The 144,179-nt window shown below is 39.7% G+C and overlaps 2 protein-coding genes across 6 annotated transcripts in view; one reads left to right on the forward strand and one right to left on the reverse strand.

The window, feature by feature from the left end:
* Positions 1 to 12,866, forward strand: part of PIK3R4 (phosphoinositide-3-kinase regulatory subunit 4) — a 44,179-nt gene extending 31,313 nt beyond the window's left edge. For 4 of the 5 annotated variants that reach the window (XM_081343639.1, XM_081343642.1, XM_081343640.1 and 1 more), the window contains 6 exons: positions 4,561 to 4,772; positions 8,941 to 9,072; positions 9,475 to 9,575; positions 10,027 to 10,115; positions 11,814 to 11,922; positions 12,242 to 12,866. In XM_081343639.1, the coding sequence (XP_081199765.1) occupies positions 4,561 to 4,772; positions 8,941 to 9,072; positions 9,475 to 9,575; positions 10,027 to 10,115; positions 11,814 to 11,922; positions 12,242 to 12,412 (814 nt within the window). In that variant the 3' untranslated portion in view covers positions 12,413 to 12,866. The remainder of the gene's footprint in view (positions 1 to 4,560; positions 4,773 to 8,940; positions 9,073 to 9,474; positions 9,576 to 10,026; positions 10,116 to 11,813; positions 11,923 to 12,241) is intronic. The other variant, XR_014028463.1, reaches the window with a different exon arrangement.
* Positions 12,867 to 19,692: 6,826 nt separating this feature from the next.
* Positions 19,693 to 95,098, reverse strand: LOC308679009 (collagen alpha-6(VI) chain-like). Its single transcript, XM_081346245.1, has 37 exons — positions 95,006 to 95,098; positions 88,911 to 89,004; positions 87,908 to 88,522; positions 85,561 to 86,178; positions 84,024 to 84,584; positions 82,183 to 82,740; positions 79,145 to 79,720; positions 76,751 to 77,311; positions 71,986 to 72,338; positions 70,637 to 70,715; positions 69,583 to 69,728; positions 69,139 to 69,231; positions 68,779 to 68,832; positions 68,613 to 68,684; positions 68,477 to 68,503; positions 68,082 to 68,126; positions 67,887 to 67,940; positions 66,230 to 66,292; positions 64,613 to 64,678; positions 63,496 to 63,549; positions 61,550 to 61,585; positions 60,143 to 60,205; positions 52,713 to 52,775; positions 51,297 to 51,359; positions 50,406 to 50,468; positions 43,003 to 43,053; positions 42,382 to 42,417; positions 40,273 to 40,335; positions 39,208 to 39,270; positions 30,059 to 30,094; positions 29,505 to 29,541; positions 28,319 to 28,330; positions 27,311 to 27,804; positions 26,100 to 26,196; positions 25,344 to 26,015; positions 22,950 to 23,019; positions 19,693 to 20,059 (listed from the first exon to the last, which is right to left on the reverse strand). Exons 2-37 carry the CDS (start codon positions 88,969 to 88,971, stop codon positions 19,912 to 19,914), a joined length of 6,723 nt encoding a protein of 2,240 aa, XP_081202371.1. The 5' UTR covers positions 88,972 to 89,004; positions 95,006 to 95,098; the 3' UTR covers positions 19,693 to 19,911.
* Between the last annotated feature and the right edge of the window lie 49,081 nt (positions 95,099 to 144,179).

Below are 144,179 nucleotides of genomic sequence, written 5' to 3' on the forward strand. Positions count from 1 at the left end.
ACAACCCTGTTTCAAAGTTAAGTCTGCTGCAGTGCCACCTCAGTTATTCGCCTTTATGACCTGCCACAGGGATGCTGCAGCATCCCCGCACCTCTGCCTGGTGCAGGGAGGCCTGCTGAGACCTGATGGGGGTGAAAAGGCTTGCAGGGCCCTAGTGGGGGAAGCAAAGCAGGGCCAAGTGCTATGGGGCCCCCAAAGAGGCTCTTTAGTTCCTCTTCACTTTCTGCCATTAGAGTGGTTTCATTTGCATATCTTAGGTTGTTGATATTTCTCCCAGCAATCTTGATTCATCTAGTCCTGCCTTTCTCATGATGTCCTCTGCATATAAGTTAAACAGGCAGGGCAACAGTATACAGCCTTGCCGGACTCCTTTCCCAATTTTGAACCAATCAGTGGTTCCATGTCCAGTTCTCACTGTTGCTTCTTGACCTGCATATAGGTTTCTCAAAAGACAAATAAGATGGTCTGGTACTCCCATCTCTTTAAGAACTTGCCACAGTTTGTTGTGATCCAACAGTCAAATGCTTTAGCATAGTCAATGAAGCAGAAGTAGATGTTTTTCTGGAACTCCCTAGCTTTCTCCATGATCCAGCGTATGTTGGCAATTTGATCTCTAGTTCCTCTGCCTCTTCGAAATCCTGCCTGTATTTTTGGTAGTTCTCGATCCGCATACTGCTGGAGTCTAGCTTGTAGGATTTTAAGCCTAACTTTACTAGCATGTGAAATGAGTGCAATGGTGTGATAGTTTGAACATTCTTTGGCACTGCCTTTCTTTGGAATTAGAATGTAAACTGATCTTTTCCAATCCTGTGGCCTCTGTTGAGTTTTCCAAATTTGCTGGCAAATTAAGCGTAGCACTTTTATGCATCGTCTTTTAAGATTTTGAGTAGCTCAGCTGGAATACTGTCACCTCCACTAGCTTTGTTGTTGCTCAGCTTTTCTAAGGCCCACTTCACATTCTAGGATGTCTGACTCAAGGTCAGTGACCACCCCATCGTTGTTATTTGGGACGTTAAGCTCGTTCTTGTATAGTTCTTCTGTGTAATTTTGCCACCTCTTCTTAATCTCTTCTGCCTCTGTTAGGTCCCTGCCATTTTGGTCCTTTATCATGCCCATTTTTGCATGAAACGTTCCCTTCATCTCTCCAATTTTCTTGAAGAGATCTCTAGTCCTCCCTATTCTATTCTATTTTTTTCTTCTATTTCTTTGCACTGTTCATTTAAGAAGGCATTCTTATCTCTTCTAGCTATTCTCTGGAATTCTGCATTCAGTTGGGTGTATCTTTCTTTTTCTCCCTTGCCTTTTGCTTCTCTCCTCTCCTCAGCTATTTGCAAAGCTTCCTTAGACAGCCATTTTGCTTTCTTGCATTTCTTTTTCTTTGGGATGGTTTTAGTTGCTACTTCTTGTACAATGTTGCGAACCTCCGTCCATAGTTCTTGCGGCACTCTGTCTATCAGATCTAATTCCTTAAATCTATTAGTCACCTCTACTGTATATTCATCAGGGATATGATTTAGTTCATACCTGAGTGGCCTAGTGCTTTTTCCTACTTTCTTCAGTTTAAGCCTAAATTTTGCAACAAGAAGCTCATGGTCTGAGCCACAGTCAGCTCCTGGTCTTGTTTTTACTGACTGTATAGAGCACAGGTCGGCAACCTGCGGCTCCGGAGCCGCATGCGGCTCTTTGAGCCGTCTCTTGCGGCTCCCAGCCGCCCGGTACGCGCGCACCTCTTCCAACGGGCAGTGGTGCGCGCGCACCTCTCCAAATGGAGAGTGGCACCGCCCGTTTGGAGAGGTGCACGCGCACCTCACCGAATGGGCGGAGGTGCGCGCGCACCTCCCCAAACCTTTGGAGAGGTGCACGCGTACCTCCGCGCGAATGGGCAGCGGTGCCGCTCTTTGAGGAAGCTGCTGCAGCCCGTCTGCGAAGCTGCCGCTTTCGGCAGCTTCGCAGACGGGCCGCGGCAGCTTCCTCAAAGAGCGGCGCCCCTGCCCATTCCGAGAGGTGCGCGCGCACCTCTCCGAACGACCGGAGGTGCGCGCGTACCTCCGCGCGAATGGGCAGCGGTGCCGCTCTTTCAGGAAGCTGCCGCAGCCCGTCTGTGAAGCTGCCGAAAGCGGCAGCTTAGCAGACGGGCCGCGGCAGCTTCCTCAAAGAGCGGCGCCCCTGCCCATTCCGAGAGGTGCGCGCGCACCTCTCCGAACGACCGGAGTTGCGCGCGCACCTCCCCAAACCTTTGGGGAGGTGCACGCGTACCTCCGTGCGAAGGGGCAGCGGTGCCGCTCTTTGAGGAAGCTGCGCACCTCTCGGAATGGGCAGGGGCGCCTCTCTTTTTGAGGAAGCTGCCACGGCCCGTCTGCGAAGCTGCCGAAAGCGGCAGCTTCGCAGACAGGCCGCGGCAGCTTCCTCAAAGAGCGGCACCGCTGCCCATTCGCACAGAGGTACGCGCGCACCTCCGGTCGTTCGGAGAGGTGCGCGCGCACCTCTCGGAATGGGCAGGGGCGCCGCTCTTTGAGGAAGCTGCCACGGCCCGTCTGCAAAGCTGCCGAAAGCGGCAGCTTTGCAGACGGGCCGTCGCCGTCGGGCAACCGGGAACTGGTTCCATCTCATTTTTAAAAAAATGGCAGCCGCGTGCGTCCGCGCATGCGCAAAAAACCTTTTTGCGCATGCGCGTGCATGGACACACGCACGCGGCTCCCTCTTTTTTTAATTTGTGATGGAACCGGTTCCCAGTGGCTCTTTTTCTTTTTTAGGTTGCCGACCCCTGGTATAGAGCTTCTCCATATTTGGCTGTAGAGCACATAGTCTGATTTCTTTGTTGACCGTCTGGTGATGTCCATGTGTAGAGCCGTCTCTTGGGTTGTTGGAACAGAGTGTTTGCTATGACCATCGTATTCTTTTGACAAAATTCTATCAGCCTGTGCCCTGCTTCATTTTGTACTCCCAAGGCCAAACTTGCCTGTTATTCTGGTTATCTTTTGGCTTCCTACTTTAGCATTCCAATCCCCCATGATGATAAGGACATCATTTTTTGGTGTTAGTTCTATAAAGTGTTGTAGGGCTTCATAGAACTGGTCAATTTCATCCTCTTCAGCACCAGTGGTTGGGGCATAGACTGTGATATTGAATGGTTTGCCTTGGATTCAAACTGTGATCATTCTATCATTTTGGGGATTGTATCCCAGTATTGCTTTTCCTACTCTTTTATTGACTAGGAAGGCTACTCCATTTCTTCTGAGGGATTCTTGCCTGCAGTAGTATACCTGATGGTCATCTGAATTAAATTCACCCATTCCTGTCCATTTTAGTTCGCTGATTCCTAAGATGTCGATGTTTAGTCTTGTCATCTCTTGTTTGACCACGTCCAGCTTTCCTTGATTCATGGATCTTACATTCCAGGTTCCTATGGAGAAAAAATCTTTACATCATCAGACTTTCCTTTCACCACCAGACACACCCACAGCTGAGCGTCCTTTTGGCTTTGGCCCAGTCACTTCATTCTTTCTGATGCTACTAGTACTAGCCCTCTGCTCTTCCCCAGTAGCATATTGGATGTCTTCCAACCTGAGGGGCTCATCTTCCAGGTCATATCTTTTTTTCCTTTTGGTACTGTCCATGGGGTTTTCGTGGCAAAGATACTGGAGGAGGTTGCCATTTCCTCCTTCAGTGGATCACATTTTGTCAGAACTCTCTGCTATGACCTGTCCGTCTTGGGTGGCCCTGCACGGCATAGCTAATAGCTTCACTGAATTACGCAAGCCCCTTCGCCACGACAAGGCAGTAATCCGTGAAGGGGAAGTCTCTTTTTAGGTAATAACAAATTGCCATGCCAAGCTTCACCACAAGATGTCACTGATACCATTTAAGATTTTCTTCTTTTTTTAAAAAAGAAAAAAAAAGTCCTGAATTTTTCTAATTGTTTTTTCCAGTTTTATTTCTTTTTTGCAGATAGAAACAAAAGCCTCCAGTAAGGCTAGGAAAATTTTTGGTCCCCAAATCTCAGAAACATGAATCCAATTAGATTAAAATTGTTCTTTTAAAGCTTTGATTCCTCTGGTTAGTCAGATGCCGCCATTCTTAGAGGGTGGGATAGAAATTCCCTTCCCTCTCTCCTCACAGGAGAAAGATACTTCAAAGAGCTTTCACAGGAAGAAGGTACTTAGGGTAAAGAGAAGATAAGATCTCACCCAGTTTCATCCGCTCTGCTTTCAAGTGCTTGGTAGTACATTTGACTTCGGCTGTCAGCAGCTTAGTGACGAGCCATATTACTATGGCTGGTCTTTTCTCCGTCGGTTTGAAGAGATGCCCTGGATCAAGCGAAAGGGCTGCTGCCCTTCCGCGATCAAGCGGGGTCCTCTTCTTGCATGTTGCCCCTACAGGGCAACTTTTGACCCTTTCCAAGGTCCCCCAGTGGGATAAAACTGGACACTGAAGATGAGGCTCGCCTCTGTGCATCTACCAGGGCTGCAATCACGAACCAGAAGTCAGGAAATATTTTTCAAGGGTGTAAGCCATGATACATTTCAGTGAATAATGGCAAGTTCTTTTTATTTTATCTAGGTTTTTAGATCAAAAAGATGATGGCTGTGTGGTAGACATGCATCATTTCAATTCAGGAGCCCAGTCTGTGCTGGCATATGCCACTGTGAATGGTTCATTAGTGGGATGGGATCTGAGGTCGTGTAATAATGCCTGGACATTAAAACATGATTTACGCTTGGGGCTTATAACCTCGTTTGCTGTTGATATACATCAATGCTGGCTCTGCATTGGTAAGTGTTATTTCCTTTTAATCATTATATTATTTATTAATGTGTAAATAAAATTGCCCTTTACCACATGTACTGAGTGCAGATGATAATCCATATATAATGGTTCTTGGGTAATTGAATCAATCTGGGTTCAACTCCCACTATTCCTTGTGCAAGAAATAATGTTACAAGAGCAAGTTAAATATATAGTCCTCATCTTACAAGTGGTTATTTAACAGCTTCCAGACTTACGACAGCCTTAGAAAACTGATTTACATCCTGTAAAGTATTCCAGCTATCATAAAATTTATTTATTTATTTATTTATTTATTTATTAGTTTTTATAAACCGCCCTTCTCCCGAGGGACTCGGGGCGGTGTACAGAGGAAATTGGAAGGTATACAGACCGAACAATAAAATAATAAGAAACACTAATGAACACAAACTGGGACCCCAATTAACGTTATCATGCCAGGCCAGCCTGCTGGAACAGGAAAGTTTTTAAGTCGCGACGGAAGGTACGGAGGTCAGGGGCCATCCGGATTTCGGTTGGTAAGGTGTTCCAGAGGGCTGGCGCACCCACTGAGAATGCCCTCCCCCTGGGGGCCACCAGCCGACATTCCTTGAGCGGTGGCACCCTGAGGAGGCCCTCTCTGTGGGAGCGCACAGGACGGTGGGGTGCTGACATCGGCAGAAGGTGCTCCCGTAGGTAGTCCGGACCCATGCCATGTAGGGCTTTGAATGTCATTGTTAGCACCTTGAACTTCACACGGAAGGCAACCGGAAGCCAGTGCAGCGCACGGAGGAGAGGTGTGATATGGGAGTATCGGGAGGCTCCCAAGAGTGTCCGTGCCGCCGCACTTTGCACCAGTTGAAGCTTCCGAGTGGATCTCAAGGGCAGCCCCATGTAGAGAGCATTACAATAGTCTAGGCGAGATGTCACAAGGGCATGGGTGACTGTACGTAAGGAATCCAGGTCCAGATAAGGCCGTAGTTGGCGAACTAGTCGAACCCGGGAGAAGGCCCCCTTGGTCACAGCTCCAATGTGGTCTTCCAGGGAGAGCTGCGAGTCTAGGAGGACACCCAGGTTGCGGGCCCTATCAACAGGGGGAAGTGACTTGTCCCCAATGTTAAGCAGTGGGACGTTCTGAATCTCCTGGCTTGCCGGTACGTACAGCCATTCAGTCTTGTCCGGGTTCAGTTGAAGCCTGTTTCTCCCCATCCATTCCCGGACCGCTTTCAGGCAGCGGGACATCACGTCTAGGGCATCACTGATATTGTTAGGAGTTGAGATAAAAAGCTGGGTGTCATCAGCATACTGATGGTACCCTACTCCAAAACTGCGAATGATCTCACCCAGCGGTTTCATGTAGATGTTGAACAGGAGAGGCGAGAGGACCGACCCCTGAGGGACTCCGCAAGCGAGAGGCCTCGGGGTCGACCTCTGTCCCCCTGTCAGCACCGACTGCGAGCGACCCTGGAGAAAGGAGGAGAACCAACGCAGAACCGTGCCTCCCACTCCCAGTCCCCTGAGGCGTCGCAGCAAGATACCATGGTCGATGGTATCGAAAGCCGCCGAGAGGTCTAATAAGACTAGGACAGAGGAATGGCCCCTGTCCCGGGCTCTCCAGAGATCATTCATCAGAGCGACCAATGCCGTCTCCGTGCTGTAGCCCGGCCTGAAACCCGATTGGTACGGGTCTAGATAAACCGCTTCATCCAGGATCTGAGGAAGTTGGTGCGCCACCATGCTCTCAACAACCTTCGCAAGGAAGCGAAGATTGGAGACTGGACGAAAGTTATTCAAAGAGGATGGGTCCAAGGTGGGCTTCTTGAGGAGAGGTCTCACCACTGCCTCCTTCAAGGCGGTGGGGAAGTGACCCTCACTCAGAGAAGCAGAGATGACCGCAAGGAACCAGCCTCGTGTCGCCTCTCGAGCTGCATAGGCCAGCCAGGAAGGGCACGGGTCCAGTAAGCATGTGGAGGAGCTCAACCTTCTCATAATCCTGTCCACTTCCTTAGGAGTTACAGGATCAAATTCTTCCCAGATGACGTCGACAAGACTGTCCATGTCTTGTTCTTCCATCTCAGCCCAGTTGGAGTCCAGACCAGTTCGAATCCGAGCGATTTTATCCAGCAGATATTGACCAAATTCCTCGGCTCGACCCTGCAAGGGTTCCTCCCTCACCTCTTGGTTTAATAGGGAGCGAGTCACCCTGAACAAGGCAGCCGGGCGATTATCTGCGGACGCGATGAGGGTGGAAAAGTAGTTGGATTTTGCCACCCTTATCGCAGCGAGATAAGACCTGGTGAGGATTCTTAGTCGCAATCGGTCGGATTCGGATCGACTGGACCTCCAACGGCTCTCTAGGCCCCGTCTCCGACGCTTCATCTCCCGGAGCTCCTCGGTGAACCATGGGGCTCGCTGGGATCTGCGCCGGGTCAGAGGCCGCAAGGGTACAACTCGGTCCAGAGCCTCCGTGGCTGCCTTTTCCCAGGCTTCCACTAAGGCTTCCACCGAGCTGTGAGCAGGGGGTGCAAGCGAGTCCCTAAGCGCTGCCTGGAACTTATCAGGGTCCATTAGGCGCCTAGGGCGGTACCATCTGACTGGCACCGTGCACCCACGGTGGGGGGTGGCAAGGGGGAAGTCTAGCCGCAGGAGGTGGTGATCGGTCCATGACAGGGGCGTAATAGTTGTGGCACCCCCACCGACATCATCACGCCACCGTCCAGACAAGAACACCAAGTCTGGGTTGTGGCCTCTCTCATGAGTCGGCCCAGAAATTATTTGCAACAGGTCCATGGCCGTCATGGAAGCCATGAACTCCCGAGCCAGTTCGGACGATCCTCCCAGGGACGGTAGATTAAAGTCGCCCAAGACCATGAGTCTTGGGAATTCAACCACCAACCCTGAGAGGACATCGAGTAGCTCGGGTAGGGCCGCCGCTGCACGATTAGGTGGTAGGTACGCCAGCAGCAGACCCAACTGCGCCCCTGGACCGAATCTCAGTAGGAGAGACTCACACCCGACCATCTGAGGGACGGTGGTCTCTCGCGGGCTAAGGGATTCCCTGATGATAACTGCCACTCCCCCGCCCCTCCCATGAGCCCGGGGCTGGTGCAGTACCTGGAAACCTGGCGGGCAGAGGTCAACCAGAGGAACACCCCCCTCTGGGCCCAGCCAGGTTTCCGTGATGCAGGCCAGGTCCGCATGCTCACTCTCCACTAGGTCACGAATGAGGTGAGCTTTGTTAGCTGCGGACCTTGCATTCAGGTAGACCAGCCTTAGCATGGGAGGGTGCGCACCTTTGCTCCCGGGTCCTCCGGGGGAGAACAGAGGGTCGGAGCGTCTCACCGCCTGTACAGAGCGGAGATGACACTCCCGGTGACGATACGGCCCTCTGTCTGTGCACCTTCTGCCATTCCCCACCATCCTAGGGATGGGACGTTTGTCAGTACGCCACTGGGTGTTATCGGCGACTGGTCCTCGTTGTACGCCGTCGCGAACGGCCGTGGGCCTGGCATGCGTTATGGTGGCTGGAAGGCGTGCCTTTCCCGCGCAACCATAGTCTCCTCCCTCCCCCCTCCCTAACCCCACAAAAAACTTAACTAAGAACTTAATCAGGGGCCTCTTGTTGGGCTTATGCTGGAGGCCCCTGACCCTGCCCGGCCATCTCTCAGAGGCCCACCGCACCACCCCCTGCTGTCACATGATTGCATTTTGGGTGCTTGGCAGCCAGCTTATAACTAGGTTATAATCGTTGACTGTGATTTTTGTCATTTTCCAGTGGGTTGTTTTTTTTTTTGCTTTTCTCCAGCAAAGAAAAACACTGATGTGGACTTAGGATCACATAATTTGTTTAATAACTGCCATAAAATGGGCATCAAATCAGGTCTGTTCACATGAGTGCCTCAACTTATAATAGCCATGATTAATGGCTGAAATTTCTTTCCCAATTGTCATTGTAAATCAAGGAGTACCTCTAGTTTAATTTTCTTTGCAAATGATATAAACAGCTAAGCTTGTAAGCCGCCCTGAGTCTTCGGAGAAGGGCGGGATATAAATTGAATAATAATTTAAAAAAAATAATAAAAAGAAAATATGTCTTTAAATATCATATGGACATCAGTGCTAGAGCTTGGAAGACATTGCTTAAAATGCATTATATTACACATTTTTCTTTGCAAGGTACAAGCAGTGGGACCATGGCATGTTGGGATATGAGATTCCAGTTACCAATTTCCAGCCATTCCCATCCTTCTAGAGCACGGATCAGACGGCTACTTATGCATCCCCTTTCCCAGTCATGGGTGATTGCAGGTATAGTTAATCTTCTTTAAACATCCAAATGCTTGCAAAATTTAAGATTACTTTAGGTAACTGGAATAGCATAGCATAGCACATTACATTACATTACATTACAACATGGACAAATTGCTGAGGTTGATAGTTCACGGGTTTATTCAGAGAGCATTTGTTTGAGATGAGACTGGCTGTAATTCAGGTAAATGGCAAAAAACCTCTCCTTGAATCTGGGATCATAATAAGAAATGAGGATTAATAGGAGGTATAGAGGCTCAGTAAAGGTCTATAGGTGACAACAGTAGAATAGGAAGGCAACAGAACAGGCGGCAACAGTGGAATGTAGGAAGAAACCAAAAATGTCAGTATTCAATCAGGCCATGCTATCAAGTTATAACTGCTGTTTGTTATTTTATATAGCTGTTCAAGGCAATAATGAAGTCTCCATGTGGGATATGGAAACAGGTGATCGACGTTTCACATTGTGGGCTAGCAGTGCTCCTCCTCTTTCAGAATCACAGGTTTGCCTTCTGAATTTGGGGTAAAACATTTGAAAGTGTAGATTACTGATTTTAAAAGAGATAAATCAGATCAATACTAATGCTTTTAACAGTGGAGAAACATAGAAAACACATTCACCATTTCTTTCGTTGGGTTCCTGTGCATTTTGTGGTATAATTCAAAATGCTAATGTTTACCTATAAAAACCAAATAGCTTGGGAGAAAAAGTATCATAAAGTGTCTTCCTTTTATACAAGATGATCTTTTTCAGTGCTGGTAGTGCATTTTTAAAAATGTTAAATAATCAAATCTACAATATGATTTTAACTAATACAGTCCATGCTGCAAATGGGTGTATTCAAGTGTAATGTGTTAATCATGCAATACTATTTAAAAAATTGTTTAAAAAACCTTTCTATAAATATTTTATCCCCAAGGCCTATATGTTTAATATATGTTTCTATATATTAGCCTTCATCCCATAGTGTTCATGGAATATACTGTAGTCCAGCTGATGGAAATCCTATATTATTGACTGCAGGTTCAGACATGAAGATAAGGTAAATATTCATTAAAAATAAGACAAATGCACTTTAAATACAAATATTTGTATCCCAGCAGCTAGCAGGATGTATTCTTTGCATAAATTGCAGGGGAAATGTAAAATCTATCTTACAAAGTATTGAGAAATTTTGTCCAATATGAAGCAACATTTTTATCCATTCTGCATCTCAGAAACTTTGTGACATGTGGAGTGAAATTTTTTTATCTACTGTTAATATGTAACACAATACCTGACAACAGGCATTTAGCAGATGCTCTTCAACATTAAATGGATTCAGTTTAACTACTTTTGGGAATTCTAGTTTAAAGAGAGATTCCATTGACTACCTATTGACAATTACGGTAGCCTGGCAAATTAAAGAATACGTATACAGTCCATTATCTTATTCAGTCTGGCATTGCTGAAAAGTGGTGCAAGCATAAATTAAAATTAGAATTAAATGAACAATCCTATCAATTTTCATTGACTGTGTGCTTCTCAAAGGCACTGACAAGACATATACGATTATTTTGTAACTATTCTTTAGTGACAAATATTCTTCCTACATTTCCCACTACATTTTCCTCTGGTAGTTTCTTATTGGCATATACAGCAACTGAGGTTGGTTGTCTGTGTATTACCCTTACTTGTTAAATTGCTGTTCTGTAGCTAGGCTGAAAGCATTTCCAGCTTTCTTTTCCTTTCCTTTTTCATGTTATGCCATGTTATACCTATAAGCTCTACTTAGCTTTCGTATATCCAGAAAACTGAGCATTTATTATTGTGGGATGATATGGATGCGCTATTTCTCTACCTGCTTAAAAGAATATTTTCATGAGAAACCATGTTTGTATCAGTTGGCTATAACTTCACTAATTAACCAGTTTTTATCTAGTGATAGCCCTAATTCTTTCCAGTATTTTTAAAAATCAGTTTAATTTTTTTAAAGTCCTATTTGGATAATAAACAGAAAGCAATATGTGTATTTTGAAACATGGATTTACATATTTTTTGGTAATTAAAGAAAGTGAGTAAATCTGAGTAATAATAACAGACTCAGACAGAGATAGAAATAATTATTAAACTTGATGTAATTATTGATCATGAAGAATCAACCTTATTTGGTTATGTGGTTTTTGAACATATACTTTGCTTTTCAGTAAACATGGTTAGGATCAAACTGGTGGTCTTGGAAATATATGCATGATTAAATATTCACAATTTACATTTTTTAAAATACCGTATTTTCCGGCGTATAAGACGACTGGGCGTATAAGACGACCCCCCAACTTTTGAGATGATTTTCAAGATTTTTTGTCTTATACGCCGGAAAATCAGCGAGCCCGGGAAGGCACGCCCTCCCCTCTCACTGTGGAGGAAGCAGGGCAGGCTGGCGTCTGGCGGGAGCCGGCAGGGCAGTCCTGCGCACGTGCGCGCTCCCTGGCTGTTAAGGAGCACTGTTAAGCCTGCCCTGCTTCCTCCACAGTGGGAGGGGAGGGCGTGCCTTCCCGGGCTCGCTGATTTTCCGGCGTATAAGACGACTGGGCGTATAAGACGACCCCCCAACTTTTGAGATAATTTTCATGGGTTAAAAAGTCGTCTTATACGCCGGAAAATACGGTAATGGGATTTGATTACTAGAACTTAACAGCTTATTTAAATTACTGCTTTTGAGGTGTTTTTTGTTTTTGTTTTGTTTATTTATTTCTTGCAGATTCTGGGATTTAGCTTACCCTGAGAGATCCTATATTGTTGCTGGAAGTTCTAGCTCTCCATCAGTATCATACTATAGAAAGATAATTGAAGGCACAGAAGTTGTTCAGGTACATTAGTTATGGCTTCTATCCAACTCATCGAATTTCTACTTATTTGTAAAATTCATTTAATTTCTCTAGCATAGAACGTTTCTTGCAGACATTTCATTACAAACCTTGGCTGTTTTTATCAGCAAAAAAACAGCCAAGCTCAGAGAGCATCAAGGCACCAAATCTGTAACAAATAAACACATTTAGTGGTACAGAATATGTAACAAATTTCCTAGTTTTAAAATAATCAACAAACTGATTTAATATAGAAAATCTTATGCTAAAAACAACAGTTTTTATGGCTTGGCACTGTATTTCATGGCTTTCTCTTCATCAGGAAATTCAAAACAAGCACAAGATGGGACCTACAGATGAAACCCCTCGAAGGGGTCCTGAATCTTTACCAATTGGGCACCATGACATCATCACAGATGTTGCCACTTTCCAGACAACTCAAGGATTTATAGTTACTGCATCACGAGATGGTATTGTCAAAGTATGGAAGTAAAGTTTACACTGATTTATATATGTAAATAATTGTAATAAAGAGTTAGCATAGGATTAATTTTCTTTGAAGAATTGTTTCTATAGCCCAAGGGACAATGGTGCTCATGAAAGTAAGCAGTGGCTCTCTTGTCAACATGATCACTAATATTATTGGCCCTCTTGGAACCTGCCATTATATTTACGTGGAATGATTTATGTAGCATTTTTTTCAAACTGCCAAGCAAAAGAAATTGAAGAAATTGTATTTAACATCTTAACAAGGCTATTCTTTGAAAGACTTTAGAAATTGTTTATAAACATGAAAAAATGTATTAAGCTGCATCAACAATATTTATGTAAGCTGACTTTTTTACAGGCCAAGTGAGAGAGTGATAATACAAAATTATTGCACTTTTGTTTCTGTATATTCAAACTCTGTATGCGTAATGTTGAAAAATAAAGAGTTTGGGTCACTTTTCTGTGTCAGAGTTAAAGTTTAATATGAATAGTGTTCTATATCCAAGTATGAGAATCTGAATGAAAATCTCAGTTCTAGTCTCTATTCAGGGTTGGGTTTTTTTGCACACTGCACCTTATTTCTTTTATATAAATATTACAATGGCATAGAACATTTGCAATTTATTTCTTCAATATTGCTGTCAAGCTGAATTCTTTCTGATTTCCAAATATATGAAAACAAAATAAAGAAAATGAATTCCTTAAGAATGAGAAGCTTATTTGGACCTATTTCAATCAAGTTTCTATATTATTTGAGGAGGGAAATGGCTTTGTGCTTTGGATGCCTTTCACTGCTAAATATCTCGAATGTATGTGGTGGGGGTATGTGAGAGAGTAAACTTGTTAGTTTTCAGTTTTTGAAGAACTTTCATTAATATCAGTCATGGTATTCTCCACATACAGAATTGGAACAGTTTTACAATGTTTCAAAATTTTAAGGGAGAAGAGGCCCAAAATGTGATGTTCTTGCTATCCCAAGATGTGTAACCTAAAAGTTGTACTTGGCTGGCAGTGTTGCCCATGGCTTACAATTGTTTTCATAATAGATTAAAACTTGTGTGACTAGTTTCTTATTCATTATTTTGTATAGGATATTGGATACCTAAAGGTTCTATTTGGTTCCTTAGGCATTAACCTTTATATTATATCAGTAGAAGTTTATTTATTTATTTAATAAAAATTATATGGCCTCCCAACTCCCTCTCAGTGACCCTGGATACCTTACAGATAAAATATGAAAAACAATAAAAAGCAATAACATCCCCTCCCCCCAGCATCAACAGTCAATCAAATAAGCCACCTGATGGACTCCAGCTCACTCTGTTCCCCAAGCGCATTGCAAAACCAGGTGTTCAGGACCTTGTGAAAGAGTGTCAAATTGGGGGCCAGTCTTATCTGCAGGGATGAAATTTCTGGGAGGGAGCAACCATGGAGAAGGCCCTTCTTTTTGATCCCATTAGATGTACTTTTTAGGATAGGGGACACACAAAATTTTCCACCTCCCTACTCTGGTGGGTTGGGTAGATGTGACTGGGAAAAGGCAATCCTTCAAATAACCTGGTCCCATGCCATGTAGGGCTTTAAAGGTAACCAGCATCTTGAATTGGAGCTGGGAGCATATTGATGGCCTATGCAGTTCCCACAAGATAAATGTCACATGTACATCTAGACCAGGGGTGTCAAACTCAATTTCACTGAGGGCCGCATCAGCATTGCGGTTGCCCTCAGGGGGCCGGGTGGGTGTGGCCTGGGTGGGCGTGGCCTACTGGGTGGGAGTGGCTAAGGTGTGTATGGCCTACTGGGTGGGCATGGCTAGCTCTACATCGTTGGCATCAAGGGTGCCTATGGGGGCCTGGGCAGGAGTGGGACAGATCTGAGGGTGTCTGGCAGAAGGAGGGTCTCTGGGCCAGGACCAAGGCAGTGGAGGCCGTTCCCTCACTGTTTCTAGGATGGCTTCGCGGGCCACATGAAACCACTTCGCGGGCCGGATCTGCCCCCCCGGGCCTTGTGTTTGACATATCTGATCTATACCAGCATAAAAACATGTGGTCAATGCATTTTGAAGCTTCCTGATACTTTTCAGGAGCAGTCCCATGTAGTGTGCCTTGCAATAGTCAAGGCAGAAAGTGACTAGGGCAGGAGTGACTGTGAGCAGAGATTGATCCAGGAAAGGGCATAACTGGTGCACAACCCACATTTGCATGAAGGCCTTCCTGATCAAGACTGCCACATGCTCCTTGAGCTGGAGTCGTAAACCCAGAGACCCCCAAACTCACCCTGAGACAAAGCATAGCTGAGTGTCTTCAGCATATTGATGATATCTCAGCCCATGGTGGCAGATGATATCAACTAGGGGCTTCATATAGATGTTAAACAGAAGCAGAGAAAGTACCAAGCCCTGCAGGACTCACATAGCAGGGGACAAGGGTTTGGACTTCTTGCTTCCTATCAATACTGAAAGTAATTGCAGAGGAAGGAAGTGAACCAGGGCAACACAGAACTCCCCCACTCCCAACCCCTGAAGCTTCTCCAGAAGGATACCATGGTTGATGGTATCAAAAGCCAGTGAGAAGTCAAGCAGAGTGAGGATGGACACACTACTACTATCCTGGCCAAAATGCATTGACCACCAGAGATCATCTAAAAGTGTGACCAATCCTGTTTCTGTCCCAGAACCAGGCTTGAACCTGACTAGAAAGGGTCTAGATTTCATCCAGAGACCTCTGGAGCTAGTGAACAGCCACTTTCTCAACAATTTTCCCCCCAAAAGAGAAGATAGGACACAGGGCAAAAATGATCTAATAGGGTGGAGTCTAGCAATCGCTTCTTAAGAAGAGGATGAATCTGCCCAGATGCCTCCACTGGGCCAGCAACCATGCCAGCATCTAACTGAGAACAAATCCAAACAATTTTGCCTTCTAGAAAATCAGCAAATTCCGTAGCACTCCTCTTCAGACCTCTTCTCCTTTCCCAGGAGAGACAGATCACCTTAAAGGGGATTGCTGGCCTATTATCTGCATTACTTAGGCTTTGCCACCAAGTAGGCTCAGTGGGTTAGGATGCTGAGCTTGTCGATCAGATGGTCAGCAGTTTGGTGGGTTGAATCCCGAGTGCCGCGTAACAGAGTGAGTGTCTGTTACTCGTCCCAGCTTCTGCCAACCTAGCAATTCGAAAGCACATAAAAATGCAAGTAGAAAAATAGGGACCACTACGGTGGGAAGGTAACAGCGTTCCGTGTGCCTTTGGCGTCTAGTCATGCCGGCCACATGACTACGGAGATGTCCTCGGACAAGTGCTGACTCTTTGGCTTTGAAACGGAGATGAGCACCGGCCCCTAGAGTTGGAAACGACTAGCACACATGTGCAGGGGAACCTTTACCTTTACCTTTTTTTAGGCTTTAGTAGCAGCTATGGGACGCGGTGGCTCAGTGGGTTAGGACGCTGAGCTTGTCAATCGGAAGGTCGGCAGTTTGGCGGGTCGAATCCCGAGTGCCGCGTAACAGAGTGAGCGCCTGTTACTCGTCCCAGCTTCTGCCAACCTAGCAGTTCGAAAGCACGTAAAAATGCAAGTAGAAAAATAGGGACCACTACGGTGGGAAGGTAACAGCGTTCCGTGCGCATTTGGCGTCTAGTCATGCCGGCCACATGACCACGGAGATGTCCTCGGACAAGCGCTGGCTCTTCGGCTTTGAAACGGAGATGAGCACCGGCCCCTAGAGTTGGAAACGACTAGCACACATGTGCAGGGGAACCTTTACCTTTACCTTTTTTTTAGGCTTTATTAGCAGCTATTACCCATATTCAATTGAGATTTGTCCCTTGTCATCCACCAGTGGCACTCTAGACGTCTATCCATTTCATCCCTCCCAATTCCCCTATATACAACATTGGACGAAGAGGTTTATGAGTTAGAAGCGGTTGAATGAATAAAACCCTATCCAGAGTTTCACCTCTTATTCCAAGCAGTAACTAAAAGCTCAGCAGAAGTATACATCAGATCTGCAGTTATAAACCCCAGTTCCTTCTGAAACCCACCTGGGTTCATTAGTCACTTGAGGTGGACCAACCTAATAGGTCTTACCTCTCTGTGGGGAGGTACAGAGTAATGACCTGGAAGTCCCAATAGGTATAGTATACAAGGTTTAATTTTGAGAAAACTGCTTGTGTTGGTACTTAAAGTAGCAAGAAGCTGCAAAAGTTCTTTGGGTAATTTTCCAGAAAAACAGTTTTATAGATGTCTGTCTAGACAAAAAGTTGTGGTGATTTACTTAATAGCTATTGTCATCTATATTTTATTATAGAAAGATTACTGAAGTGATAAAAATAGCTAAAGTTTGATATGTTGTTATATCTGTTCAGTTTCAAAAACTGTTCTCTCATATCCATGCATCTGTTTGTGGCTCATTTTAAATTTATACATATTAAAGTAGCTAGATGCAGGATGGAAGAGAACTTCAAAAATGCAGAGTTTAAGCATTATAATTCAGCATGTCTGTTTTTTTGTTAGGTATACACAATTTGTTTGTGTTTCCTTATCCTCTGCAAATTTAAATTCAGATTGAAGAATTAATGCACCTATCACAAGAAACCACAATAACTGTTGCTTAAAATATTTCATAATTTTATACAATGCATTGTTCTAATTTAGCAATACATTGCAAAACAGTCTTCTATTGTGTCAGTACAATAGCCAGGGCTTTTTTTCTCATAGAACGCTCAGAACGGAGTTCCGGCACCTTTTTTGGATGGAACCTTGTAGGGTAGGCAAGGCGGGTTGTATGACATGTGTGAGTTCCGGCACCTTTTTCTTTTACAAAAAAAGCACTGACAATAGCTAAGGACATTAGAACATAATAAATTGGGACATTAAGTATTCTGTTAAAAAAAATCCAGGCAAGATTGAAATGTCAGGACTTTATTACTAGTGACCTTGTAATCAAGCAACATATATGAACTGGAACAGATTCTGCATACCAATATTATAGCACTAAATATAGTTCCCACTTAAAAATATTTTATTGGCAATGTGCAATTATTGTGTTTAAAGCCTTTTCTGTCCAAAATTCCTCACTTAAATTTCATGATCTTTCCATTTCAATAAGAAAACTAAAATTGAGGATGTAGATTCACAAATAAAATATTTTCTTCTTATTAGCCTTTAGTCTGTCTTGCTAGTACAATCATGTTGCTCTTTCCAAATTTTTCTTAGATTCTTTTAGTTTTTTTCTGCTGTTCTGACATCAATTGTTTGCTTTTTCAGATTTCCAAAGAAATAATGTAGTAGATTAATAAAATTAACGTAAAATATTTGACAACATTCAACATAGTTGATTCACTTAATTTAATTGTAGATCTGAACACTTCATTAGTTTCCAAACATCTGAAAATGAAATGAAAAAAGGTTTACTGATGAAAAATGTAATTTCTTATATTACTATAAAAGAATAATCAATTTTTCCTGCAAGACATGCTTAAAATATGATCCTTGATCAATGTCAATCCTATTAACTGGCTAGAGGCCACTGGATTAAGAAAAGATATAAAACTCAAAGCCCCAGAGGTACACATGTCCATTACCCCAAATCTTAGATCCATTCTTCAGTGATCTCCATAAATTGTTACCAAAATATAATGTTTAATCTCAAAAAGATTAAGATTGAGAATTACCATGTGGATTATATAATTTTCATGACAGTTGAGCATACTTGATTGATATCAATCAATAGCATTGATACTTAATGCTACATTTGCATTTAGGTCACCCATAGCGTATGAACATTGACCCATCTAATTCAGTAACAAGCAACTTGACGCTAATCACATTTCTTGATCTACAGCAGGGGTGTCAAACTCAATTTCATTGAGGGCCACATCAGCATTATGGTTGCCCTCGGGGGGCTGGGGGGTGTGTGACCAGGTGGGCGTGACCAAGTGGGCATGGCCGGGTGGGCGTGGCCAGCTCAATGCTGCTCACTCAGCACAGCTTACTCAAAATGAAAGAAAGTTGGCAGCAGTGCCCCTGAGGGGCAGGCAGGGTGGCAAAAACAGTTTTCAGCGCTCAGCTCTACTATACCAGCAAATCAAGCAATCACACCAGGGTTACCCTTGTAGGTAGGTGCACTTGAAGCAGGCAGAGTGCCACTCAACCTGGTTCCCAGAGGGCCAACTTCCCCCTTTGGCCTCGAGGCCCCCGAAAAAGCCTAGTGGGGTGGGGCCGGATATTAGCTCATTTGCAGGCACCCCGATGAGCACTGCATAGCCGTAAGATAGGTAGTTCTCGTTTAGCAACAGTACAGTTACAACAGTGGTGACAAAGTAACTTTGCAGCCAATCCTTGCATTTAGAACTTTTTCAGGTTTGTGTGGCAAATGGCAGCTGAAGTAAGATCCTAAGTTAGTTGCAGTTTCACTGAGTGACTGCATTGCTTAACAACTGAGTGGCTGGTCCCAATTGTGGTTGGTAAATGAGAACTACCTGTATTTCTATGTCCTTTTTGGTGTGGTAGAGGGCTTCAAATTCAGGAAACCTTCCTAAAAAAGGACCAGAGACTTACTTTCCCCAGGCTAGGAGTGCCCCTGAAGTACACACACTTGAACAGCAATTCAACACATAATCTCACTTCTGTACCCATGCCAGCTTTTCAAAACCACACCGGCAGCAGGGGATCCTACTTCAGTTTCCATTTTACAGCTTTACCCTGTGCAGCAGAAACCCAGCAGCACCAAGGTGGTGGGGGCCGGACTTTTGTAATTTCTGGGAGAGTTGTGCGGGCCGGATTCAATCATGTGGCGGGCCGTTTGTGGCCCGCGGGCCTTGTGTTTGACATGTCTGATCTACAGTCTCTTTACCCTGGCCATGCTGGCTGATAAAACAGAAGCTGGAATCTTAAACATCCAGGAAATACCAGATTACCGGTATCAAATTAACTGCAAGTCTGACTGGGATTATTCAGACAGTCACCTTACCACTCCATGGCGCTCATCAAGGCATGAATAGCTGCACTGCTCACAAGCTTATGCACTTTGCACAAATGAACCAATTGGGAGGAAAGAAAGAGAACCAAATACCAAACCCATCCTACCAAAATTGAAAACTTGGAAATGAACGTGAAGGTTTTGTATCTGCTCTGAACTCTACATAGTGGTCAAATTGTAACTTGTAGTTTATACCTTCTGCATATAGTCCAGCTGGAAGTATGATAAGGTGCTTTGAGGCCAAAAGTTTACCCCTTTCACCATATTTTGAATATTAACTATCCAAATATCTTTACATATTATTAGTTACACAGCTACTGTATATGGCCCAATCCAAGTAATATTTAGCATTCTTTACTCATAGATGTGTAATGGTGGATGGGCGAAGAAATCAGTAACAAGGGATAAAATAATTCCAGTTGTTTTTTTAAAAAAAATACATGTTTGCAATGTTTATATCTTAATTTACGCAGTTACATAACTGGCTAACTCAAATAATGTAACTGGGCAATGTACAAAAGGTGCTATTTTATGAAAATCTACTTACGATAGACGGATGAGCATTGGTGGTTATCTTTTCAGAGAATAAAGAATCACTTTGAGGGTATTCTGGAAAAGCAGAGCCATTCTCATCAATTAAATGAATTTTATTTCCTGGAGTCTTGTCAAATGGAGTGCTGCAAATAAAATAATGTAGTAGAGACTAGGATCAATGTATTGGCAAAGATTTTAATGCAATATATAAAAGTGCTACTTTTTAAAAAAAAATCATTAATAAATATTATCTCAAGTGTTGTCATTAAAAAAAGACTATATCATTCTCAGTCTGATGGAGAAAAAAATATTAAAATTTGGTGAAATAAGAAATAGCTGAATTCTCAAGAAAGGATTGTATTGAATTTTATGGCTAGGCTAACAATGTCTGATTAAAAATATAAACTTGGAGAATAGTAAAACTAACAGAATATACAAAACAAAACAAAAAAGAAACAAAAAGGATCTGCCTGGAAAAAAGTAGATAGTAAGAGGTTTAACCAAATTTAGCAATAATAGCTTACGTATAAACAACACATTGCACAGCAAGGCAAATACAAATACTTACAGTTTGGTTTTTAAGGACATTTAAATGTCTACGTTTGTACTTATCTATTTTTTCCCCCAAGAAGATCCTTTTTGGGGGTTTTTGCTTCTTGTTTTTCTCTTTTTTAACACTTTTTAAACATTTATTGTTTAACAAAGCAATAACTAGAAATACAGTGGAAACTTCAGTATTAAGTATAAACTCAAATATTGAAAGTTTTCTCATGAAAAAATTCAAAGCATTTTGCAACTGTTTATCAATATCATACTTAGCATTAATTGCACAGTTTAAACATTAAATATTAATGTTTATTTATATTTTATAAATCATATTTAACATTTATTTAAACTTTTTTCTTATCTTTAGTTTATCTAAATTGTCACAGCCTTAATCATTTCTAGTTTCTACAATACAAATATAAATGTATTTGACTACTATCTGTATTTATAATTTTTCAAATTTTAAAATGCAATTAAACAACAGGGAGGGGGAGGAAAAATTATTACTAAAAAGTGGGTTTGAATGCTGTGTCTGTAATTTTACCCTGATGTCTCCAGTTCCTTGCTTTAATTAAAACTCAGAGCTAGACAGCATGACAGAATTTTTATTCTCTTTTGTAAAGAGCTCCTAAAGAATTTTTAAAGCACCTGAGAGAAGCACCCGAAAAAAGGCCAGAACTTTCTTTCCCAACAAAAGAAAACATTCGTGGAACTTGGAGACATATTTTAGTTTCTAGCAACTATATGTTGTTAAATAAAACCAGGAGGTATCATGTTAGAATTGCTAGTGTTGCATAACAGTTTGCAATACTTCAATAGCAATCCATTATATTCTTCATATTTCTTTGTTTTTGTCTCCTGCAATATAAGCAAGTGATGGCAGTGTAGGAAGAGGTGCTGGCCATTTATTGTTCCAACTTATTTTTTATTTTTTATGTTTTATGTTTTATTTATTATTAAATTTATATGCTGCCCATCTTGCTATCCAAAATAATGGTGTGTGGCTTACAAAACAGTAAAATATATAAATACAAAAACAATTACAAATATAAAAAAAAAATTCCGAAAGTTAAAAACAGACTAAAAGACCAAGGAATCGTACAAAGTGGGAATGTGCCTTCTCTAGTACCACACCAACCATCTCCAGCCTAATGCACCTCTACTGGGGTCCCAAGCCTTTCCAGAAGGCCAGAGAGTGGGAATGGATTTCAGTTCCATGTTCCTTCCACAGGGCAGGTGCCATGACATAAAAGGCACTTCTCTTGTACTTTGGCAGCTGAAATTCCTTGACTGATAGGTCTGCAGCAGGCACCTTCTGTCAGAACAAGAGGAGTGGGCCAATCTCATTGGAGCAACATCTAACAGTGAAGCTTACAGCCAGCCATAGTGATTAGTATGGTTCTTGCTGTTTCCATATTGGATTGCTAGCTGCCTTGCTTCAGTGAGCTTTTATATTTTTGCTTGCAACTTGATGGATGGGTGGACAACAAGTGAAGTGTGTGCTTAGCCTGGAATCAAATCTGAAGGATAAGTGAACATTTTAACATGCTATTTTCATAAAAAGCTGTTTCACAAGCTTTCAAAAGCACAGGAACCATGACAGAATAGGATGCCACTCCCTTCAGGATAGTATAACTATGCCATTTATTTCAGAGCCCACTATTTCTGCAACTGTTCAATAACTATTCACATTCAACTGAAATAGAAATTTGGAAGAACAAGAGACTAATTCTTACTCATACAAGCTGATTCCTAGAGAGTCCAAAGGAACTGAGTGAAAAGTTTGCCTAGAAAAACAGTCTTGCTAGAACAATTTAGTTCTATTGACACAATTGAACTAAAGAAGATTTCTTATGAGGGTTTGAGGCAGGAATACACAACATCTCTCAACAGATCATTGAGGCAAGGAAATTCACATAGATCAGTGATGGAGAACCTTTTAGAGACCGAGTGCCCAAACTGCAACCCAAACCCCACTTATTTATCTCAAAGTGCCAACATGGCAATTTAATCTGAATACTGATGTTTTAGTTTAGAAAAAACAACTCATACATTAACACCTTTTGTCTTAAAAAAACACAATAACAAAGCTTTCAATGATACAAACAACTTTTTACTGAAAAATAAAAGTTTGCATTTGGCATGCTTTTGAACAATTAATGTGATTTTTGTTGTTGTATGCATGCTGATAATTTGTCTAACCTTGGCTTATACTTTGTAAGTTTGAGAGCAACACATGCAGCATTCAGGTCATCTATTAGACAGTTTCTGGTGTCAGATTTGATATAATTCAAACCTGAAAATAGCGTGCTTGCTCCTGAGGCTTGTTTTGGCTAGAAGGGGGCTTGAGAAATGGCTTTTTCCTGCGAAAATTTAGCCAAAGAGCAAGGTGCACGTGCCCACAGACAGGGCTGCGAGTGCCCCCTCTGGCACGCGTGCCATGCGTTCGCCACCAGTGACATAGATCGATGGTGCCATGAAACATACCTTGGTTTTTGACGACTGATTTCTGCACATATTCTCTTGAGCTCTGGATGTGGATAAGTGTGTATTTTACCTATTAATGCAAATTGTATCATTATGGCATGTGAGAAAATTGCAATGCCCAACCCTGTGCCAGAGTAAGATTTGCTGTTTTCAGTTCCTATCTTGATATAAATTGTAGCCTACTGGTTTACTTACCTCACTATCGTGTATTTTCAAAACACGGTAGTTCTCTAAAATCTCAGATATAATCTCTAACTCAGCACTTAGTCTTTGTTCTCTGAGATTGTTTGGATTTTTTTAACTTTTTTTTTGCAAAGTATGTATTCTTTTATTGACCAATATAATTCACCATAAATAAATTAAATGCCATTCGAAATGACATCAGTTAGTTGATGAGAATTTTTTTCTTTCCCTTATAGTTGTAATATGTTTTATTGATTAGTCAGTTGACCATATCAGAGCATGAACATCAGCTCATTTTTTTTCCTTATAAAGTGCGGTTGGAGCCATGACATGCGGAAAACATAATTTTTGTACAAAGTACATTTATTACAAATTAACTGAAATTTGTTTGACCTTGTCAACCGTATGCAGGTAGTCCTTGACTTACAGTTCAAAGTTACAACAGCACTAAAAAAAAGCGATTTATGATCAGTTTTCACACTGCTGTAGCATCCTCATGGTAACTTGACAATATGCATTTATTTATGAGAGTTGCATTGTCCCAGGGTCATGTGATCACCATTTGTAACCTTCCCAGCTGGCTTCCAGCAAGCAAAATCAGTTAGGTAAGCCGCATTCACAACCAAATATTTAATTTAACAATAGTTGTGGTTTGCTTGTCAACTGTGGCAGAAAAAAAAATTGCAAAAGGGGGCATGGCTCACTTAACAATGGTCTTGCTTAGCAATGGAAATTGTGGCCTCCATTGTGGTCATAAGTCATGGACTACCTGTAATTAAAAGATTGTGTAATGTATGGCTGAACCCTGAATTTCGAGAAGGGCTGTTTCTCTGGGATGGAATAGACATGAATATATTTGGTTCTGTTTCTAGGTGTGCAGGGTAGAATATGGGAAAACTGAATATCATGATAAATTCATGATTTGCCTTCAGATCAAGGCTAACACTTACAATCAGGCCAAATCCAGTTGTCAAAGTTTCAGCATATTCTGGGATGCAAAGGTCATTGGGTAGGTTTTTTTTTCCCTTTCTAGTTCTGATTACTGTCTCTAGTTTCCTATCCTAAATTATTGTGATTACTTTTCTTGATTTCATTAGCTCAAAAAATATTACTTAGAAGAGGATGATTAACTATTTAAATTTAATAAATGTTGCAGGTTGGAAAAATAAACTTTTTAAAAGATTTTATTAATAATTACTGGTTAATATATTTTGTTGTTGGGTTCTCTGGCCCAAAAGCCATAATGAAGTTTTAAAAAAAAATCTAGCATTTTTTGTTTGTTTGTTTTCCTTAAGACATTTATCTACCTGCAGAAAACCTGGGCTAAGTATGAGCTACTGTATTTCCCTGATGTAATGGTTTTTCTTTACTTTTCTGACAAATATATAAAAACATGAGGTAGTAATAACCTGGTTCTTCTCATGTCAGTTGATCTGAACACAAAGATACTGGTTTAGCAACTCAGCTAATTTTGCAATTCAGTCCAAAGAATCCAAACCCATGCTTTGTCCTTGCGTCTTTTAATTTCATTAACCTTCATATTAATCTTTCTTTCAAGATTCTTTCAGTCTTTCTAGTTCTGATCTAAACCTTGCCCAAATATTATAGCTGATTTGGCTAAAATATTTTCAAAAGACTTGACAGAAACATTGCTTTCATCTCTAAGGTAAAGGTAAAGGTTCCCCCACACATGCGTGCTAGTCGTTTCCGACTCTAGGGGCCGGTGCTCATCTCCGTTTCAAAGCCAAAGAGCTTGTCCGAGGACGTCTCCGTGGTCATATGGCCAGCATGACTAGACGCCAAAGGCACACGGAATGCTGTTACCTTCCCACCGTAGTGGCCCCTATTTTTCTACTTGCATTTTTAGGTGCTTTCGAACTGCTAGGTTGGCAGAAGCTGGGACGAGTAACAGGTGCTCAGTGTTACGCGGCACTCGGGATTCGACCCGCCAAACAGCCGACCTTCTGATCGACAAGCTCAGCGTCCTAACCCACTGAGCCTACCACTACACAACTGAAATAGATTTTTAATGCACTATCATTTCATTTTCTAAAAGATGTAAGCATCTCCCTAAAGAGAAAATTCATGCCAGTCCTGCATATTCAATAGAAACAAAAACACCATTCTCTCTCAGTATTTCTTTCTTTCCTTTCCTTTCCTTTCCTTTTTTTCTGAGTTCTCTGCAAAGCAGTCAACTATCATGCAACTTACTTTTGAGCAGATGTATTAATGGCTTCAGAAATTTGACTGCATACTCAAGTTCAGCTTTGTGGATTCTGCCAAGCTGTACCATGTGATGTTCCAAGGGAAGGCTTGCCAGTTCCATAAGTTCTATGTAATCATACTCGGGCCCTATTGAAAGCACAAATACAGCATAGCCTTCACATTTGGCTCTTAGGGCTGCATCTCTCAGTACTTCCTTATCCCAATGACTTGTTTCTCCCACAGATATGACAAAAATAGCCTTTTTCTCTCTCCGGTTGGGTCCTTCTAAAAAGATATTATTGATTGTCCAGTCCAAGGCATGACCAAGTGCTACTTCTCCATTTAGTTTCTGAACAAACTTTTCAATATGCCTCTTCATTTGTCTTTTATTTTCATATGTCACCAAGTCAAACTCAATTTTTACTGGAAGCTCTTCTCTTTGGAATTGGAAATTCGATGGAGCATGACTCACAACAGCTATCCGATCACCTATCAAAGAGGTCTTTGGATTTGCAGAAATGTCAAAGTTGTCCAATGATCTACTTAGGAAATGTTTTAGTTCTTCAAATCCAGTATTGCTTATTTTCCTAGAATTTTCCAGAATGAATGCAGCATCCATATAAGCCTCAGGTTCGAAGGGTGGAGTTCTGAAGCAAGATTCATCTGGTTTGCATTTGTCTACAAATAATTCATAAACATTTTAATTATAGAAAATTACTGAAATTGAGATCTGATTACTTTGCAATTTTCATGTGCTCTTACCATAGCAAATTACGCACACCTGAAGTTGTTCTAAGACTGAAAGATAATCACTCTTCTGATGGAGATGGATAACTTGAAACAATCCTGTGCTGTCCATCTAAAGTAATGGAAAATAAAAATATAGCTTGGCAAACAGATGATAAGATGTCTGATTCTATCTGCATCATTGCTAAATCCCATGACAGCTTGCAGGACAATGTTTGATAAGAATTGATGCTTGACAGCTGGGATTTCATAAAAATATATTCTCTTCATCATAAGGAAGATGTCCTTAAACCACAACTAATTAAGTGTAAAAAAGGTTGCAATACATGTGCAAAACTTGTCTGCTGCCTGTGAAATGTACAGTATAGTACCAAAGGATCAGAACAGCTTTCCATATTTATCCACCACAGCTTCTTGATATAGATAGGATACATTGTCTTTTGGTATTGTGCCATAGTGCCATGCTGGTAAGACAAGTAAACTTATATCCCAGTTTTGGATTTCAAGAGTACAATCCATGGTCCAGAATTCTAGTCTGGGAAGAAGATGTGGGTAGTGGTAAATTAGCCAGGCAATATAATGTTAGGCTATTTAGTCTTCATTTCAGTATCCTTTTATAGGTGGAGGTTATTTCAATTTTATATCTATATTGTCTCCCCAACTGACATCATTAGGCTCAGGTAATTAAATATTTTGAATTAATATTTTGCAAAAAACAATTTCTGCACTGGGTCTTCTGGAACTGTGATGTTGAATTCCTCACCTTGTTCTGTTGCTTTATTCCGCCATCCCTTTAGCAGCTAAAGCATTGTGCTGATTGGTCCATATCCCCTCTTCCTCCACAGCAGCTTCAAAGAATAGCTTTATCCTTCCCCATACAGAATCTAGATACTGTTTTGTGCCTTTTTTCTCACAGTGAAAAGGAAACTTGGTAAAGGCATAACTACACCAGGATGATACCACCAATGGGTGAGTGACTACCATCCATTGGCTATCCAGATAGAACTCCTGAATACCCTCCATAGGAGGAGTAGATGGAATCAATAAAATATATTTATTGAACAGCACAACTCTGCAAGGCAGAATAAGAGGGATATACCAATGAAAAGCCTTCATTATAGTATTTTGATCTGTAATACTTAAATATTATATCAGGCTCCATAGAGCATATGCTAAATTTCTTGAGAGGATGTTTCTGATAACCAAAAAAAGTTCAAGTTTCTCACCTCAAAAGCTTGGGTAATTTCAGGGATGTCTTTAAAAGAAATGACTGCTGGCTGGATACCTAGGGCAGTGAATTCTAGGACCGCTGTGCCAATCGAGTTGGGATGGTCGGACTCTCCATTGCTGAAGAAGACAGCAACTTTCCTCACATTAGCACCTTGGAGAGTTCGCTTGAAGAGATGCCTGGCAACAAACCTCATAGATCCACCAATGTCCCGTCTGTTGGTTGTTCTCTGGAAAGAAAGTCTGTTGAGTTCCCGCAACAACTTGTCCTTGCTTTGGAAATCTGTAAAGCGGATCAGGTAGTTGGTGTTGGAGCTGTAGGACACAACAGCCACTCTGGCTCCCACAGGACAATTGCTCTCTCTGATGTTTGTTTGGTTCACAATATCAATGACAGTCTTTCTCATTTCTTCAAATATCTCAGAATTGGTATCTTGAGATATATCGAAGGCAAATACTAATTCTGTAGGATATGTTGGACATTTTCGTATTTCTAGAAGGCAAATAGATCATATCCATTAAAATAATCATGTTTTGCCTAAGGATAGCAATCAACAACATTTTATGGCAATATTTTTGGATAGAGTAGTCATACTGGTCTTTTTAGGATTCTTTCAGGGTTATAAAAGTGGACAACAAAACATAAAAAAACCAGAAATGTGACACATATGCATATTATAATGGTACAAAACATTTAAAAGAGGAACAAGCAAAGTACCTAGCCTTCATTAATAAAAGAGCTGCATCCTTTGGAAGACATGCATTCTGAAGTGGCCTCATCCTTTATCTGCATCTAACTCTCCAATGATCTTGCTTCAAGTGCCTGTTCTTACTCTGCTATTAACAATGGAGCAAGGGCTGTATGTGGCAAAACAGCAAAATGGCAGAAATGGATGAAGCTTCACAGGCCAAATTAATCAGTACTAACACTAATATAGAATATTGCCTGAGGTCATTATTCTTTCATACAGAACAGAAGGAGAATTAACTGTTGGAAAAATACTCACCTGTCCAGCAGGCTAAATAGAAGAAAGAAAGGAAAACATTATTGCAAGCAATACGATATTGAAAATTCTTAAAGAGAGGAGATCCTCTTATAAGATGTTCTTATTAATGATTATAGGTATGCTATAACTGCCTCAGCAAGGAATAGTGTGTAAAAAAGGAAGCTGGTCATCTTGGTACTGTTATCTCTTTTGTGTAAATGTTTCAATTTTTCACACCGGTAGATCATCACACTGGGTTTGATCACACTGCCTTAACCATTTGCTAGCACTCTCATAAGTAAACAGCCATGCTTTTCATATTTTTGACCAAAGAGATAATGTGTTCCTGATGTATCTACATTACCAGAAGCTTTGAATGACTAGTGGTACAATCTCTTCTTCTTTTTGAATTTTATTTTATTCAAATACAAATAATACAAACATAACACATATAAATCTAAATAAAAAACAACATAAAATATAAATACTACAGTGTACAATCTCTTCTAAGTGGGAAAATTGTACTACAGTGTACAATCTCTTCTAAGTGGGAAAATAGTTAACATAGTTTCTAAACCAGTCAAAGGAATGTAACCCAACATAACCTGAGGGTGAAGGTTCATTCTCCAAGGTTATGGGCTGGTTTCTGAAAGTTTTGTTAGGAGGCTAGGTAACATCTTCAAAGGAGTTTGTCACTTGACACACCCATATCTGAAGCCCTTATAAACAGAACACTGACACTGACATCCCCTAAACTCGGCTGAAACTAGCCTAGAAGATTCAGAGAACAAATCTTCATCCTACACCCGAGCCACAGATATTTGCCACTATTGCTAACATAGCCTTTTAGTGGTGCATAAAAAAATTATTCTGACCTCCTCAGTTAAGAGGTTAGTGATGTAGCTTTGGTTACATCATCTATGCTTGTTCTATTGTTTTGTTTTTATGCTATTATAATCCCATAAGAATCAAACAACATGATCTGAGTCTTAGCCAAACCTGTAACCATTTTTAATGGGAAGCAGTATACATATATTTTAAATAAATGAAATTCAATTAATTAGAGCTAACAGCCTCACTGTTCCCATTATAGATAATTAAATTAAATCAGTATTTTGTTATATATCACATTCTCTCTTCTTCCTGATTTGTGCTCTTGGTTGATATTTCTGTCATTTAATACTAAAGATCAAGTGGAGACACTTACGGCTGTGTTTCTGTACATATTCAATAAGTTCACAGGGCTGAAAAAAATGAAATGTAAAAATATTATTAGATAAAAAGATTTTCATGAATGTGTATTGATGATTTAATGCAATGTTCCAAAGTTGGCACATTCTATGTGTCTTGCGGCAGCAACATCAAGCCACTATGAATTTTTTGCCAAGGATTTATACGAATCACCGTTCCAATATATTTTGAACTTGTTAGATAGGGGGTGATCAGATTTCAGATTCTCAAATTTAAATGCTCAGTGAGTGATCCCATTTCTGCTTTCCTTTAGTTCTATTTGGATATTGGACATGCTCACCACCTGAACATTCTCACTAACCACACATAATTCTATTCCAATTATGTAGCATCCTGCAGATATCCATCTGATCAACATATAGGTTCGATGTCTGCGCGTATGTTAGCATTCACACCAGAAAAGGACCCAATGGAACATCTTTACTTTAATGGAAGCCAGTGAGTATCTCGGTATAGAAATAAATGTATGATGAGAAAATATAATCAGTATAATCAGTAATCAATACATACTGAATAGAAGGGCTGACCCTTTGCTCCTTTTGGACCCTAGAAGAAAAAAATTAGAATTAGAGCGTTGCAACATAATTTATAGCTTCATCTCCAAGTTTAAGATTTTTATATCATAGAGCGAGATGCTTCTGTACTGACATAATTACAATATATAAATAAGTTATCTAGGTTGGAGGCAGAAGAGATCTTTTGACATTTCCACAAGAAAAGTTTAAGAGTGCCTAGTAAATTTATTACACTCTGCAGTATTACCTATGCAGATCCTTCCTTGTTTTCTTCAGTGATCCCTAGGGATAGGAATCTTAACTGTTTGCATGTAATCCCATTCCCATTTCAGAGGCCTCTCGATTTAAAATTTAAAAATGAGTCTCTTAATACCATGCTGTCCAAATTAACTTATTTTCAGTGGATGGTTTTCACTGTCTTCAAAAATAAAGTCAGGCCTCCCATAAAATTAATTCATGTAGTCTTTCTCCAAGTCCTTTAAACCCCAATAAAGGATATCTGCTCTGACATAAAATTATCAATGGTTAATTTTAATGAGTGTCAATTTTAAAATATTCCCAATGAAAAGGTATATTGTTATGACCTAATCATAATTATCATTATTAACCTTACAGCAGACATAATATGGGAACATATTTAATGCTAAAAATTGTGGCAGATATACTAACCAAAAGAAGGCCCACAATGAATGATAGGATGTTGCTTTCTAGAATGGTCTCTTCATTATAGTTTATGTCATTATAGTTAATGTTAGGAAACCCCTATGGCTAAAGACAAAACATTACACCAAACAATTTTAATTACACAGATTTTTTAAAATAATCATTGCAATCTGGTTTATACACACGTTACTATGCATAAACTGCAGATTATAGACAAAAATAACTGTATATGTGCATTGCATTAAACCCAAACAACCCTCGCTTACCTTACCCTTACTGTGACTTAGCCATAAATTATAAATTGATCCAGTATTTTACTGTAGAACTAGAACCAGAATCCTGGAGGAATCAGGAACAGACAAAAGGGCTTTTGATTTTTTTTTACACAACATATAATTCAATTTGGGAATTTGCTACCATGAGATATGGTACTGATTACCAGTCTGGTTCAAGAAAAAGGGCCAAATCATCATAGTCCTGGAGATCAATGGCTATTAATCTGGATGGCAGTATGACTGCCTCTGAAGGCCATCTGCTGGCACACTAGAGTGTTTTCCTGTGTGTGTGTGTCTCTCTCTGTGTGTGTCTTGCCATTCTGAGAACAGTCTGCTGGACTGTTAGCAGTCCAGATCAGCATATATTTTTATGTTTTAAGTAACCAAGATGTCACAAACATGCAAATAAAGGGAAGGGGGAAAAACATCGTTATGGAGAGCTTCCAGTTGGTGTTATGACGGCACGGATGAAAGAAACCGGAGCTCCGGTTTCCTAGTCCAATTTCACTCTGTCTGGTGACCCCAAGGGGTTGGAAAGTTGCCCCTGACAGGCAAGGAGGAGGAAGGGAAGCCTTGAGAGCTTGGAGTCGATGGTGGTTGGTCCAATCGAACTGAAGAAAACTCTTTAAACAGATGGGAGAAAGGCTGCTGGTAAATACACAGACAGCCCAAGTCATAGACAACCAGGAAAGAAAGTGAAGGATGTGGCAAGCCAAGGCATGCCTCTAAACAGCTGATTGTTAACAACATACTGAGATCTGGGTGAGACTATTTTCTATTTCCTTTCCCTATGGATTTAGAAATATAAATCCCTGGATTGGACAAAAACAAAGACCCCAAGAAGACCCTGGAAGAAGGGAGTTAAAAGCGGTGAAAAATCTTAGATGGGGGAACAAAGTTAAGGAATATAAAAGAACATACAGAAAATGAAATTGGGACTGATTTAAAGAAACTTTGTTAACCTTTATGATGTGGGGAAAATTTTCTATTTATTTTCTGTGAGAAAGCAGTTTAAAAATCCTTTTAAACCTGGATATAGATGAGGACATCTAGTGGTGAGAAGAAGATACTACAATAATACAAAAAAAATCAGAGAAATTGCTGACCTTGGATTAACACCTGTTATAAACAAAAATAACTTTTTGTGACTTTATACTACAAAAGGCTTTCTACAATGATATCTTCTGACCCTGGATATAACCATTATGGAAATTATTTGGAGACAGGGCTTTTTATATTTTTGAATTGATTGGAATACTTGGATTAGCCTAAAGCAGATGGCCTTTTTTATGGTTGGATTATAGCCTAAATCAGTTGACTTTTTTCTTTTTTTTTTTTCTTTTCTCCCTGTGGATTTACAAAACTTGCTCAATTGAAAAACGTGTGCACCAAATCTTACTAAAATTACAAAAAAAACCTCTTCTGCACCTTCTTCTGGAACATCTAGTCCAGCAAGTCAGGGATCCATTGAAATAATGTTACAATGAGAAAAGACAAATAATTTTCAAAAGGAAATGCAAGCCATATTACAATTAATTCAAGAAACAATACAGAAGAATCATGAAGAGACAAAAACAACCTAGATAAACTAAATGAGCAAATGCTTGACATAAAAACACAATTTGAAGCCCATCAGCAAATGCTTATTAAAAATAAGCAAATAATTCAGAAAATAGAAGATAAATTAGAAGAAACTGATTAAAAAATGGAGGCAATAATGGAAGAAAATGAAAGACTAGAACAAGCAAATCAAAGTTTATAAGGAACGGTCACAGCCTTGGAAATGGAGAAAGCTACACACTATCTATGATTCCAGAATATACCTGAAGACAAGGAGGAAGATATAGCAGAAGTGATTATCAATTTATTGGCGTAGGCCCTGAAAACAGACAGAGCTGGGATACAACTGGAGATTGATGAAATATTTAGAAGAAATTCAAGTTACGTGAGGAAACATAAATTGCCTAGAGAAGTCCATGTAAGATTTGTAAAGAAAATAACAAGGGATGAGATACTGAGAAGAGTTATAGATGACCCATTACAATATAAAAACAGAAATTGTGGTGTTGAAGCAGATTCCTAAGAGAATAATGGACACACAAAAACAATATTACTTTCCGACTACAAAGCTAATTGCAAAAGGTGTAAACTTTAGATGGTTAATGCCAGAAGGGATCTTAATTAATTGGAACAATACAAGATATTGATTAGATTCAGTTTGGAAGACAGAAGACTTTGATGAAAGAAATAGAGCATTCTTGGAAGAAAGAACACAATATCAACAAGAGGATAGAAAAGGCCAGAAACAGACAGAAAAAACAACAGAGAAAACAACCACACAAATAGAAGAAGAGAAAGAGAAGACAGAACAAGAGGGTGAGGGAATGGCAAGAAAGCAGAGGACTACAAGATCGACAAGACCTAAATATAAGTAAACAAAACAGAGAAGGAAAATGGAATTTTTTCAGTGAATATAAACGGATTGAATTCTCCACCAAAAAGGAAAAGATTCTTCAAAAAATTTGCAGAAATTAAATATTGATATAATTTGTTTGCAAGAGACACATATAAAAGAAACAATATTATAAAATTTTGGAATGTCCAAAAATTGGGAAACTCTACTATGCATCAGCACAACAAAAAAAGAGAGAGGAGTAGCCATATATGTTAAAGAGACAATAGATTCTAAAATGATTTATTCAGATGAAGAAGGAGGAATTGTAACGGTGGAAATACTTTTAAATCAAAAACAGATACTTTTAGTAGTAATATATGCACCAAACAATAAACAAGAAGAATTTTATCAAAATCTTCTTAGAAGAATAGTAGAAATGAAATATCAAAATATTTGCCTAGTAGGGGATTTTAATGCAATAGTAGCTGGGACACTAGATTATAAAAGTAGCAAACAGGGAAACAAGGAAGAAAGAGACTACCTAAGATTTTTTCAACATGGTAGAGGAAATTGGTGTACAAGATACTTGGTGAGAAACGAACCCAGAAATACTACAATATACATTTTACTTGAATAGACATAAATTTTGGTCCAGAATTGAAATGATTTGGATGACGCCTGAACTAAGAATCAATATGCAGGAAATTGAGATAGAATTAGGCACCTGGGCAGACCATGATCCTTTAAAAATGACATGGAAAGGAACACAGAAAAAATTAAGATGGACTTTGAACCAATCTATATTAAAAGAGAAAGAATTTAGAGAATTAGCAACAAAAGAAATGGATTTTTCCCCCAAAGAAAATAAACAAGAAGATGCAACTTTACAAAATGTATGGGACACAGCCAAAGCATATTTTCAAGGTATAGCTATAACATACATGGCAAAAAAGAAAAAAAAAGAAATAAGACCACAATGTGTACTGTTAAGGGAAGAATTTTTTAAAAAAATAGAATTAGAACTACAAATAAATCCACAAAAGAAAGTACTGAAAAGACGAATGGAAATAATAAAACATAAATTAAATTTAATAGAATCAGAAAAACTGGCACAACAAATTAAAAGAGCAAAGCAATTTTTTTTTGGAAAATGCAAATAAACCAGGAAGATGGCTAGCTTACAAACTTAAAAAACAGAAGGAGAAAAAATTGATAAGCAACGTAGTAGATGAAAAAGGCTGTCTACAATTTAAAAATGAGGCAATAAAAAGATAATTAAAGAATATTATGAGAAACTGTATGATATGGAAGAAATTCCATGGGAAAAAATGATTCAATATATGGGAAAAAATAACCTACTAAAAATTCCAGAAAACTTTAAGACTATGTTAAATGAGAAAATAACAATAATGGAATTGATAGAGGCTATAAAAAGACAAAAAAAATGAAAAAAATACCCAGGCCAGTCGGGCTCCCAGCAGAGTTGTACAAATGCCTACAAGATACTCTAGGTTTACTGTTGAAAGATGTCTGTAATGAACTCTTATTGGAGGCCAAATTCCCAAATACATGGACAGAAGCAAATATTACTCTGATACCAAAAGAGGATTCAGATTTGACACAGATAAAAAACTACAGACCAATATCATTATTAAAGGTGGACTATAAAATTTTTACTTCAGTAATAGCTGAGAGACTGAAAGGATTTCTGACCAAAGAGACAAATAAAAAATAATTTAAGAGTTATAATGGACATACTGTAATATTATGAAATGCATCCAGGGAAAAAATTGCAGTAGTATTTTTAGATGCCCAAAATGCATTTGATAATGTTTCTTGGCAATTTATGATTCAACAACTAGAAACAATGGAATTTGGACAAAATATAAATATGACTAAGACAATATATCATAAACAAAAGTGATTGTAAATGGAAACTATACAGAGAATTTCAATATAAGAAAAGGCACAAGGCAAGGATGTCCACTATCCCCATTGTTATTTATTTTAACTTTGGAATTTCAAATAGAAACATTAGACAGGATTCAGAAATTAAAGGACTGGAAATAAAAGGTGAAACTTATAAATTGCAAACATTTGCAGATGATTTGGTATTTATTCTAGAGGACCCTATAGAGATGATTCCTAAATTATTGGAAAAGATAGAACAGTTTGGAGCAGACATGTTAAACTCATAATAATAATAATAATAATAATAATAATAATAATAATAATAATAATAATAATAATAATAATAATAATAATAATAATAATAATAATAAGTAGTTGGAAGGGACCTTGGAGGTCATCTAGTCCAACCCCCTGCCCAGGCAGGAAACCCTATACCATTTCAGACAAATGGCTTTCCAGTCTCTTCTTAAAAACTTCCAGTGTTGGAGCATTCACCACTTCTGGAGGCAGGTTGTTCCACTGGTTAATTGTTCTAACTGTCAGGAAGTTTCTCCTTAGTTCTAGGTTGCTTCTCTTCTTGACTAGTTTCCATCTGTTGCTTCTTGTCCTGCTTTCAGGTGCTTTGGAGAATAGCTTGGCTCCCTCTTCTTTGTGGCGGCCCCTGAGATATTGGATCACTGCTATCATGTCACCCTCGTCCTTCTCTTTGTTAAACTACACATACCCAATTCCAGCAACCGTTCCCTATATGTTTTAGCTTCCAGTCCCCCAATCATCTTTGTTGCTCTTCTCTGTACCCTTTCTAGAGTTTCAACATCTGTTTTACACCATGGTGACCAAAACTGGATGCAGTATTCCAGGTGTGGCCTTTCCAAAGCATGGTAAAGTGGTATTAGTACTTCACGTGATCTTGATTCTATCCCTCTGTTAATGCAGCCTAGCAGTGTGTTGGCTTTTTTGGCAGCTACAGCACACTGCTGGCTCATATTGAAGTGATTGTCTACTAGGACGCTCAGTTACTACTATTGAGCAAGGTACCACCTATACTATACCTGTGCATTTGATTTTTCCTGCCTAAATGTAGAACCTTACTTTTTCACCATTGAATTTCATTTTGTTAGATATCACCCAACGTTCAAGTCTGTACAGATCATCCTATGTAAGTGATTGTCCACTAGAACTCTGAAATCCCTCTCACAGTTGCTATTATTGAGCAAGGTATCACCTATATTATACCTGTGAATTTGGTTTTTCTTCCCTAAATGTAGAATCTTACTTTTCTCACCATTGAATTTCATTTTGTTAGAACACCCAATGTTCAAGTCTGTACAGATCCTCCTGTATTTTAAGCCTATCTTCTGGAGTATTGGCTATTCCTGCCAGTTTGGTGTCATCTGCAAATTTGATGAGTTCCCCATCTATCCCCTCATCCAAATCGTTATTGAAGATGTTGAAGAGCACTGGGCCCAGAACAGAGCCCTAGGGCACCCCACTACACACTTCCTTCCATGTAGATGCAGTTCCATTGAGGACCACACGCTGAGTACGGCCTGTCAGTCAGCTACGAATCCATCTGGTGGTGATGCTATCTAACCCACATTTTTCTATCTTATCAAGTAGTAGGTTGTGATCTACTTTATCAAATGCCTTACTGAAGTCCAAGTAAATTATATCTACAGCATTCCTCTGGTCCGCTAATTTTGTCACTTGGTCAAAGAATGCAATAAGATTTGTCTGGCATGATCTGTTTTTGACAAACCCATGTTGGCTTTTAGTGATGACGTGACATCACGAGACTTATCAGGACTGTTTGCTATTGCCGGCAATGGGGTGGGCATGGCTTCCGGATGACGTGTCCAGCCCGTGGGCCAGCAGTTTGACACCCCTGGTTTGGAGAGATAGCAAGAATGAAGATAAACAGAGAAAAAACTAAAGTTATAGTTAAAAATCTCACAGATAAAAAAAATGCAGAAAATACAAATAGTTAAAACGGTTAAATACTTGGGAATATACTGTCAGCAAGATGTTCAACGATAAAAGAAGATAACTACATAAAACTACTAAATCAAATAAAACTTAACTTTGAAAAATGGAAAAATCTGCAACTGTCAATGTTAGGAAGAATCGCTACAGTGAAAATGAATATATTACCAAAAATACTGTTTTTATTCCAAATAATACCTATAAAACTAGAGAATTTTTTTTTTGAAGATTTAAATTCCCTAATTCAAAAAATTATTTGACAAGGAAAGAAAGCTAGAATTTAATTGAAAATGTTACAAGAAGCTAAGGGAAATGGAGGTTTTGGTTTGCCTGAGTGGGTTTTATATTATCAAGCATATGTACTAACCTGGGTAAAAAAAATGGATACCTCTTAGAAATAAAAGGTTGTTGTATTTGGGGGGACATGATTCACAACTTGGTTAGCATGCTTTCTTATGGTATGGGAAAAATAAAAATCATAAATATTTTCAAAACCACTATATTAGAAATGCATTATTATTAACATGGGGAAAAATAAAATGTAAAATATATTTGAAAATTCCAGGATGGCTTTCAACAATGGAAGCATTCATACATCTGAATCTAGTCAGTGTTGAGAAAATATGGACATATAAAAATATTCTGAACTCTGAAGGGAACTTAAAATCTAGACAAGATGGAAAATCAGGGTATTGATCTATCATGGTGGTTACATTTACAAATGCAAGTGAGATATGATAAAGATGTTAAAGTGTATGGATTTTATAAAGAGCAGTTTCAGTTTGATTAGATATTACTAACCTCTGAAGAAAAACTAATTAAGAAAATGTATAATTTTTTATTAAATTTGAAGATGGAAGATGAACAAGTAAAAGAAACAATGATAACATGGGCAAAGAACTTTGGATACAATATAGATTTAGAGAAATGGTAAAGCCTGTGGGAAAGAAATTATAAACTAATAATGTCAACCTCTTACAAAGAAAATCTATACAAAATGTTTTATAGATGGTACTTGCCATCAACAAGCAAAAATGTTTAAAAATATGTCAGATAAATGTTGTATGTGTAATTATAAACCAGGTACTTATGTGTGGTGGACATGTGTAAAAGCAAAGAGATATTGGACAAAAATACATACTTGGCTAGAAAAGATGTTGGGAAAACATGTAGATTTTAAACCTGAACTTTTTTTATTGGGTATATTGCCAGAAAAGCTTGATAAACAAAGTGTATATCTGATTTTGCATGTGATAACAGTGGCAAGAATTATATTTGCACAATATTGGAAAAATGAAGAAATACCTTCAGAGGAAGAAATAATAATAAAAAATACTAGACTGTGTGGAAATGGACAGAATATTTTCAAACTTGGGACTTATTTTATCAATAGCTGGAGAAACGTACTAGGGATCAGGAATTTAATTTGTATTAGTAAATGATAAACTCAGACAACACATTTGTTGAATAAGCACATTTGAATTGTATTAAAAAATCAATAAAAACTTATAAAGAAACATAGTTGTAATCAAGAATTAATTAGCCTGGTCTATGTGAAACTTACCTTCAGAAGATCAAAATAAATGCACTTAAAATTGATTGTTCTTTCAAGATGACCATGATCAAGGGTTTTGTGGACCCTTAAAAGCTTTATTATGACTTGTTAAGACTTTATCTAGCTGAAATAATTGAAATAAATAAACAATTTACATCTAAACAGAAATCCACTGAAGGCCTATTAGATCAAGATGCCTCATTTTGGCTGTATTTGATAAACCACTCAGATAATTTGGTATCTTTTGGGGAGGGGAGGGGATGGAACTAGAAAAATGTGCATGTTAAATCCCAACTGTCTTCTACATAAAGTTAACACACACATAGTTACAACAGCACAATTTCAATTAATTAATTACATACCAGATGTCCAGGATAACCCCATGTTCCTAGTTCTCCACCATCACCAATTAATCCTGGAGTACCCTGAGAAACAAAAGCTTATTTGTTTCAGGAGCAATATAAAAGACTGCACACTTACAGATTCCCAACAAGATTTTGAGGCAGTGGCCTTTCAGCAACAAATGTGGGAAAGAATAGTATAGTAAAAAATATTAAAAATGAAATGCTTTACAAGAGTTGCACAGTATGTATTATTATCCAGAAAAAACAATTTTCCCATTGCCCACTTCTCTTGGACATCATAGCTCTAGAATTTCCTTGGCCATAGCCAGTTTTTGCTAGTAAAGAACAATACTGAAAGTTGTCTGCTTATACAAATAGAGGCTGCAGTCCAAGGTAAAGTAGCCCTGACAGAGCTTGAATGTGGTAAGTATTGCAAAATTTCAATCAAATAAATTTTGTTTACGTATCACTGCTGTTTTCTATGGCAATCAGTAATTGCTTGAGAAGTTACAGTCTAAAATGGACTAATTAATTTCACAAAATTTGGATATCTAGTAAGATTTCAGCTATATAGAACACAACAGAGCCATCTGAAGAAGTCACAGGTGACTCTGAGTATCACGCTTCTTATCCATTTACTTTATATTGACAGAGATCCTGTTAAAAGTTCTCAGTCAGATTATAAGACAAAATCCAAGCTCTACTGTCAACACAGATTCCAAAGCACAAATAAACAATGCATGATTCTCCATGAGGATTTCTGTGGAATTTTTGTAACTGGATATGTCATACTCTTGTGTATTTGAAATTTGATTATTATTTTATGTTGCAATATTGAAATGAATGGCAGTTACTTCAAGCCATCAAATGAATCGTAACTACAAGCACATTGTTGGTTTTAGAAATGTGATGTCAAGGAATCATACTCCCAGAAAATTTTGAGAAGTCAATGAGAAGGGACTGCGTAACTCCAGAAATAATTTTCCATTCTTCAGAGGAGAAAAAAAATAGCAATACATTAAAAATACAGCAGGTAAAACCACAAATACTAAATTAGCTTTTGTATAGCTTGTTTCACAATACCATTTTTCCTCTTTTTCCTTTTAGTCCAGGTTTTCCAGGATTGCCCATATCTCCAGATTTTCCCTGCCAAATGGAATATAAAGCAAAGTTTATAAAATGTATATAAAATATATAATATATAACAATACAAAAAACACAGTATACTGCTGCTTATTCTGCTTATTCTGATAGGCAGAATTATCTATTTTAATTAATGTTACAAAGAATTAAGCTAAATAATTGGAATCATAGATCTGAAGATATGATAAGCAAACCACAAAAACAAAACTATTTCACAGAAACATAGAATCATAGGATTGGAAGGAACCTTGGAGGTCTTTTAGTCCAAACCCTTCTTAAGGCAGGAGTCTTATAATATCCTGGTTGTTCAGTCCATTTTTGAAAACCTCCAATGATGGAGCACCTACAACCCCAAGAGACAAGCTATTCCATTGATTATTTGTTTCACTGTCATAAAATTTCTCCTTTATTTCTAGGCTGGATTTGTCTTTAATAATATTCCACCCATTACTTCTTGTCCTGCCCTCTGATGTCCTAGAGAATAAGTTAAACCCTCTTCTTTGTGACAATCCATTAAGTACAGGAAGACAGTTATCATTTCACCCTTAAACCTGCTTTTCAATATGCTAGACATACTTAGCTCCCTCAACCATTTGTCATATGATTTAGTATCCTTTATCATCTTTCTCTGCACACTTTTCCGGGTTTCAACATTTTTTTTGTATCACCCCACTGCATGCTTTCCTTCATGTAGATGTAGTTCCATTGGGGACTACATTCTGAATATGGTTGGTCAGCCAATTGAAGATCCTTATGATGATGGTACTGTCTATCCCACGTTGTTCTCTCTTACCAAGAAGTAGATTGTGGTATATTTGGTCAAACACTTTGCTGAAGTTCAAGTATCCTATGTCAGAGGACCCAAAACCTTTGGGCACCAGGGACTGGTTAGATGGAGAGAGGTTTTTCCATGGATTGGAGGGGGTGTGGATTTGTGTGCTGCCTGCATCCTGTGGATAGGGCTTTCCTTGTTTGTGTGGACCAGTTGTTGGCATGCCACAGCCCAGCCTATATTTTTCTGGATTCATTTTTCCCCTTTTTGTAGATTAGAACCACATTAATTCAGTGAGCGCCTGTTACTTGTCCCAGCTTCTGCCAACCTAGCAGTTCGAAAGCACGTAAAAATGCAAGTAGAAAAATAGGGACCACTACGGTGGGAAGGGAACAGCATTCTGTGCACCTTTGGCATCTAGTCATGACAGCCACATGACCACGGAGACGTCCTCAGACAAGCGCTGGCTCTTTGGCTTTGAAATGGAGATGAGCACCGGCCCCTAGAGTCGGAAACGACTAGCACACATGTGTGGGGGAACCTTTGCCTTTACCTTTTTAATTCTTTTTTACCCTCTGGTATTTTTCCTGTGCTACATGAGCTTTGAAAAATTACAGTCAGTAGCTCCAAAATTACATTTGGCAGCTCCTTCAATACCCTTGGATTTAAATCATCTGGCCCATGTGATTTGGACTCATCCAGGGTGGATAGGTATTCTCTTACTAATTCCTTGCCTATTTTTATTTGTATACCCATTCTATCTTCCTCAGTGCTGCTTTTGATAGGTTGGGCTATTTCTGCCTTTTGTGTAAAAACAGATGCAAAGAAGGAATCCAAGAATGTAAATTATGCAGCTTGCAAAGCAATATGATGAAACAGGTTTTATGATTTTCTCTTTTTTCTGTGAGATGGTTGTGCAGTTGACTTCTAACATATACACAAAGAACCACCAAACAGAAAAAGTAGAACAATTGTACTATTAATATGCATCTACATTACTGTATCTAATTTACCTTATATCTTGCAAGACACAGATGTGATTCCCAAAGTTTATTGAATGATTTTAAAACTGAAGAGTGTATAATCATTAGGGAACCACAAAAATAAGGGGAAAAGGCTAACATACAAGCTGAGCATTACTGAAAGCCACTATTGGATATTCTCCATGAATTAGTATCATACCATCCCTTAAGGCAATTGCTTCAGAAATTTGTGTATGTGCAACTAGTTCAAGATATTGTAAGAAATGCAGCTGTGGGATATATGTATAGACTTGCCTGCTGTCCAAAGTCACCAGGGAATCCATCTATACCCTATAATGAAAACGGATATCCTACAATTACCTTCTAGAAGTAACATAAAATTCATTTATTTAAGGAAACATAGTTTATTTAGTAAAATTGAGAAACTGAGCACTTTGGGGAATAATTACAAATCAGGGCAAAACTAAACAGGAGCTAAAATGTTAAAATATTAAATCAGTGAACTATTATCCATGTGGTTTATTAGTGCCTTCTTCCATAGAATACAAAATTATGTCTTTGCCATTGTCATTAAAATGACCATCCACCTACAGCATATGCTGTATGGCTGTTGCCCAATATATGTGCTAGCTTGCTTTAACTGGATGACTTGGATGACTCTCAAACCCTGTGTGACACCTACCATATACTCCTAGTATTCTTTGCTCATTCCTCCCAAGACCCCTCCCCCCATATATCTTGATATGATGCAATCAATCAGTTAAAGTGAGATTCAGGTGGTTATCCATCTCAGGGAAGCATAGTTTAGTTTGTAAGTTTTTCCCTGTGGTTTTCTTTGTTTAAATTGTGAATTGTGCTGTATTCTCAAAAGAACCCAACCCAAGCCCAAATTTATAGTTAATCTGATATGATTACCTTTCTTCCTTTCCTTCCTATATTGCCAAAACCAACAGTTCCTTCTTCTCCCTAGAACAGATAAACATATATTTTATATTTTAGTTTAGTTTAGTTTATTAGACTTATATACCGCCCTTTTCCCGTAGGACTCAGGGCGGTTCACAAGGTTTTTTAAAAGAAAACAATACAACAATTACAAAAATCAAAACAATTAAAATGATTATATTAACCTTGAATATAAAAATCCTAATTAAAATCCAATTAAAACCCCCAATTAATACCCTCAGTCCAGGCCAGAAAGCTCAAAGAGCCAGGTCTTCAGGTCCCAGCGGAATGAGCGGAGGTCAGGGGCAGTCCTAAGCTCTACAGGCAGCTGGTTCCAAAGGGCCGGTGCACTCACAGAGAAGGCCCTCCCCCTGGGTATTGTCTGCCGGCAATCTTTTACCGGCGGTAACCTGAGAAGACCCTCCCTGTGGGAGCGCACAGGACGAAGGAAGCTTGATGCCGGCAGCAGGTGCTCCCTCAAATATCCCGGACCCAAGCCATTTAGGGCTTTATAGGTCATCACCAGCACCTTGAATCTCACCCGGAGGGCAACTGGAAGCCAATGCAGCTCGCGGAGCAGAGGTGTTATGTGGGAGTATCGGGAAACCCCCATCACAACCCGCGCGGCTGCATTCTGTGCCAGCTGAAGCCTCCAGGTGGTCCTCAAGGGCAGCCCCATGTAGAGAGCGTTGCAGTAGTCCAATCGAGAGGTCACAAGCACATAAGTGACTGTGCGTAGGGCATCTCAGTCCAGGTAGGGTCGCAACTGGTGCACCAGGCGAACCTGGGCAAAGGCCCCCCTGGTCAGGGCTCCTATATGGTCTTCAAAACTGAGCCGTGAATCCAGGAGGACGTCCAAGTTGTGTGCCCTATCGATGGGGGGCAACACCTCACCCCCCATCATTAAAGATGGAATAGGCTGGTTAGTCCGAGATGCCGGTATGCACAGCCACTGAGTCTTGGCAGGATTGAGACGAAGCCTGTTTCTTCCCATCCAGACCCGGACCGCCTCTAGGCAATGGGACATCACAGTGAGGGCATCACTGGGTTGGTTCGGGGTGGAGAAAAAAAGTTGGGTATCATCAGTGTAAATGTACAGTGTACTGATGATACCACACCCCGAAACCATGAATGATCTCGCCCAGTGGCTTCATATAGATGTTGAACAGGAGGGGAGAAAGAACCGACCCCTGAGGAACTCCACAAACGAGAGGCCTCGGGGCAGACCTCTGCCCTCCCGTCAACACTGATTGCGAGTGGCCCAGGAGATAGGAGGAGAACCACTGCAAAACAGTGCCTCTTCAACTCACTGCATTTGTATTTTTTTTAATATGAAGTGCCTAGAATTATGCTATTGTTTGTAATACATCTTACAACAGCTCTTCCTCAAAACAGAGGTCAAAATTACCAAGAACAAATTATCTCTTTTTATGCTGTGTGTTAATGCAACTTCCATTGCTGCAGGATCAGCAAAGATTGTAATTTAAGCAAAAGAAAGAAATAGGATTGCAGCTGCAAAAATCACTTTAGAGTAATCTATGAGCAGCCAATTATATATTAAAGTCATCATAGATTTGATTGTGAGGATTTGGGGTCTCCCATTCTTCTTGATCTCACTGAGCACAGAGAAACTATTGGAGATTGATGGTCCTTCATATAGCTAGGCCCTATACTATTCAGAGCTTTAAAAGTGATAACCAGCACCTTAAATCTGCACTCAAAAGCCAAATGACAATCCATGCGAATCACAAAGCCGGGATGGCACAAAAGCATAATGTTATGCATCTACCAGGTGGACTGGAATAACTGTCCCTTTTGAGTAGATTTCAAAGGTAGCCCCATGTAAAACAGATTGCACTTGAAAGGTGAAAAGGATATGAGTGATTGTCTGAAAGGCCTCTTGGTCTAGAAAATTGCATAACTGGAATATTAAAATGAGAGCTATGCTTATTTCTCCCTCAACCCTAAACCTACTTTTATTCCAGCAGAAGGGGATTCAAACTAATTCATTCATGATCCACAATGAATTTACAGAGTTTGAAAATCCATATAAATAAAGGAAATCCCTTCTACCCATTGTTTCCAGGGTTTTACTCCAGATAAGTAACCCAGTTTTTTGCCCTAAAACTTATTGGTTTCATTTATCTTAGAGTCTGGGCGTTTATGAATCTGGTATCAATTAAAGTCCAAGTCAAATTTTAAAAGGGACTGAAAACTGATATGCAGGGTTTTCAAACATTTTAGGACTAAACCTATTTAGATTTTAAAGTTATTGAACTCAACTAGTGTTTGGTTCAGGCAGACGAATGACTCAGAGAGGTTAACAGCAAAATGGTTTATTCAATACACATATGTCAACTGTCAACTGTCACAAGAACTCTGGCTTTTATACTAGAGCTGTTTAAACTGTATCCAATCACAAGTCCGGGTTTTCCCGCTTTTACAACTTTAACCAATAGTTGCACCAGAATCTCCCGCTTCAAGGAACCTTCTTTGCAACCAGCTACTTACATGTTTGCAGCAAAGCTACTGACATAACACCCCTTCCCCCCCAGTTGATGTTATTTATTGATGTAATCTCTCAAGTATTTGGGTGGCCTATGGACCCTAGATGGATATCTATTGGTTTGGTTACTTAAGTCATTGCTAACTGACTGTCTGCTAGGCTGGCTTATATTTATGGGTCTGGACTCTTGAATTACAGGCTCTGACGCTTCTCTACTAACTGGCTGTGATTGTTGTTGTGTTTGATGTTGATGCTCAGCTATTGCAGGCCTGCTCAAAGAGGACAGCTCCCAGTCAATTTGGCTGTGTTGTGGGTTAGCTGTGGACACACTGGTTTGAATTTCCGCTTCCCCACTAACCGGCAGGTTGTTATGATTACACCAAGATGCAGTGTTCCCCCCATGTACGCTTTGACCCCCATCAACTGGCATACTTCCAATAACTCTCTTTCTTAGCTGATCTATGTGTCTTTTACTTATTCTATTCCCTTCCCCCTCAATGGTGTAAGACAACGGCCCCATTATGTCAGTGACCACCCCCGGGACCCATTTGTCCCCCTGTCCATAGTTTCTGGCCCAGACTAAGTCTCCAATTTTGAATGATCTGTTTGGAATGTCCGGTTCAGCACTTGAGGGTAGTTTGTCAGGGTGTAGCCTGTCCAGTTTGGTGGTTAGCCGTTTGCCCCACCTCATTTCCGCCGGGCTTTTCCCGGTAGCCGTGCAAGGGGTTGTGTGCTGGGTCAGCAAAAAGTCTGCCAGTCTTTGGTGCCAATCGCCACGGATGATTCGCCTCAAGGCGTCTTTGGTGGTTCTCACGTTGTGTTCAGCCAAGCCATTGGTGGACGGGTGGAAGGGTGCTGATGTTGCATGCCTAATCGAGTTGGCCCTGAGGAAGTCCTGAAATTCAACAGAGGTGAATTGTGGCCCATTATCCGATACAATCACATCAGGTAACCCATGAGTGGCAAAGAGGCCCCTTAAGACCTGTATTGTTCTACCAGATGTCATTGAACTGACAGGCACTACCTCTAGCCACCTAGAGAAACTGTCCACCACAACTAAGAAGGTTAAACCTTGAAAAGGTCCAGCAAAATCAATATGAATCCTAGACCAAGGATTCCTGGCCAATTCCCACTTATGAGTGTGAGTGTGTGGCAGCTCAGGTCTAGAACGCTGACACAAATAACATCCTGAAACACATTCTTCAATGTCTTTATCAAGTCCTGGCCACCACAAGTGACTTCTAGCTAATGCCTTCATACGTACTATTCCAGGGTGACCCTCATGTAATTCTGATAAAACTATAGATCTGTGGAGTTCAGGAATGACAACACGGTTACCCCACAATATACATCCCAAATGGGATGATAATTCATTCTTCCTCCTAAAATATGGAATGTACTTGGCATCAGGGTTAGTACTAGGCCACCCACTAAGGACCCAGGCCATGATCCTTTTGAGGATAAGGTCTTTTTTAGTAGCCTCAGCTATTTCTTTAGCAGTTAAAGGGCATTCAGGAATTTCCTGTAATGACATAATTTGTCCCACTGGAGCAGGGTCCTCCTCTGTGTTGCTTAAGGGCAGTCTGCTAAGGGCATCTGCATGGCCCATTTCCTTACCTGGTCTATGTTGAAGTGAGAATGAATATGCTGAGAGGAAAATTGACCACCTCAGCATCCTGGGAGACATTATTTGGGGTGTCTGTTTATTGGTGGTAAACAGTCCCAATAATGGTTTGTGGTCAGTGAGTATGGTAAAGTTCCTACCATAAAGGTAATCATGGAACTTTTTTACTCCTGCCACGATTGCTAATGCTTCTCTATCAATCTGTGCATAATTCCGTTCGGCTTTGGTAAGCGTCCTGGAATAGTATGCAATTGGCTTTTGAATACCTTGACTATCCAAGTGGCTGATAACAGCCCCCACACCATAAGGTGAAGCATCACAAGCTAAATAGATTGGTTTATTCTCAATAAAATGAGTTACTGTGGATTGGCTTGAAAGAATATCTTTTAATGTTTGAAAACTGACTCTATGTTTATCATGCCACTGCCATGGGGTTTTTTTTATCTAAAAGTCTATGTAGTGGTTCTGCTATGGCAGCTTTATGAGGCACGAATGTGTGATAAAAGTTAACTAATCCTAAAAAGGCTTGTAATTCAGCCTTGTTTTTTGGTTCCGGTGCCAATTTAATTGCCTTAATTTTTTCTGGTGTAGGATGAATTCCATCTTTATCTATCCTAAATCCTAAAAATTCTGTGGATTTAACCCCAATACAGCATTTATCCTTTTTTAATTTAAGTCCAGCCCCCCTAAATCTTCCCAATACCTGTTCCAGACGTTCAGCTAATATTTCTTCATTTCTTCCAGCTATTAGAACATCATCAAAATAAGGGCATACACCAGGTATGCCCTTTAAGGTCCTCTCCATCACCTCCTGGAAGATGCCTGGAGCTGCTGCAATACCGAATTGCAGTCTGTGGACTCGGAACGCCCCCTTGTGGGTAACAATAGTTTGAGCTTCAGCAGCCTCCCTGGAAACAGTAAGTTGCAAGTACGCCTGCGCCAAGTCTAACTTGGCAAATATGGCGCCGTCCTGTATCATGGCGAGGACCTGCTTCACCGTCGGGACCGGGTAAGCATGTTTTTTCATTCCGAGGTTCAGGGTGGCCTTGTAGTCAGCGCAGATCCTCACATCCCCATTAGGTTTAAGGGGTGTGACGATCGACGTTTCCCACAAACCACCCTCGACCGGTTCTAGGACGCCTTGGCCTACAAGCTTATCGAGCTCGGCCTCGATTTTTTGCTTAAGGGCGAAAGGCACCCTTCGGGCCTTAAGCCTGATGGGTTTAACCGACGGGTCTAAATTAAAATTAATTGGGGGCCCTTTATATTTACCCAAAGACCCATCAAATACGTCTGCGAATTCATCACAGACTGATTTGAGGGTCTTATTATTAATAACTGTGTTTATTCCCCCTATCCAAATTCCCAGGGCAGGGAACCAGTTAAGGCCTATTAACCTAGTTCTATGGCCTTCTGTAACTATTAAATCTAGTGTTCCATTAAACCCCTTATATTTAACTCTAAGGGTAATTTTCCCTTTAATTTTTATTGGGGTTTTTTGGAAGTCGGTCAACTGGATTTTGGTTGAACTGAGTGGAATCTTTCTGCCACTTTTTTGTTCAATCTTTTTAAGGGTTTCACTGGATATTATGGACACTGAGGCCCCAGAATCAATTTCCATTTTGCAAGGAATTCCTTGCAATTGGACTACAATTTTTAATTTTGATCCCACAATTTTGTTAATTTTTCCCTTCCTACTGTGATTGACTCGCGCCACCTCCCCGCGGTTCGGGTATTGAGCCCACAGTCTAGGGGTCTCTTTGCCACTATAGTAAGGGGTTACCTTACCTTCGGGCCAAACGTCGACTTCATGTAGGCGATTGTCGCGTGCACGACCCCTGCAAATGGCTTGAATGTGGCCGGTCTTCCCGCACAATCTGCATCTGGCAGTACGGAATCTGCAAGTTGCTCGGGGATGATTGCCTCCACAACTGCCACATCTATTGTCGTTGTCGCGCGGTCTCGTTGCAGTGTCTCTCAGTTGTCGTTGGGTTGTTGTTGTTTGTCGTTGTGATGTTGTCGGTTGGAATCGATGACTCGGTTCCGGCCCGTCGCTTCGGGATGGTTTTGCCGCCATTTTTCCGAACCGTCTGGTGACTTCGGCGATGTCGGCTTCCCATTGTTGGTCCACCTCCCCGCAGTCCACAAGGCCTTCTTGATTTATTTCGGCAGACGCGGCCATGCTATTTCGGGGGGGGGTCGCGATACCCAGTGGATTCATAAGTCAAGAGTTCGTCGAGTACTTCTTGCAAGTCACCGGTGGGCTTAGCAATAATTCTGTTTTGTAGCTGCTCATCTCGCAAGCCCAACACCACTCTGTCCCGAATTCTTATCTCTAAGTTGTCATACTTGCAACGTACTGCTGCTTCTCTGACTGCAGCAACAAATTTTTGAATTGACTCGCCCGGTCTCTGATTCCGTTTTTCGAAAATGCGCCGCCAAAAGAGTTCTGATCTCCTAGGCGTAAAGTGTACTTTTAATTTGGCCAATAAATCGGCATACGGAACGCTAGAAACCGGCAGTGGTTGACAAAGTCCCACGGCAACCCGATACACTGGTGTGCCGCAAATGGTTAGTAAGGCAGCCGCCTTTTTTCGGTCATCGGTTATGCCGTTAACGAGCAAAAACCCTTCGACCTGTCCCACATATTCTTCCCAGTCCTCTGGGAAGTTTGGATCGAATTCTTTTAAGGACCCAATTTGCGCCATTCGGGGAATTGTTGATTCCGCCGCGGCCGCTTGTGGTTGACTGTGAATTCTTTTTAAATTTGCCGCCTTACGCGCAGCTGTTCCGCCGGTCCTTCTCTAGTCCGCCGTCTATCCCACCTTCGTCGCCAGTTGTTTGGTTCAGGCAGACGAATGACTCAGAGAGGTTAACAGCAAAATGGTTTATTCAATACACATATGTCAACTGTCAACTGTCACAAGAACTCTGGCTTTTATACTAGAGCTGTTTAAACTGTATCCAATCACAAGTCCGGGTTTTCCCGCTTTTACAACTTTAACCAATAGTTGCACCAGAATCTCCCGCTTCAAGGAACCTTCTTTGCAACCAGCTACTTACATGTTTGCAGCAAAGCTACTGACATAACAACTAGTACAGTATTTGTGTAGGAAAACGTGTCTATTACTGAATGCCTCTATATATTACTATGGGCCATTTTAACATCCCTTTTTAACCCTTTGGCAATTTGTTTTTTTTTCAATCAAACTTTTACAAAAAAGATAATGAAAATGAAGAACAAACCCTCATTCCTTGCTGGCCAGGGAAACCTTTTTCTCCTTTCTTTCCTGGTTCCCCAGATTCTCCCTGTTTTTCCAAAATAAGTAAGTTATTACATTTGAGAAACAAATAAGTGTGATCAACATAAATAGAGGTATGGATAATTTTAAAGTAATACATGATGCTACAACCATCTAGTGCCAATATTTTAAATATAAAATCAAGATCAGATATTTGGAGGATATTTTTCCTACTGTTTATCACTTTGTAAATCCTAAGCTACTGGCTTTATTTTAGTATTGACAAAATACCCTCATAGTTCACATAATCAACATTAACAGTGTTGGCTTACAGCTTAACCCAAACATATAACATCTCGGGGATTCCTAGGTATGCTGTTTTTACTGTTTCAGTTGCTTTTGATCATGATTGACATGAAGTGTAGTTGCCTCTGTCTTAATGAACAGAAGCTCTGCATTTCTAGCAAAATAGTTAAACATCAACTGGTCCATTTTTCCATAAGTGATGAGAAAAGCAGCACCTGATGGTTTATGTGTGGAGTTCAGCATTAACAATCCATTAAACCAAATAAACTCTAAATGCCAAAGTGTGTGTTTGGAAATTTGGGGAGAAAATAAATCTTGAAGAAACTGAATGTAAACATTTTCAGTTTTCTATATTTGATGTCTTCAACACCACTTTAGGACTCCAATTCCCAACATCTTCTGCTTGAGCACATTATATAGGGTAGTTGGAGTAAAATTTGTATTGAGAGTCACACCACAAATTTTATGGTATATGATCAATCAGTCTCAGCACATCTGGAAACAATCAAAGAGGGAAAAGCTGATCTATATCATACATACATTTTACACTGTGTATAGAAAAATTCAGTAACAGAAATTGGAGCCCCACCTTATTCCCTCTGGATCCAGGTTTCCCTTGATTCCCTTTAGGTCCTTCATCTCCAATGTCTCCCTGTAAACAAAACAAAGATTGTATCAATGTTTAATGTTGATAAAAACTCTCATCTGTAAAGTGAACAGAATATCCCTTGAACCTTCATATAGTCTCCATTCTGTTCCTTGTCAAATTGTGAATTACAACTCCCAAGTCAGCCTTGGGATAGCTTTGGCTGGGTTACCCATGAGGGTATAATTCTTAAACAATCCCGAGAACCCTTTAAGAACCTTAAAGATGGAAATAAGCTAGTTAAGCTTAGGAGATGTAAACACTGTCTTTATAAATATAGCTATTCCGTGATTAACTGTAATTGCTGAAATTATTTGTAGTACTGGCTTTTAATATTTTATTGTTTATTCCAATTCCAGATAAATTGCTTTGCTTATTTTCAGACTGGAAAAGTGAAACTGAAAGGAGTACCAATAATAAGATTAGCAATTTAGAACCTACTGAAGTAATAGCTTGACGTTTAGGGTTTATTTAGAGAACTGAAAATATATATCTGGTTGTTGTTTTTTATTGTGACTTCCTATGAATAGCTTCCTTCCTGGATTTGAAGAAACCTGTAAAAACATGACTGTTTCATGAGGCTTTGGGGTCCAACATATTATGAGTAATGTACTCCCTCTGGTGAGAAATGGTGTTTTAAGTTCAAAGTATAAATTCTTATATGTTCAGTTTTTACTTACATGTTGCTTTTTTAATGGATTGCTAGAGTTTTTTCTGTTTGAGTTATAAAGAAAAGAACTATTGGCTGCTCAGAATCACTTTCAACTGGAGTGATTTATAAGTCTTGTAAACAAAAGAAATAAATGCTCTTTAATGCTAGATTTAAGATAACAAAACATTTAATGGATTACAGCAGAGTTGTATTCCCATTATTTCCCTTGAGGATTTGTTTTAATGTTTTCAAAATTAAAACCATGCTTTTGGCCAATGTGTTTGCTAGTGGATTGGCTGGTAGCAGTCAGCTGCCACTTCAAGGGTTTGTGTCCTAACAGTGGTAAAGAAGGGATGCAGTTTGTACTGAGGACCTGTTGTTGAACTGACTTTGAGTAATTTCAAATTTTTCTTTCATCGGAATGAAAGATTCTCTAAATTATTATCAGAACACTTTTTCTATTTTGTGCATTACTCTGCTGAATACATTCACAATTAGGCCCCACTTTGAAAGGTTTGAGAAACATTGCATTCAAACAGTGTTTCTCAATTCTGGCACCCTGAAGATGAGTAGATTCAATTCCCAGATCCCCATGCCAGCATTTTCAGTTTCCAGTTCCCCCAGCCAGATCACCATTTTTAAATTGCCAAGTTTGAGAAACGCTGCATTAAAAATGAAAGTCAAGAAAATTGAAAGATTTTATGTACTAGACGGCCATAGTTTCCTGATTGTCCTTTTTCTCCTTTCACACCAAGAACACCAGTTGTTCCCTGAGGAGAAAAAAAAACAAAAAACAAAAACATGGTAATAAAAACAATTAGTAAATGTTATAAAATATAGTTTACATACTTCCTCCTATTTTAATATTTTAATGAATCAAATTAATGAGTAGAAATATACTGCATATCAATTTTCATATAGGAAAACAAATTATAACTTGCACTGAGGCAAGACAATATGAGTAAAGGGTTTCTGCCCAGAATATTAACTGTGCTTCAGAAAACTTCTTAATCACAGAGAGACATAACATTATTAAACATAACATTATTATATATAACATTATTGTTTGTAAGGTCCCCGTCCTTTACATGAACTTGAGATATCATATCAATCTAATCAGATAACCCAAACGGAGACTTCTTGATCAAGCAGCACTTTATTTGATCAAATTAAGCAGCTGAATGGCCAACAATCTGGAATGCTGGCAGAGTTTTGTCCAGAAGTGCCACGCATTAAAAAGTTGATAGCATTACTTTTGTTATGTATTGGGCTCAATAGTAATACCACGTAGGTTGCTGGAGCAGCTAACGGCTCTCCAGCAACCCAGACTACAAGTCTCTAGTGCTGCTATTGGCTCTCCCTAGGTGGCAATGGTTGCTTCAAACCTATTGGCTGCCACCTAGGGGCTAGACTATATATTGCAGCTAGTTACAGCCCAATTCTCAGTTCAGATTCTGCAAGCAAATAAACATGAGCTTTCCTGAACTCACTTGTCTCATCTTCATTCCTGCGCCAAAGAACCCGCTACACAACAGCTTTATAAACTGTTAACCAATGAAAATCAGACAACAGAGCCATTACATCATAAGGAGGACATCAATCATTCCTGTACACTCCCTTATTCAGTGGACTCATTCCCTGAGCCTGGAAGCAGGATTCGGAAGGAAACACAGAAACCAGCAAAGAAAGAATGCCAAAGGTCAGGAAACTTCAAGAATTCAACATGAAGCACTCAGAGGAATGGCCATCCTATTTGTCCCAGGTAGAAAACTACCTCCGGGCAAACCAGATTGTGGAAGAAGGACTGAAGGCCGCAACGCTACTCTGCCTGTGCAGCCCAGCAACCTTTGATTTGGCCAAGAACCTTTTCGCTCCAACACCGATAGAATTGGTTTCCTACACAGACCTCAGAAAGAAGCTGACCGAACATTTTCAGTCCAAGATATCTGAGATAGCATGATGTTTCAAGTTTGACCAGAGAGTGCAGCAACCCAGTGAATCAGCTTCAGAATTCATCGCAGGCCTGAGACAGGCCGCACGCCTTTGTAAATTTTCAAATTTAGAAGAAAGACTACGAGACCGGCTTGTCTGCAGCCTACGGAACCGAATGCTTCAACAGAGATTCTTTGCCAAACTGAACTTAATGTTTTCAGAAGCACAAGACGAAGTAATGGCCGATGAAGCCACCGGGGGGGCAGTTCAAACAGTACAGCCCACCAAAACGACAAAGCATGAAGAAACGGTCCACCATGAGGACGCCAATAGCCCCAAAGAGCCTGAAATCAACAGACTCCAAAAGCAACCCAACGTGTAACACCGCAACAGCCAGCAGCAAGAGAACACTTACAAGGCAGTTCTCTTACCTAGATGTAAAGGGTGCAGCAGCAACCATGTTCGCGCCGATTGCAGATTCCAATCAGCCATGTGCAGAGCTTGCAGCAGGACAGGCCACATCGCAGCAGTTTACACAGCCCGCCAGAGGCACTGGCCACCCAAACACCAGTTGGAAAACCGACTAGGAGAGGTACTGGGGCCCAGGGTCCGGTTAGTGTGGGGGTTTTCAGAAGCTGTAGAGGTGTGTGCCGCACTGGGGCCCGACATAATTCTAACTGACTTTCAAAGTGTTCAAGTTAAAGTTAAGGGAGAAGCCACTTTGACTGTAAAATTTAAGGGGTTTTATGGGCACCTGGATGTCATAGTAGTAGGGGGCCAGAGAACGATTCTCATTGGACTTGATTGGTTTGATGCCTTAGGTATTCAGATTACTGGTATCAACTGGACACAAACTGCAGACCTCTCATCAGTGTGCGAGGACTATGCAGACATTTTTGATTCAGCCCTAGAAACGTACACAGGCCCGCCTATCTCATTTAAGCTAGATCTCAACGTTGTCCCAATCAGGGTTAAGCCTCGAAGGGTCCCCTTTGCCTTAAAACATAAAATTGATTCAGAAATTGACAAGCTTGTAGAGCAGGGCGTTTTACAGCCAGTCGATGGAGGGGAGTGGGAAACTCCTATAGTCACCCCACTTAAAGCCAATGGGGAAATTCACATTTGTGCTGATTATAAATGCACTCTAAATAAAGCCCTCAAGCAACATGCTTACCCGGTTCCAGTGGTCAACCACATTTTAGCCTCCTTGCAAGGGGGTACTATTTTTGCTAAACTAGATTTAGCACAGGCCTATCAGCAATTGCCGGTTGATGAGGCCACAGCTGCGGCTCATACGATTGTGACTCACAGGGGGGCTTTCAAAGTAAAACGCTTACAGTTTGGAGTCAGTGTTGCCCCAGGCATATTCCAGGGGATCATGGAACGCACACTTAAAGGCATTCAGGGCGTCCGCCCTTATTTTGATGATGTTCTTATTGCTGGGGAATCCCCAGAAGTGTTAGCCAGCAAGCTCAGGGCTGTTTTACAGAGGCTTCGCGAAGCAGGCCTCAAATTAAAAAAAAGCAAGTGTAGTATTGAGGTCCCTTCAACAGAATTCCTGGGATTCAGAATTGATGCTAATGGTATTCACCCTGCTGAATCCAAAGTGAAGGCCATTAAAATGGCTCCTAGGCCCAAATCTAAAGGAGAGCTACAAGCATTCTTGGGCCTCCTCAACTTCTATCACACATTTCTACCTCACAAGGCCGCACTAACAGAGCTCCTGCACAGGCTTCTAGATAAGAAAGCTCCATGGAAATGGACTAACTTACATGAAAAAAGTTTCCTGGACTTAAAAGCACTATTATCAGAAAATTCCACTTTAACTTATTACAAAGAGTCTAAACCAGTATGTCTTGCATGTGATATATCTCCCTATGGTGTGGGGGCAGTTTTAAGTCACTTAGAAAAAAATGGAACACAGGTTCCTATAGCATTCTACTCAAGGACATTGTCCTCTGCTGAGCACAACTATGCTCAGATTGACAAAGAGGCCCTAGCCATTGTCACTGGAATAAAAAAATTCCATGACTATTTATATGGCAGGGACTTCACGGTCTTTACAGACCACAAACCAATGTTGGGACTTTTCACAACAGGTTCCTATAGCATTCTACTCAAGGACATTGTCCTCTGCTGAGCACAACTATGCTCAGATTGACAAAGAGGCCCTAGCCATTGTCACTGGAATAAAAAAATTCCATGACTATTTATATGGCAGGGACTTCACGGTCTTTACAGACCACAAACCAATGTTGGGACTTTTCACAACAGACAAACAAACCCCTCACATACTTTCACCAAGAATGTTGAGATGGTCTATTTTTCTATCTGCATACACTTTTAAATTGATTCACAAACCGGGCAAAGAAATGGGCCATGCTGATGGCCTCAGCAGACTACCACTGCCACTAATGGAATCAGATCCAGCTCCTGCTGCCAGAATTTTGTCCATGCAGGACCTGCCTGAATTTCCCCTCCATGCTGGGGACATTGCTGCTGAAACAGCTACAGACAGAACAGTTAGTAGAGTACTGTCGTGGATATACACGGGGTGGTTGGATAAAAGCCCAGGTTCTGAATTTCAGCATTATTTTGTCAGAAGGCATGAATTATCTGCCCACAAGGGGTGCATTTTATGGGGAAACAAAGTCATAATTCCCACTTCCCTAAGAGACAGGGTTTTACAGTCATTACATGTCCTTCGGGAGAAGGGCGGTATAAAAATTAAATAATAATAATAATAATAATAATAATAATAATAATAATAATAATAATAATAATAATAATAATAATAATAATTATTATTATTATTATTATTATTATTATTATTATTATTATTATTATTATTATTATTATTATTATTATTATTATTATTATTATTATTATTATTATTATTATTATTACATGAAGGCCATCCAGGCATTGTCAGAATGAAAGTTTTAGCTAGAAGCTACCTTTGGTGGTCTGGTCTTCATAAGGACATTGCGGCACAAGTCCATGGTTGTTATACATGCCAGCAATCTAGGCCTGAAATGCCACAGGCTCCAGTTCACAGGTGGGAGGAAATGCACATTCCCTGGTCTAGAATTCACATAGACTACGCTGGACCCTTTCAGGGACATCTCTTCCTCATAGTAGTGGACAGCCACTCCAAATGGCTGGAAGTAATTCCAGTTCCTAACATGACTACTGCTAGGACCATCCAGGTGCTGAGAAAACTCTTTGCCACACATGGGTTGCCAGATGTCTTAGTTTCAGACAATGGGGCCCAATTCACTGCTGCTGAATTTCAGGCCTTAGAGCAAATCTCATCAGACATGCAACATCTGCACCGTTTCATCCATCTTCTAATGGTCAAGCTGAACGAATGGTGAGGACAATGAGGGAATCACTCAAGCGCATTGTAACAGGTGACTGGCATCACAGATTGGCAGATTTTCTACTCTGCCAGCATTCTATGCCCTGCACTGCTACAGGCAAAAGTCCTGCAGAACTGCATTGGGGGAGGCAATTGATCACTAAACTGGACAGGTTGCATCCAGCTAGAGTGGCAGCAGAAGCCTCTCAACCAAAACCCCCTAGGGGACTGCAAATGGGTGATTGGGTTTGGGCCAGGAACTATGGTCATGGGAATCTGTGGGTTCCTGGTAAAATTACCAAAGCATCCAGCCCCCTGTCTTATGAAGTGGGGCTGGAGGGAGGGCGAGTTGTCAGACGCCACATTGATCAACTCAGAAAATGGTTTCCAGAACGGCCACTAAGTGAGGACTGTGTCATAAGTCCCTCCCAAGCTCCTCAAACTTGCGGCCAAGCCAGTCCTCACATGGACTCTCAGGACTTTTCATTCGTAACTGATGAGGAACCAGATGGAGAAGTGGGGAGTCCAGGAATGCAACATGGATCCCCTGAAGGAGCAAACCAACCGGACTTCAGCTACCGCTGTGCCTACTCTTCTGATCAGTCTGACTCTAAGGTGGGCCAGCCTGGAGAGGCCAGCCAGAGAGCATCTAATCCCCTTGACTCAGGAGTACCAAGGGACATAGGTCTACCCAGCCCACTGGGTAAGCTGGTAGACCACAAAGTGACTGGAACTCCGAGACGTTCCACTAGTGCTCACAAGCCTCCTTCATATCTTGCTGATTATGTTGTAAAATAAAGATATATAATGTTGTTGTATTGTAACTTGCCACTGTACTACAGAAACTGGCATTATGATGTTAACTGTCTAGTATACTGTCAGTGAAGGCTTATTCATTCAGATGCTATGACGTTAACTGTCTAGTGTGCTGTCAATGAAGCCTATTAATTCAGATGCTGTAAGTTAACCTTTAACTTATATGGGTTGTTTTTCTATTATTATTATGTAAGATTGTTTTGATAATGAGTCTTGATAATTGTATTAAGACTAAATTATGCTATAATATTGTCTGATCTAAGAGGGGAGGGGTGTTATGTATTGGGCTCAATAGTAATATCATGTGGGTTGCTGCAGCAGCTAACGGCTCTCTAGTAACCCAGACTACAAGTCTCCAGTGCTGCTATTGGCTATCCCTAGGCAGCAATGGTTGCTTCAAACCTATTGGCTGCCGCCTAGGGGCTAGATTATATATTGCAGCCCGATTCTCAGTTCAGATTCTGCAAGCAAATAAACATGAGCTTTCCTGAACTCACTTGCCTCGTCTTCATTCCTGCACCAAAAAACCCGCTACACAACAGCTTTATAAACTGTTAACCAATGAAAATCAGACAACAGAGCCATTACATCATAAGGAGGACATCAATCATTCCTGTACAGTCCCTTATTCCCTCCTTCAGTATATCGCATCCATGTACATGTTTCCCATGCTTGCATGAAATTTTCTCTGGTGCAGCAGCTGATTACAAAAAGCAAGAAAGCAACAGTGAGACTAAACAATTTCCCTTTGTTCCAGAACATTTCAGTTTACATCACTATATAATTCTGTTTATATTTGTTTCTATTTGGCAAAATTCAAAAAAGTATATAAACACTCATTTTTGTGTCACATTTAGATTTTGCAAAATATGCTTACCTATATGCAATAGCTGGTCTTTAAACTTTCTCTATGCAACAAAATAATTTCATCATTTGAACTAGAGACAACTTAAAAGACAACTGTTTCTTTTATTTATCTTTTTTTGACTATTAAAGCTATATGTTGTCTTTTCATTAACATCAGTGCTTAGGACAATAAAATGCCAAATTGGTATTATAGCACAAAAACAATTTTTTTTCAAGGGATATGGAAGATTGCTAAAGGCAACAAAAGCATTTTCTGAAACCACTGAAATATCATTCTGAGTGAGTATACATGTAAACACAGATGACACATTTGCCATTTTGCTTTAGTAACACTCATGGCAGAATTTTCTTATGTACATTCACATGTATGTTTGTGTGGTATAAGAAGGCCTCTAAAAGTATACACACTACAATGTTTAATGTTTTAGGTAGATAGGGAATAGAATAGATGCTACATTTGCTTTGCAAAATGACCTTCTGAATGCTTTGCACAACACTATAAAACAGAATCAATGTAAAAAAAAGACTAATTGGGACCCACCAACAGAGAAATTTGAGATAACAAGTTCTTAGTGCACAGAGGCAACACTTCTATACAAGCGTTTTTAACAGAAAGGAGAAATTTCCAATCAGTCTACACAGTTCCTTTAATCATTTTGTGTAATGTGTACTTTTTTATTTCTTAGACAATGACTTATTTAGTTTTTTAATAATATACTTCTTAATGTATCATTTTAAAAATGTCTAAAAAATAAGACTATAAGGCATACAAAATCCTTGGTAATTAGAAGTTCAGTTTTTTGTGACTGGGTAAAATTTGTATGCTGGCAAAAGAGATAGTATCAAGTCAAGCTTTATAAGGATCACTGATCCAGATGTCATTTAAAAAGAGGACAGTGTTTAATACAAATTATGATGTGCTTTACATGATTAAAAAGCTTGCACTTGTACTGTACATAGCCTAGAGATAACATGTAAACAGTTTGCTCTGTTACGTCACACAATGTAACTTCTAGGATCTAACAGAGGGCTTCCACCACTTAGTACTATCTGATTGAGTCTCATCAGTTAATTAGTTTAATTGCAAATTATGTGTATTCTAATGTCTGTCTTTTTTCACACATGAATGTGAGTACACATAGTACACACACTAATATCTACCTGGGAACCTTGAACTCCTTGATCTCCTTGCAAACCATTTGAACCAGGGTTTCCTTCCTCTCCCTGTAAAAAGACATAGTTCTTGAACATCAGCTTTACTACAGTATACTTTTTTAAAATTAGATTTAGAATTCTGTTGTTCCAATTGTCTGGAAGAGCACAAAGGTGGACAGAGGTGCATTAGAAAGAGTTGCATTTGACCACAACTTTGTCTTGTGAAACAAATTATTTGAGGCAAAAAAAAGTAATTTGCAAGACATGGGGAAAAGAACTGAAAGAAGATATGGGGTATACATGCAGATTTCCCATTCTAATGAGCATTTGTTTTGGACAGTGATACGATAATTATTCCTCACAAGGATTGGAAGCAGACAGAAACAGAAGTAGATCCCATGCCTTATGCAGCTCACTTATCATGAGGAATTGCAGCCAGGATAGGAATCCTGAAAATCAGGCCAAAGGAATTTGGATACACTATGGCCTTTTCCACCAAGTGAACTGATTCAATTGTTAGAACTGCATTGTTAGAAGAACTGAAAGATGAGATTATGATAATACTCCCTAGGGACAATGATTTGACAGCACATAATCTATCAGTCATGACCTACTTCATTATGAAGGGCCAGAGTTGGGAAAGGCAATGAGGAAGTTGTCTTAAGCAGAAGATGGAGGGAGAAATCAGATTGTACCAATTTTTTAATGCTCATTTATTTATTTTATTTATTTATTTATTTAGATTTATATACCGCCCTTTCCCGAAGGACTCAGGGCGGTTTACAGGGCATTTAAAAAACAGTCAATACAAACGTTAAAACAAAATTAAAAGAGATTAAATAGAACCCTGAGAAAATTAAAACCCAGTTAAAATTAAAATTAAAAATATTCTCAGCCTGGGCCAGAGAGCTCGAAGAGCCAGGTCTTCAGGTCCCGGCGGAATGAACGGAGGTTGGGGGCAGTCCTAAGCTCCGCAGGCAGCTGGTTCCACAGGGCAGGCGCACCCACTGAGAAGGCCTTACCCCTGGGTGTTACCCGCCGGCAGTCTTTAACCGGCGGCACCCTGAGGAGACCCTCCCTGTGGAAGCGCACTGGACGAAGGGAACTTGATGCTGGCAGCAGGTGTTCCCTCAAATATCCCGGACCCTCGCCATTTAGGGCTTTGATTGGAACAAGATCCATTTAGAAGGAATTCTAAAAACCCTTCTTTTTGTTATTGTTTGGACAAACTTGATGGATTTTTCTCATTTTATTAAGTTTTTATTAACTGCTCCATAGTTTACTCAGACACAGCTATGTATCTTGATTTCCCATCAAATTGCTTCCATCCCTTTTATTGACTTAAAGTTTTTCAGTAACAAAGTCCTCACACCAGACTAATTGTAAATACGTGAAATTAAGAAAAAAACCTACCTTTGGGCCTAGAGGTCCTGTGTTTCCCTCAGCTCCCTGAAATAGAAGGTGTCATTTTTATTGACAAATTTTAATTCTGTTGGGTAATGAAATGTCTGTTAACAAACAACGAAGCTTAGAGAATACCAAAAAATCTGCAATTCAAACCTGAGCCATGTATATTCTCTCCTTAATTTTGTGCTACGATTAAAAAACATTTGCATTTTTTTTTCCTGGTTATTGACACATCAGGTACTTTCCATTCCAGTGTCATATAACAGAACTCAGGAAGACAACTTTTTCTGTTCTTTGTATCATAATTTGCTCAGAACTTAGATTCTCTCCCTGCTCTCCTCTCATCTAGGAAGGTCTGAAGACATGATTTCCCCATCATATCTGGGGGCCAAAGAGTAGAAATGGATCTTTTCTATGAATGTACTACATAGAATATATTCACTTGCTGACTGTGATTATGTTTATGCTGAATTGAGGTTTATAATATAGTTGTATGTTTTTATTTATATTTTTAAATTTGTTTTTAATTGTTATAAGCAGTCCAGAATCACATATTCTAAAAGGTAACACAATGCCTTAGAATCCTCCACATCTGAATATTTGTTGATAGCATTGCCTTTACTAGTAAGACATTTAGCACCTATAAGTGGTATTGTAACTTCTTCTCTCTTCTCCAGAAACTGGAGAATGTAAAAAGGACATGGATTAATTAGCAATCCTACAATCCTTACTATACTGCAGCAAATGGCTTTGGATTCATGACACTCAAAGTTGTGCTGATTTCCCTCCCTCTCCAAATGGAGATAGGGCCAAGTGTTAAGAAATCCTATTCATTTCTTTTTTCTAATCTTTCTGAATAAAAGGTTTTGGATTCTTTAGGGCTTCTTGAACAAAGTGTTTTCTGCCCATTGAACTGAATGTGCTATATACAAAAAAAGCAGCTTTCTCTGTCTACTTATGTAGAATTTCTGTTGGACAACCCTTATCTGCCAGTGAATGAGAACATGATTTTGATGTGCCAAAAGAACAGCAAACAAAAATCCAGAGTTTCCCAATCTACAGTAGCAGAACAGATGTGCTGAAAACTATTTTGGCACATTTTCATTAAAAATGGAATGTTTTGAGGAATACTCCATATGTTTCCAATTGTTGTAGCAGGAAAAAATGTGACTCAGTGGTAATTAATAGAGTTCAACAAGGAATTTTTCCTCCAGCTGCTAAAGAAAAGCCACAAAGAAAAAAAAGTAAATATTAGTTTAAAATATATTTGACAGTGAGCATTCCAACATGTTTATAGACAGATGTATCATATTGATGCAGGTGAGTAGAGACATTGCTTCTAATCCTTTCTTTTTCTGGTTGATAATAATGTGTAAATAATAAGTAGAAAAATAAGCTTCTCCTTCAGTGACTTGAAGTTATGATTTCTTCTAGTCTAGTGTGGAATTTTTGTATTCTAGTTTTTAATGGGGAAAAGCAACAATAGCTTATCTGTAGGAATAATCATCTGTGGCAAGCAACCAGCATCTTTTTTTCTTTCATGTCCTCATGATCTTTACTTCATCAGACAGGTTAAAGGTTAAAGGTGTTCTAAGATATATCAGTGTTACAGTATTTCCTTCTTTAGGTTGACTTAGTCCATATCTAATCCTGAAGTCTACAGAATCTCTTAAATTCCTCAGCCATTACTCTGAAGGAAGTCTGCTGACTGCAGTGACTAAGAGCAAAAGCGTTAAACCAGATGTGTTTCTCAACCTCGGCTTCTTTCAGATGCATAGACTTCAGTTCCCAAAATTCCACAGCCAGCCATTTTGGGAGTTGAAGTTGCCACATCTTAAAGTTGCAAAGATTGAGAAATGCTGCATTCCAGACTATTAGAGAGCAAATTCTATGGGGACATAATTTTCTATCCCATCCTAGGGTAAGTAGACAGTTAAGATAAAGGGTCCCACCTTATTTCCTGGGGATCCTGCTGAGCCATCGGAACCTCTCAATCCTCTTTCCCCCTGAATAGAGAATTAATATTTCTGTTAATTGATATTTTTGCTACAAACACCAAATACTGTAACATTTCCATTTTTGTGTTATTCATTTCTACTAAGTGAGATATAAAAAGGTAGTTACATAGTAGATGGGAGGGACAACCTGACACTTACATTTATGAAACTGATAACAAGTAGGATCAGAGAAACCTAACTGTTAAGCCAATCTGTAATTACTATTATTATCAAACACTAGCATAATATTATACTAAAAAAAGTTTAATCTTTTATATAGTTTAATAGCCCCCTCCTGATAAAACATTGTTTCTTCTTTAACTCATATTTTATTGTTGTCACCTGGAATTACTCTGCCAAAAAAAATAGAAAGCATAATTTGATTTTTAATACATAAATTATTAGTAACATGGCTTTCAGTTTCCGGTATGGTTTGACTATTTCGTCCTTTGGTGTTATTACTAGGTTGCAGTTAGCCTCAATAGAAGAAAAAGATTTTATTGCAACTTTTTTCTTTTTTTCCTAAGGCTAACAGCATCATGGGAATGAAAGGAATTTGAAGGTCACCAAAATTCATGCCTTACTTAAAATGTGGGGACCAGGTTTCTTTTTATGATATTAATATGTCATGATGGGATTTTAGGATCTCTCTACTCCCATCCTAGTCCAACAGGATGTCAAGTGCCTAAATTCTTTCTTTGGTCATACCAAATTCTGTGAAATAAATCATTCACCCTTCTTTTTTGCCTAGACATTTTGTCTAGGCTGTGCAAGGCTTTCACAACAGATGCTTTGTGTCATGTAAGGCTAGAGTGAAGCCCTTCTCTTCATTAAAGCAGCTGTATCTTTGTCACAGCTGCTTCAAATGCTGCTCCTATCTTCACATTTAAAGTGAAGCAGCAGTTTTAACTATTTGAAAGATAACTTTGTTATCTTTGCACAAAAAGACTAGACAAATGTTTTACCTTAACCCATTCTACTTTGAAGACACAAGTTATCTATGTTGGTTACATCCCTCAATATCTTCTGATAAGACCTGACTCTGGTTTGACTATGAATATGTAACAATTACCATCCTTCCTGACAGCCCTTTGAAGCCTTTTGGTCCTCTTATGTTATTGTCTTGTCCTGATTCACCCTGTAAAATAAATATGATAGCCATCTGATTAGGAATTACCTCCAAGATTGTCAAATTTAAACAACCAGTATATCTGTTCATAAGGTTTATCACACAATAGGTAATCTAGTCATATTAGTCTAGGCAGCAGGGACTATGTGGGGCCAAAAGGTCAACAAAAGTGACATATCCATTGCAGCTGCACCTTTCAAGCCCCATTCCTCTCTATGAGTGTGACATCTAGAACTAAAGTATGATAATAATTGGCAAGTAAGTCTTTTTCTATGCACATCTTATTTGCAGTTCCAATTACACAATACTATACAGAAGGTCAGCAGTTTGGCGGGTGCCGAGTGCCGCGTAACAGAGTGAGCGTCTGTTACTCGTCCCAGCTTCTGCCAACCTAGCAGTTCGAAAGCATGTAAAAATGCAAGTAGAAAAATAAGGACCACTATGGTGGGAAGGTAACAGCGTTCCGTGCGCCTTTGGCGTCTAGTCATGCCGGCCACATGACCACGGAAACGTCCTCGGACAAGCGCTGGCACTTCGGCTTTGAAACGGAGATGAGCACCGGCCCCTAGAGTCGGAAACAACTTGCATGCATGTGCGGGGGAACCTTTACCTTTACCTTATAACAACAGTACAGCTCTGAAAAAATATTTTTTAATCTCCTTGGTTGGTTTAGATCCTGGGGAGACAACTTTTGGCAGCTAATGCCTGTTTAATTCATTGATGACAAATCAGGGCCTTAAGAGATAGCCAGGGTTAGTAATCATCCCATTTGTCCTCTTTTTCATATTCGTAGCTTCAAGGAGAGGATTTTTACCTTTGCAGATATGGTAAACCTATTAAATCAGTGTTTCTCAATCTTGACCATTTTAATATGGTCTTCAAGTTGCAGAATTCCCCACTGAGCATGTAGCTGAGGAATTCTGTAAATTGAAGTCCACACATTTTAAAATGGCTAAAGTTGAAAAGAACTGCTTTAGATAATTAAGACAATTCTTTCATTTAGTTCCTGCAGTATATTTTTCAGAACCATGTTCTTAGTTTTTGTCAGTTAGGTACTGCAGAGTTTTGGGTCCATCCTCCAAAAACCCTAGGAACCACTTGCAGAACTTCCAACACACATACCAGATCTCTAGTTTAGGTAATTTATTTCTGTGACGTGCTTCAATAGCATAAGGTATTTGTCTTGTAACATGATCTTGGATTCCCAAGCCACATAGCATATTATACATTGAACAAGATCTATCACCCAGAAGTGTCTACAGCAGAAGCAAAAAATAAAAATGGTGACTGTGTGTGTGAAAAATATAGAGAATATTGATTATGGAATCACAGTTGCCATCCTGATTTTTTTTTTACACCCCCTCTACTGCTTCAGACACTCTTGCTTATTACATTCACGGATGCTAAGATTTTTCTAGTTATAAGTAATTATTCTGCAGTCAAATAAAACAATCATTTATTTATTTATCTTGAAATACAAACATGCGTACACCTGTATAATGCAATGCAGTACAATATATTCCACGTACACACACACTATATTTTTGAAAATAAACTTACATGATCTCCTTGGAAGCCTTTTGGTCCCAAGTCACCAGGAGGGCCTTTGTGTCCTGTATTGCCCTAAAGATTTATGATGCTTGTGTGAAAACATTCTGCTTAAGTTTATTTGTCTCAAAATTCATGTTAGATTGAATTACAAGTGTTTTTTTATGTTGAGAAAGCACTTCACTTTAATAATAATAACGCCATACTATAACATGATAGTATCAGTTCTATTTTTTCTTGCACTTTTCATGCTTAACTTTATGCTTGTGTTCTGATGTTTGATGCAAAAACCAGTATGTGAAAACTTAAAGGAATGCAGAGGAGGATTTAAATCCAGGAGACCCAAGCCACTTTGGATCCATTTCTAGAATGTATTCCTTTGTCTGTTGATGAAACACTTCTAAAACAAACCAGCTTTTGTTTCCACAGAGAACAGGTCCACAATATCCCATAAACATTCAAGCATCATATATAAATGCCCAATTTTATAGTAAAATTAAAGGCCTTTCTTTACAAATGTCTCCAGGCTGTTACTATTTAGCACCTTCAAAAACAACAATTTGGGGATAATGACCATCTTGAGTTGTGCATTGTTCTGTCTGCAGCATCAGCAGATATCAGCAAAACCTGGATGCTGACTGATCCCAAACTGACAAATTGATGGAATTCTTTGTCCACTCTCCACAGATCATTTCTCCTATATATCTCTGAGCAGCTAGCCATTTGCATAGAAAAAAATACACCGTAAGTACTTCCATCATGCTATTTTCTTATAAGAATAAAAGGCTTAGAAAATAAATTTAAAAAATGACCGAAAGAAATGAAAGACACAAAATAAAAAATAACAATGAAAGGAATCATAGGTAAATCTAGCTTAAAATCATGCCATCTGATAGATATTTCCATAACTTTTAACTCTTACAATCTTTCCTTATTTTAACCATGCTCATTCAATTCTTCAAACACTGCTTCTTGTTTTCAAATTGTTCACATTTCCCTTTTTTAGGTTCACATCAACTACATTCAGTCATAATAAAGCTCAGTCTTCCCCTCCCCAGACCCCTTTACTCTTCCTCTATGTAGTTCTTTGCAATTCAGTCTTTACTCTCTCTACATGACAGCAGTACTTCAAGAGACTTCTTTCATATTGCTCACTCATTTTGGTATTTAGTCCAGATTCATCTACTCCCATGCTCACTCTTGACCCTGCCTCCTCTTCTTTTACCACTCACACTTCAGAAAACAAAGCTGAGAAAATACAAAGCTGGAGAGAAAGATAGCTGGCAGAAGTCTCCACGAAGTAGTCAACAGCATCAAAATAGTGGACACAATTGACTATCAAAACCCCACTCCTTTTTAACATGGATAGAAAGGAGTATGGTGTTGATTGTCTAGCTGCACCCACCATTTTAATATTATTGGGTGCCCCAGGAAAGTATCTCATGGAGAATCAAGAAAAGCATCTAGCCTCATCTGAAAGAAAGATTTTGTCAGGGACAAACCATTGAGCTTCTGAAGAGTTATGCAAATTTATTGCCTTAGTGGCAAGGACTAGAGTTTTTCAAGTATCAATGAATACACCACAGATGTCTGAATCTCAAGGCAAAAACATTTTTTGTGTTTTTGCTGATTTTCAAAAGTAATACAAAATAAGATTTTTAAATATTACCATTGCTCCGGTGTCTCCCTTTTCACCTTTTAGTCCTGGAAATCCAAGTGATCCCTAAAACATAAAATCAGTTTGTGTATTTATGTGTGTGTATGCATGTATACAGATATCACTGAGTGAAAATAAACACTCATGCATATATGGACACATATACACCCCTGACACAGAAGAAAATAAGAAATAACTTTTATTTACCTCTTCCCCATGAATTCCATCAACTCCATCAGCCCCATCCTCTCCCTGAGAGAATGAGACCAGTTAGTATCAGCACAGTTTTCACTTGTTTATTATACAACATAATAATATCCATAGAAGTTAAATATATGTGTTTCAGAAGGTGACCATAACTAGTGAAAGATTGTCAGTTATTACATTTGCTTTTTTCCTGTCACCTTGACCTGAATTTCATTTCCTAACATTTTTTTATATTATGCTTCCCAGAGTTTCATTTTTTTTTCTTTTTGGACCCAGACCCAGACCTATGATGTCTTTCTCATCATAGTGATCTAATGCCTTAGACTAGAAAGGAACTTGTTAAATAAAGTACAATAATTAAAATTTTGCACACATTAAATATTTTCTTACTATACCGTTTCTCCATGCAGTCCTCGTTGACCCTGAAAGATTTAAATAACTATGCATTAAATCATGAAACTAATACAATACACACATATTAAAAGAAAAACAAAACAAAAGATCCAAAGGAAATGATGGGTAACTTCTTACTTTTCGTCCCCTAGTGCCACATTGACCTATATCACCTTTCTTTCCCTGAATTCCAGGGATTCCCGTGGGACCCTGAAACAGAAAATCAAATCACATATCACATAAATAATCAAATATGTACTTACCCCACATGTTGAGGAATTCATTCAAATATTACACAATTTACCTGCTCTCCATCATCTCCGGGATATCCTGGATGTCCTGCAAAACCAGTTGTACCCTGAAAATATAAATTAAAATTGGAAATATTGAAATAATTGATATATTCAAGTGAAAACCTTTATTCCAAAATTGCAAATTGTGTGTGTTTGTGTGTTGCTTATATATTGATACCTAACAATAAAACTGATACCTAACAAATACTACTTCACTAGTCCCAAGTGCTAGTGTTATACTCTTTTTATTGTTTTTATTTTTGCCTATCCTATTAATTTTCCACAGCCTTAAATTTCTAATTGAAGTGAAATTGTCAGTGCAAGTCTCTATCATACTGGGATCAGAATTAAGTGATTCATAATATATTTACCCTGGGCCCCTTTTCTCGTCTTTCTCCACGGGATCCTTCTTCCCCCTCACATCTACACAATATGCAGCAGCACTTTCGCTCAGCAATTTGGTCCTTTAAGAGAAGAAATTACAATTTTATCTTTAGAAAAGTTGGTTTGTTATAATTACTTATGAGTGTTATAACTGTTGCTTTTATGTTGTTTTTTAGAGAGATTTACAGCATTCAAGGCTTTCACCAAAATGACAAAACAACATCCATGTATACAGATATGATGCAGTTTCATGACACACATTATAAAAGTTGCAGTATTTGCAGTTTTGCAAAGGCAAATTTCCCCTTGGCATTTGCTCTCCTTTGCCCTCTTCTGTGAATGCCTCTTGTAATCATGTCATACTACTCAAGAAAAGAAAGGATCCTTTAGGTCTCGAAATCTAATCCATTGGTTCTATCTTATGAACTTACCATGTACTGAAGGATCCTTTTGGCCACATTTTCTGTGTTAATTGATAATTGATTGTTATATCCGAATCCCTTTCCAAACTCAATATGCTGAAGTTGATCAATATATTTGGTTCCTTCCAGAGCAACAGTTATGAGTCCATCTAGTCCTATTTGAAACAGTGATTATTAGCAATACCTTTTTAATATCTGCTTCTTGGGTTATTATAAATTATTCATTTTCACATTCCTGTGAACAGTTGGACACATGTACCAAATATAAATATTGCAGAATAATTCAGATAGTTAAACATGCTCATTCATAATCAGGAATAAAAATTTCCCGTCCTTTTCCCCCCGTGTTTGGTATAGCAATGGAACTAATTTTTAGATATGCATAACTGTGACTTTAAAAGGGGTAAAAAAATTAATTAAAAGATTGCATAGAACAGGGGTGTCAAACTGCCGGCCCACGGGCCAGATGTGTCACACTGAAACCACACTCACCCCATTGCCGGCAATGGGGAAAAAGTCACAACATCACAACATGTCACGTGATGTTTCGAGTTTGAAACCCCTGGCATAGAAACACATATAACTGAGGACCTGTGCATCCAAAATTCATACAATGGTGGATATTTGTTTAAAAATAATCAAAACACATGGAGCAGTTGGCTCATAACTCATGGACCAGTGACATGGATAACTGAAATTGTTGAATCCTTCTAATATGATAGAAATTGTGTTGAAATTGTAACATCTCTTTGCTAGACAAGACAGAAACAAGATCTTTTACAATGCTAATCAGATGAGAATCCTTCATTAGAATTTGTTACCATTCTTTATTACCAAAGAATTACTTCACCTTTTGCCTTAAAATGTAAAACAATTTCTTCTTTCAACTGTTTAATTAAATATTTCTAGTTTCCTGAAATATTTTCTAGATAAAGTTATTTTAGGCTAACCAAGGAAGGGCAGATGAGAACTTGTAAACCTGAATATGAACAAGGAAGAATTTTGGAATAATAATGTAAAACATCCATTTGAGCTAAAGCATTACATTTGATTTTCTGATTACCTTGTATTCTAAATTCTTCAGATTTTTGTCCAAGTTTTATGATATTATCATCCAAGCCATCTGAGAAAAGAAGTAATACCTAAAAAAAGTTAAGAACAGTGAAATTAAAGTAGGGACACAGACCAAGGGAACCAAAACAAGAACCATATGGTATAAGCCAGATTCATTCATTAAATAGTTTGATGAGCTTTAAAGAGAAATATTTTTATTTATTTTTTTATTTTAATTCCATTTATATCCCGCCCTTCTCCGAAGACTCAGGGCGGCTTACAAGCTTAGCAGTAGCCTTCATTCTATGTATATGCCTGCTTATTAGGGCTTTCACACACACCCCAAGTGGCATTATTACAAAGTCAGCTTATTGCCCCCCAACAATCTGGGTCCTCATTTTACCTACCTCGGAAGGATGGAAGGCTGAGTCAACCTTGAGCCTGGTGGGATGCGAACCTGCACTAATTGCAGGCAGCTGGTGTTACTTAAGGAGGCATTAGCCCACTGCTCCACCAAGGCTCATTTGGAGAAATGTAGATGCAATTAGATAAACCATCATTGATAAGGATTACAATTTTCTGTTGAAAATTATTTAAACAAAATATTGGAAATAGGAAAAACATAATAGATAAGAAGAAATAATTATCAAACCAAGCACAGGCTGAGTGTATATAAAGCCATTTATAGTATTAAAGAGAGATAGATCTTTGAAATATCCATAAGTAGTTTTTGAATTAATTAAAATGGAGATAGAAAATGAGCAAAATCAACTTTAATTAAAGGATTATTTGAGAAAATTGATTGGTATATAATATTTTCAGCCAATGGGAATTTCTTGCATTTTTAACATTGATGATGCAAAAAATATACCTTTGCACGAATGAAGGCAAATATATGTGACTCAGGATAATGTTGCAAGATCAAATCTTAAACTAGATCTCTAGTCCCGGTGACTGACCCAGATTCAATCTAGCAATATATATTCTTTTAACTGTTTATTATTTCACTATAATAAAGTTTGCAGAAAACAATAAAAATAATAAATTCATTCTATAACATAATTTCATTCAACCTGTAAAACAGAGATGAGCTGAAATTATTAAAAGCTGTTCTATAAATGTTCCAATTTTCTCAAAACATTTTAATCAAATGTCTAGCTAAAGGTTCATTGCAACCAGAAAACGTAATATACAGTATATCAAAATGATTACAATTCCTTTACTTTAATTTATGCAATGCAATTTTAAGAAAGTAGAAATTATTAATTAAATAAACTTAAATTATACCAACTTAAATAATGTTGATATCTGGTATAATGCAATATTTTAATAGAAACTATTAACATGAACATAAATTACCGTGTTTCGATTTTTCATGTCAGTCACATTTTTAACTAAATTCCAAATACTGTCCAAGAAGTCGATGTTGAGCTGAGATGGTCTGTTGAGCACAATGTTTCTGAGTTCTTTTACTATATTTGTGTCATCAACATGATGAATTTTTTTCTGGAAAGATTTATCTGTGTTTTCTACTGAAATAGTCACACTGAATTGTGCTTTTTTGTCCTTAGAGCAATTTGTACTGCTTAAAGATGTTAGGCCTTTTATAATATCAGGAAGATGAATCTCCAAATGTTGTTGCTTACTGAATAAATTGTCCCCTGGTTTCTGAGATGATATATCAAAGCCAATAATAACATCTACAAAACATGCTGTTTGGATGAACAGAAAGACAAAATATCAGAAAGTAATAAAACAAATTTGTTAAATTCAAGCAGATTGAGACAACACTTAACACTGTAAAAGAATTGATTGCTTCTTATTTCTAGAGAGGTTATCTAGGTCACAGCTTTTCAACCGGTGGTACACGTACCACCTGTGGTACTTTGCCACATGGCAGGTGGTACGCGACTGCTAGCCAAGTGTAGCAGGGGAGAGGAATGAGCTGAAGTGACCCAAGCCTGAGGGAGAGGCAGCTGCAGCTACAAGACTGTCTGGGCTCGGCAGAAGCTCCAGGAGCCAGCAGGGCTTCAGCTGGAGCCAGGAGCCAGCAGGGCTCTAGCTGATTGGCTCCAGCTGATTGGCGCTTCCAGAAGCAGCCAGAGCTGGAGGTAAACTGAAGGAAAAGGGGGGGGAAGAGAGGAGAGGATATAAAAAGAGGTGATTTTGATGAGAAAGGGGAAAAAAAGACAACAGGGAAAGAGAAGGAGAGGTCAGCTGGCAGGAGAGGAAACAGGAACAGAGAAGAAGAAGAGGCTATTGCTGGAAGAAAAGCTCACCTGGTTTCTTTTCTCCAGCTAGCAGAATGCAATCAGCACTGATGAAATGAAAAGCCAGCATGTCAGAAAGGAGGTGGGTTTATTTAGTTCTGGATCAGCTGGCAGCTTGATTGGGTTAACATAAGGAATTTTATACAGTTTTTACAGTGTTTTGTAATTCAGAGGCTCCTTTGTGTGCTTTGGCTATTGGAATATTTTAATCTGTATTTTAGGCTAGCAATGAGTCCAAAGTGTTGACTTCCATAGGTTTAACCCTTTAAACAAATATAATTAGTTTTATCCCTTATCTTGAGTCTGCCTATGGCTTTTAGAAAGTTTTCTTTGACGGTAAACAGGCTTAATTTAAGGCTAAAGTGTTTTGCATTTGCTGGAGCCTTTCAGTCTCTAATTGCAACATTGTGACATGTGACATGCCTGAGGCAGCTTAAAGAAAATAAATACCTGGAGTTTATGTGTTTCTTTATTTTGTGAGCCTTTCTTGCTTTGCAATTGATTCCTGTGTCTTTAAGGGCAGGGCTTTTCAACCTTTTCACCCATTGTACTACTTTTAGGATATGGCAACATCTGAGTACCACCAGTCACCTAGCAAGGTGTCAAAAACTTGATGACCAAAAAAGGAAAAAAGTGATGAAGTACAGGTAGTCCTCGACTTACAACAGTTCACCTAGTGACTGTTTGAAGTTACAATGGCACTGAAAAAAGTGCCCCAAAGCCACAGCTGAGCAAGACACCTGCCTGCCTGCCTATTTGGCAGCGCTCTTCATCCTGTCCGAGGTTTTCATTGTTGTGAGCATTTCTGTTGAGGATTAACAGTGAGGGTGGGGTGGAGGGTGTTTGGTTTTTATTCCCCCCATCTACTGGGTGGTTGCAGCAGGTTTTGGTCACTTCACATGACCCTGGGACACTGTGACCGTCATAAATATGAATCAGTTGCCAAGCATCTGAATGTAAATCATGAGACCCTGGAGATGCTGCAACATTCCAGCTGATTGGTGCTTCTTCTGGGCTCAGAAGTGCCAGGATCAGTGCCAAGCTCCAGTTGGAGCCTGGCGCTGATCCTGGCACTTTCGCTGAGCCCTGACAGCCCTGCAGCTCCAGCCATCTCTCGTTCAGGCTTGTGCAGTACTGCCACTGGTTCAGCTCATTCCCCTCCCCCCACTACTACTTTTCTAGGATGGTGGTATACCACCTGCCAGGTGCCAATGTACCACAGGTGGTACCTCTACCACTGGTTGAAAAGCCCTGTTTTATGGTACAGGGAAGGTGATGGGGGGTGCATTTTTACTACACTGTGAAAGGAGAGCTAAGAAGGTCCAACCATCTAGCTTAGGGGTCTACAAACTTAGCAACTTTAAGACCTTTGGACTTCAGCTCCCAGAATTTCTCATCTAGCCATGATGTCTGAGGAATTCTGGGAGTTTAAGTCCACAAGTCTTAAAAGTGTCACGTTTCAAGAGCCTTGAGCTAGCTGGTGCATATTAATAAACATGGATAAATTAATCATGCATTTATCAGTGCAAAGGGAAAGTGATTCAGCAAAGGAACAGCCACCAAAGAAATTAAAACTGGTACTTTTTTCCTTTTTTCCTACAGTTTGTAATATTTTATTAGATTGTAGAATAAAATACAAAAATACTAAAGCAAATAATAGGACAAGTGGGGAGGAAAAAGGGGGGAAAAGTGAGGGGAAGAAGGGAAAAAGAACAGACTTCCTCTGTTCCAGTAGATGGAAGCATTAACATTGAACTTCAACTTTTTACTTTTCCATAATATTATAAACTAGCCATTTCTATAACAAATGAATCTAGAAGATAAGCATCTGTAGAGAGGTTGTACCTAGACAGCTACATGTAAATTTAAACATACTATGATGTAAAAGGTTTTGACCATCTTCATGTTGAAACAATATAAAAAATTAAACCAAATGAGATGCTTTAAACCACGGGTGTCAACTCACCATGTCACATTGCTGGAGCTGGGGTGGGCATGGCCTCCATATGATGAAACCGGCCCGCGGGCCAGCAGTTTGACACCCTTGCTTTAAACTGAGCTATAGTACACATGTAACAGAATCATTTGATACCATCCAACCCTAACCCTTCCTTTCTTTAGACTAAAAGGTAAAGGTAAAGGTTCCCCCACACATGCGTGCTAGTCGTTTCCAACTCTAGGGACCAGTGGTCATCTCCGTTTCAAAGCTGAAGAGCCAGCGCTTGTCCGAGGACGTTTCCGTGGTCATGTAGCCGGCATGACTAGACGCCAAAGGCGCACGGAACGCTGTTACCTTCCCACCGTAGTGGTCCCTATTTTTCTACTTGCATTTATACGTGCTTTCGAACTGCTAGGTTGGCAGAAGCTGGGACGAGTAACAGGTGCTCACTCTGTTACGCGGCACTCGGGATTCAACCCGCCAAACTTTAGACTACAGATATAAAATTTATCTTAGGCTATATTAGTATAAATTACAAGTCACCTCTATGGTCACATAATTTCCTAAACCATTGTTTGTTTTTAATGGTTTATTAATAAACTACACTTGTCTCCACACAATGTAGAAAGATACAAATTAATGCTTGGGTTAATTAATCTAAAGCCAATTAAATCACATTAGCATGTCATGTGAATCGAGCCATAGAAAATATCTACATAAATGTCTACATTATTTCTATTTAGAACACTTTTCACACAGTTCCAAAATAGATGTATAGTTTTCTGGGTTTGCTGAAGCTTTTCCCCCTTTGGAAAGGGAGCATTCATACAAAATTTTGCATTTGCAGTTTAGAGTATTCCTTTCCAAGAAAAGCAACCCCAAAAAATGTTGCTGTGTTTTCTCTTAGAATACTGAAGTTACTAAAATTGCATGCAACTCATAGGCATTCTATATATGTTATAGTTAAACACACTCAGCTGATAATTATATGTTAATCATACCAGTATGAGAATAATTTTTGAGAATAATTAAAAACAGCAGATTTCAAGAACTTGGTTAATAAGCATGATCAAAAATGGGTCTAAGGAAATAATTAGAAATAATTTATCTTAACTTTATAATCTTACCCACAAAATTCCTTATATTTGATATCAGTGGAATGAAGCTTTTTGAAATAAGGCATGATTGAACTGTGGGGTTCTTGGTGCTCTTTGAGCTTGGTGCTTTTCCTGCAGTGTTTTATTACCAAGCTGGGTAACATTATCAGTGTGATGTTGTTGAGTTTAGTAATGAAATGTCTGCAAGAAAACAAGCTCAGAGGCACTAAGACCCACAAAGTACTTAATTTCTTCTTAAAGATTTTTTAAAATAGATTTTTCTTCTTACTGATATTTCACAACTGATTTCTCAATAGTTTGTGAATTTTACTTTAGTTTAATCCTGGCATTGTTATTTTATTTTGATGATTTTAAAATTTTATTAGCTTCAAAGCATTCTCAAATCGAACAATGGAGTACAAGTGGCTTGACTGTAATAGGAAAAATGATTAGAATATAAATAATATATTCATTGAAACATTGAAAAAATGCACAAATGATCTTATCTACTTAGTTACATTAGGCATGAGAAATGTTTCTGGATGCAAAATAAATTTTTTACTTCTCCTTAACGAGATCTTTTTGCCTTATCCACTCTTTCACTCTGCAGTCTGGAATGCTTTGTAAAGAAAATCAGAAAAGGACAACGTCCTTTTTGCAGGCAGAGAGTTAATCACATGGACTTCTGGATTTTGTCCAACAAACCAAATAACAAAAGAGATGGTTACAATTAGCTATGTGACAAGAAACAGATATTAGCAACTAAAATCCATTAGATATCAACAACCAAGCATTTATGTTAACTGCATGGAACTTACTTGCGTCAGTAGATGGTTTACAAATTTCCTTATTTATGTGATTTACAAGAGTTTTTAGATCACTGTAATGGTCAACCTTGTATTTTCTGCTTGGAGAGTTGGTAATCTGCAGAAGGTTTGCATCAGTCACATTTCCTACTGCAATTGCATGGATTTCCACACCTTCATCTCTCAGATCTTTTGCTGCTTGAGGAAACTCATCATCTGATCTTCCATCAGTGAATATGACCAACTTTTGGTTAATACTTCGAGCTACTCTTTGTTTGCTGGTTTTGAAAAAGGTTTTGATTTCTTTGAGAGCATGTCCAATCAGTGTGGAGCCCCCTGTGACCAGTGACATATTAGTGATTTTACTATATAGTTCTGGTAGGTTTTGATAAGCGCCAAGCTGGAATACTTCTTGAAGGATATCACTGAATTGGGCCATGCCAACTCTAATATTGTCTTTATTAATAATTGACTTAAGCAAGTTTATCACGAAATCCTTAACACTCTTCAGTTCTTTGTCCGGGATACTTCGGGAATCAGTCAGGAAAACAAGTTCTGCTTCAATGTCACATTCTACAAAAGGAATCCAATAAAAAACATGATATTCTGCTTCAGTATTGCACCAAAAGAACAAAAGGAACCACATAGGACAGGTTAGAGAGAATATGACTCAATTTGCACAAGTCTATTATTTTTTGTAAAAGAGCCGAGGCAGTAGATCACCTTAAGAATCTATAAGCCTGCAGAATTTTGCCCATGTTGTTGCAAAGCATGTAGTTCATCTATCTGAATTAGGATTACAAGGAATTTACATTTTTATTGCAAAAGATGAATTTTTCCCACTTTTTGAGAAAAAGGAAAAGTTTGCAAGCTTCCTGTTGTCCTTATCTTCAAGTAAATTAATATAGCTGACATCAACATGTTATATAGTAATATATGGCAATAGGATAAAACATATTTCAAACTGAAACATGTCTTGGACAATAATGGAAACATTTGAATTGTCTTCATCTCAGTACCTTTAAAGTCCCCTTTGTCTGCTCTCAGATTATTTTATGGATAAATATAGAAATCTAAAAATATGAAATTTTTTGCCTTTAGAATGCACTCTACATGGGGTTGCCACTGAACATGACACGGAAGTTACAACTGGTCCAGAATGTAATGACACATGGAGTGTTCCTAGAGTCACACATAAGCTACACTGGCTCCCATTTTTCTTCTGGGTACAATTCAAAGTGCTGGTTAGTACCTTTAAAGCCCTACATGGCATGGGGCCTGGTAATCTGCAGGACCCCCTCTCTCCATCCATTCCACCAGAGTGAATAGGATCCCTTCCCTTAAATACTGACATCTTGTGGGAACTTGGAAGCATGCATTTTCTGCTTTAGGCCCTGCATTATGGAACAACCTCCTTCCTGAGATCCAACAGGCCCTCTCCCTCTATCTTTCCAGAGAGTACTTAAAACCTGGCTTTTCCCCCAGGCAATTGGGGTAGAGTGATGTGAGGATAAAATGAGAATGTGGATGCATTGAGAAGAAGGGCTGCAGTGCCAGGTTTTCCTATTTTTATTTTTATTGCTGTTATATTGTTTTATATTGTTTATTGGTTGTAAGCCACCCATAGTTATTTTAAGATGGGCAGCTATATATATGATTTAAATTAAGTAAATCATATTTATTTAGTTTTCATAGCAATAACTGATACAGATATAAAGACTTAATGCATGATGCCAGTGCTTAACCTTTTGTCACAACATATGTAAATAGTGGTCACTGGGCCAGGAGCAGGATCTGGGACATCTTGCATCAAAAGATTCTCACTGTAATGAAATTGGAAGTAGCGTCTTGGATAAAAGCTTGGGGATTGACTATTCACATTTGGAATTGGCAAGCTTAAAATATTACCTCATGCAGATTTGGCCCAATATCTTGTGTGTGTTTGTGTGTGTGCGTTTGTGTGCGCGTACACACACACACACACACACACACACATATTTGTGTGCATGTGCATGTACACCTTTGAGACAGTGTTGACCCCTGGCAATTGTTTTCTTGGCAAGCTTTTCAGAAAGGATTTACCATCGTCTCCTTCCCAGAACTGAGAGAAAATGACTAGCTCAGGGTCATCCAGCTGGCTTTGTGCCTAAGGCAGGACCAGAATTCATAGTCTCCTAGTTTCTAGTCTGGTGCCGTAAACATTACATCAGACTGGTTCTCTTAACCAATATCTTGCAATGTCTTACTCCTCTGTACTGTACGTTCGCCACCTTGAGTGGTTTATAATAATAATAAAGGTGGGATATAAAGAAACAAATAAATAAACTACAGCTTTTAGATAGTTATTAACTTAGTCTTGGCGAAAAACACACCATATATATCAGGAAAAAATAGGCAATATATTACCTGGTCTTGAATGAGTACACAATTGATTTGACAGGTCTGCGCTTATGTTTTTCAGTCCCTCAAATGATGACATGTAGAACCAGTTACTTTTTGATCCAGCCATGATTTCAAGTTCCTCAGGTTTTGCGTCTTTTATTCCAATGGCATAAATAATAGTTCCTTTCTTCCTGAGTTCATTTGAAATGCTATCAAGTTTTTCCCTATCATGAGAATCTCCATCAGTTATGACCATAAGAACTTGAGGGACTCCTTGGTGTAGGCGGCTGCCATTCTCTTTAGTTAAAAGACCTTTAGAGAGCTGAAGAGCCTTTGCTGTGTATGTACTTCCTTCTAAAAGTACATCATTTTGAATAAATTGAATGATATCTGATTTTTTACTATATGTATTTAGCTTGAACATAATTTTTGGATCATTAGAATACTTTATTGCTCCAAACTGAGCATGATTTATACCTACATAAGATTTATTCACAATGCCAATTATGAAGTTACGCATAAGAGCGTAGTTTGTTTCACCAATACTGGTAGAACTATCAATTATAAAAACTAGATCTAAACGGTTTATCCTTTCACACTCTGTAAAGCAAAAAAGACAAAATAAAAGCATCATTTAAAAAAATATCATATTGCCACATATCTTTACTCCTACATTCATGTTCCTTTATAAACAAAAAGTGTGTGAATTCTCATTAAAACCTATTATAAATAGGTTACCTTGCTGATGTGTTAATGCTTCATTTATTTGAAAAAGAATCTGATTGTTTTATAAAGTTAACGTGCATTTCTATATGCATTTTACTGAAACAGTGGGGTTCATCATAAGATAAATATCAAATGAAATTTTCAAGAGTTTTTTTGATAATATTTTCTTCAATTCTATTTTTTTAAAAAAATAAATCAATATCCAGACTAGGGTCATTGGAAAAAAATTGCTCTACTGTAATGTATTTTCAATCAGGGGCTTTTTTTTCTACACTTTAAAAATTAAATTAAATTAACTGAGTTTCCATTTTCTATTATTTTATTATAAGAATAGCATGAACATTTGTATCACAAGATCACCGCAAAGAAAATTTATTCAGCCATGTTCCCTCTCATATTAAACAGTTTATCCACCATTTGACAATTATCATGCAGTATTGCAGTCCTTAAGTGAATAGTTAAAGACAATTTTTATTTATATTCTCTTTGGGTTAGATCAGGGGTGTCAAACTGCTGGCCCGTGGGCCGGATGCGTCATCTGGAAGCCGTGCCCACCCCATTGTCAGCAGTGGCAAAACTGTCCAACACATTGCACAACATCACGTGACATCACGAGTTTGACATGTCTGGATTAGATTGTGAATCAATTATTAGTATGTAGCAGTCAATAAAATAATATTCCACTTATATACTCAGGGGAGAGAGAAGAAGAAGGGTAATTACTAAATGTCAGGATTTTATTATAAATTAGACATAGCCCAACTGTCTGATGTGCACACATGCTTTTAGCTTGGCAAAATCCTAGTATTTGATCAGCCCAGCTTTGGGGTAATTTGTTTGTTATTGTTGTTGTTTGACTCTGGGAGTTGGAAGAAACTGTATATTCACAGTGGTCTAGGTTGTTGTCATTTACTTTTCTTGTGACCCAAATGTGTATTTGGCCCTCCAGCTAATAATTCTTGAAACACCTGCTGCAACAGTCTTCATGAAGTCCTTCTCTTTAGCCTGTGGTGGGATTCAACCAGTTTGTACCAGTTCAGCAGAACCGGTAGCTAAATTTTGTTGAGTTCGGAGAATCAGCTGAATGCACACTGCTTAGGGAAGTCTGTTCTAGGCCTCAGAGGCCTGGAAAAGGTTTCCCAGGCCTAGAACGGCTCGGCACTTCCAGAAGTCCATTTAAGGTCTCAGAGGCCCAGGCCTGCATCCACGCATAGAACCAGTTGTTCAGGTATTTGAATCCCACCACTACCTTTAGGTAACTGGTTGTCACATTTCCACTTAATCTTAGAAAAATAATATAACCAAATACCTCCATTTATTAACATAAGTAAATCCTGAGATTTACAAGGGGAAAAATGGACACAAGCAGAGACAAATAGAAAACTGATTCAAATTATGCATGTTCCTACATCCACCAATTCTTGACTTCAGCAAAGATGTACAACTTTAGAATATATAGATGTTGCCAGGGCTTTTTTTGTCATAGAACACCCAGAACGGAGTTCCGGCACCTTTTTTGGATGGAACCTTGTAGGGTAGGCAAGGCGGGTTGTATGACATGTGAGAGTTAATATAATGTTGATTTAATGTAAATTAAAATCACATTAAATTAAAGAAACATTATTAAAATATTTACTTCATAGGTATTTCATTGTTTATCTCTTTCCTTACATCAGAAGTTTCAATTGCTAGAAATATCGAGGTGGTTTAACAAATTTTATGAAAGTGGAATATTTTAGCAATAGCATGGGTCAAAATGAAGTGATGAGTTAATTTATCTTCGGAAGTGGACCAGAAGTAGATCTAATATTTTCTCCAAGTGCAGTGTCTTTTTTCTTTTCTTTTCTTTTCTTTTCAGATCAAAAAATGGTTGGTTGTGATAGGAATTGACCAACCAGCTTGTGCCTAAACCTGATGTTATCAGAGACAGAGTGATTGGGCCAGTCACCTAGCTGGCTTTTTAGGTCTAAAAATGGGAGTAGAAGTCACAGTTTCCTGGTTTCTGATCTTATATCTTAACCACTAAATTAGACTAGCTCTCCTTTTTAAGGACATATCATCTTTATTCCAAAACACAACTTTTTTTTAAAAAAAGTGCATTTTGATCTTTTGAGAAGGGACCCCAGGAATTCATCATTTCATAAAATCTGGCAGGTATACAGTATCTGCCTACAATATTTTGTCCACTGTTAAAGCAAACTTCATACTAAATTTTCTGCTTTTTACAGTATCATTTTAGTTTTTTTCAGAAATATATAAGGCCCATGTTATTTTTATTCACCCAACCAAGTAGTCCACTCATATAAATGCCCAAGAGCAAAAGACTGAATACTAACCTATTGGCTTATACGGAGTGCATATACCAAATATGATGTCTTTCTCTATGAATTTCAGACGATCATAATCTTCCAAGTAAAACATCCTGGTTTGTGTTCCACTGATCTCTACTAGTTGTGTAACATTGGCACCAGTAATCCCAATAGAATAAATAATGACACCTTCTTTTCTTAGAGCACTGGCTGGTTCTCTTACGTTATCCTGTGCTTCCCCATCTGTGAGGAGGATAAGAATTTTGTTGACAGAAGACCGTGCTCCTTTGGAAGGTTTGAAATAATCAGAAACAAATTCCAGAGCTCTTCCTGTATAAGTGTTCTGTTTCATTTGCTCCATGTTCCCAATAGTGTTAATAATGTGGTCTTTCGATGAGCTGAGTGGGAACTCTTCTTGACTGATGCTACTGAACTGAACAACGCCAACTTGCACTTCATGTAGACCAACACTACACTTATCTACTAATTCTTTCATGAACTTCTTCATTTTCTCAAAATCCTGTTCGCTTATACTTCCAGAGCTGTCCACTAAGAACATGACATCAGCTTTCATTTCCTCACAGGCTATATGGGGGAAAAGAATAATTATTCGGGTTAAACCACTGAATTTCTATGAAACTAGTAGAAGAGAAAAGCATGTTTCAGGAACATTGCTTCCTATTTACTTCTAATGAAACAAGTTCTGAAATTCATAAGATTGCTTACATGAAAATGTGCCTTTTTAATAATACCCAACAAACCTGAATATGGAATGAAATGCATTTCTCAGCAGTATGTTTGAAGCGTATTTCATTATTTTTTCATTATTAGTCAAATTACTTTAGATAACTCCAGACCTTTTCATTCTTATATTTTTATAGCCATTTTGTAATATTATTTTAGCATTGATGCTAGTGTATATAGATATAGATGTACTTTCTTGAATTATCTTCCTGGCAAATACAACCATCCCAGTTTCTTGTAATGCTGCAGAAATAATTTGCATTGCTTTCTTTTGAGAAATATTTTCAACAGCAAAGCAATTAATAGTTAATCAAAGAGGAATGCAGGAGAATGCCATCCTCAGTCCTCAATGTTCTCTCATATCCCAAAAGGTCAGCTCAAACCTTTTTAAAAATTTGTAACAGACATAACATAAAACAAAAAATTTTCAAAGATTTTCTGTCTGGGTTTATAACACTGAATTAATATCAGCTGCCAGACTGTAAATTACAATTGGACTAATTTCTCCTCAGCAATTACGTTCTCCTTGCTATCAGTCATTGAAAGTTCAGAATATTGAAGTCAACCAAAGTTCATCCGGCTAAAACTAAGTATTTTATAGCTATTATAGTTTATTTTTTTCTAGATGATCTTCCCATTTCAGAGTTCAATTGGGAAAAGATAAAACAGCAGTGTATTTGGAGGGGAAGAAAGCCTTTAACTATACAAATGCAGCATCTTCCTAACAAGTCTGGACCCCTGAAGTCCAAGTGCTCAACAGAAAAATATCTCTCTGTACTATCTATAGAGTTAACAGTTATCTACAACATTATAGTAAGGACTGTAACAGCCGTTATGCAGGGCAAGCAGATAGAAGACTAGTAGAGTGCATTCATGAATCTCAACTAGCAGTCAGAAGACACAATGAAAACTCCTTCATTTCACAACAGACTCAATCATACAGTTTCAACAAACACAGGAAGAACTATTATATAGGGACCAAACTACACTCACTAGTACGGATGATGTTGCCTAATCATGTAATAAAATGTCTGCAAGCAAACAATCAAGTTTAGAAAGCACCAAGAACTCTACATAACAGAACATAATGGATTTTATTTAAAGAAGTAGTGGATGCTTCTTACCTTTTTCAGAGCATATATCTTGAACAATTTCATTTTTTATATTTTTCAAGGAGTCAAACTGTTCCACATAGTAAACCTTTGATCCTGAGTCTGCAATCTCATTTAACTGTGTCACATTAGCAGGTTTCACACCAATAGCATAAATATTGACACCTAATTTTCTTAGCATTTTAGAAGGTTCCAGCACGTTATCATGTGCTTCTCCATCTGTCAGTACAATGAGATAACAAGGGATTTTGCCACCTCGCTGTTCTTTTGCTTTTTCAAATAATGGCTGCATAGATTGTATAGCAGCTCCAGTGTACGTGTCTATTCCCATTTGGATTATATTATTAATGGCTTTTTCTAAAGGGCTGATTTTCATATACTTATCAAGTTCAAATTCTGTTTGATAAGACGTTCCAAACTGAACAACTCCAAATCGAACATGATCAGGTCCTATAGTAAATAGCTTAATCACTTCCTTTAGGAATGTCTTCATCTTAATAAAATTGTCGGGAACGATGCTTGATGAACCATCAACAAGAAAGTAAATATCAGCCCTTTCTGTTTTCATGCATCCTGCATGGATAAACATAAATAAATAAATAAATAAATTTAAATAAATAAACAAATGTTAGACAGATCAGAGGCAGGTAAATAGCTTATCCTCCCCAACAGCCACTGATTGAAACCCTGCATTGAGGAACAATTGGGTTTCAACAAAATAGGTTTCCGCAACCTCCAAATTTTGTAGATAGTCCAGAAGGATATCATACCCAATGACATACAAAGCTGTTGAGAAGTCTAATAGGATGAGGTGGCGTGAACTCTTCCTCCCAAATCAGTTAGTCAAACACATTGCAGGCCCCTGAAGGAGCCAGGAAAGGAGTGAGTCAACCACAAGTGGTGGAGGTCTTATTAGAGAGCACCCTCTCCCATTACATTGGAATTTGCAGGTCAGAAGGAATGCTAGAGAATATAGTTAAGTGATATCTCTGAAGGCTATGGGCGTTATTGTTAAGATTTCAAGTAGAACCTCTGACTTGGAGCCTCATACTACCAGTATTATTCATTCATTTATTGTTGCTTTTGAATCCCATTGCAATCCAAAAACATTTTTGATGATTTACAAGATATAGAGAAATTTAATTATACACAATAAAAAATAAATAAAAGCAAAACTGAAAACAACGTAAATGAAAATATCTTCCATCCAGTTAATCAATAACAGATAACAAAAATAAAAGATTAGAGGGCTGAGAGAGAGTGACTGGCCCAAAGTCACCCAGCTGGCTTTCATGATTAAGATGGGAATTGAACTCAAGTTCTTCCGCTTTCTAGCCTGGTGCTCTGAACAAACTAGCTCTCAAAATTTATTTGAGTTTTAATCACCCAACTGCAATTGACACTGATATTTCAGAATGTGTCAGAAACATGAGAGAAAAGGCAATACTAGTAGAGTTGAGTAATTTAAAAACAAGACAAAGCAAAACAAGCATTAAAATAGCTTCAGCTGATTTAACTAGATAACATACATTTCGTCAAAAAACATTACCTGATCGGAATCCTTCTATACTTTCACCTTCGGCAAAAAACGTATGAACGTGGTGGAACAGTTTCCTCTCAAGAATTTTTGACTCATCTGCCAGGTTTGAAAAATGGTCAACTTTTATAATATTCCACTTTGGAGGATAGGATACCACTCCCCTTAACTGTGTGATATTAGCCCCTTCAATGCCTATGGCAAATACCGTGACATCCTTCTGCAAAAGGAGACTTGCTGCTTCTGTTAGACTATCCTCAGCGGGTCTGTGGGTGATGATGATAGCTATTTGTTCCACACCTTCTGTCCTTCTGCTTCCAGCACTTTCACTAAAAATTATTTCCCTGGTAAAGTTTAAGGCAGCACCTAATTTAGCTTTTCCTTCTCTGGGAGAAAAGCTCTTGATTTTCAGTATAAGATCCTTTATCTCTGTTTCTGTGTTCAGTTGAGAAAGTACACTAGGCTCGTTGCTGTATGTCACAATACCAATTCTGATGCAGCTTTTCTGCACGTCAAGAGAGGCTGTTATGTTTTGTAAGAAAGATACAATATATTCACTATTTGCAGGTGAAACAGCTTCATCCACCACAAATACGACATCGGCAATTAAATCATGAGAACAATCCGCAACTGCAACAAAAAAGAATGCACCATATTATTAACTCTTTTTTCTTAGCAGTTTCTTTCTTTTTTTGCAAGCTTTCCACTTGGCATTTGCTAGAGTTTCTAGGGTGTTAAAAATTCTTTTAATTTTTAAAAAAACATTAGCAAAGCCTCTAGCCCCTTTCCTTTTAACCAGAAATTCCTCTAGGTTTTATGAGGACACTCTTTGAACATTAGAAAATTAAAATATGAAACATCTATAGTGCAATTCTTTGTCTTTAAAATTATGGGAATCATAAAACAAAACTAAGAAGATAGGAAATATTTCTGAGCAACTAAATGTGCTTTTACAAAAGTGGACTTTTATGATCAGACCTATCCATTATAGTAGTTTTCTTGCATCAAATCTCCTACAGCAGTTATTTTATAAGAACATGTACAACATAGTCTCACATTCCTTAATTTGCCCCCTAAGAGTGGGCTATCCTAGGCTATCCCAGGCAAATTATAACGTATTCCTCAGAATTTCCTACTGCTGATCAGGACTGAAGTGGAGTGTAGGAGGTGAGATAGGAAAAACAGCCTTTAAGGATCTTTGGGCTAGAAAAAATGCAGGTAGGAGCCAAGGGGGGGGGGGGGGAAATAGATTTCAGTAAACTTGTATAAGCTCTCTCTCTCTCTCTCTCTCTCTCTCTCTCTCTCTCTCTCTGTGTGTGTGTGTGTGTGTGTGTGTGTGTGTGTGTGTGCATGTGTTAGTGTGTGTGTAAATGAAAATAATGGAGAAAAATCAAATTTCTGATATTCTAGCCTTATGGAACCATCCTAAGAGAGCTTTTTGTGACTATAATGCAAGGGGGGGGATCTAACTGACCTGCCCTAGACCATGACTATTCACAATCCTTCTGCAAAACGTACATGCAGGATTTATTGAAAGTAGTATCATAATTAAGAAAATAGAATTGTTTTAAGATTCTCCCTTCCTTCCTATTTGAAAAACTAAATTTAGAGGAAGAAGTTCAGTATTAGAAAAGAAAGAAAATTTTCCTCTGCCAGCTCTTCAATGTGTACCATACTATCCCCATTTTGTTCTGGGAGATTTATCTAGGAATCATGGATCCTAGACAGCTGCAATGGCAAGTAATTTATTCAGTCTCTGAATCTCCCCTAAGGAAGCATCCTACCCTACCAGCTAATGTTGTGGGAGCTCCAATTCCAGAATGCCATGAGATAAATAATACAGTTGTGCTGTAAACCAGTGTTTCTCAGACTGGCTGGGGAATTCTAGGAATGGAATGGGGGTTCTAAGAGTGGCCAAGATTGAGAAACTCAGCAATCAACCACTTGGCTTCTCCAAGGTTGTGTTTCTCCAACAGTGCAATCTTGCTAATCTCTCAAGTGATAGATGAACTTGCATGATACCCCTTTCTCAATGAATAAAACTACTTCTTTCATTAGGAGTTACAATTTGGCAAGAAACTAGTACATTTTAATCTATATATTACATGTTCTCAAATATTGCGTACAATATAGCAACTGTTCACGTACATGCATGGACAAAATATGAAGCAAAGTTCAAATTAGGTTTTGCAGAGCTATAATTTTGCCTATACAAGCCCAGGGTTTTTGTTTTTGTTTTTTAAAAAACAGCAATTCCTCTAGAGTGATACAACTGAAATTTTAAAACCCCTGTCCAAAAAACTTCACAGTTAACCTAATAATCAATATTTGTGATAATATACTGTATTATTTCTTTTACCTTTTATGGGTATGCTATAAGCATAAGTTGTACTTGGGGTAATTGTGGAGATTACTAAGTTCTCATTTGTTGCTACAGCTGATTCAATGACAGACAATATATTTGAGGAAAACTTTTGGAGATCTTTTAGTGTATCAAAACGGTAATTGAATGGATGTGTGGCTATTGACTGCAGCTCTTGGTTAGATGCATTTAGCATTCCTAAAGCAATTATTTTTATCCCATCCTCCCTCATTAATGTGGCAGGTCCTTCCACGTCATCTTCTGATACCCCTGAAGTTGTAACGATCAAAACCTGGTGTCTGTCTCTTCTTGGTGCCTTGAAAAGAGTCTTGTGGATCTTTTGTATAGCATTTCCAGTCCTTAAAGGCCCACCCTGGAATGAAAAGATCTTTTTAACATGGTTCAGGATAGGGCTTTTTCCTCTGAACTCATCCAGCTGGAATTCAACATGGACATCATCGTTGTATTGGGCAAGTGCAAGGCGATATTTATTTGGCCCTATTGGAAGATTGTTGATCATTTTAGTCACAGAATTTTTTAATGAGACAAAACCTTGTCTGCCGAGGGTATTAGAGCTGTCAATCAGAAGGACAACATCTACAGACTCAGAGGCTACAACAAAAACAAAACAAGAGTTAATGTATAAAACATTATTGTAAACTGCATGGGTGCAATTAAAGAGCAGAATAAAAATAACCCATTGTACATAAATCCATCATACTCCCATCGTCACAGTTTGGCCCTATTTACTTAATATACAAGGCTTCTTTGTTTTTCTACTTGCATAAAAATTTTCTCATTCAAAATTAAACCTATGCATTTTGACAAAGAAAGTGATAATGTCAAAGGACAGTCAATATTTTTAATAATATTTTTAATTTTAATATGCCAATATCCACCCATCTGCTGCAAAGAACTGTGCCCTTTAATTGACTAATGCGTATACAGGACAAGCTGTATTAGCAAGTTGTGAGGCATTTTCAAAAGGAAAATAAAATACCAGGATGCTGTGTTTTAGAAGTCTGGGTCCCAAGAATAACAAGGAGCAAAGTCAGAAGCATTTTCAGATTGTGATAGTTGATCAGTGAATAAATCTAGAAATACAAATAAGAACAAAGTAACAATGACAACATCAACAATAATGTTATTTTTTTTAGCTCTTCAAATTAAACGTCTCCTTCAGCTGATCAAAGCCTTCCTATATTGGTCCCTAGCATGATGCCTGCTAGATGTATTGCATTTCAGTTGCATTTCAGTTCCTCAACCATTATGACCAATAATTCTGAAACATCCAGGATGAATAGGTCCAACTTTGAAAAGCATTGCATTGCAAACTAGCTTTAATAGTCACCCATGACTACATTGTTGATAGCCTGCCTCAGTTTCAAAATGAAAGGAGAGATTTAATTTTATCCTTATACCTTGGTCTGTCCCTGAAATGAGAACAGGAATGGAATGGCTTTTGGCAGGCAAAACTTATTCAGTAGAACAAACTCTCAAGAAGCTGATGGTTGAACATCTTAGAATGCAAGTTAGTTCCCATTAACATGAAACAGGCGTAAGAATTAGAATCAAAACAGCCATTTTACGCAACCCTAGTGATACGAACTTCACTAGTGGCAATTGTATGGCTTCTTTAATAGTAAACTCCCAGATCATTTGCAGCAAGTGAGCAAAATTTGCAAAATGGTAAGTGCAGCATCATGCGCTTGCTATTTTGTAGATTTTGATCACCCTCCCCTCAAAAGCCTTATACAGTATATCTCTGTGAACCAGAAGCTATTCTGGAAATCCCCATGAAGTACTTAACCCAACTGTCATATAGTTCAATGTGGTGAAAATAAGGCTTTGAAGTGTCCAAAACTAACTATGCAGTTCTTTTGTTCCTGAATAATATCTGGATCCATTTAAAATTTTCCTTCAATTTTCTGACTTTTAATATAATAAATCTTTCCAACAAATAGAACAATAAAAATGAACTCCAGAAAAAATGTAATTTAATCTCTTCCCTTGACGAGCCTATTGTTTTAACTGGGTTGCTGGGAAAGAAGGTATTTAAAAATATGGCAGCCATTAGGTGGTTTATTGTTCAGTGAAATATTTGTGGATATAAGATTTGAGTCATGCAATCACTAAGAGTACAAAAGGCATTCATTGCAACTCTTTTGATTGTGGTAAAATAGTTATTAAACAAACCTTCTCCCTTTTATACCTTACAGAAATTTGTCTTTACCAGTAGTGGTCTCTGATCCTACTTTATCTATATGAAAGCCTTACCAAAAGGTTAAGTGAAACAGACACTAAGTGAAACATGTCAAGTGTCATGAAAGGATATTCACCCCAAATGGTTTCCTATTGCAAGGGAATAGGGGAGGCACTAATAAGATTTTCTGCTTCCTGGGTAAAAGTATCATTGCCAGTACAGAGTACTATACCTCTACTCGTTGTTTTAACCTTATGAATTATAATTAATAGATGACTTTATACCACTTAGAATAGAAAATCTAATAGAATTTAGGAAAACTAAGCTTTCTCACGTCCCATCTTCAAAAGCCAAAGAAGTTTATTTATGGCAACATGGGGGAAATTGAATCTCCCCTATAATTCATATCAATGGAAACATATCGTCTATTTCCCTCACTCTTGCTATACTTAAACTCTATTTATCCTAACATTCTTTCGACCTACTTAATCTGTAATATTCCTTCCTCCCCCTTCAAAAACTATATATCAAGCAGGCATTTTACATAAACATATTTATTTCAGTTTGAAAGTAATTGTTCCCTTTAGAATCATTACTTGAAGTGCAGTCTCCTGCAGATGTGTGCAATTTTTCTTGTATACCAGACTTTAGATTTTCTTTGAAGCTAAGAGCCAATAGCAAAATCCATTTTCCATTCTGTTGCAACAAAAGTTTGAGTGGCTGTGAACAAGTCACAAATGTTCATATAAACTGCATTCTTTCTGTTATTGCTTCCTAGCATAAAAAGAGCACATTGCCTGCTCTTTGTGTTATATTATGATGATAGATCTCCAGTTACTTCTGCATTTCTCAAGCTTTAAAAATTCAGGGTTGCCAACCTTTCCAATGACCTTTTACCTAGGCAGAAGCAATTTTATGGGGATGATCCCAACTGTGCAAATATGCTGTTTAATGATGAGAAACTGCATTCTATACCATGTTTTTAATTTTTCTTTGTCAACTCCCTTTGTTTTTATCTTCTAAGATATTTATTTCATATTCAGTTCTTTAAAATTCAAAAATCATTATGTGTTGTACATAATTCATTTTAACTTGTACAGCCTTTATATACAATTTTCACAAATGTAATTTTAATTAAAAATTTTCTGAAGAAAGAAATAATTTTTGCAAAAAGAAATTAATCTCTTCAACCCAAACAAATATTTTAATGAATTTTGCAAATTTACTACCACAGAACACCACTGTAAAACTTTTTAACCCCCCTTTAACAAATAAATGTTCCAAAAATCCATAGGGCATTACCTTAGCACGCTGCAATGCACTTTCCACAGGAGTTTTGGAGAGCCAATACAAAAAATACCATTTGAGCTAAGGTTGTGCCCCTGTGGAGAAGAGGCCATTGAAACTGTAGCTAATCATCAACTTATTCACTAATATATGATGGAGGTTGTTTTTTGGATTACAATATCAGTGAAAAAGTCATTGGAAGGGAAGGCAAATTGCAGAAGAGGCATATCTGTATAATCCAAGGTTTTAGGCATCTGGCTAAGCTACCTAGTTATAATGGTGCTGAATGAATGGTGCCTATGATGGGTTCTCATAGTTCTAGCTATTGCAACATTCCTGTATTCATATGATCATGATTTTTTTTTTACATTCTCTGTCAGTTTCCCACAAGCAAAGTCAAGGGGAAGCCAGCAAGAAGTCAAAAGTCAGAGTCAGATGAGGTCTTCAATTGTGAACCCTGGTGCCGCAGTGGCTAGAATGCAATATTGCAGGCTAACTCTGTCTACAGCCTGGAGTTTGATTCTGACAAGCTCAAGATTGATTCAACCTTCCATCCTTCCAAGATCAGTTATATAAGGACCCAGATTGTTGAGGGCAATAAACCATGTTGAGGGAGTGCTGTAAAGTACTATAGGGCATATAAGTCTAAGTGCCATTGCTATTGCTAATGACCTCCACTGTTCTTGCTTAAGAACAGCAACAAGAATTGCCAGGATTATTATTGCTAAGTGACATGGTTACATGATATTGTGCTTCATGACCATGTTCTAATATCTATTGCTGTGGTAAACCCAAGACTAGTTGTGGTGAAAGTCTCAGTCACATATTTGATGAAATGTATCACATTTGGGAAGCATCATAGGATTCAGTTCTGCTTTATTTGTTAGACAGAAAATAGTATCTTCAATAGTGGATGATCAGTCAAAATATAAGAAGAGAGAACATGGATTGATGATGGGTTTTTAAATATGTTTCAATTTTTAATTTTTTAACTGTGTAGTTAATTTATTTTGGGGCTGTTATTTAATTCTTTTTTAATTTTTGTATTGTTGTTTTTTATTGTTGTTAGCCGCCCTGAGTCCTTCGGGAGATAGGGCGGCATATAAGTCCCAAAAATAAATAAATAAATAAATAAATAAATAAATAAATAAATAAATAAATAAATAAATAAATAAATAAATAAATAAATGAATGAATGTACCTGTTTTATCTATTATATATATAGCTGGCTCAGGAATTCTGGGAGTTGAAGTCCATGAGTCATAAAAGAGCCGAGGTTGCCTACCCCTGGCCTAGTCCTACCAAAAGTGTGATTTATTATTTTTGTTTCTCTTGGTTTCACATTCCTAAGTAAATGTGGTTGGATCTGAACTTATTTATTAAAAGACACAAGCTCTAAGAGCAAATATAGATGATGAGAGAAGAGAAAAGAAGCAAAAAGGAGCAAAGAGAAGACAAAAAATACCAACTGCATTAGAATACTATGTATATTTCTGCTTGCCCCAATTCCAGAAGCATATCATAAAGCTGGAAAAAAATAGGAAATAGCAGTCTGAATGATCAGGCAATCAAATAATTTCCTCTTTAAAGAAAAAAAAATGAAATATTTCTGAAGCTTCTTAATGAGGGAGGAAAAAAAAGATGATCAGATAAACTTGACTAAAATTAAACATATGCCATTAAGTGGAGAGAAGCAACAACGCTATGGACATCCAATGAAATTTTGGGATACCAAAATCAGAAGGATATCAGATCCTTAAAAAGTGCTATTAATAACTGAGGGTAGATTTATTGATAATCTTTAAGATATGGTGACTAAATAATATCTCAGTCTAGAAAATAGAGTGGACTGGTAACCTGGGATTTGTTGGCTAATCATTCCAGAATGATTTCCTTACCTAAACAGAGAAACAGATGGGTGGGCAAAAAAGCAGTAGGATACCAATAGGAGCAACTCCTGACTTCTTGGCTGCTTCCTCATTGAGTTTCATTGACTGCGGCTGGCAGATAACATCAGAACATCTTCCTTCCTTCCTTCCTTCCTTCCTTCCTTCCTTCCTTCCTTCCTTCCTTCCTTCCTTCCTTCCTTCCTTCTTTCCACCCTCCCTTCTTTCCTTCCTTTTTTCTGACTTGAATAGGTCATTCAGCTAAATCCTCTGTTCATTTTATTGAAAGTTTGATGTTTGATCAAATGCTTGCACTTCCATACCAAAACAGAGTAAAAGAAAAAATACTATGTTAACTAGAAATGCATGAATCATCTTATATAGCATCTTTATCAAGTGTTTCATGCATGCATTACTAATCCTGATCTATCTCATATTCTCATTGATGAACATGTTTAAAACTGAAAAAAAAATAATTCTAGGATACATAATTATGAATACATGTGTATTCATATCTGAATATATTTTAAATGATGGATTTGAGACAAATATATCCACTTTTTAAATCCATCTCATTACACACATTTTGATATTTTTTAAAACTGAAAAGAGGATTGAAAAATTTAAAGCAATTCAACAAGTAGAAAATAATTGCATAATGGTTTGGTCATTCATTTGCAGCATGGGGCAAATCAGTCATGTTATTTCAGACTTTACAAACACCAAATTCTTCATGCATTGCTCCTTGTAAAGACCTTTTTCAGTTTGATTATTATTATACTCAGTTTGTAACATATCTTTATTTGTAATAGATTTTATTAACTCTAATGGGTCTTAATTCTAAATAAACACATGCAAGATTGCAGGGAGGAGTTTTCAGAAAAATACATTTACAGATCCCTTGAAGCGTTCCCAAAAACATAGAGACGCAAAATTTTAAATAAGTGAAACTTCATTTTTGCATATTTGTGACAGAGTCAAACATGTATTAAAACATTTTAATAACATTCATTTGTCCCAGCAAACAAATACTTATTTTAATCATAATCCTATGCAAATCTGGAAGTTACGGTAAAAAGCATTGATTTTAATGAGGTATGCTTTATGTAAAAGCATACCTCATTAAAATCAATGCTTTTTACCGTAACTATATGTGCATAGAATTACAGATTAAATTATTCAAAGAAATAAGTGAATTTGCTTATCTTGGACTGATAATATCAGCTATTTTTTAAAATAAAATCATTTCAAAATTTTACACATTTTTGCTGCATAAGTGAATGAAAATTCAGGAAAGATGCAAGGAAAAACAATAGCCACAATGGGAGCAATACAGAAGGATGATATATTGCTTAAAATAACATTGCTAGAACAAGAACTTAGTTCCTAATTTAAAACCAAATAAGTATATACATTTGAGAAGAGTGTACTATTGCAATATTAAGTAGACAGCAATGCTATTTCTAGTGTCAAAACAATTCACCATTGTCTTGCATATTATTCTACAATGTCAAGCAAATATTACCAATTACAAAAATTATCAATATCATTTCCAAATATCAGGAATTAACAGTTGAGGTTAAATGGAAAAAGGTATCTCAACATCCAAACAGCAGATAGGGATCCAGATGAAACAATAACTTCAATAAGCAATTGGGACATCTAAATCAGGCTAACCATCTTTTTTAGCCAACATGCAAATGACTTCAAATGACTTACCAATTAATTGGATGCTTTTAATGTCATCTTCTGAAAAGTATCTGGGAAAGACCAGCTCTTTTATGATCAGCACTATCCCATAAATCTTTTCAGAAGACAGCAATTCATTTGCATTATAAAGGTCCTGGCTGTCCCAGTTGAGAAGTTTCAATCTTGGCCTGTTTCCCATATTCCATTGCATCATGGTTCTGAATCAAAGTCAAAAGCAGACGTATCAAAGATAGAGCTTGGCTGTTACTGTTTTTTTGTTTTGTTTTACATTTTTAAGGCTCCCTTGATCTTTAAAACCACAAAAAAAATCCCACATACACAATTACTTTCATTTTCAGAAAAGATTTTATCTTCTTCCCGCCTCTCCCCATTCTGCTACTTGCAGCTGGACAGATGAGGACTTTTTTCCTGGTACTTTCTTTGCTGGTCATGATGCTGCTATCTTTCATTCTGCTTCTCACATCTGTTACCCTCCCCTCCCATTCTTATCACAGGCTTTGTTTAAATAGCCAAATACTCCAGCAACTCATTGGCAGTGGTTCTTCATAAAAAGCATCTGGGGAAACTCAATGGCAGCATATTAAGGAACAATGCCAGATAAAATAAACACAATCAAAATAAAAAAGAAGGGCAACTCATCAAATTTGCAAATGACACTAAGCTGGTAAGAATACCCCAGAAGACAGGCTTAGGATCCAAAAAGATCTTGACAGACTTGAACAATGGGCCCTATCCAACAACATTAAATTTAATGCAGGCAGGGAAAACCAAAGGTATAAATACAGATTAGGCAAAACCTGGCTCAAAAACAGTAACTGTAAGAAGGACCTTGGAGTCCTAGTGGACAATCCCTTAAATCTGAGCCAGCAGTGTGTGGCAACAGGCAAAAAAGCTAATACAATTCTTGGCTGTATAAACAAAATCACGTGAAGGATTAGTACCGCTTTATAAATCCTTTATAAGATCAAACCTGGAATACTGCATTCAGTTTTAGTCACCACATTGCAAAAAAGATATTGAGACTTTGGAAAAAGTGCAAAGAAGAGCAACTAAGATGATTAAGGGCCTGGAGACAAAAACATATGAAGAATGGTTGCAAGAATTGGGTATAGCCAGACTAGAGAAAAGAAAGACTAGAAGTGACATGAGGTATCTCAAACCAGATCTTGTATTTGAAATAGATGTGAGCCCCAGCCAATGTACCCCACACATGGGCAGAGTCTTGAAGGGTCTTCCACTAAGTTGTTTTTGGAGTTATAGTCCCACAGGTTTCCGGGAGCTATATCTTTCCATTTTGTTGTTTCTTAGATTTCAGGATAGCCTTGATAGGTCTTCTTTATAGCTTATATATAATCCCATTTATATCCCGCCCTTCTCCGAAGACTCAGGGCGGCTTACAATCTAAGAAGCACAAATCAATGTGCTTAGCAATAGCCTTCATTCTATGTATATGCCTGCTTATTAGGGCTTTCGCCCCCCCCCCCCAAGTGGCATTATTACAAAGTCAGCTTATTGCCCCCAACAATCTGGGTCCTCATTTTACCTACCTCGGAAGGATGGAAGGCTGAGTCAACCTTGAGCCTGGTGGGACTCGAACCTGCACTAATTGCAGGCAGCTGGTGTTACTTAAGGAGGCATTAGCCCACTGCTCCACCAAGGCTCATATTAAACAGCATATTAAAATAAACCAGCAACAGTATATTAAAATAAACCAGTATATTAAAATAAACCAACAAATAAACCAGCAAACAATAAACCGGCAAGCAGTTATTGATACACATTTCCTTTTTTCCTTTTTTCCAACTATTGGAGAATCCATCTTAACATCAGCCTTTGAGGACTACAACTGTGTGGTAAAGCAGTTCAGTGCTGCAAAGACAGCATCACCCCTCTTTTCCCCCTCACTCCTCTTTCTGCCTTCAGAACATCTTCTGTCTCTTTTATTTTCCTCTTGCAAGCAAAGTGGTACCTGTAGAAAAAGGCATCCAATAGCATGCCCCTATAGCATGTCTGTGTGTACATCACCAGTTCATTTATCATTTATTGATAAAATGCATTATTATGGCTAAAATCCACAACATGTGAATTCATTTCTCTCACAAACTCTGCTGACTCAAATTGAGGAGGGAAATAAAGTTGGGTTGCTGTTGTGGCAGAATGTTCTTTTTATCTCTCTTTCATCTTGTTCCTTCTGCAGCTGAACACTCTCTAATGTGAATTATGCCTTGATCCCCTCTTTTCTGAACTCTAGCTTCAGATTTCTTTGATAGAACTGAATTTGGTACTCCCCAAACATCTCTGTCTCTCACTGAATTGAAGTATGTACTAAACTTCCATTGACCTTGAAATGGTTGCCTGATTAATTAACATTCAATTAGCCTGAACTATTCGTTTTGCTAAATTTGCCATGATTTACCAATTGCATAGTATTGGACTGATCTGTATTATATTAATATCAACTATGTTTAATAAATCAGATTATTTTGTTATTAATAATAGTTTCATTCATAAGTCCATTTACTAATCTATAATGTGTGACCCTCCAGTTCATATTAAGATCATGACCCCAAAATTACAGGTAACAATATTGCTGAATAGGGCAATATTGCACAAAAAAAGATAATAAGGTTAAGAAAATGAAGATATTCTAGAAAGAAATAAGATAATTTATTATTTTTATATTTGCACAGTAATATTTGCACAGAACTACTATAGTCTAGTTTTCTAGTTTTTACTGATCTAGTAGTTTAGTTTATTATCTTTATTGTTTTATTTGTAATTTTTCCAGAACTTGGAAGTGAGCCTTTAGAGAAGTGTTTCTCAACTTTGAAGATCAAACTTCATTCCCATTGATACGTTTTTGGTTCTGTAGCCAAAGCTGGTTTATTAAATATTTTTCACACACTGTTAATGAGGCTTGTCTTATTTTTTTTGTTTGTTTTAATGGTTAAACATTTTTTGCAGACAATATGATCTTCCTCTCCTCAACTGCATGCATGTATGTGTGTATATCTGAGTACTGTGCATGTGTATCATATGTATGTCCATTGGCATGATTATCTTATATGTCTTGCTCAGTTGGAAATACATTTGAAAAAATAATAATAAAATAATAAATAATAAACCTTTATTGTCAAACTACAACATGTGTACATTGAGATTAGCTGAGCCTCCCCCCGTGTCCTCTCCCCCCAACACACAGTGACAACAAACCTTCCATCTTACCACATCATGTGAACCAACTACACCACACACCGGCCACCCAAGTCAATTCTGCATACGTTCACAGAGATTATGTCCCATTTAAAAGCCTAACAGCCCATGGATAAAAGCTATTTTTCAGCCTGTTGGTACAGCTGGCTATATTCCTATATCTCCCACCAGATGGTAGGAGAGTAAAGAGATACCGTCCAGGGTGTGAGTCATCCCTGAGAATCTTCCTCACTCTTCCAAGGCAACGAGCCCTGGCGATGTCATCCAGTGGTGTCAGGGAACAGCCCACAATGTCTTGTGCTGTGTTCACTACCCTCTGTAATACTTTCCTGTCCGCGGCTGTCAGACCAGCATACCAAACCACAATACCATACAAGAGGATGCTCTCTATAGTAGACCAGTAAAAGAGGGTCATTAGCCGTTGTTCTACCCTGTTCTTCCGCAAGACCCTAAGAAAGTGAAGCCTCTGTTGGGCCTTTCTAGCCACCTGGGTTGTGTTAACTTTCCAGGTCAGATCTTCACAGAGGTAAACTCCCAGAAATTTAAAGGAGGAAACTCTCTCTACACAGTCCTCCCCGATGTAAAGTGGGGCAGGTTCCTCCTTTTTTCTCCGGAAGTCTAACACCATCTCTTTCGTATTGCCAATGTTTAGGTGCAAGTTGTTGTTACTACACCATATGGATAGTTTTTGTACCTCCGCCCTATATGCTGTCTCATCTCCACCTGTAATAAGACCCACCACAGTTGTATCATCTGCGAAATTGATTATCGCAGTGGATGGGTCAGATGATACACAATCATAAGTGTATAAAGAGTATAGGTAGGGGCTAAGCACACAGCCCTGTGGCATGCCGATGCAAAGCTTCAGGGGGGTGGACAAAGCAGACCCGACCCTCACTGTTTGTAACTGATCCCTAAGAAAGTCTTGAATCCAATCGTGGATGGTGGGGGAGAATTTCAAGTCAGTCAGCTTCTCGATGAGAATGCTCGGCAAAATGGTGTTGAAAGCCGAGCTGTAATACTCTTCTATGAAGGCTACAAATATTGCAATCCTAAGCTAAACTCTTTGAACAAGGTATAGTTAACAAGTGTGGAAAAAAGGCTTTTGTCTGATTTGGTGGAATCTTCCATTCCTTGTAAGCATATCCAATTTGATTCCTTTCATGTCACTACTCTATATTTCAGACACTGAAAAAAGTGCTGCTGAAGGGAAAAAAGAATTAAATATACTTCTGCCAGCCTATTTGTTTGGTGTTTTATTAAGAAAGCTTACTATTAAAAAAACACTGATCAAATGGTGTGAACATGGTGGTAGTTGAAGAGCTACCTAAAGATTAATACATGTTCTTGCAGAGGTAATCTTGTTATAGAGGGTACTGCTTTACACATTGTGAGATAGGATTAATAGTGTGTGTTCCCCACAGTAAAATTATAATTGCATCCACTATATTCTCCATTTGTATTTGCAGGCAAGCAAAAAACAAAACAAAACAAAACATTAAGAGCATTATTGAGATAACTATATTCAAATGAGTAACCTTGAAATTCAGTACCAGTACAGGTATAAACTAAAGTTCAGTACCAGTCTAATGAATGGTCAAACCCATACTGCATTTAATTTAGATCATAACATGTTATACTGTAAACCTTGAAAACTTGCCCCAAATTTATAACTGCAAGAACATTAAAGAAAAAAATAAATAGGAGGTAGGAAAACAATTATTAATACATTTTCTGTATTCTTGGGATATTTCTCATGAAAGTTAAGAAATGGAATGGAATTAAGAAAAAGTTGCCAGAAAACATTAAAATAGTAGCCAAAATATTTTGTCACCCAGAAAATAAACAGGCAACATAAATGAAGGATGTCTGAACTTAACCTATAGATAATTTCTTTTTAATTTGTAAGTACCAAACTTACTATTTAACAAAAGAATCACACAAACTTATCTATCATCTTCTTTATTATTTAACCTGCTGGTCTGCTTTTGGGAGGACATTCTGAAAAGAGTTGAGGAAGAACAAGATTCTCTCACTTTTAAATCTAGGCAAATCATAATTTTCTGTGGCAACAAATGAGGATCAAAAATGAGGTATCATAACAGAGGATACTTTCACTATCATTTCCATCTCCCAATGCAAATTGAAACCCACCAATGAATATCTGCTCTCTTTGCAGCTATGTGCCAGCTCTGGAATATACTTGTTTGCATTGAACCTAGCTCTCATGGACAGAATGGGACAACTTTCCATGGTCAACTCGCCATGGAGTAATTCACTGCGACCAACTTGTCACAGGACAATTCAACAAATACAAAATTAAATTTGATGGAACTATGGCCAACAATAATAAAATAAGAAAGTCAATCCAGAAATACAAGAGTTATAATAATTTTGTCGAAAATGTGGTCACCAATAATACATGTAACTGCCAAGGAGACCAAGTAAAAATTGTTATTAATGATGACTTAACTAACTCATGTGAAATCCAAAAGGGCACAGGAGCAGGATGTCCATTGTCTCCTCTGCTGTTTATTTTGGTGTTGGAAGTTTTAAATAGAGATATTAGAAAAGATGAGAAAATAATGGGATAAACATCAAAAAGAAACTTATAAAGTGAGGGCATTTGGTGATGATCTGGCTATATTCCTGCAAGACCCCCCAAAATAATATAGAATATCTGTTTATGAAGTTAAATGAGTTTGGGATTTAGCAGGGTTAATAAATAAACAGAAAACAACAATGCTGACTATGAAAATGTCATCTCAGGATAATGATATATTGATTAAAAAGTCAGGTTTTAAGGTTGAGAAAAAGGTGAAATATTTGAGGGTTATGTTGACCAATTCAAATATAAAATTGTTTCAAAACAACTATGAGCCTCTTTGGAATGATATTAAACAGGATCTACAAAGCTGGGACAAACTGCATTTATCATTATTGGGTAGGATCTCTGTAATTATGATGAATGTTTTACCAAAGATGCTTTTTCTGTTCCAGACATTACCAATACTTGAAACTGATGCTCCATTTAAACAATGGCAAAGGGATATTTCCAAGTTCATATGGCAAAGGGAAAAAACCCCAAGAAGTAGATATAAATTATTGCAAGGAAAGAGGATGGTTGAGTTTACCAGATTTAATTTTGTATTTTGACACATGCTGCCTGGCCTAATTAAAAGAGTTGGTGAACCTCCAGAATAAGAGGGTATTTTATTTAGAGGATTTGGATGGCATGTTATTTATGGTATGATAAAGTTAAAGTTAATGTTGATTTTAACAATCACTTTGTTAGATGTGCCATACTAAGAGTTTGGAATAAATTCAAAACAAAATTCTCCACAAAGCTGTCTCTTTGGGTGTCCCCACAGGAAACTTCTTTTAGAAAAGAAATGGTTGTGAAGCAGGATTGGTGGACTTATGGTAAAATGATACTCTTCGACTGTGGTGACTCTTCTTTCAAGTTGAGGGAAGAGTTAGAATCAGAGGGCTATGTTTGCCATTGGTTTACATATCAACAACTGAAAGAAAGATTCAAATTATACAAACAGAATTATGGGTTTGACTTTGTTAAAATGAATTGGAAATCTTATTGCCTGGTAGTGGTGAACATATTACTGCTAAGATTTATAAAATGTTATCGAAACTGAATTTGGAAAATGAACATGTAAAACATTGTATGATTTAGTGGGCAAGGAACTTTGGATATAATGTGATGCTGGAACAATGGGAGAATATGTGAATGAAAAACTTAAAATTTACATTCAATTATAATTTAAAAGAATTTTTATAAGATGATGTACCATTGGTATTTAACACCAGATATGTTATCCAGAATGTATAAAGGTATTTCAAATGAAGGTTGGAAATGTAACTGTAAGAAGGGACCTTTTACCACTTATGGTGGACATGCGATAAAGCAAAGAATTAGGATTCATATTCTAATACAGAAAATTCTTAAAGTAAAGATGAAACCAGAAACTTTTCTTCTAGGCTTAATGGAAAAAAAAATTGGAAGTTTGATCTTATATATATTGACGGCAGCAAGACTATTGTATTCAGAAAAAAATGGAAGGACATTTTGATTCCCACTATGAATGAATAGTTACAGAAGCTGATGGAGATGGCAGAGATGGCTAAATTGACTGTTCTACATCAATCATTTTCTTTAACTTGCCTGTTATTAAATGTATAAAGTCAGGTCAGTTTGCAAATCTGCTTACTGGTATAAAATAGCACACAGCATTTGGAAGAGCAAATTTTGGCAGACTTTTCTACCAGCTTTTCTGAGGAATCATAAATTACATATCGTCTGTCTCTGCCCATAGAATGTTTGCTATGAAAATATTATAAGCGACAAACAGATGGCTAGGAGAAATGAACAGTTGTGGATTACAAAGAAGCAATAAAAAAGTGAATTGAAGAACACAAAAAGGTAAATTCAGGAAAGTTCATACTATCCAATTCTGTTATGGGTTTTTTTTTCTGCACAAAATTTTAATTTAATTTAATTTATTATCATTTCTATACCGCCCTTCTCCCGAAGGACTCAGGGCGGTGTACAGGGCAAGAATAAAACACAGAAATTTACAAAAATTAAAAGATAATTAAATGCATGCCCGATTAAAATACAATTGATACATAATAAAAACCCCAATAAGAATGATAAAAAACCCCACCAATCCCCCCTCAGGCCAGGCCGGCTTGCTCGAACAAGTATGTTTTCAGATCGCGGCGAAAGGAGCGCAGATCGGGCGCCGTCCGGAGCTCAACCGGTAACTGGTTCCATAGCTCCGGGGCGCCCACAGAGAAGGATCTCCCCCTGGGGGCCACCAGACGGCATTCTCTGACCGGTGGCACCCTGAGGAGGCCCTCTCTGTGGGAACGCACAGGGCGCAGGGAGCTTGATGCCGGCAGCAGATGTTCCCTGAGGTACTCCGGCCCCATGCCATGGAGGGCTTTGAACACCATTACTAGCACCTTGAATCTCACCCGGAAGACAACTGGCAACCAATGCAGCTCACGGAGCAGAGGTGTCACGTGGGAGTATCGGGAAACTCCCAACACAACTCTCGCGGCTGCATTCTGTACCAGTTGGAGCCTCCGGGTGGTCCTCAAGGGAAGCCCCATGTAGAGGGCGTTGCAGTAGTCTAGACGAGAGGTCACGAGCGCGTGAGTGACCGTGCATAAATCATCCTGGCTTAGATAGGGCCGCAACTGGCGCACCAGGCGAACCTGGGCGAAAGCCCCCCTAGTCACGGCCACCATGTGATCTTCCAAGGTAAGCCGCGAATCTAGGAGGACTCCCAAGTTGCGAGCCCTATCTACGGGGGGTAATAATTCACCCCCCATAGAAAGAGATGGAATATCCGAATAGACCCGGGATGAAGGTATGCAAAGCCACTCGGTCTTGTCGGGGTTGAGTTGAAGTCTGTTCCTCCCCATCCAGACCCGAACCGCCTCCAGGCAACGGGACATCACGTTGAGGGCATCACTGGGGTGGTTTGGGGTAGAAAGAAAAAGCTGGGTATCATCAGCGTACTGATGATACCCAACTCCAAAGCCACGAATGATCTCACCCAGCGGTTTCATATAGATGTTGAACAGGAGAGGCGAGAGGACCGACCCCTGAGGAACTCCACAAACGAGAGACCTCGCGGTCGACCTCTGCCCTCCTGTCAACACCGACTGCGAGCGTCCCTGGAGATAGGAGGAGAACCACTGTAAAACCGTGCCTCCCACTCCCAATCCCCTGAGACGCCGCAGCAGGATACCATGGTCGATGGTATCGAAAGCCGCTGAGAGGTCCAATAGGACTAGAACAGAGGAATGACCCCTGTCCCTGCTATTTCATTCATTCCATTTTCATTTTTAATAAAAAAGATTTCTCATCCATTTTTGTTTTCAGTTTTCTATTCAGCATGGAAACCTTTTAGGACCAGGAAGAAAATATTACAGTGGAACAAAAGAATGAGATTTATAATCAACTATTGAAATAAATTCAGCCTAAGAACACTTATTAATCTAGAGGGAAATACACATGGCCTAGGAAAAGGAGGCTGAAAGATTTTTAAGCTCAAAGAAACAAGATAATATTTAGCAATTGCTCAGGCTGATGCCTTTATTGATTTATTGAGACATAAGAGGGGAAGGGAAGGGACGCGGTGGCTCAGTGGGTTAGGACGCTGAGCTTGTCGATCAGAAGGTCGGCAGTTTGGCGGGTCGAATCCCGAGTGCCGCGTAACAGAATGAGCGCCTGTTACTCGTCCCAGCTTCTGCCAACCTAGCAGTTCGAAAGCACGTAAAAATGCAAATAGAAAAATAGGGACCACTACGGTGGGAAGGTAACAGCGTTCCGTGCACCTTTGGCGTCTAGTCATGCCAGCCACATGACCACGGAGACGTCCTCGGACAAGCGCTGGCTCTTCGGCTTTGAAACGGAGATGAGCACCGGCCCCTAGAGTCGGAAACGACTAGCATGCATGTGCGGGGGAACCTTTACCTTTACCTTTAAGAGGGGAAGTGCATTGTTGTTCTTGTTGTTGGCTGCGAAGTCGTGTCTGACCCATCGCGACCCCACGGACAACGTTCCTCCAGACCTTCCTATCCTCTACCATCTTCTGGAGTCCATTTAAGCTCACGCCTACTGCTTCAGTGGCTCCATCCAGCCACCTCATTCTCTGCCGTCCCCTTCTTCTATTGCCCTCAATCTTTCCCAGCATGAGGCTCTTCTCCAGTGAGTCCTTCCTTCTCATTAGGTGGCCAAAGTATTTTGAGTTTTAGCTTCAGGTTCTGGCCTTCTAAAGAGCAGTCAGGGTTGATCTCCTCTAGGACTGACCGGTTTGATTGCCTTGCAGTGCATTGTAGCTACTCTCAATTCAGGTAGTTCTTGTCTTTCTCTAGAGTTGATTTCCTGGTCTTGTCTAACTGGTGGACCTAACAGTTACTTCCACATTTCTAAATTTAAGGGAACAGAATTCAGAATGTCCTTGAATAATCGTTGATTATCAATTTTAGGAAAGACATCTAAGTTTATACCATATTTGAAACCTATTCAGTGGTATCTTGACAACTTTATAGGTAAGTGCTCTCCCTGATACCCTGTCAAATGCAGCTTCTTTCAGTTGTTCATGTTTCTATCAGTTTTGATGGTATCAAGGCAGCATGTTCTTTGTTATCCTTTCTTCTTGTTCCACTAGCCATTCCTAACATCGTTGACTTCCCCAATGAATTTGCACACATGACGTGGCCAAATTAAATCAGACATAGGCTTGTGATTTTGGCTTCTAGTGATGTGTCTGGTTTTATATGATCCGGCACCTCTCTTTTGGTTGTTCTGGCTGTCGATATAATATTTACAATAATTTACACCAGCACCATAGTTCAAAAGTGTCAATTCTTCTTCGATCAGCCATTCTTAATATCCAACTCTCACATCTGTGCAACATTATAGAAAAGACTGTTGCTCTAACTTTTTGTAGTTGTATCAATATCTCTGCTTTTCCAGGTCTTATTCGTGTTAACCACTGCTGTGTGGCCTAAGGTTGTCCTGCTTTTGATTTCAGGAATATTACTAGGCAAAACAGTTAAAAAGAGTTAAAGTGGACAAATACATTGATTTTGGAAAACTAAAAGTAAAACTAAGTATTCTAAACTATTGGGGAGGGAAAAGGAATAGTTGCAGTTCCCAGGAAAGACACAAGAGATAAAAAAACAAAAAAAAATGCTGGCAGTTAGAATTAAGATAGAAGGTCCAAGTTGGATGAGTAGCTTAAAGGATTCTGTATTAGCTTAACAAATTTAATTCACTGTTCAATTGGAATATCTTTCAGTGAGTTAAATAAGACTAATAAATCAAAACAGTTGCTGCCCTGAAGCTTCTGACTAAAATCTTTCCCCATACAATAGGGAAATCAATGAGAAAAAATGCAACTAGTTACGATAATCATAATTCAAAACTATGCTTCATTAGGCTTCCTAGAAATCACCACCCACTCTAAATATGTCAGAAATGTAGCTAGAATTTGTTGCCTCTAGAGAGTGTGGTTTTCAATCTGTGAGTTCCTGCTATAATCCCCCAAATATATTGCATCTGATTAGGCAATGCACTTCTTTGGGGGAAAATGTCTTTCTGAAAATCTTTTGTAAAAGTACAAACAAGTTGTTAATTTCTTAAGTCTCTAACCACTCTGGGAAAATTGAACTTTTGAAGCATGACAGATACGTTTAGAGAAGGAGAACACACACACACACACCCTTCTCACCCTTATGGGTGGTTTGTGTCTCCCTCAATCTTAGGATCTCTATGAGTGGCCTGGGAGTTTGAGGGTTCTGTGCAGTGCACTCTTCTGGACACAAGGCTCTGACGTTCCTGGGATCTGTTGGAGCATCTCTACCAGCTTAGGAGTTACAGCCCAAAGTGCTCCTATCCCCACTGGGACTACTTTCCAGTGATAGTACTTTCCACATCTGCTCTAGTTCCTCCTTAAGCCCTGGTACTTCTATTTCTCATACGCTTTCATACCATTTATCTGTTCTTTCATGTCCTGAGTAATAACAACATGACCTTCTAACTGAAGGCATTTGATCCCAGTCCATCTCTATTTGCTGATGTCAAAGATGTCAATTTGTAGTCATTACATCTCTCACTATGTTCAACTTTCTCGCTTCTTATATTCTGTATTTCTGCTGTAATTCTATCATTGCAGTTCTGGATTTTCTTTTCCTGCAACTTGATGTTCCACAGGCTTTTATCTATCCAGGTAATATACACTATCTGTTGCTCTTCCTCAGTAGCATGCTGAATCCCATCTGATCTGAGGAGCCAATAATCAAGAAACATATTCTTCTTTCTTTCTTTCTTTCTTTCTTTCTTTCTTTCTTTCTTTCTTTCTTTCTTTCTGTCTTTCTTTCTTTCTTTCTTTCTTTCTTTCTTTCTTTCTTTCTTTCTTTCTTTCTCTTTCTTTCTTTCTTTCTTTCTTTCTTTCTTTCTTTCTTTCCTTCTTTCTTTCTTTCTTTCTTTCTTTCTTTCTTTCTTTCTTTCTTTCTTTCTTTCTTTCTTTCTTTCTTTCTTTCTTCTCTCTCTCTCTTTATTTATTTTCCCATCTTGCCATATGCTGACATTGATATTTTCTATCCATGTTGTGGTTTTCTTGGTAAATACACAGGAGTTTCTGTGAGGGACTTTTTCTGGGGGGGAAGGGAGGAAGAATAGGTATTGACAGTTGAGACTGGATGGTGGAGGAATGGAAGGATAGGTTCTGACAGGATGTTGAAGATAGACAGAAGGATTGCATTTTTTTATAGTCATCTGGTTGTTAACACTCTCTGAGAGCTGTTCAGGCCACTTGAGGGTTTATCTGTGCCCTCAGGCTCACCTGAACCAGGGTAACAAGGGACAGTCCTTGGGGGAATAAAAACTGAATTTCATTAATTAATTTCTGAACATGGAGTGTGACTTTATCAGTTACTTTAGGTAATTAAGAGTTTGCTACAGAGCTGTTGCCTCATAAAAACAGTTCAGAAATCCAATAATTTGGTGTAGTTTTTACTTTGCTGATTTGTATTGGGCTAGTGAGCGCCTGTTACTTGTCCCAGCTTCTGCCAACCTAGCAGTTCGAAAGCACATAAAAATGCAAGTAGAAAAATAGGGACCACTACGTTGGGAAGGTAACAGCGTTCCGTGCACCTTTGGCGTCTAGTCATGCCAGCCACATGACCACGGAGACGTCCTCGGACAAGCGCTGGCTCTTCGGCTTTGAAACGGAGATGAGCACCGGCCCCTAGAGTTGGAAACGACTAGCATGCATGTGCGGGGGAACCTTTACCTTTAGTATTGTTATTGAATACTGTAATAACAAGGAATATTCAAAGCCATTATATTAAGCTAATGTATTTAAGAGTGTAATAAACAACTTTTTAAAATAGAAAGTTTTAAAAACTTCAAAGAACATTGAATTCTTTTTCAATACAGAAAATAAATGAGATCTTTGAGTTTAATACTGAAGTCTCTAAATGTATTGTTATTTATGAACACAAGGAAAGAAAAGGGAGGAGGATGCCTTGAAAAAAGTAGATATTTAGCTAACTTTCCCCTTCCCTATACTCTGATATATAAAAATTGTTGTTGTTGTTGTTGTTGTTCGTTGCAAAGTCATGTCCTACCTATCACGACCCCATGGACAACATTCCTCCAGGCCTTCCTGTCCTCTACCATCTTCTGGAGTCCATTTAGGCTCATGTCTACTGCTTCAGTGACTCCATCCAGCCACCTCATTCTCTTTTGTCCCATTCTTCTATTGCCCTCAACCTTTCCCAGCATTAGGCTCTTCTCCAGTGAGTCCTTCCTTCTCATTAGGTGGCCAAAGTATTTGAGTTTCAACTTCAGGATCTGGCCTTCTAAAGAGCAGTCAGGCTTGATCTCCTCTAGGACTGACCAGTTTGATCGCCTTGCAGTCCAAGGGACTCGCAGGAGTCTTCTCCAGCACTATAGTTCAAAGGCCTCAATTCTTTGGCGCTCAGCCTTTCTTATGGTCCAACTTTCACAGCCATACATTGCAACTGGGAAGACCATAGCCTTTACTATACACACTTTTGTTGGCAGGGTGATGTATCTGCTTTTTAGTGTGCTGTCTAGATTTGACATGGCTTTCCTCCCCAGGAGCAAGCGTCTTTTAATTTCTTGGCTGCAGTCCCTGTCTGCAGTGAACTTGGAGCCCAGGAAAATAAAATCTGTCACTACCTCCATTTCTTCCCCATCTATTTGTCAGGAATTGAAAGGCCCGGATGCCATGATCTTGGTTTTCTTACTGTTTAGTTTCAACCCAACTTTTGCACTGTCCTTCTTCACTCGCAGCAAGAGGCTCTTTAGTTCCTCTTCACTTTCTGCCATTAGAGTGGTATCATCTGCATATCTTAGGTTGTTGATATTTCTCCCGGCAATCATAATTCCAACTTTTGATTCATCTAGCCCTCCCTTTCTCATGATGTGCTCTGCATATAAGTTAAACAGGCAGGGCGACAGTATACAGCCTTGCCGGACTCCTTTCCCAATTTTGAACCAATCAGTGGTTCCGCGTCCAGTTCTCACTGTTGCTTCTTGACCCGCATATAGGTTTCTCAAGAGACAAATAAGATGGTTTGGTACTCCCATTTCCTTAAGAACTTGCTACAGTTTGTTGTGATCCACACAATCAAATGCTTTAGCATAGTCAATGAAGCAGTAGTACGTGTTTTTCTGCAACTCTCTAGCTTTCTACATGATCCAGCGTATGTTGGCAATTTGATCTCTAGTTCCTCTGCCTCTTTGAAATCCTGCCTGTACTTCTGGTAGTACTTAATCCACATACTGCTGAAGTCTAGCTTGTTGGATTTTAAGCATAACTTTACTAGCATGTGAAATGAGTGCAATAGTGCGATAGTTTAAACATTCTTTGGCACTGTCTTTCTTTGTAGTTGGAATGTAAACTGATCTTTTCCAATCCTGTGGCCACTGTTGAGTTTTCCAAATTTGCTGACATATTGTGAAATGTTCTGCAAACCATAATGACAGCTGTCATAGGCCGCATTTACGCGGCCGCACTGACAGCTGTCAAATCTGACACATGCGCAGACGCTCCCGCAAGCACACGCGGCCGTTTGACAGCTGTCAAACGCCGCGCATGCGCACACAGCCGCGAACTGTCAAAACCGCGGCTATCCCACAGCGGCAGCCGCGAGCTGTCAAATACTGACGCTTGCGCATTCACCACTCATCTGTCAAACTCGCGGCAACCCCCGGCGGCCGCCGCGAGCTGTCAAAGTTGGCGCATGCGCAGTCGCGGCGACAAGCTGTCAAACACCGGCCGCCCGCCAAAACCAGCTGACAGGATTCCCTGCCTAGTTACCGCTAAGCGCTGTCGCTGGGGAAATTTCTGCCCTAACAGCTGACTGATTGGCCCCCTGTCTTGGAGGGAAAATGCGCCCAGCTGATTTGCTGTCCCGATAGACAGCTACCTATATAAGCATGCTGTTTTACCGTTCCCGTTGTCCGGGCTGACTAAATAAACCTGTTAACGAAGACGCGTCTCCCTTGTCCTTCCTGCCGCCAAACCACCTGGCGACGAGGGTGGGATCCCGGTACTAGCCGAAGCCACGGGCCAGGAGTGTTGCTGTCCGGTCAACCGCTGAAGTCACTTGCTAAGTCACTGACCGGACAAGCCAACCTACCAGGCGCCCAAGTACCGCGGACCCGGAATGGCAGCCCTAGGACACATAAGGGAGTTCGACGTCCGGCACCCCGAAGGATGGGAGTCGCATTTGGGCCAGGTTGAGGGGTACCTCCTTGTAAATAAGATCACGGAGGACCGCCACAAGGCCGCCGCGCTCCTATGCCTGAGCGGGCCAGCGGTGTACGATATCGCCGTTGGCCTCTGCAGCCCGGACCCGGTCACCACCATTCCGTTTGCCGAGCTCACGGACCGCCTCAGCAAACACTTCGTGCCAAGGCGGTCCGAACTATATTGGCGGCTCTCGTTCGCCCGACGGAAGCAGCAGCCGGGTGAAACCACCACCGCTTTCATCGCGACCGTCAGGCACGCCGCCCGCAAATGCCATTTCCCCGACCTGGAGGACCGGATCCGCGATCAAGTTATCGCCGGTCTCCAGAACCCGCGCCTGCAGAGGAAACTTGTGGCGAAGCCCACAATGGACCTCGCAGAGCTCACGCTGGAGATAATGGCATACGAAGATAGCCACCGCGACGAAATCGAGCCGTTTGGCGAAAACCCGGGCAACTCTGTCCATCAGGCCAGGGAGCTCGGCCAGGGGCCGCCGGAGCCCGAATCCGGGGTCGATACGATCCTCTCCCGCTTCAACCGGATGACCGCCGGCCGGGAAAGGAGCCGCAACCAAGACCGACAATCGGGCCCCAACACGAAGAAGCCGCAGACCAACGCCAGAGCAAAGTGTGCCAGTTGCGGCGGAAGCCATGCCCGAGCCACCTGCAGGTTTAGGAACGCAAAGTGCCACGGCTGTGGCAAGACCGGCCACATCCGATCAGCATGTCGCAGCCTAAACCGGGAGACCCTCCACGACCTTGACGAGATCCCCGCAGGTAGGACAGTCCCTCCCCGCCCTCAACCAAAGGTCATAGGGTCCGTTTGCTCCTTAACTAAAACCCCCGCTAACAACATCCCCAGAGCCAAAGTTAGGACGTGGGTCAAAATACAGGGAATCCCCTGTGAAATGGAGGTCGACTCAGGATCCTCCGTTTCAATCCTGTCAGGAGACACCCTCCAAAAGATAGCCACCAAAACAAACCACCACATTCCTATCCAACCCTCCAGGGTCTTGCTGGCAGATTTTCAAGGGGCGCAAATAGACTTAAGGGGACAAGCCGTCCTGAAAGTCGATTTTAAAAAATTCTCAGGCCACTTAACAGCCCAAATAACTAAGCAACCAAGAACTAGTTTAATAGGACTAGATTGGTTTGAGGCATTAGGCATTCGCCTCGAGGGAACAAACCGCATCCAAACCGACTCTTTAGATACTATCTGCAAAAAATTTGCGGATGTGTTTGACGGCTCACTGGGCAAATACAATGGCCCCCCCATCGACCTCAAGTTCAAACCAGAGGTCGGACCAGTTAGAATAAAAGCCAGGAAAGTTCCCTTCGCCCTAAAACCAAAAATAGACAAAGAACTAGACCGCTTGCTCAAACTAGGAGTCCTAGAACCCACTGACAGCGGAACTTGGGAAACCCCCATAGTGACACCTGTCAAACCCAATGGTGACGTCAGAATCTGCGCAGACTATAAAGCGACCCTCAACCGCGCACTCAACCCGCATGCGTACCCAGTTCCGTCAGTAAGAGATGTTCTATCGGAAATAGGGTCCGGCTCCATTTTCGCCAAACTAGACTTGGCACATGCCTTCCTGCAACTCCCTGTAACCAGGGAAACCGCAGAAGCCCAAACCATAGTGACGCACAGAGGGGCGTTCAGGGTGAACCGCCTCCAATTTGGCATCTCCGTGGCACCTGGAATATTCCAGGAAGTCATGGAGCGCACCCTCAAAGGCATCCCCGGAGTCTGCCCGTATTTTGACGACGTCCTCATCGCGGGCGATTCCACCCAGTCCCTAGCAACCAGGCTGCACGAAGTCCTCTCGAGATTCCGCGCAGCTGGTTTAAAATTAAAACGTGAGAAGTGTTCAATCGGAGTGCCCTCCGCAGAATTCCTGGGGTACAAAATAGACGGCAAGGGCATTCACCCCACCAACGCAAAAATACAGGCAATACAAGCCGCACCCCCCCCAAAAAATAGAACGGAGCTCCAGGCATTCCTAGGGCTCCTAAATTTCTACCATTCATTTCTACCCGCAAAAGCCACAATAGCAGAACCCCTTCATAGGCTCCTGGACAAAGGGGCCCCCTGGAAGTGGACTCCACTTCACAATGACAGCTTTAAACAGCTAAAACAATTACTTTCCAGCGATACAACCATATCGCACTACAACGAAACCAAACCCCTATGCATCGCCTGCGATGCTTCCCCTTATGGCATCGGGGCAGTCCTCAGCCACTCCCTTAACGATGGCACGCAAGCCCCGATCGCTTACTACTCAAGGACACTTTCAAAAACCGAGCGCAATTACGCGCAAATAGATAAAGAAGCCCTGGCTATTGTGGCTGGAATTAAAAAATTCCATGATTACCTCTATGGCAGACCCTTTAAAATCTATACAGACCACAAACCTCTCCTGGGCATATTCACATGGGACCGCCAAACCCCGCAAATTTTATCCCCGCGAATGCTTCGCTGGACGACATTCCTCTCTGCCTACTCCTATCAGTTGATCTACAAGCCTGGGAAGGAAATGTCCCACGCAGACGGCCTTAGCAGGCTCCCACTTCCCCAAATAGACCCTGATCCAGCCCCAGCCGGCCAAGTCCTGGCCATACAAGAACTCACTGAATGCCCAGTAACAGCTAGAGACATCGCACTTGCCACAACCAGGGACCCCACCCTCAGCAGGGTACTCTCATGGGTCACATCAGGTTGGCAATCAACCTGCCCCTCACCCTCCATCCAACCTTATTTTGCAAAAAGACAAGAGCTTTCAACACATTTAGGCTGCATCCTTTGGGGCTGCAGGGTAATAATCCCCTCATGCCACAGAGCAAAAGTTCTCCAAACACTACATGAGGGCCACCCTGGCATCTCAAAAATGAAGGCTCTGGCACGCAGCTACATCTGGTGGCCATCCTTAGACAGGGACATCGAGCAGCATGTAGCCGGCTGCTATCTCTGCCAGCAAACCAGACCCTCCCCTCCACACGCCCCGGTCCACAAATGGGAAACCACTTCCAATCCTTGGTCCCGCATCCACCTCGATTACGCAGGACCGTTCCAGGGACAAACATTTTTAATTATTGTAGATAGTTACTCTAAATGGCTGGAGGTTCTCCCGGTTTCAAGCACCACATCAGAGGCCACTATTCAAGCCTTAAGGGGAGTTTTTGCCACCCACGGTCTACCAGATGTCATAATCACTGACAACGGACCTCAATTTACCTCCCGTGATTTCCAGATCTTCACGAGGAGGAACTGTATTAGACACGCAACATCGGCTCCGTTCCACCCGTCCAGCAATGGCCTCGCAGAGGTCATGGTAAAGACCACCAAAGACTCTCTGCGCAGAATGATCGTCGGGAACTGGCACCGTCGACTCGCCCGCTTCCTCCTCGCTCACCACTCCACTCCCGTGTCAACCACCGGTAAATCCCCAGCGGAACTAAGATGGGGTCGCCGACTGGTCACTCGACTTGACAGACTGCACCCAGACAGACCAGCGGCCGAAAAAACCAACAACTTGCCACACAAAACATTCTCTAAGGGACAAAATGTCTGGGCCCGAAATTATGGGGGAAGGGATAAATGGACCCAGGGGGTGGTTCTCGATCAAACCGGGCCCCTGTCATACACCATCAATGCTGGCTCGGGACTCACACTACGGAGACATGCAGATCAACTCCGACCCAGGTCACCCCCCAACACCTCCACGCCAGAAAAAGCGGCGGAAGATCCTGCACCCCCCAGCACCGTTCACCCAGAGAATGTCCCCGATCCAGCCGACCTTCCTCCCGAGGAAGCCCCCGCAACAATGGAGAAACCGTCACCTCGCAGATCCACACGACAGAAAAGGCCGCCAGCATACTTACTGGACTTCGAATGGGCCGGGAATGCGCCAACAAGTTCTAACACTGTTAAAAGTTAAAAATAATTACCTTGTTCAGTTCAAGGGGGGGGGAAAGGGGTGAAATGTTCTGCAAACCATAATGACAGCTGTCATAGGCCGCATTTACGCGGCCGCACTGACAGCTGTCAAATCTGACACATGCGCAGACGCTCCCGCAAGCACACGCGGCCGTTTGACAGCTGTCAAACGCCGCGCATGCGCACACAGCCGCGAACTGTCAAAACCGCGGCTATCCCACAGCGGCAGCCGCGAGCTGTCAAATACTGACGCTTGCGCATTCACCACTCATCTGTCAAACTCGCGGCAACCCCCGGCGGCCGCCGCGAGCTGTCAAAGTTGGCGCATGCGCAGTCGCGGCGACAAGCTGTCAAACACCGGCCGCCCGCCAAAACCAGCTGACAGGATTCCCTGCCTAGTTACCGCTAAGCGCTGTCGCTGGGGAAATTTCTGCCCTAACAGCTGACTGATTGGCCCCCTGTCTTGGAGGGAAAATGCGCCCAGCTGATTTGCTGTCCCGATAGACAGCTACCTATATAAGCATGCTGTTTTACCGTTCCCGTTGTCCGGGCTGACTAAATAAACCTGTTAACGAAGACGCGTCTCCCTTGTCCTTCCTGCCGCCAAACCATATTGAGAGTAGCGCTTTTACTTCATCCTCTTTTAAGATTTTGAGCAGCTCAGCTAGAATACTGTCACCTCCACTAATTTTGTTATTGCTCAGCTTTCCTAAGGGCCATTTCACTTCACATTCTAGGATGTCTGGCTCAAGGTCAGTGACCACCTCATCGTGGTTATCAGGGACATTAAGCTCATTCTTGTATAGTTCTCCTGTGTAATTTTGCCACCTCTTCTTAATCTCTTCTGCCTCTGTTAGGTCCCTGCCATTTTGGTCCATTATCATGCCCATTTTTGCATGAAACATTCCCTTCATTTTTCCAGTTTTCTTGAAGAGATCTCTGGTCCTCCCTATTCTATTTTTTTCTTCTATTTCTTTGCACTGTTCATTTAAGAAGACATTCTTATCTCTTCTAGCTATTCTCTGGAATTCTGCATTCAATTGGGCGTATCTTTCTTTTTCTCCCTTGCCTTTCGCTTCCCTCCTTTTCTCAGCTATTTGCACAGCTTCCTCAGACAACCATTTTGCTTTCTTGCATTTCTTTTTCTTTGGGATGGTTTTATTTGCTACTTCTTGTACAATGTTGCGAAACCTCTGTCCATAGTTCTTCAGGCACTCTGTCTATCAGATCTAATTCCTTAAATCTATTTGTCACCTCTACTGTATATTCATCAGGGATATGATTTAGTTCATACCTGAGTGGCCTAGTGCTTTTCCCTACTTTCTTCAATTTAAGCCTAAATGTTGCAACAAGAAGCTCATGGTCTGAGCCATAGTCAGCTCATGGTCTTGTTTTTACTGACTATAGAGCTTCTCCATCTTTTGCTGCAGAGCACATAGTCAATCTAATTTCTGTGTTGGCTGTCTGGTGATGTCCATGTGTAGAGCTGTCTCTTGGGTTGTTGGAAAAGAGTGTTTGCTATGACCATCACATTCTCTTGACAAAATTCTATCAGCCTGTGCCCTGCTTCATTTTGTATTCCAAGGTCAAACTTTTGGCTTCCTATTTTAGCATTCCAATCCCCCATAATGATAAGGACATCATTTTTTGTGTTAGTTCTATAAGGTGCTGTAGGGCTTCATAGAACTGGTCAATTTCATCTCTTCAGCACCAATGGTTGGGGCATAGACTTGGACTACTGTGATATTGAATGGTTTGCCTTGGACTCGAACTGAGAGCATTCTGTCATTTTGGGGATTGAATCCCAGTATTGCTTTTCCTACTGTTTTATTGACTATGAAGGCTACTCCATTTCTTCTGAGGGATTCTTGCCCGCAGTAGTATACCTGATGGTCATCTGAATTAAATTCACCCATTCCTGTCCATTTTAGTTCGCTGATACCTAAGATGTCAATGTTCAGTCTTGTCATCTCTTGTTTGACCACGTCCAGCTTGCCTTGATTCATGGATCTTACATTCCAGGTTCCTATGGAGAAAAAATCTTTACATCATCAGACTTTCCTTTCACCACCAGACACACCCACAGCTGAGCATCCTTTTGGCTTTGGCCCAGTCACTTCATTCTTTCTGACGCTACTAGTACTAGCCTTCTGCTCTTCCCCAGTAGCATATTGGATGTCTTCCAACCTGAGGGGCTCATCTTCCAGCGTCATATCTTTTTTTCCTTTTGGTACTGTCCATGGGGTTTTCATGGCAAAGATACTGGAGTGGGTTGCCATTTCCTTCTCCAATGGATCACGTTTTGTCAGAGCTCTCTGCTATGACCTGTCTGTTTTAGGTGGCCCTGCACGGCATAGCTCATAGCTTCACTGAATTACGCAAGCCCCTTTGCCACAACATGGCAGTAATCCATGAAGGGGATATAAACATTAAAATCCCCTTAAAAACTATACTGTAAATGTTTGTCTTGCTGAGATTTTATATTTTCACTGAGACAAGCCAGAAGAAATAACATTTGTTTATTTTATGCAGGCCAGAAGAAATAATATTTATTTTATGGAACATGTCCTCCTTTACTATGTTATGAAAATAATGCAGATAACCTTGTAGCCATAAAATGGTGAAGGAGATATTGAAAAAAATATGTGGTTTATCTTAAAGATGATGGAGAAAACAATATTGAACTAATTTTATTACCCAATTTTATTACCCACCCATAGACATACTTATTTAGCTTTCAGGACTCTAAAAATTACAATGATGCAAACATGGCACAAACAGTGTACACATTTTAAGATTTAATTAGTTTTGCACTATTTATACATAACAACTATTGTAAACATTTCTATAAACTTCCTCAAAGTCCTATTTTCTGGAAAGTATACAAACCCCACAAAAATGACATTCTGCTATCACAATCTGAATGTGGAAATGGCAGAGAAGAAATATGTAGAAAGGTCATAAGCTGTTGTAAACCACCCAGAATCACTTGGGTGAGGTGGGTAGTGTAGAAGTTTAATAAATTAATAAATAAAATTCCACACATTTGTCACTTTTGAATTCCTATGAGACATCCCACAAGTGGCCTGCCTATATGGGAGACTTTTGGACCATGAAATGCCTCCTTGCAGTCATGCTCTGGCACAATGCATGGAATTTCTAGAAATGGCCATTCAAAGACATGGAATGCAAGATGACTTTACATATGAAACCCAACACTGTCTTTCCACTCATCATTCTTCCCTTTTGGGAAATGCAACATTATATAGATCATAAAAGAAGAAGTAAACCAAAATTATTCAGAGTGCAGATAAGAAAAAAGAAAGGAAAGGAAACCCAATTAAATCTAGTTCACACCAATACAAAACTCTCTATACCTTTCTTTCTTTGTTTCTACCCAAATATGCTTCATGAATTGTCTTTTATCTACAACTCTATTTTTCAAGTTCTCATCAATTCCATTCAACCATTAGTTTACCAGTCTTCCTTTTCCTTTTCACCCATTTATTCTTCCTTCAAATTTATTTATTTTTTCATGTTTGCAATTTGAACTTCATTAATTCTGTATGACCTTCTCCTCAACACAGATCTTTCATACAGTCACTCTCTTGGGTAGAGATTATAGAAGGTCAAAGATGGTTCGTTCAGTCTTGCTTACGGGGAAAGAAACAGAGAACAAAAAAAGAGGAAGTTTCCAATCATATTCTATGTTGTACAAACTTTCCTTTTAAGCAGCAGAAGTCATTTAGGACAAGTTCATTCACAAGCCTGCTGGCTAAAGAAGAATCAAAGAAGATCTTTGAAGTAGCCAAAGGACCGCTCGGGACGACAGGCTAGTTAACAACAAGTTTATTTAGAGCAAGACAACATTGAATGACTTGTTCGGCTTTTATAGCCGGCAGCTGGTCGCGAGGACCAATCAGAAGTGTTTGTTTTGGCGCCGTGTCAGACGGGGACCAATCAGCGTCGTCTTCTTCTGACAGCTCCGGCTTTCGCGTGGTGTGGTGTTTTGACAGCCGCGAGCTGTCAGTGGTTGCGCCTGCGCTGTGCGGTGGACGCTTTGACAGCTCAGGCTTCTTCACGGTCCGGAGTTTGACAGCCGCGAGCTGTCAGTGGAGGCGCCTGCGCAGTGCGGGGAACTTTGACAGCTGTCAAAGTTCCCGCGTGTATTCCTGTCAAGCGGCTTTACTTATATACTTTGACGATGCCCTAATATTTGTACTTGTTAACATATATACACTTCCATTGAAAGAATGTTTACATATACAATACACCCCTTACCCCTCCCCTGGTGCGTTTCTTTCCTCTTGGATGTTTGAACCTGCCCACTGATAGTCTTTTAGATAGGTGGGTGGTTTCCGATTCCTGGTTGATCGGCGAAGGGGCGGTGGGTGGTCTGGGTCTAGTTCTTCATTTTGATGTTCAACTTCCTGGTTTGGGATAGGCAGCATTTCCGGTGGGGGTTGTACGTCGGCACTGGTTGGTTGCTCAGCATTGTGTGGAGGTTGTCTGGGTCTGAGCTGGTCAATATGGCGGCGTATGTTGCCCTGTGCCTGCGTAGCTATAAGGTATGAGATGGGCCCTGTTTGTTTTATTACAGTCCCTTGGACCCACTTGTTTTTATCTGTGTATGATCTTGCCCATATTCGTTGACCAGGGTTAAGTGTGCGGCCGGGGTGGGGGTGTTGTGGTTCTTCTGGGTATGTGTCGGGGTGCAGTCTGTCGAGACGTGTTATCAGCCTCCTTCCCCATCTTAATTCCGCTGGTGATTTGCCGGTTGTGGAGCATGGCGTTGTGTGTTGTGCTAAGAGGAACTGGCTGAGTTGCCTCTGCCAGTTCCCTTTAACGAATTTTTTTAACGCTTCTTTCGTGGATCGTACCATAATTTCTGCCATTCCGTTCGACGATGGGTGGAACGGCGCCGACGTGACCAGCCTAATACAATTCCTCGTAGCGAAGATCTGAAATTCACGAGAGGTGAATTGAGGTCCATTGTCGGAAACTATGGTGTCAGGTAGGCCGTGTGTTGCGAATATTTTCCGTAAGGCTTGAATAGTGGCTGCGGACGTTGTTTTCCTAAGGGGCGTGACTTCCAGCCACTTGGAATAGCTGTCCACTGCTATTAAGAAACTTTGGCCCTGGATAGGCCCTGCAAAATCTATATGTATACGTGACCAAGGGTTCCTTGTAGTCTCCCATTTATGGATCGGGGCCTGGGGGGGTTCATTCCTGGTCTCCTGACAGGTATAACACCCACCCACATACTTTTCAATTTGTTTATCTATGCTAGGCCACCACACGTAACTTCTAGCCATTGCTTTCATTTTTACAATTCCAGGGTGCCCTTCATGTAAAATGTGTAATGTTTGGTCTATGTTTTCCTCTGGTATGATGACCCTATTTCCCCATAGCAGGCATCCTCTATGTGTTGAAATCTCGTTTTTCCTATTATAATAAGGTTGGAATTTGGGTTGTGGGTTTTGAGCTGGCCACCCTGTTGTGGCCCATTTGAGGACTCTGGCAAGTATTTTATCTTTTGCTGAATTATTAGCTATAATGTTTGCAGTCAGGGGGCATTCAGGAAGTTGAGAGATTGCTAAAATTTGGCTGGCTGGGGCTGGATCTGAGTCCCTGGTTTGTATGGGCAGTCTGCTGAGGCAGTCAGCATGTCCCAATTCCTTACCTGGTTTATGTATTAGTTGATAAGAATAGGCTGCTAAGAACGTTGACCATCTTAAGATTCTCGGAGAGAGAATTTGTGGTGTAATTTTATTCCAAGTAAATATGCCTAGCAGGGGTTTGTGATCTGTAAATATCGTAAATGGTCTTCCATACAGATAATCATGAAATTTTTTGACCCCTGCTACTATCGCTAGGGCTTCCCTGTCAATTTGTGCATAGTTTCTTTCAGCTTTGGTCAGAGTGCGAGAATAGAAGGCTATGGGTCTTTGTGTGCCATCCTTGAATAGGTGACTTAAGACTGCCCCAATTCCGTAGGGAGAGGCATCGCAAGCGATGCATATTGGGGTGTCTTCTCTGAAAAGGGTGATGGTTGAGCTTTGACAGATAATCTTTTTTAACGATTGGAAACTATTTTCATGTTCCTTGGTCCAGGACCAAGTTGTACCCTTGTCAAGGAGCCTATGGAGAGGCTCTGCAATAGTGGCTTTGTGGGGAATGAAAGCATGGTAAAAGTTTAACAGTCCCAAAAAGGATTGAAGCTCTTGCTTATTCCTAGGGCTGGGTGCGGTTTGAATAGCCCTTAGTTTCTCAGAGGTGGGGTGGATGCCCTGGCTATCGATTTTATACCCTAGGAATTCTGTAGAAGTGACTCCAATGGAGCACTTTTCCCGCTTAAGTTTGAGACCGGCTTCTCTGAGCCGGCTCAGCACAGCTGACAACCTGTCAGCTAAACTAGCTTCATTTTCTCCGGCGATGAGAACATCGTCGAAATAGGGGCAGACCCCGGGTATTCCCTTCAGGGTCTTTTCCATGATACCCTGGAAGATACCCGGGGCTGCAGATATGCCGAATTGAAGCCTCTTAACTTTAAAAGCACCGCGGTGGGTGACAATAGTTTGCGCTTCCGCGGTGTCGTCTGTGACAGGCAGTTGTAAATACGCCTGCGTGAGGTCAAGCTTGGCGAAAATGGTGCCAGAGCGGATGGAAGCAAATACGTCCCTTACCGCTGGCACCGGGTAAGCATGGGGGCTGAGGGCTAGGTTGACTGTCGCCTTATAGTCAGCGCATACTCTCACTTCGCCATTAGGTTTGATTGGGGTGACAATAGGGGTCTCCCAGGTTCCCCCATCTGTTGGCTCAAGCACCCCTAGACTCACGAGTCGGTCAAGCTCGTTTTCAATTTTTTCTTTGAGAGCAAAGGGTACCCTCCTAGCTCTTATTTTAATTGGTTGGATTGCTGGATTTAATTGCAGGGAAATGGGGGAACCTGTATATTTCCCTAAAGTGCCATCGAAAACGTCGGCGTACTTTTCGCAAACGGCTTCCAGGCTGGGTGTTTGAATGGTATTAACCCCTGATAAGGCGATGCCTAGTGGAGTGAACCAGTTAAGCCCTATCAAGTTGGTACGGTTCCCTGGCGTAACTAAAACCTCCAGGGGACCTTTGAACCCCTTATACTGTACAAGGACCTTGGCTTTCCCTTCCAACGGAATAGGGGTTTTCTGGAAGTCTGCAAGGTGAACCTGAGTTTGTTTCAGGGGAATTTGTCTTCGGCCTTTCTGACAGATCTCCTGATAGGTTGTTAGCGAAATTAAGGAGACCGCTGACCCTGAATCCACCTCCATGTGGCAAGGCACCCCCTGAATTCTGACCCAGACCTTAACCTTGGAACTTATGCAGTTTACCCTATCGATTGTCTCAACCCGGTTGCCTGGTGGGGTTTCCCTGTTGGCCTGGGCAGCCGGCCTACCTGGGGGGTTTGCCTCCACCTCATTGACGTTGTCCCGGCCCTTGCTGCGGCACACCGGCTTGATGTGGCCAGTCTTCCCGCAGTTGTGGCATTTTGCGTTCCTAAAGCGGCAGCTTCCTCGGGCATGGTTGCCCCCGCAGCTGGCACAGGCGGCTCGTTGCACGTAACGCGGGGGTGGCGGTGGAGGGTCCCTGAATCCTCGGCGGTCCGACGTTTTGCCCCTCCTCGGCTGTCGGTGCTCCATCCTGCGCTGTAGGGCTTCTCCATCGGTGAAATCTACCGACTCTCCGCTGTCGCTGAAGGTTGCGCTTTCCTGGTAGACGGTCGCCGGGGTCTCTGGGGTCGTGTTCGTCGGCTTCTTTTTGTGGCTGTGTTCGTATGCCATGATCTCCCTGGTCAGCTCAGCCAGATTCATGTCGGGTTTGGACGTCAGTTTTTTTTGTAGCTTCTCGTCCCTCAGACCGATCACCACCTGGTCTCTGATGCGGTCTTCCAGGTCGGGGAAGCAGCAGTTCCGCGCGGCGTGTCTGACCCCGGCGATGAACTCGTTGGCGGGCTCGTCCTGCCGTTGTTTCTTTTGTGCGAATTGCACCCGCCAGTACAGTTCCGAGCGAGCCGGCATGTAGTACTTGTTCAGCTGGTCCACCAGGTCCGCGTAGGAGACTTCCGTGATGGGCACTGGGCTGAACAGCCCGACGGCTGCGTCGTACACCGGGGGCCCGCTGATGTACAGCAGGGCGGCGGCCTTTGCTCGGTCGTCAGTGATTTTACTGACGAGGAGAAATCCTTCAACTTGGCCGAGGTGTGATTGCCATCTCTCGGGATGGCGGGTATCAAACTCCCTCACACGGCCGAAGTTTGCCATGTCGTCCGGTCCTGGGTTGCTCCGATGGAAGTTAAAACTTCCGTGTCAGCTCTTGCCGGGAACTCTCTTCCTCGGCCGTGACTTCAGCTCCGGAGCGATCCCACCTTCGTCGCCAGTGAAGTAGCCAAAGGACCGCTCGGGACGACAGGCTAGTTAACAACAAGTTTATTTAGAGCAAGACAACATTGAATGACTTGTTCGGCTTTTATAGCCGGCAGCTGGTCGCGAGGACCAATCAGAAGTGTTTGTTTTGGCGCCGTGTCAGACGGGGACCAATCAGCGTCGTCTTCTTCTGACAGCTCCGGCTTTCGCGTGGTGTGGTGTTTTGACAGCCGCGAGCTGTCAGTGGTTGCGCCTGCGCTGTGCGGTGGACGCTTTGACAGCTCAGGCTTCTTCACGGTCCGGAGTTTGACAGCCGCGAGCTGTCAGTGGAGGCGCCTGCGCAGTGCGGGGAACTTTGACAGCTGTCAAAGTTCCCGCGTGTATTCCTGTCAAGCGGCTTTACTTATATACTTTGACGATGCCCTAATATTTGTACTTGTTAACATATATACACTTCCATTGAAAGAATGTTTACATATACAATACAATCTTCAACCCCATCAACACTGTATTTTGTGCAAGCTTTCCATTGAGCATTTGCGGATGATTGGGGACAGTTTGTTCCCACTTACTTGTAGGAAAATGCAGAAAATCAATGTAGATCTCAGAAATCACTCTAGCCTAGGCAACGCTTCCTTTCAATTCTTTTAGATAATCAGGCTTGAAAAAGACAAGCCGGTATGACCTAATTAGTATTTGGGTGGGACTACTCCAGAAAAGTCCTGGAGTATAGACTAGACTAGGGGGGTCAAATAGCCTTGCAAAAGGAACCAGTGGCAGATTTATTTATTTATTTATTTATTTTTGGGACTTATATGCCGCCCTATCTCCCGAGGGAATCAGGGCGGCTAAGAACAATAAAAACAACAATACAAAAGTTAAGAGAAATTAAATAAACAGCCCCAAAATAAATTAACTAAACAATTAAAAATTAAAACATTTTAAAAACCCGTCATCAGTCCAGGTCAGCCTGATGAAAAAGGAAAGTTTTGAGGTCGCGGCGAAAGGACCGGAGATCCGGGGCCATCCGGAGCTCAAGGGGGAGTTGGTTCCACAGGGCTGGCGCTCCCACAGAGAAGGCCTTCCCCCTGGGGGTCGCCAGCTGACATTGTCTAGTTGATGGCACCCTGAGGAGGCCCTCTCTGTGTGAGCGTACTGGGCAATGGGAAGTCGTCCCCGGCAGCAGACGGTCCTGCAAATATCCTAGGCCTAGGCCATGTAGGGGTTTAAAGGTAAGTACCAGCACCTTAAATCTCACCCGGAAGACAACCGGTAACCAATGCAGCTCACGCAGGAGGGGTGTAATATGGGAGTATCGGGATGCTCCCATCACTACCCGCGCGGCCGCATTCTGCACCAGCTGGAGCCTCCGGGTGGTCTTCAAGGGCAGCCCCATGTAGAGAGCATTGCAGTAGTCTATCCGGGAGGTAACGAGTGCATGAGTGACCATACGTAGGGCATCTCGGTCCAGATAGGGGCGCAACTGGCACACCAGGCGAACCTGGTCAAATGCCCCCCTGGCCACGACTCCAATATGATCTTCAAAACTGAGTCGTGAGTCCAGGAGGACGCCTAAATTGCATGCCCTATCAACGGGAGGTAACACCTCTCCTCCCATAACCAAAGATGGAACCTCTTGGACAAGTCGGGATGCCAGTACGTAAAACCACTCAGTCTTGGCTGGGTTGAGCTGGAGCCTGTTCTTTCCCATCCAAATCCGTACCACTTCCAGGCAACGGGACATCACATCGAGGGCATTGCTGGGGTGGTTCGGGGTGGAGATGAAAAGCTGGGTATCATCAGCATATTGATGATACCTCACCCCGAAACCACAGATGATCTCACCCAGCGGCTTCATATAGATGTTGAACAGGAGGGGCAAGAGTACCGACCCCTGAGGCACCCACAACTAAGGGGCCTCGGGGTTGACCTCTGCCCTCCTGCCAACACCATCTGTGAACGGCCCGAGAGGTAGGAGGAGAACCATCGCAAAATGGTGCCTCTCACTCCCAACCCCTCAAGACGTCGCAGCAAGATACCATGGTCGATGGTATCAAAAGCCGCTGAGAGGTCTAAAAGGACCAGGACAGAGGAATAACCCCTGTCTCGGGCCTGCCAGAGATCATCCACCAGTGTGACCAATGCTGTCTCCGTGCTGTACCCGGGCCTGAAACCCGATTGGTATGGATCCAGATACTCAGTTTCCTCCAGGACCAAAGGGAGCTGCCATGCCACCACGTTCTCAACAACCTTCGCAAGGAAGCGAAGGTTGGAGACAGGACGAAAGTTATTTAGAATAGCTGGGTCCAAGGCAGGTTTCTTGAGGAGGGGCCTTACCGCCACCTCTTTCAAGGCGGCAGGGAAGCACCCCTCACTCAAGGAAGCATTGATAACTGCCAGGAGCCAGCCTCATGTAACCTCCCGAGCCGCATAAACCAGCCAGGAGAGACACGGGTCCAACAAACACGTGGCGGCACTTAATTTCTCCATGATCCTGTCCACTTCATCTGGAGTCACAGGATCAAACTTTTCCCAAATATTATCGGCCAAACCCATCATTTCCCCCTCGTCAGATACTGCCCAGTCGGAGTCCAAGCCAGCCCGAATCTGAGCGATTTTATCCACCAGATACTCACTGAACTCCTCGGCCCGTCCCTGCAAGGGGTCCTCTCCCATCCCCTGATTTAAAAGGGAATGGGTCACCCTAAACAGGGCGGCTGGGCGGTTATCTGCGGATGCAATGAGGGTGGCGAAGTGAGCACGCTTCGCTACCTCCATTGCCACAAGATAAGATCTAGAAAAGGATCTTAACTGTGTTCGGTCAGACTCGGACCGACTGGATCTCCAAATGCTCTCTAGGCCCCTTCTCTGGCGCTTCATCTCCCGCAGGTCCACGGAGAACCAAGGAGCGAGGCAGGATCTGTGCCGGGTCAGAGGCTGCAAAGGCACAACATGGTCGAGAGCCTCCGAAGCAGCCCGTTGCCAGGCATCAACTAAGGTCTCGACCGGGCTGTGGGAAAGGGAGGAAGGAATCAATCCAAGCGCCATCTGGAACCTATCTGGGTCCATCAGGTGCCTGGGGCGGAACCACCTGGTTGGTTCCACCTCCCAGCAGTGGGGAGTGGCATGACGGATTGCTTCTATACTGTTGCCAGGATTACCTGTAGTCCATGTAGTCACCATTAATGAGCTAGACATAAGAGAGTCTTGATCATTCTCTTATTAATGACATGGATACTGCATATTTATCAGTTTTCTGTTGAATGTTTTCCAGATATCACTTCTATTTCTAGACATTTTCTAGAGATCGACTAGAAGATGTTATATAGGACAAAAGCTCTTTCAAATTCTTTTTTACTTTTTGAGAATTGATCATCATAATGTTATGTTCTGATTTTGGCTAGAGGATAGCTGTTGCAACTGCAAACCGCAGACATAAACATTGTACAATTTGGAAATTTTTAAAGTTTAGACAACTTCCCAAGAATTTTGTTTCTTTCATCTTTAATCTTAACATATAAAACAACAGGAATTAAGGCAATGAATACTACTTGCTAGAGTTCTTCAACAACATCTGTTGGGGAAAATATTGTGGGTAATTTCCAATTTGTTTACAACCAACACCCTCTGAGTTAATGCCTGTGTCCAGAAGAAGCTTGACATGTAGTTATTTAACATTAACAAACAACAAAATAATTAATTGCCAAAAACAAGGCAAAAACTTACATCATCTATATCTATTTTGAAAAGACACAGATCTTTCCAGAATCATTGAAAACAATACTAGGGTAATTAGCATGGACAGTTCCAAAGAGAGCAGCCTTTGGTTATTCCAACCTTAACACTTTTCAGTGCACAACAATAGCAAGATAGAGAGGGAAATACCAGATGAAATCACTTTTATTTTGTATCAGAAAGAAAATAATTTCGTGGACAGGGATGATAGATCTAATGCCATCATGGTAGTCATTTAGTCTATCATTTAGTCTATATTTTAATTGAAATTTCATTAGCTCACATATCACTGCTTGCTATAAATGATAATATCAAGTTTTCTTTAAATAATCTTTCTCTATTTCTGTTAAGTATTGTGGGTAGACCGATCAGGAACAGATGACATGACACCGGGTCAGTGCTCAGGTTTATTGTGGATGGAACCGGCAGAGTCTCCACAGCTCAGCTCCTTTAAATACTGTTGCCGGCAAGCCGGCGACCAATCCACATCCTAAAAGCGTCCTGCCAGAACGGCCTGACCAATAGGACGGGAGTTACGATGCCACCTGTTGTTGCCGGGTGTTACACAGCTGATGCCCAGCTGAGCTGTCTGTTTAACAATTAACACTCAATATATAACAATTTCCTTTCTTACTTCCAAATGGATCTAACTCATGACTTTGAACACTAGCCTCATCCCAGGCCTCACCAAACTAAAATCTCCATATCCCAGTCACTATGTACTTGCTATAATGCCAGAAATAAAATGAAAATCAAATGGATTATTTCTTTATTTTCCAATTATAATAAGAGTAGGGTTATGCAGTTATGTTACAATCACAGATTCAGCTTCTCTGTATGTTAGAAAATAGAGTGTACTGATCATATGATATCCCATTCGTCTTGGAAACACCATTTAAGGTGCTTCTGGATTGAAAGAATTAGCCAGTGACAGGATGGTTGCCTGGGTGATGCCCAGTGGGGGCTCCTTTAATGTTCTGTCAAGGAAGCTCACCCTGCCATGCAGCTGCACTTGGGTCTTGAATGTGGGCTTGCTGACATCCAAACCAGCATCCTAACCACATGAGCCACCAGACTCCTTAACATATCACATGAACATTCAGTGATTCTCCTTCTAATACCCCAGTTCTAGGAATATAATCATCCTGCCCATCTCACACACATAGCGAATATAGCTAGGATGGAGAAATACCCTTACATTTCCCATCCAGACTTATTCCTGCTTTACGATAAGCAGAAAGTGAGTTTAACACTGTGGGGGGCACTCCCTCAAAACACACACACACACACAAAACAAACAATCCTCAAACAATAATCCTATATTTCTCCTCACAAAGCTTACTTCCAGAATTGAAATTTATTTCTACCTAGAAAGTGAACTGAATTTCTTGTCAATTATTTATTTATTAATATTAGCCCTCAGCTTCTTCCTGCCAATAGAAGAGCAGATTTGCACAAAACCTTACTGCCACATCAGGCCTTAATCTCTCCTCCTGTACTAATTAGATTTTATGTAAATTTCCCAACAGGGCAGTAGGAGAATCCTGAGTACTGGTATGAAGGAGAGTAATCAATGATACCATCAGCTAATTCATAGGCGGAAGATGGCAGCGGTGGCCACTCTTCATAAATAGATTTAAAATTATACCTGTTAATGTCCTGAGAGAGAATGAAGAATGGCAAAGAATTATTTGGTGGAGTGTCCTAAAGCAATCAACCGAGGTAGAAAACAGTTCCTTTGGGCAACCCAGCACATGATTCACACCATGTTTTGGCTAATACTGCAGAGCACCACCTCAACAACAAAATGCCCTTATTGTCTCCCATAATCTTTCTTGTTTCAAGCAGAAGATAGCAATTTTTCTAACAAGATGGCTTCATAATATAATTCCCAAAGGAGGTAAAATCTCGAGGATATTTATTTATAGAATTCCATGGGGGGGGGGAAGTAAAGTGCTTAAACAACTCTTTCATCTTAGAGGAAGATAATTTTCCCTCCTCTGTTATATTCCCCTCTCAGGCTGTTGGTCAGAGTTGTAAAGATCTCATTTCATTAAAAGAATATCCAAAGCTATCAACTTTTAAAGCAGTTTACTCCAGCCTGTTGTGCTCTGAACGCATTAGTACTATAACTCCCCAGATCTGAAGGAAAGTTCAGGAGCTGAAGAATGCTGTAATTAATATCCCCCCCTCCATTTCTGTACAGACGTTTCAGTATCAGGGTTGGGTCCCTACAGAGTAATCATAGATCTTATACTGATTTTAAAAGCATCCTGCCAGATGGTGTTTCTCATTTGGTACTTATAATAACAGAATATTTTTCATTTAGCTTCCCTCTGCATTCAATTTGCTTTCATGTTTTTCCTGATAGATCCAAGTCTCACTTTTATATGGGTAGAAGTATATTCTCTTATAGTGCCATTTTTATTAACACATTCATTCCTCATAGTAGGCTGCTTACTACCTTCTATCTTTCACCCATTTACACATCTTAAAATTTCTCAATTCATTTCAAATTTTTAATTATTATTGAACCAAAGTATATGAATTCATCTCCTGCTCTCCTTGACTTCAGGCATTCAAATACAAATTGTAACATTTCTCCTGTCCAAAACAATTACCTTTGTCTCTGGTGCATTAATTTTCAGATTCGTTAGCTTCATTGTATCACACTATGTAGCATTCACCTGAAATCATTCATGTTCTCAGCCAACAGCACTCGAAAAATTAGAATATCGTGCAAAAGTTCATTTATTTCAGTAATGCAACTTAAAAGGGGAAACTAATATATGAGATAGACTCATTACATGCAAAGCAAGATAGTTGAAGCTGTGATTTGTCATAATTGTGATGATTATGGAGTACAGCTCATGAAAACCCCAAATCCACAATCTCAGAAAATTAGAATATTGTGAAAACGTGCAATATTCTAGGCTCAAAGTGTCCCACTCTAATCAGCTAATTAAGCCATAACACCTGCAAAGGGTTCCTGAGCCTTTAAATGGTCTCTCAGTCTGGTTCAGTAGGAATCACAATCATGGGGAAGACTGCTGACCTGACAGTTGTGCAGAAAACCATCATTGACACCCTCCTTAAGGAGGGAAAGCCTCAAAAGGTAATTGCAAAAGAAGTTGGATGTTCCCAAAGTGCTGTATCAAAGCACATTAATAGAAAGTTATGTGGAAGGGAAAAGTGTGGAAGAAAAAGGTGCACAAGCAGCAGGGATGACCGCAGCCTGGAGAGGATTGTCAGGAAAAGGCCATTCAAAAGTGTTGGGGACTTTCACAAGGAGTAGACTGAGGCTGGAGTCAGTGCATCAAGAGCCACCACACACAGACGGATCCTGGACTTGGACTTCAAATGTCGTATTCCTCTTGTCAAGCCGTTCCTGAACAACAAACAATATCAGAAGCGTCTTACCTGGGCTAAAGAAAAACAGACCTGGTCTGTTGCTCAGTGGTCCAAAGTCCTCTTTTCTGATGAGAGCAACTTTTGCATCTCATTTGGAAACCAAGGACCCAGAGTCTGGAGGAAGAATGGAGAGGCACACACTGCAAGATGCTTGAAGTCCAGTGTGAAGTTTCCACATTCTGTGTTGATTTGGGGAGCCATGTCATCTGCTGGTGTTGGTCCACTGTCCAGGGTCAATGCAGCCGCCTACCAGGAGATTTTGGAGCACTTCATGCTTCCTTCCACAGACGAGCTTTATGGGGATGCTGACTTCATTTTCCAGCAGGACCTGGCACCTGCCCACACTGCCAAAAGCACCAAAACCTGGTTCAATGACCGTGGGATTACTGTGCTTGATTGGCCAGCAAACTCGCCTGACCTGAACCCCATAGAGAATCTATGGGGCATTGCCAAGAGAAAGATGAGAGACATGAGACCGAAGGGGCCCAAACCAAGTGCTGAGTACATATGCATGCTTATACTTTTCAGAGGTCCGATATTGTTCTATGTACACTCCTTGTTTTATTGATTGCATGTAATATTCTAATTTTCTGAGATTGTGGATTTGGGGTTTTCATGAGCTGTATGCCATAATCATCACAATTATGACAAATCACGGCTTGAACTATCTTGCTTTGCATGTAATGAGTCTATCTCATATATTAGTTTCCCCTTTTAAGTTGCATTACTGAAATAAATGAACTTTTGCACGATATTCTAATTTTTTGAGTTTCACCTGTAGAGACTTGTTCTACTGAAGCAATACATTAAACCCTAATGAATAAAATAAAATGAATGGAAACATTTACATATAAAAGTGTACATGCATTTACATCCCCGTCAACACATTTCTGTTATTACCATAAATATTCCTTATATAATTATACATTTATCTATAAATACCTTAAGCCAAACAGATAGCATACATCCTTACTTATTAGTGGCCATTTTGGGGGAAGGTACATTTATTATTAATGTTAACTTAGTTTTTTATTATTCTGATTTAACCCTTACTGTTGCCTTTATCATTTTATTTGTTATGTTGCCCATAATTTTTTGAATTGGGCAGGCTATAAAAACAATACAGAATAAATGATTAAATACTATGAGTTCTAGTCCTGTATTATGCATGAAAGCCAGATGGGTGATTTTGGGCCAGTCATTTGCTCTCAGCTCAATTCACCTCATAAGGTTGTTGTTCTGTGGAAAATAGAGAAGTATTAGGCATGTTTTCCACCCTGAGTTACTTATAAAGTAATGAAGTTGATTTTAAAAAATCCTAACAAATAAAAAGGGTGGAAGAATTCACCTTGTTTAGGAATTCACAGATATAATTAAATACAAAAAGCTAGAAAGCAACTTTCTAGCAATGCTTTCTTAAAATATCAGAAACGCAATCAGAAACAAGTTCTGTTGGATTTATAGTACAATATTGTGAAATACAATTCGTTTGTAAATATTACTGGGTATTGCTTAATAATATGCAGTTAAACATTGCATAAAAATGGCCCATTCACTCTTTTGCTTAAAATATTAGCGCTCTGCAAGAGTCAAGAACAGTCATCTAGAATAAAAATAGCTTTGGCCAATAGGCCAAAGGAAATTTATACATAAACTAAGATATATTAAATGAAAGTTCTTGCAAAATAATCTTAAATTGTGCTATTATCTCACTCTTGTCCTTGAGAGAAGCATGAGCAGGCTGTGACATTAGAGAACATGATATCCTTCCAAAAGACAACCTCACATCTGGATAGGTCAACTCCCTCAAGATTCATAACATTTCTCAGGAAGCCCTGATTATGAGACTTTGATATCATGATTCTTTGGAAAACCATTCTATAATAAAAGTGAAGATTTCATCTGACACATGCATATAAAATCAAACTGCTCACTGAAAACATTAATAAGAAACTGTAACTTATGTATTTTGGACACATAATGGGTAAACAAAAGATTGGAAAAGATGCTGATGCTTGGAAAAAAGGAAACCAATCAAAAACAAGATTAAGAAAAGTCAAATTTGTGAGATATTATCATTGATCACCAAAAGTACTCAAAGAACCAAATATTGACTAATAATCCTGGTAAAACATAGGTTACAAAGAGTACAAAAACGATTGAACAACAGCAGTGCCCTTCTATCCAAAGAATGAAATGATTAATAATTTCTTTAGAGACCATATGGTAAAATGCCTAAACACAGAGAATCAATTATTGGGCGATAGTATGACAATATGCTCAATAAAGCACACATTTCATAAAAACAGCAGTACAGGTAGTCCTCGACTTATGGCTACAATTGAGCTCAAAATTTCTGTTGTTAAATTAGACATTTGTTACATGAATTTTGCCCCATTTTATGACCTTTTTTTACACAGTTGAATCACTGAATTGTTAAATTAGTAACCTAATTTACTAATGAATGAATGAATCTGGTTTCCCCACTGACTTTGCTTGTCAGAAGATCACAAAAGGGAATTACATGAACCCAGGATACTGCAACCATCATAAATATGGGTCAGTTGCCAAGCCTCTGAATTTTGATTACATGACCAGGGGGAAGCTGTAAAGGTTGTATCTGTGAAAAAGGTCATAAATCACTTTATTCAGTGCCATTGTAACTTTGAACAGTCATTAAATGAACTGTTGTAATTTGAGAACTACCTGTACTTTGTAGACAATTTGGTTTTAAATTTCAGTTTGACTAAATTAATGTGGAGTAGACTACATTTTTCATATTTTGTTTCAAGACTCTAGCTAAACAAGTATCTTGAGTAGCATTTGGGTGTTTTACCCCTAATGGCCCAAAGTGGAAGAAACAGACTGAATCCTGGATTCATGTTCTTCCTAAAAAGTCTCCAAGTCAAGATGGGTTCTATGGAGAGATATTCAGGAATAATGTGAGTTGGTAGTTCTGTTGCTCTGTTAATTGCATAAGCAAGAAAATAAGTCTTCTGGAATGTTGCAATGTTACTGTGCTTATTCCAATATCTTAAATTAGCCACAGCCAATTACAATCCCATAAACACCATCTATTTAATAATAAAAATATGTGTCAGATACTTGCTTAATAAGATAGAGTATGGTACATTAGAAAATGTGTTGGTTCTCCTCCTTTTTATGGACTGACTCCAGTCAGTGTCTGCAAAATGGAGTAGCTGTGGGTATTTGGAACATCTACCCACCCTGAGACCAAGGATCTTCTTGGTCTTCCTTTAGTTCTGGATTGGGTGGCACTGCCCCAAACAGACCTTGTGAACAGCCTGGGGGTCCTCCTCAACTTGTGGCTCCTACTCAAAGAGCAGGCCTTTGCACCACCTTCAGGTGGTGTGCCAATTGCATCCGTACCTGGACTGGGAGACCTTGCTCACAGTAACACATGCCTTGTAACTTCCAGATTAGACTCCTGAAACATACTCTACATAGGGCTGCTCTTTGAAGACCATTTGGAAACTTCAACTGGTGCAGAATGCAGCCACACAGTAATCAGTACCAGATACATTGCACACATAACACCACTCCTGTGTGAGCTGCACTGGTTACCTGTGTTCTGGATGCAATTCAAGGTACTGGTGACTGCCTATAAAGCCCTGCATGTCTTGGGACTAGAGTACCTGAGGGATCACCTTTTTTGCAAGAGTTTGTACCCATCCAATTAGATCAAATAGGATCGGCATGCTGCACATCCTATCAGCCAAAGAATGTCAGCTGCCAGGGACTAAAAGATGAGGGGTTTTTGCAGCAACATCTGCTCTGTGGAACATCCTCCCTTTTGGGGATTAGACTGGCCCTAATCCTATTAGCCTTCCTTAAAGCTTTAAAGACCTGGCAAGGCTCCTGAGCCTGGAGTGCTACATGCAACAAGGGTCCCGCCTCCTGGTTATATTGTTAACAGGCCAGATGTCTTATTTTGTATGTACTTGAATTATTGTGATTTTTTAATGATTTTCACTGTTTTTATTTTAAAATGGTTTTAAGATTTTAACTGAAATATGTGGGTTTTTGAATTGTGACCTGTCTGTTTGCTGAGATGGGTGGCGATAGAAAAGCAAATAAATAAATAAAAATCTTTGTTCAAAAAGTGTCAATGTTCAGAAAAGAATATTCAGCAATTAAACAGTAACTGGAGAAAAGCAAAAAATAAAATAAAAATAAAAACTCACCAAAAACTATCAAGTCAACAATTTAGTTAATTTGAGATTTGTTTTACAGGTCAGCTGCTTTGACACTGCAAACTAACACTGTAAAACTGAATATGTTTTGTAATAGTGATGTTATTAAAAATAATAATAATAGCAATAAAAACTAATGTAAACTAAAAAAATTAAGAAAAAAGGAAAAATAGAAGGTGCATAACAGAAAAAGGAAATGGAAAAGAAAAAATAAGAATTTGGTAAAGGAGAAGAAAAGTAATACATAATAAATAACTTCCCCCTTCATTACAAGTCACGCCCTATAAAATTTGTTCTTCTTCCATAACATTATTTAAATGCAGTCTATCTATAGAGGCAGTTACTGTAAAAATTAACTTCTGGGTCCATTATTCAAAAATCTAATAAAATATGTTTGTTTTTCTAAAAGAATTTTAAACAAAAATATTTTCCCATGGAAATGATTCTTATAATTAATTCCTAAATCAAATCCATCTGGACTCTTAATTCATTTGTAACTTTCCAAAATCAAAGTTCTAAACACCCCTTTGCTGTTTATTAAAAAAACTTTTAAGTGCTTAAACTTGCATTTAAAACTTCTTTCACTAAGGGTTGAAAGAAAGTCACTCAGTGTTTTTCAAAGTGGTCAATCCAAAGATTCCTAATAGTTGATAATATGCAATTTCCAAAAGTGATTAAAAAAGAAAGTATATCAACCTATGACCTCAGAAGGCACCAACTGTGGTTTGAGCATGATGGCTATTCCCTCATAACCTAGAGTTCTAAACCTGCCAGAAATTACAGTCTTGAAGTTTTCTCACGAGGAGCAAGTGTCTGGAACACTTGTGGGTGAGCTCTCCTTGTAGACCAGAATTAGTAAGAACCAGTCTATTCATTGACTCTTCATTCTGCAACTGTTTTCTGTTTTGAAAATTGAAAATGGTTTGATTTACTAATGGGGGTAGACAGGTGGAAGTTTAGTTACAAGTCTAGTATGAGACAATGGATCTAGAGTATTGGGTGCAATGAACTAAACTCAGAATAGTATCGTGAGAATTAGTGTGGGAATATCCAAATTCATCCATACACTTTAAATTTTAAGTCTTTAATATTGATTTGTTACCGTTCAGATAAACAAGGATGCCAGAGATTTACCCAATCATAAATAAGATATTCTTTCTTCCATGAGACTGCCACTTACATCTATAATGCTAACTGAACAGGTCCCATTCTGGAGAACAGGTCAATTATGCTTTCTAAGGATTCCTAAAAGGCAGATTCGGGGGGGGGGAGGGCTCAGATTGGCCATTTATGATTGCTGACCAAATATTCAATTTTTATTTTGTTTTTAGAAATAAATTTTATCTCTGCTTCAAGGAACTGCCCATGTTCTGCATTTTTGTTCTGATCCTGGTTCAGAATGAACCAAAATTTTCTTCTAATGCACTCTAAATAATTCAGCAAATATTTTAAAACAACAATAACAATTGTACATTATTTTTATATAAGGCTATTGCTTTAATTCATGGTTTTCTTCAGATACCTGAGACATCATAGGGCTAAAGACAAAACAGTATTACCCTGAAACCTTTCCTTTTTTTCCATGTTTAGTCCAGATCATTTTTTTTCCATTTACTTTCAGTCCATTTCCCCCACCCACCCAAAAAAGCACAGGCTGGGTTATAAAAATCAAGAATCTAAACCCAAACAATTTTAAAAAATCTGTATCTGCAATGTAAGCAATTAATTTCTAAACATATGTAGCTCTCTAATTAACTCTTGTTTATTTAAAAATAAATAAAAGGAACTTCAGGGCATATCAATGAGTATTTTTCTTTAAAATGTCAACAAGGTGACTCATAGTTAAAGAGTAAGTGAGCAAAATACCCTTATTTGCCAATCTTTCTAAAAGCTTTAACAAATAACTAAAACTAAGCTTGTACAACAATTTTATTGGAGTTTAATTTTCAGTAGGCTAGGTAATTATTGAGATCTTGTTCCTTGTGATTGGTTCATTAACTGATTGCTTGCTTGTTTCCTTATGTGCCATCAAGTCACTTTTGACTTCTAGTGACCACACAGATAGATTTTCTCCATCTTGTTCCTTGTAACACAGATCATGAGTCCCACATGCAATTTAAGTGCTAACTATTCTTTCATGAAGTTCTAATCAACATCTTCCATTGCAGTTCATATATACTCAGTAATAGCCTGTTCCAGCTGAGATCAAACTGTAACAAAACGCTAAACTAAAACAAATCAACTTCGTTTGTACTTGTAAGCAACCTGATTAATCAAATATTGACTAAGCACCTTAAACAACAGGGGTGATCTTATATTTTTCACCCTCTGCATCTGAATAAACAAGGATTTATTTATTGAATGTGAAAAAATATGCCTTATTTATTTTTGTGTCACATGCTAGTTATGTTTCAAAAGGTTTTGGGATCAGCACAAAATTCTTTGGACAAAGAATGTTGTTATCTAACTATGATTTGCCATTAAAATCAAGCTGAAGATGATTTGCAGGAGATTGCTAAAAGCAATCTTTCATATTTTCATTAATTGCTTCTAAACGTGGACAGATGGGATGGGACAAAATGAAATCTATGTTGGATGATAACGTTAACTTTTGCTTGATAATCTATTATTCTATGTATCATATCTCGTGTTAGAGTTTAAGAACTGTGCAGTTGTAAATTGTTCATACTGTTAAGACTCTTCAAAAGAATTGTGACAGTATTCTATCATAAATTCAGTGTGGGATTAAAATGTTGGTTTTAAATTATTTTAAAAAGTTTTTACATGATTTAAAATGCTTTTTTGCCCACTATCCCTCCTGCCCCTTATTTGGAAAGTGAAACAGTGGAAAGAATCCATTAATTCAAAACAAGCATTCTCATTCTCATTGGATTTATTTTTTAAAATTAAATGGCAGTATCTCTGTTAAGTGACAGAGTTTTAAATTACTATATAATATTTATAGTAGTTTCATTTTTAAATCAGTTCAATGGAGGTCATATTTTCCCACTATCACCTCCCGAAGGAAAAAGGTTGAAGGTTCAAAAGGCTCATTTCAGTCTTTAAAGATGGAGGTGACTTTGTCTTAGATTTATTTAGAGTGAAAAACTAGTAATGGAGGAAGAGGAAATGCTTAGATGTTTTCTTAAAAAAAAAAGAAATAACTCATGATAAGCAGAAACAAAGATCATGAGTGTATTTGTGCTCCTGAAGGAAAACTGGATGTATTCCAAAAATAATCTGGTTAAATCTGGAGGTAAAATAGAGGCAGAGGAGGAGAGAAAGAGGGAGTGTGAGAAATAATGTAACTTGTTTGTCTGCCTCCAGTAATTTTATTTTTGCTTTACTGCTAATTGGATGTATTTCACTTGGTCTTCTGCATTTCAGTTAATTGTATCTATATATGTTTCTACAATGTATATATAAGGTTGACTCAGCCTTCCATCCTTCCGAGGTAGGTAAAATGAGGACCCAGATTGTTGGGGGCAATTAAGCTGACTTTGTAATAATGCCACTTGGGGTGTGTGTGAAAGCCCTAATAAGCAGGCATATACATAGAATGAAGGCTACTGCTAAGCTTGTAAGCCGCCCTGAGTCTTCGGAGAAGGGCGGGATATAAATGGAATTAAAATAAAAAAAATAAATAAAATAAAAAATAATACATTTAGATAGTGCACAAGAAAAATACTTTAAATTAATTTTATTCAGTTGATATATTTTGTATACTTAAAAAAATAGATATCTATAGTATGCTCATTGTTTTATATGAGAGCAAAAGTTTGCTGTCTTTGACTGGAAAAAAAATGGAAATGTCTTTTACATAATGTTCCGTAGGAATTAATAACCCCTTATGGGAAGATGATGAGAGAAATCAGAGAAATTTTCATGTAAAAATGTGATTTATATTTTTTTTGTGAAAAATAGATTAGATTAGATTAGAGAATTAAATTCTTCAATATTTCTTTTCTTTTCTATAGATTTGATCACTCTGTATTTTTTTATATTACAAGTATATTGGGGTTCCTTCCACTCTTTTTATTCACTCATTTCCTCAATGTGATAACTGTCACAATATTAAAATAATAGGAAATGAATAATAAAGTTCACATGACAAATCCTTTTCAGAAATCTCTTGGAACATTTCAAACATTGTATCCTTGAGAAATTTGCCAGAACATGTGACAAGTCATGAAGAATGTCAAATATTTTCCACGTTCCCCAACAAAAGCTCAAGCAAGTAGGTGAATTGTGGGGTTTTTTCTCCATCTAATGGTAGATGAAGTATTTTGAAGGCTAATCAAAATACTTCAAAATGCTAATCAACATGTCACTTGAAAAGCATCTCTCTCACACCTAGAACCTAGGACCAATGTCTCAAGCAGAATTGGCCTAAAATACATACCCATTTAGAATTATTTTGGCAGTATTATTGAACTTGTGTCTCAGTCTGTGGTGACAGCATGTAGACCTTTTCTAAATTCAGAAGCTAAGTAGGAAACTATTTAAAAGGGATGATTTCTGTTGGTTACTGGGTTCGTCGCTTCAATGACGAGACGAGGCAAGTGAGTTCAGCAAAGATCATTGTTTATTGCTTGCAGGATCTGAACTGAGAAACAGGGCTGTGAATGCAGCAATTTATACCCTGGCCTCTAGGCGGCAGGGTATAAATAGGTTTAAAGCAACCTATTGCCGCCCTAGAGGCAGCCAATGGCGGCGCTGGAGACAGATTGTCTGAGGATCTGGGAGCCAGCTTCCCTGCTTAAGCAACCTTCCAGCAATTGACCCATGTGGTGTTCCCTTAACAAGACAAAGCCCAATACATTACAATTTCAGAGAGTATCAAGGTAATAAGTTGTTGAAAAAAAGAATCTCAGAAAATGACAGTGAAAGCTACCGCTGCCCAAAAGTCACCACCTAATTATACCATGTGGTCAGCAGAAGTCAGGTGCATCTTTATTTTGCCTGGGTCTTCTTGCTATGAGATGGCCAAAAGGGCTGAACTTCTCCCTCCCTTCCCCAATCTCTGTTTTCCTCTACCATTTGCAGCCTCTTTATATGCCTATATGCCTTGATCTTAAAAAGCTGTCTGAGAAAAGTTCTCTCCTGGGTTTCTCTGGGAACTTAAATGTGGCATGGGAAGCAGGGGAAAATGCAGAAAGATGACTGCACAAAAGTTACTTATCACATTCCTTGGCCACTTGCTAGTGATTACAAGAACCCACAAGATACCAATAAGAATATCATACTGTAAAGTGACCTCCTCTGAAAAACCAATTCAATTGAATTAAGTGAGAATAACCAAAATAAAAGCAGATTAATCTTTTATTTGTGTGTGTATACACACAACACACATAACACAGCCTGATATAATAGTTCCAAAAAGGCAACATAGCCAAGACTTGTTCCATTTACTTCCTAAAAAAAAAGCAGCAGAAGGTTATTTTCCTAAGGTATTTTTTGGTGGCAATAGGCAAGACTATTGGTTGTTCCACTGCTTCTAGCCTTTTCCATGCATGCAGGAGAGGTAAGCCTTGCCAATGTTAGTGTTGTGTAGTGAGTTTGTTGAGCAGGAATGAAGACGAGGCAAGTGAGTTCAGCAATGGTCATGTTTATTTGCTTGCAGGATCTGAACTGAGGAACTGAGCTATAGCCTGCAGCAATTTATAGCCTGGCCCCTAGGCAGGCAGCCAGTAGGTTTAAAGCAACCCATTGCCGCCTAGGGGCAGCCAATAGCAGCACTGGAGACAGGGTGTCTGAGTTGCTGGGAGCTGTTAGCTAGCTCCAGCTTACCACTTGGTGTTACAATTAAGCCCAATACATAACAGTTAGTTTTGTTATCTCCTCACTGAAAGCCCATTTGAAGGTCCATAAACATTTTTTTAAGAAAGAATGATGACTAAGCTTCACAGAAACAAAAAAGTATTTACTGAAACTTGTAGCTTTATTTTAATTTTTCAGTTGGGCATTGAATTGAATTGCATGTCCTATCAAAAACAAATACAGTTCAGAAAAGTAAGGACTGCACTGAGACAGGGAAAACCAAATGGACAGGTGTAAAATAGGCACTACCTGGCTTTAATACCTGTGAGATGATCTAGGTGTCCTGATAGATCACTGCTTAAATATGAGCCAATGCAGTTCAAGGCAACATCAACAAAGGGGCAGCATAAAAGTTATAGTTATGCTGCAATAAGGCAATAAATTGGGATATTGTATCCAGTTCTGGTTATCACAATACAAAAAAGATGCTGAGGTTCTAGAAAAAGTGCAGAGAAGAGCAACAAGCAGTCTGGAGGCTAAACCATATAATTAATATCTAAGGGAAGCAAATATTTTAGCCTAATAAAGAGAAAGCTTAGGGGTGACATAATAGCCATCTTCCAAAATTTAAAAGGTTGTCACAGGAAGAGAGTCAATTTATTTTTCAAAGCAGCTGAGAGCATGACAAAAAGCAATGGGTGGAAGCTGGTAGAAATTTCCTGATAACATTTAATCAATGGAACAGCTTTGCCTCTTGGAGTTGTTGGTGCTCCATCGCTGGAGGTTTTCAAGAAAAGATTGGACAACCGTTTGTCTGGATAGAATAAGAACTCCTGCCTTGGTCAAGAGCTTGACTATAAAGTTTCTTCCAGTTATATAATTCTTTGGTTCTAATGTTACAACTTAAAGATATGGGGGGAAAGAAGAAACCTTCACAGTACTGTAGGCTGGGCTAGGAAAGCAAAGAAAGCATATTTTACCCAGGCTGGACGTAAACCAAAAGGTTGTCCACTGCAGAGTATAAGATTGGACATAGTGATGGCCTTCAAAAGGAAATTGAAAAATACAAAATAAGAAAAGTTCATGGATTTAATTGGCCACCCCTGGATCAACTGTAAGACTTTTTTAAAAAATCACAGATGCTAACTAGCAGAAAGCTTATGGACTTGGCAGCCTAGGATAAAATGGCTTTATGGAACAGTGACCATTGCTGGAGGAGAGCAGAGTTGTGGCACACTTTTGTTAATTGGAGCTGAGGCTCTGACTAGGAAGTATTGTAGACCAGGGGTCCCCAATCCCCGGTCTGTGGATCAGTCCTGGGCCGTGACATGCCAGCAACCGGTCTGCACAAACAAGCAAAGCCCCATCTGTGGGATTGCAGGCAGCACACAAAACCCCACACTCTGGTCAGCAGAAAAACCTCTCTCCACAGAACCGGTCTCTGGTGCTCAAAATATTGGGGACGTCTGTTGTAGACCATCTGTTCAGAAGGACCTAAGATGGAAAACCCCAGTTCTGAAGCAAATACTGAAGGAAGTATGTTTGCAATGAGTTGGGAGCAATGGAGGTCAATGTCATATAATCCTGCATTCTGTAGCAAGCAAAAATTACAGATTTGCCCTTAGTTATTTCAAAGAAGAAAAAAGATGAAGGCCATAGATATTTAAGGTGCATTTTAGTATTTTAAAGAACCCAGCCATTATTTTTCAGCTTTCACAAAGTTAAGGTTCTTTAATAAATCTACCACTGTAATTTACAATTTAGGTATATCTGGAAATGCCACAACAGTAGATAAGACACTTGAGCTTTGCTTTATTCTGGAGCTGTCTTCTTCAACAAACTTATTTGACTGTTATTTTATTGTTTCATGACTATATCTTGCAGAATTGGGGATTCTGGAAAGATGTCCCATAATGGAAACAGTTGTCACTGATTAAAGTAACCAGTCAGATATTCTATGCTAAACTATCATGATTGTCATCACTGGAAAGAGCTGGTCTATTTCCCATTATCTAATCAATTCTGCCCTGCTGGAGAAATCTGTAATTCCTATCACTTCTCAGTACAACCCAGTTTGGCACTTATTGTACACCCAACAATTAGCCTTTGCAGACATTCCAGATTCATAGTGGTGAGCCTTTCACACTCTTTCTCTACTGCTCACTGTTCACTTTTAAAGGAAACCACAATAATGCAATCTGTATAATGCTTTACTGTGACCACTTAAGCTCTGCTTGCGAAAGTAGTATTCAGTCAGTTATTTGATTTAGCTTACTAGACATCATGTGGTACATTGAAGACAGAAGTGTGATAAAAATTGAAGCCTGTAAAATGTAATGCAAGCTTTCACTGTAGTGTTCGCAAGACATTCTGCCAATAGAGCTCTAAATTAGAAGGAGCACCAGCCAAGTAGAAATGTAAACATGGCTGCTGACATATCTGACCTGGAGATACAGAGCAGGCTATCATCAATGTCAGTCCCAACTTTTTACTGGCTTCCAAGCAAGAAATTCCAATAGGTCCACTTCCTTTTCCTGCCAGCTTCACTGCTGTCTGGATTCAAATGATTGGCAAGTGAATAAGCAGTGGCGACTGACACTTCTTTGTAATATCTTCATTCATTGTCTGGACCCAAGAAGAAGGTTAGGAGTTATTTGGCTAGAACCCAAGTAGATGTGGCAAGCCATTCTAACTCATGAGATATGGCTGGACCAAAATATTTGGCTGCCTGAGAAATCCATCACCTTTATTTTTAGTTCCAAATAAATTGAATCATAGTTCAATACAGGGGGTAAGATGCATACCCAATTGCATCTGACTTTACAAAGTAGAGGGACGTGGTGGCTCAGTGGATTAGGACGCTGAGCTTGTCGAGGTCGGCAGTTTGGCGGGTTGAATCCCGAGTGCTGCATAACAGAGTGAGCGCCTGTTACTCGTCCCATCTTCTGCCAACCTAGCAGTTCGAAAGCACGTAAAAATGCAAGTAGAAAAATAGGGACCACTACGGTGGGAAGGTAACAGCGTTCCATGTGCCTTTGGCATCTAGTCATGCCGGCCACATGACCACGGAGACGTCCTCGGACAAGCGCTGGCTCTTCGGCTTTGAAATGGAGATGAGCACTGGCCCCTAGAGTTGGAAACGACTAGCACGCATGTGCGGGGGAACCTTTACCTTTACTTTTACAAAGTAGAATTTTCATCACATAGTACAGGACCTGAAAGTAGTAATATCGGTATGCGCAGAATATTTCAGTCAACATGATGGAATGAACCCTTAATGGTGCAATACAATCTCTGCCCCTTTTGTACATATGGAATGTGCATTATATTGAAAGCTCATTTCGTCATTTTCCCTCGTCCCTCAGTTTGCCTAATGGTAGAGACAGCCAAGCATTAGCCCATGTTTCAAGGCAACTGTTACTGATATGAGAAGATTAATTGTACAACAATATTGTTAATTCATTTTTGCTAAGCTAATTCCTATTCCATTTTAACACTATTTATTTTCATGATCGATTAATACATCTATCATTTTAGTTTTGCTTTTTAGGCTTTACCCTCTATTAATAATGGAAAAACTTATTCTGATTCTAATAATTATTTAAATTCCCATGGTTTTCCTGTTTTCCTTATCTAGATGAACTGAGTTACGTTGTATTGTAATATCCAGGATATTTGGGGGTTTGATCACAAATAATTTTTAACTAACTAAACCTATCTTGACAGAAACATAAGACAGCCATTTTCTGTTAATACAGAGTATCAAACTTTATTCTGTTTCAAAGGTTAGCAGTAAAAAATCCTCTAGAATATGAATGGGTTCGAAAATTATAAAAGTTGCATAAATAAATATAAAAAAAAACTTCTGTGGAATTCAGTGTGAAAAAAATTACAAATTATAATTGCAGGTATTAAGAGAAATTTGTGTTGGGTGATTTTTCTTTATATCTCAGTCTTTCCATGGCTTGGAAACCCTTTGGTAAGTAAAAATGCTGAATATTTTGAGGGTATCAAAAGCCAGCAATGGCAGGATAGTAAGCCAAAATGGGCAGGATATAGGCAGAACTTGATTTTTGCTTTTTCCTGGCATGTGAGAGTGGAAGTTCTTTTATTTTACAGGTAACAATATACTTTTCCTGTGTTTTATGCATAAAAATGGTACGGAACTATTCTAATTATTTAAATCACTGTGATA

Source organism: Vipera berus (assembly GCF_964194415.1).
Source record: "Vipera berus genome assembly, chromosome: Z".
Taxonomy (NCBI): domain Eukaryota; kingdom Metazoa; phylum Chordata; class Lepidosauria; order Squamata; family Viperidae; genus Vipera; species Vipera berus.

Bases quoted from the DNA above. Each gene is read 5' to 3' on its own strand.
- LOC308679009 (XM_081346245.1), bottom strand. From the start codon at position 88,971: ATGCTTCTGACTTTGCTCCTTGTTATTCTTGGGACCCAGACTTCTAAA. The intron at 68,504-68,612 runs GTAAGAAGTTAC...TAAATCTTTCAG, and splicing joins GTGGCACTAGGGGACGAAAA to GGTCAACGAGGACTGCATGG. The intron at 29,542-30,058 runs GTATGTATTGAT...CATTTTTTTCAG, and splicing joins AGGGTCAGCCCTTCTATTCA to CCCTGTGAACTTATTGAATA.